Source organism: Hibiscus syriacus, unplaced genomic scaffold (assembly GCF_006381635.1).
Source record: "Hibiscus syriacus cultivar Baekdansim isolate YM2019G1 unplaced genomic scaffold, ASM638163v2 tig00116997_pilon, whole genome shotgun sequence".
Classification (NCBI taxonomy): Eukaryota; Viridiplantae; Streptophyta; class Magnoliopsida; order Malvales; family Malvaceae; genus Hibiscus; species Hibiscus syriacus.
Window position 1 is genome coordinate 725,468 of NW_024063513.1, and position 144,179 is coordinate 869,646.

General features: G+C 34.1%; 10 protein-coding genes and 7 pseudogenes across 17 annotated transcripts; 7 read left to right on the forward strand and 10 right to left on the reverse strand.

Moving 5' to 3' along the window:
* Positions 1–7,057: 7,057 nt before the first annotated feature.
* LOC120193809 lies at positions 7,058–11,563 on the reverse strand. 3 transcript variants are annotated; one of them, XM_039196240.1, is made up of 15 exons: positions 11,219–11,563; positions 10,749–10,876; positions 10,576–10,647; positions 10,379–10,492; positions 10,147–10,215; positions 9,997–10,053; positions 9,433–9,486; positions 9,292–9,354; positions 9,082–9,144; positions 8,802–8,966; positions 8,638–8,727; positions 7,914–8,006; positions 7,753–7,814; positions 7,498–7,627; positions 7,058–7,307 (listed from the first exon to the last, which is right to left on the reverse strand). In XM_039196240.1, the coding sequence occupies exons 1-14, from the start codon at positions 11,379–11,381 to the stop codon at positions 7,546–7,548; spliced, it is 1,275 nt and encodes a 424-aa protein (XP_039052171.1). In that variant the 5' UTR covers positions 11,382–11,563; the 3' UTR covers positions 7,058–7,307; positions 7,498–7,545. The 3 variants fall into 3 exon arrangements, with proteins under 3 accessions (XP_039052171.1, XP_039052172.1, XP_039052173.1); XM_039196241.1 differs by having other exon boundaries at positions 7,926–8,006; positions 11,219–11,555; XM_039196242.1 differs by lacking the exon at positions 9,082–9,144 and having other exon boundaries at positions 11,219–11,561.
* Positions 11,564–26,845: 15,282 nt separating this feature from the next.
* On the reverse strand, positions 26,846–29,907 carry LOC120194034 (proteasome subunit beta type-6-like). The gene is made up of 8 exons (XM_039196432.1): positions 29,753–29,907; positions 29,591–29,667; positions 29,392–29,447; positions 28,900–28,972; positions 28,244–28,355; positions 27,623–27,696; positions 27,413–27,487; positions 26,846–27,313 (listed from the first exon to the last, which is right to left on the reverse strand). Exons 1-8 carry the CDS (start codon positions 29,859–29,861, stop codon positions 27,182–27,184), a joined length of 708 nt encoding a protein of 235 aa, XP_039052363.1. The 5' UTR covers positions 29,862–29,907; the 3' UTR covers positions 26,846–27,181.
* A 994-nt stretch (positions 29,908–30,901) lies between these two features.
* LOC120194419 lies at positions 30,902–34,972 on the forward strand. Of its 2 annotated transcripts, none has more exons than XM_039196730.1 (8): positions 30,902–31,013; positions 31,115–31,396; positions 31,526–31,634; positions 32,091–32,136; positions 32,638–32,723; positions 33,768–33,826; positions 34,187–34,310; positions 34,736–34,972. In XM_039196730.1, exons 1-7 carry the CDS (start codon positions 30,934–30,936, stop codon positions 34,287–34,289), a joined length of 765 nt encoding a protein of 254 aa, XP_039052661.1. In that variant the 5' UTR covers positions 30,902–30,933; the 3' UTR covers positions 34,290–34,310; positions 34,736–34,972. The 2 variants fall into 2 exon arrangements, with proteins under 2 accessions (XP_039052661.1, XP_039052660.1); XM_039196729.1 differs by lacking the exon at positions 34,736–34,972 and adding an exon at positions 34,493–34,734.
* A 24-nt stretch (positions 34,973–34,996) lies between these two features.
* LOC120194421 (endonuclease V-like) lies at positions 34,997–40,958 on the reverse strand. 4 transcript variants are annotated; one of them, XM_039196736.1, is made up of 8 exons: positions 40,702–40,958; positions 40,360–40,624; positions 38,132–38,194; positions 37,991–38,030; positions 37,627–37,913; positions 37,024–37,152; positions 35,506–35,600; positions 34,998–35,410 (listed from the first exon to the last, which is right to left on the reverse strand). In XM_039196736.1, exons 1-5 carry the CDS (start codon positions 40,770–40,772, stop codon positions 37,822–37,824), a joined length of 531 nt encoding a protein of 176 aa, XP_039052667.1. In that variant the 5' UTR covers positions 40,773–40,958; the 3' UTR covers positions 34,998–35,410; positions 35,506–35,600; positions 37,024–37,152; positions 37,627–37,821. The 4 variants fall into 4 exon arrangements, with proteins under 4 accessions (XP_039052664.1, XP_039052663.1, XP_039052667.1 ...); XM_039196731.1 differs by having other exon boundaries at positions 35,000–35,410; positions 35,506–35,576; XM_039196733.1 differs by having other exon boundaries at positions 34,997–35,595.
* Positions 40,959–47,386: 6,428 nt separating this feature from the next.
* On the forward strand, positions 47,387–49,392 carry LOC120194537 (serine/threonine-protein kinase STY13-like). The gene is made up of 2 exons (XM_039196813.1): positions 47,387–48,399; positions 49,011–49,392. The coding sequence occupies exons 1-2, from the start codon at positions 47,480–47,482 to the stop codon at positions 49,348–49,350; spliced, it is 1,260 nt and encodes a 419-aa protein (XP_039052744.1). The 5' UTR covers positions 47,387–47,479; the 3' UTR covers positions 49,351–49,392.
* Positions 49,393–55,139: 5,747 nt separating this feature from the next.
* Positions 55,140–57,401, reverse strand: LOC120194388. 2 transcript variants are annotated; one of them, XM_039196702.1, is made up of 2 exons: positions 55,750–57,393; positions 55,140–55,707 (listed from the first exon to the last, which is right to left on the reverse strand). In XM_039196702.1, exons 1-2 carry the CDS (start codon positions 57,175–57,177, stop codon positions 55,609–55,611), a joined length of 1,527 nt encoding a protein of 508 aa, XP_039052633.1. In that variant the 5' UTR covers positions 57,178–57,393; the 3' UTR covers positions 55,140–55,608. The 2 variants fall into 2 exon arrangements, with proteins under 2 accessions (XP_039052633.1, XP_039052632.1); XM_039196701.1 differs by having other exon boundaries at positions 55,140–57,401.
* A 4,532-nt stretch (positions 57,402–61,933) lies between these two features.
* LOC120194234 lies at positions 61,934–62,817 on the reverse strand (annotated as a pseudogene).
* A 3,207-nt stretch (positions 62,818–66,024) lies between these two features.
* Positions 66,025–67,013, reverse strand: LOC120194235 (annotated as a pseudogene).
* Positions 67,014–68,786: 1,773 nt separating this feature from the next.
* LOC120194014 lies at positions 68,787–76,533 on the reverse strand (annotated as a pseudogene).
* A 1,515-nt stretch (positions 76,534–78,048) lies between these two features.
* On the forward strand, positions 78,049–79,705 carry LOC120193829 (annotated as a pseudogene).
* Positions 79,706–82,423: 2,718 nt separating this feature from the next.
* Positions 82,424–86,171, forward strand: LOC120194236 (annotated as a pseudogene).
* A 6,659-nt stretch (positions 86,172–92,830) lies between these two features.
* On the forward strand, positions 92,831–94,736 carry LOC120194406 (G-type lectin S-receptor-like serine/threonine-protein kinase LECRK4). The gene is made up of 2 exons (XM_039196716.1): positions 92,831–94,380; positions 94,558–94,736. Exons 1-2 carry the CDS (start codon positions 92,874–92,876, stop codon positions 94,587–94,589), a joined length of 1,539 nt encoding a protein of 512 aa, XP_039052647.1. The 5' UTR covers positions 92,831–92,873; the 3' UTR covers positions 94,590–94,736.
* Positions 94,737–103,060: 8,324 nt separating this feature from the next.
* LOC120194237 (G-type lectin S-receptor-like serine/threonine-protein kinase LECRK3) lies at positions 103,061–105,483 on the forward strand. Its single transcript, XM_039196608.1, is given in 4 exon segments — positions 103,061–103,296; positions 103,382–103,420; positions 104,684–105,086; positions 105,088–105,483. Coding segments are annotated over 4 exon segments (1,074 nt in total).
* A 2,310-nt stretch (positions 105,484–107,793) lies between these two features.
* Positions 107,794–116,061, forward strand: LOC120194238 (annotated as a pseudogene).
* An 8,983-nt stretch (positions 116,062–125,044) lies between these two features.
* LOC120194032 lies at positions 125,045–126,960 on the reverse strand (annotated as a pseudogene).
* A 1,431-nt stretch (positions 126,961–128,391) lies between these two features.
* LOC120194343 (IRK-interacting protein-like) lies at positions 128,392–130,606 on the reverse strand. The gene is made up of 2 exons (XM_039196668.1): positions 130,275–130,606; positions 128,392–129,913 (listed from the first exon to the last, which is right to left on the reverse strand). Exons 1-2 carry the CDS (start codon positions 130,524–130,526, stop codon positions 128,414–128,416), a joined length of 1,752 nt encoding a protein of 583 aa, XP_039052599.1. The 5' UTR covers positions 130,527–130,606; the 3' UTR covers positions 128,392–128,413.
* A 7,558-nt stretch (positions 130,607–138,164) lies between these two features.
* Positions 138,165–140,943, reverse strand: LOC120194344 (transcription factor bHLH122-like). Its single transcript, XM_039196669.1, has 7 exons — positions 140,821–140,943; positions 139,751–140,716; positions 139,080–139,405; positions 138,815–138,988; positions 138,558–138,623; positions 138,415–138,483; positions 138,165–138,321 (listed from the first exon to the last, which is right to left on the reverse strand). Exons 2-7 carry the CDS (start codon positions 140,304–140,306, stop codon positions 138,268–138,270), a joined length of 1,245 nt encoding a protein of 414 aa, XP_039052600.1. The 5' UTR covers positions 140,307–140,716; positions 140,821–140,943; the 3' UTR covers positions 138,165–138,267.
* Between the last annotated feature and the right edge of the window lie 3,236 nt (positions 140,944–144,179).

Here is a 144,179-nt window from a genome sequence, read left to right on the forward strand (position 1 = left end):
ATCCGTAGTGGAACCACCAGAAGTCGGTTGAGAAGTTTCTGGTTTCTCAACTGGAAACTGCTCGAAATCTACCACTGTCGTGTCTTGCTTCTGCTGCAACATAGACTGTTCATCAAAAACGACATCTCTACTAATCACAACTTTCTTCGCAACTAGATCCAGAACTTGAATCCTTTGACACCTTTCTTGTAACCCAGAAAAATGCACTCCTTCGATTTTGCATCAAGTTTGGATCTCTCATCAGCAGGTACATGCACATAAGCAGGACAACCAAAAATCCGTAAGTTATCAAAACTAACATCATGACCAGTCCATACCTCTTCTGCAACTTTCCCAGCCAGCGATGCCCTTGGCGATCTGTTGATAAGGTAACACGCCATGTTAACAGCCTCAGCCCAGAAGTGTTTGGAAAGCCCCGCATTCAACCGCAAACATCTGGCTCTTTCATTCAACGACCTGTTCATTCGTTCCGCAACACCATTCTGTTGTGGTATCTTGCGCACTGTAAAATGCCTCTGAATCCCATGCTCCTTACAGAATTGTAGGAACTGTGAATCTGTGTACTCCGTACCATTATCAGACCGCAAACACTTGATTTTTCGTCCTGTTTGGTTTTCTACCTCAGCTTTCCACAACTTGAACTTCTCAAAAACTTCAGATTTCTGTTTCAAAAATACACCCAAACTTTCCGTGAAAAATCATCAATAAAAGTAACATAGTACCTAGATCCACCCAAAGACGATGTCGTGGAAGGCCCCATACATCAGAATGCACATAATCAAGAATCCCTTGAGTTGTGTGCTTCGCAGTCTTGAAACGGACTTTAGTCTGTTTACCAAGAACACAATACTTGCAAAAATCGAGCTTACAGCTTTTGACACCATGCAACAAGTTTCTCTTGTGTAATTCTGCCATACCACGTTCACTAAGATGAGCAAGGCGCATATGCCACAATTTGTCGTATCATCACAGGACTCAACAGAGTGAACTCCACCTGCAACGGTACTCCCTAACAATCTGTAGATATTCCCTGCAGTCATCTTACCTTTCATCATAGTCAATGCTCCTTTAACAATCCGAATGGTTTCCCTATCCTCGTCAGCCTTAGGGATAAAACCATTCTTGTGCAAAGTGCCCAAGGAAATCAAATTCTTCTTCAAGTCTGGGATATGTCGAACACCACTCAACGTCCGAACGGAGCCATCGTGCATCTTAATTCTGACATCACCAATACCAACAATATTGCAACATCGATCATCACCCAAATAAACCGAACCAGAATTAACCGGCCTGTATGTCGAAAACCATTCCCTATTGGCGTGATGTGATAAGAACATCCAGAATCAAGAATCCAAGCATCCGTCAATTGTGTCGTTGAAATAGAAAGCATATCACCCTCACTGCAATCAGAAGTATCATCCTCGACCACGTTCACAGACTTGGATGAGCCATCACGCTTCTCATCGGTCTGCTTTTTCAACTTCGGACAGTCTCGCTTCATATGTCCCGCCTCCTTGCACTTGTAACAGTGAATCGTCTTCTTATCCCTGGATTTGGATCTGGAATTCCGCTTCCCGGACCCTGCCTTCTCTGGCTTCCGTCCACGATCTCGATTACCCTTGACATATAAGCTATCGGCTTGAGAGCTTTCCCCTGCATTCTGCTTCCGCTGGTTGTGAGCCAACAAGGCTGCAGTAATCTCCTCAACGTTGATAGTCTCTTTCCCATATGTAAGAGTAGTCACCATGTGTTCGTAAGAGGAAGGCAACGAACACAACAGAATCATCGCTCTGTCTTCATCTTCAATTTTCACATCAAGCCGAGCCAGATCAGAAATGATTTGATTGAAGACATTCACGTGTTGCGCCAAATCGTGATCGTCCTGCATCTTCAGCCCATACAGCCGCTGCTTCAGATACAGTTTTGTCGTTAAGGATTTGGACATAAACTGACTTTCCAACTTCCTCCAAATTTCGTCTGGAGACGATAGATGCATGACGTGATACATGACCTCGTCCGCCAAGCATAATCGTATGGTTCCTGCCGCTCGCTGCTGCAATTCTTCCCAATCTTCCTCATCCATCGACGCCGGCTTTGTAGGTCGCAAAGCCTTCAAGATCCCTTGCTGCGCCAATAGATCCTTCACCCTCGTTTGCCATAATCCGAAGTTACCCTGACCATCGAATTTCGCGACTTCGAATTTTGCTCCTGACATCTGATACCAATTGTTGACGAAAACGGGTAAAGAAAACGAAAGAACACGAGAATTTTACGAGGTTCGGCAATGTGCTTACGTCCTCGGTGCCTAGGCGGCGCTAGAAGTTTTATTCAATGATATTTTAGGTCTATGTTACATCTCTATTTATAATAGAAAACCTTGGTACATAATTACAAAATCAACCCTGTACCGTACCGCGGGGGCTACGCCCCACACCCCCAACCCACATAATTCGTAACCCCACAACGAGACTTTTTATGAGCCATACATAACAGTATGTAATAAGAAAATAGTCTGGTGTACCAACATTAAAAAAGGTTGGTATGTAATGCTCGTCCGCATAGCAATTGCGCCCCTCAAACTTTGGCTTCCAACAAGAGGAGATGCATGTCAGCTAAACGAGCAAATTAGTTTATTCTCATGACTCCGCAATAGAACAAACAAAATAGCTATGATGGGCAGAATACCTTGCAATAAAGCCTAAATTTTGTGTAATACTGGGTGTCAGCCATAACTATTATAGCATGCTGCCGTTTCATGGAGAATCACTGAAATTAAATATGCACCAAAACCAGGTATATGCATGAGAAACGCCAGTTTCATGATTTATTTTTGTTGCAAAAATACAAAAACCTAACACTTTTGAACCATTTATCTGCTCGGGATATAATAAACTAAACATGCAGAAAATCACTATATATACATAGGAAGGGAAATATGGCACTAGAATTACAGACTTTGTTCTAACAGATGCTGACAGGGTGTCATTTTGCACGTCAAAATAAAATCATTCTTTTCGAATAAAATAAAGGAAAGTATAGTATAGAAGAAGTAATGGTCGATCCCACAGATACTAAGGAACCTGATGAAATTCTTAGCTTTTGATTTTGACCTTTGGTGGCGTGAATTTAAGTAAAATAAATAAAATGGGGATTTTGTAGTTGAAGAATAAAAACAAGAAAAAAAAGGAGATTTAAAGGAAATAAAAGAATGTAGATAAAGGAAGGTGAAAACTCAATTGATTAAATCAGCCTTAGGCATTCGCTCTAACTCAAATTCTTCGGATCATCGAAATAGATTTACCCTTCGAGATTCACGTTAGTTACTTTACTTTGTCTACAATGACAGATCCTTCGACTAACTTGTATTCCAAATACCCAAGTGCAACTCTTAGATATCGGATTTGAAAATTGATTTAATCAACATTAATTGTTGTAGATCAAGAACTGCTTAAACGCATAAAAACCGACTTGGATAGTTGTTTCCATACAAACCGTTTCCGATCTCAATTCTCACTTTAGCAATAATTTGCTAGTTGTGTTCCCAGGAAGTTCATTTGCTAGCAATTAGCTATTCTTTCTTCTCACATGTTTAATCGCAACAACATTCCGACCATCGACTATCTTAGGTTTTGAAAAATTGTTTTGATTTGAAATAAGAACAAAAGAAATTGAGAAATGTATCCGAAGTTACTTAGGTGCTTTTCAATTCTCACATTAGAATTGAGTCGTCGCTTAGCCCTCGGTTTAGAAGAAAATTAGCTCAGCATGACCAAAGTCATACTTGACATTTTAAAAACAAAGCTTAAAAGAAAATAACAAAGAAATAAATTTTATAAAAAGAAAAAAAATAAAGAAATGTTTTATTATTTGAGATATGAAAAATGGCTTATCTGAGGTGGGTATTTATAGCCTTCTAAAACCCTAAAAATACTAAAGATAATCCTAAGAAAATACAAAAGATAATTCTAAAAATAATTTGAATTTAATTCTAAAAGATAAATCATAAATCTTGAATTTGAATGTGTTTGAAATGCTCAGTCGTCCACTCATCTTTTAGAAGCATGCTGACTGGACGTTGATTGGATGTTGACTGGGCGTTTCTGGAAGCTGTTGACGTGACAGTGAGTCAGAGTTTTATGCCCATTGTTCCAGACTTGATTCAAGAATAAAAATTGCAATTTTTAGACTTTTTTGCACATTTTTCAGCAATGATCATCCTACACTAAAAACATGTAACTCAGTAGTAAAAATGAACAAATAAATAACATTTAAGCACGAAAAGTAACACAAAATAAACATTAGTCAGATGCCAACTAGAGAGACTGCAGCCATTGCCACACATCTAGGGCTTTAGAAAATTACTGCATAAGTTGTAACAAGATCAAAGCCATGTTTCTACAGTAAAAGGATTAACCTGTGAAGCTTATCTGAAAGCGGTCATTTCAATTTCCAGCATGTACGTAAACAGAGAACCTGCCCTCATGGCCCTGTAGCAAAAGATCAAACTATGTGATTTGTGATAAAATTTGAAGTTCTAGAGGAAGGAAATATACCATCTTTTAAGAAATATATGAATTTGCCATTGAAACAGTAACGATTTATTTTTTCAAGGCCACAGAGATCAAAACTTTCTATCAAGAATTCCTAATTTCAAACTGTTTCTCAACTAATTTAATCTGAAAACAAGCTATTAAAGTGTGCATCAGTCCCAAGAAAAGGTATTTATCAACATTTTCATTTAATTTGTTTCCTTCTGGAAACATTTAAAGGAAAGACAGATTGTAGGTCAGCTTGCATATTTAAAAAGCCTAAAAATAGAGTTGAAAACTATTGTTCTGCAAGCATCTAAAGCTCTCTTCAAAACAGATACTGGTGGATGAATCAACGATTAGAACAAAACATCTAAGCAACCACATAGAATTTAACAGAAGCGATGGCAGTACTTGCAAAACAAAAGTTGAATAACTGATGCAAAATCAAGTAAAAGGAAATGATGACCAAGGAACAAAGTCTTACACGAAAGAACTTATCCCACAGTGGCTCGAAAGGTAGTGTCCCCCGAGTCAAATACAGGAAAGCAATTTTTGAATTCTTTGATTGCGTAGGAGGTGAGTTTAGGATATCCCTAATTACAACCTGAGACATTGTCTCTTTATCACTTAATTCCCTAGAACGAAATGGTGGCTGGGGGTACAAAGAACAATCTCCGGATGAAAAGATATAGCAGGCTGTTGAACTTGATAGAGGAAAGATACAAGGCACTAATCAATAATATGATCACAAAAGTTACCAATATATAATCCACAGTGGCCTCTTCAGATCCGATCGCTTTCTTAAACCAGACCTGACAAGCATATCTTTTACACTTTGCTGCCATGCACGGAACATGTCAGAATCTGAAAGTACCACCCAGTTACCTTATCTGACCATCTTCATTGTTGAGTGCAAGGACCATTACTATATTCTGATAAGGTTATTAGACTCGGACGCTATAATCTAAAATTAGGAAATAAAATGAGCATCAAAGCCAATGGATACAGGCATTGTAAAAAGCCTTACAAAGCAAAAGGACGATACTTAAAAATTCATGATAACCATCAGAAATATCGAAAACATTGTTGAAAAAATTAATAGAGTTTCAGCTTGTGAAACATAATTCCAACAATCTACAATACGGCTACAGAGATTGTACTAAGAGCCAAACACAGAAGATTTGAGTTGACATTATAACCGATAATTGAAATATCAATATATGTTAGGCTTTTGAAGCATACGTGTGATACATTGAATCCTACAAGCATTGTTTATCAGCCGATTTTTTAAAATTTGACATTACCTAAAACAAAAAGGCTGATAGGAAATTCAGATTTGCACTTGCGATTGAAATGCGACTTCAATCAATACTCAGATGGAGCCTTTTTTCAAAAAAAGAAAAGCCAGAATGAGAAATTATGAAGGAAAAGAATAAAACTCGTATTGGAAAAGGCATAACAAAAGAAAAACAGGGGAGCAAGAATGCAATTGATACTGCAGAAAGATGAAGAATGAAATCAACGAAGACCTGCCTGGCTCTGTCTGCACCTGAAAACTGTATTTTGGAATTCGGAAAATGCAGAGAGAACGGATCAGCGAGTGAATGGAGAGATCCAGTAGCAGCTAGCAAACGCCAATTGTCAAATAGCTGTGTTCTTAGTGGTATTTGTGGGGACCGTTTCTTCTGTTTTGCTTGTTCAATGTATTTATTCAGTGTAAAGAGGTAAGTATAACGTAACGCTGTGCATTTATGTCTCTGTATGGACATGTAAATATGCACCTTTTTTTGTTCTCTATTAATTAAGGCAATGGCCTGTTTTGCTATTATCAACCCTAGCTCCCCACCACCTCCTTTGTCCATTCAACTTCTCTTTGAGAACCATTCAAACCTTGGATTTCCCATTTCCCATCTCTCTTGGATCAACCTATTCTCATTTCCCAGTTTTACCCTATACATTTCACTCCGATTTCTCTTCCAATAACATTATTATAGCAATATATATATATATATATATATATATATATATAGAGAGAGAGAGAGAGAGAGAGAGAGAGAGAGAGATGTAAATGTCCAGCTTTTCTGATTTCTTTACACAATTGTTTACGGGTTTTTGGACGTATGCATACGAATAATAATTATATTAATATTGGGATATATTATTTTCTAAGTGTTAACTGTATCAATTATCAAATATTCTTATTTGTCAAAATTAATTATCAAATATTCTTAAATTATAATCTAGATTTTAAATTGGTCCAAAACTTCAAGATAATTATCGATATTGTTTAGACACTTCAACAATATACATGAAAATAGAAGGAAAAAAATTACAACAATTGGTTCAATGTTAATCCTAAAAATGATTACGATTTTTCGTTTTTTTAATCTCTCTAATGAGAAGAAATCAGGAAGGAAAAAAAACATCAATCCTTTGACACAAACTACATCTACATCCCCATGGATGTCTCAAAGTATTTTAAGTTCTGAAACAGAGATGAGTTATTTCATTTGAGAATATCCATAAGAATAAAAACGAGATGAAATGAAATTAACATAAATAAAATACACAACTACAACAACCATGGACCTCAAGTTTTCAACTATGTAGCGTGACTAGGGTTCTTAAACTATTTGTTTTTCATATTTCTCCCACCCACAAAAAATAATAAAACAAGGGATCTTGTGGGGTAATAAGAGATTTGTCACTTCCAATGACAAAGCCCTGTCCAACATTGATAACCTAGACCCTCTAAAAACAACACGTTCAGCTAGCCTGCAAAAATATAAAGACAAATTATTTAGCATACCAATTTGCAGATCGATATAGAACGAGATGAAATGTTCCTCAAGGTGGTATACACAGCAGATCTCCAAATGGAAGATTTAAAATTTACATTTTCAATACCAGCCTCTTCTATCAAAGTTTTCCCTGATCTTTGGTTTATGCAATTGCAGAAGCATACCTCTAATATTTCCAACATTAAAGAGACCAAAACACAAACGCATGCAGTCTACTTGTCCGTGTGCCCCCTTTTGCCCTTGCGACGACCATGGGTTGTATGAGCATGTCGAGCATGCTTCTTTTCCTTTTTGCTACAAAAATGAAAGTTTTTGCCATAAAAATGAAAGTTTTTGCCATGGTGAAGAGGACATTGGCAGCAAACTACAGCAGTCTTATAAGAACAACATAAGACTACATAGATAATTAAGAAACTGACCAGAAAACGGTTGAAAATATTCTGAACAAAATAGTAATAGGTAGAGCCAATAGAGCAGATGCCTGATATCAAAAGAACGGTAAGTTATGTGTTTGTGCATAAGAACAGATTAGATAACTTGATTTCAGTTGACAATAATTGGAAAAGGTATGCTACACAACCAATATACATATCGCAAACCACTCGAGCTCTTTGGTTGCAAGAGGCCTGGTCAGCTCATGCTTCTTCAAAGTCTCTTGCACAGAAGCTTGAACCTAATATTAGAGGCAGCAATAGTTCAATAGTCAAAGGTAGCAAAGCAACAAAAATCCAAAAACACTAATACCGGATTCCAAGAAAATAAAGTTCTGCAACATCTATAAGTAATTTATATGCTTTACCCTACCGGAAGAAACTCCGGTTGAACCACATTCTATGCAGTGCAGCAAAACATAACAAGCCAAAAATGTTGGGAGACTATTACACCAAAGCCAAGCAAATATTTTAAAGTTCATTTACCAGTAAGGAACACTTAACTAATTTTCTGGTAATGCAAAAACCAGTATAGTGCAATTCTTAATCCTCTAAAATGTAAGAGGAAAATGATCAAGACAACTTTTCCGATGCAACATCAACAAAAGTTGGGAGACTATTACACCAAAGCCAAGCAAATAATTTAAAGTTCATTTACCAGTAAAGGAAGACTTAAACTAATTATCTAGTAATGCAAAAAAAAGTATAGTGCAATTCTTAATCCTCTAAAATGTGAAGAAGAAAATTATCAAGCCAACTTTACTAAGACAACATAACAAAACAACTGAATATTAAACATAGATACCCTTGCCGGATTGTTTTCAACAATAGTTCACAAAGAGACACCAAAAAATAACTAAAAGTTATAGATACCTGTTGATGGTATGTTGTTGCTGATTCCAAAAATGTCCCATAAGCATTAACTACCTGATCAATATATGGCTTACTGAACTTCTTTGTTTCCTGTGATCAAGAAAAATGTGCTTTAGGACATGCATGTAAACATGGACGAAAAGACATGGTGGAGCATCTCATACCTGGAAGTAAGGATCAACTATTTCTTGAACTTTGACAACATGAGGAGTTACTGCAGTCTTTGATGCCTCATAAACTTCAACAGTTTTTGTTTTTAGTGATCGCACATGTGGTTCAGCATGTGCAGTTACCACCACCCACTGATCCTTGATAGCTGGAACCCATTTCTTCAAGTGCAAAGATCAGGATCATAAAAATACACTAATGATTAGTAAGAAACTCATATAATCATACATAAGCTCCTGATTTGGTTTGGAAATAGCAGTTTTAAAAGAATCTTACAGTTTTAAATGTTTCCACGTGGGGTTCAGCCCACTTTTCAGCTAAGGCCTTTTTCTCCAGAGCCTGCATGTAATATGAACATTTAGTTGTAATAGTATGATGTACTTCATAATCTAATGCAGCACCTTGTTCTGATATTTGGCACGTAAAAGTTAAAAGTAGTACGATCTAAAAGGCACCATGTGGCTGTAAAGGATAATAAACCAATACCTTCTGCACCACCATATCCATGGCCGGTTTTCCACGCTCAGTCCAATGTGTCCTAATGAAGGCCTACAGCAAGAAAGCTTTTAGAATCATAAGAGAAAGATCTATAATATACAAAAAATAAAAATATTACTCTTATTTTACCTGACCATGGTTTAACTGCATAGCAAGCCAAGGTGGGAGCCATGCCCTGTGAACCTGATTGCAATCATTACTAGTTAGACTATTTAGTATTTAATACATGCTTATAGAATTCACTAACTGCATTACAGCTTTTGGTCTTTGTAGGTAAAATATCTGCAGTTAATAATCGATAACAGTCACATGCACACTATTTTGACCTAGTACAGATAAATTGATAAAATAAACATCATAATTCTAATTAAAATTTTCAATTTACAGTTCCAGACATTGAAGATAGCTCCAATAAAATAGAAACTTCAGATAAAAAAAGCCCATCAATATAAAGGCTGGAAGGTACAAACCAAATCTAAAGCAACAATTCCCTTCCTTAAAGCATTAATCCCTTCCAGAGAAACTTACAAAACAGAAGTTCACAACATTTACCAGTTCCTTTAGCTGAAGAAAGATTGCTTCAACCAGCAGATAGTATAAACAATTTATTGATTTCACTCAAAAAAATTTGATGAAAGAAATTTCAAAATAATTCCAAACAGATAGCATAGAATGATGAACTAAACAAAATACCTCCATCAGTTCATTTCCCTTTGAAGTGGCCTCAAGCTTTGTCTTAATCAATTCTTCCTATTAAAATAATAATAATCTAGTCAGAAAAATAGCTCCAGGACCATTGTCTAGCTCAGAGTATGACATTGCAACTAGTTAGCCATGAAATACCTCGGCAATTTTTAGAGCTCGCTCAGTTTTTGCTATTTTGTTCACCTGCTCCTTATTGATATTTTCAAGCTGTAAAATGAAGATAATTCCAAATGGGTTACGACATACTACATACAGCAAAATAAATGTATTCATATATGTGCCACTTTAAAAAAAAAGGATAGCAGAGCAAAACAACAAGACAATTGGAATTCCTCAAACTTCTAGCAAACCAATGAAAAAGAAAACTTACATTCTCTAGCTTCAAACTCAATTCATTCAACTTGTTCTCAGCTTTATTTACTCGGGCTTCCAAGGAATCTGCTTCCTTTAATTTTGCTTCTAATTCAGTTTTAAGTTTATCAACCTGGACAGCCAGAAGTACCATCAGAATGCTGAAAAGATATATATTTACCTGTAAATCTAGAAACATCTTTGACGAGCAACTACCTGTTTCTGCAATTCAAGTGCCTGCGCATGAGCTTTTCGCACTTGCTCATCAGCATCCGAGGTTCCCTTTTTCTGAGAAACAACAAAGTAAATATTTTAGAAGCCAAATCTCTTTTTCATCATCATACGAGTAATTTATAACCAAGAGAAAAAAAATTACAGAACTTCCAGACCTGAAGAGATGATAATTCAGTTTGCAACGATGCGATGCCGTGAGATTTGGCTTTAATAATTTTATCTTTCTCCTTTATTTTCCCGTCTTTGGTTTTCAGTTCTCGAATTTTCTCCTCGACATTTGATTCTTTGTAGAATAAAAAAAACAAATTGTAATTAATCAAAAAAGATTAACACAAAATCCGCATGTGAAAGCGATTTAACTTTCACCAATAAAAAAATTAAAAAATACAGAATGAAGCTTAAGCCGCTCTAACGGATATGAAGAAGTAGATAACCCAAAACTGAAAAATCGAATTCGTCACAACAGTTGGTACTAAAAGTATAAACAAGCTGAACTAATATGTACCAGTGGACATAAAGTAAAAAGGGTTTGAATCTGAGATAGGATCGAGTAGAGAAGATAACGATAAAAGTAAGCAAAACAGGTAATCACGACGATAAAAGAATCGAGAATAAGAACTCTAACCAAGAAGACGGATCTTAGACTTCAGTTGATCCAACTCCGCCTTCAGAGCAGAAGAACCGGCGTCGTCGGATTCAATCAGTGGTTCGGTTGAGACATCGGCTCTAATCTGGGTGAAAATTAGGGCCAAAAAGAGGGAGAAAATCAAGAGCCTAGAAGCTGTCATTCGCCCCGAAAACGCCGCGAAAAATAAACCCTAAAGATACACTCACAGCGGCAACTTCCTTCTTCGCCGGTACTAAATGTGGTGGGTTTCTCTCCTATTTTTTCCTATTTGTTTCTTGTTGGCTGTCGATAATTCCTATGGAGGATCAGATAATTATTGGTTCTGGAAGAATAAACAGGAAGAAGGAAAGAAAAGAAAAATCTTTTGCTATATCGATCTTGTCCATCTACATAAACGTGGCAATTGTTTTGTTATTTATTATTTGTACGTAATAAAAATAAGGGTTAATACTAAAATAATTATTTAAATTATATTTAAATTTTTGAATAAGTGTATAAACTGTTTTTTTGTCTTTTTCAGAGTCATAATGTAAACAAATATCCCTAACGTTTGACATTATATGTATTTATGTCCAAATCGTTTTTTTAACAGTTCTACCCACAACGTTTGATTATGAGGCATAAGTCTCCCGTTGGATGGAATCAGTCAGTCAACTGACAATCAACGGATCCATCCGACGTGACATTTCAATGTCATTATTTTTGCTTACGTTACATGTTCATATCATAGATGATGATGACGTGGCAAATCTACATAGACTAAATACTGACGTGGCACATACACGTGTGATGTCACGTCATCAGTTTTTTTAAAATTAATTAATAATAAATTATTTTTTATTAAATTAATATCAATCAATCAGATGTTGTCATGTGGCACATGAACTTTTTATTAAATTAAGAAAAGAGAGATTAAACCTTTACAAATTTTACAATCTATGAGATTTGAATTTGAGTCTAAAGGATGAAAGCATTGATACTTAACCATCAGGTCAAGTCACTTAGTTGTTATTGAATGACTAATAACAACATTTAAAGTATATTGTTGTCATCAAAACCACCATTAAAACAAGCACTTTTTTAAAAAAAATTATAGTTAAATTTAAATTGTTATAATTATATGAGTAAATTTAAATTATTCATAGGTCTTTTTAAATTTAAATTTATAAATCGATCTAGGGTCTTAATTAATTTAAAATTTATAAACTTTTAAAAAATTGTAAGTAAATTCATATGGGACTAAACCATAGGTCATTTATAAAGTTTATAAATTTAAAATTAATTATAATTCTAAATTTTAGTTTTTAAATTTTACTTTGATTCATCAACAACAATCTCCAATCTCCATTTATGTCTTTAGCAGTGATAGTGCTTATGGAAGATGTGAAAACAACCCTTTTCACAGTGTTGGATTTCAAGCAAGGTTTGAGGAGGTTTTCAGTGTCTTTGATTGCAGGGTAAATGATATTTGATCTAACATAGGATTCTTGGAAAAATCAAATGCTATGTTAGATTGATGAACTGTCGAAACGTGAATGAAAATGCTTTAAAGATAAAAAAAGAGCATAATTTACAAATATTCTCCTTCGAATTGACGTCGAATTTCATTGAAGCTGCCACATGAAATACACCATTGAAGATAAAATTTAAATTAATTTTAAATTTATAAACTTTAAAAAAACCTATGGTTTATCTCCAGATCAATTTTTATATGATTTTTTTTAAGTTTATAAATTTAAAATTAATTAAGACCCATATCAATTTATAAATTTAAATTTTAAAATACCTATGAATAATTTAAATTTACTCAAATAATTATAACAATTTAAATCTAACTATAATATTTTTTTAAAAATGATTGTGTTAATGGTGGTTTTGATGGCAACAATATACTTTAAATGTTGTTATTAGTCATTCAATAACAATCAAGTGACTTAGCGTGATGGTTAGGTATCAAGGCTTTCATCCTTTAGACCCAGATTTAATCCCTATTTTCTTAATTTAATAAAAAACTCATGTGCCACGTGGCAACATCTGATTGGTTGATATTAATTTAATAAAAAATAATTATTTATTATTAATTAATTTTAAAAAAATTGATGCCGTAGCATCACACGTGTACATGCCACGTCAGCATTTAGTTTACGTGGATCTGCTACGTCATCATCATCTACGATATGAACATGCCACGTAATCATCAATAACCACATGTGTATGACATGTCATCATCGATGACTACATGTACATGCCACGTCGTATGGACCCGTTGACCGTCAGTTGACTGGCGGATTCCATCCAACGGGGGGACTTATGCCTCGTAATCAAACGTTGTGGGTAGAACTTCTAAAAAAAACGATTTGGGCACAAATGCATATAGTGCCAAACGTTAGTGGTATTTATTTGCATTATGCCTTATTCAGATACCTAACTTTACAAATGTTACCTATTTAGGTGTCTGGACCATCAACGACGTTAATTTTCTCCGTAAAGTGACTTGTGTCATAATATAATATTTTAATATTTATTTTTAAAATATTATTATATTTATATAATAAAAACCTCTAATTTCTCTTAAATTATAAACAAGCCCTAAATACCTATAATCCCTCAATCATATCCTTAATCTGTCGCCACCCCCTTTCTGGCCACGACCACTACTACTGATGTAGTCTTTGCTATCCTCCTAGTCATATATTGTCATAGTTGTCGTCGATTAGTCATCGAGATTGCGATTTTCATCATAGGGTTTGTAGGGTATAAAATGTCGATTGGATCACGATTTTCATGGGGTTTTGGTCATCGAGGGAGATGAGGCATGGTGGAGCTTTATTGAAGGCAAATGATGACGACTGGTGTGGTTTTATGGGTTGAAATGAGAGTTTTCAAAGTTTTTGAGATTAATTCAAAATGTTTATGACTTTCTTTAAAATTATATAACTTTTTAATTTTAAAAAAATTAAATATCAAATTGTGACACGTATCAATTAATGGGAAAATTAACGTCGTTAATGGCCCAAACACCTAAATAGATAACGTTAGTAACATTAGGCACATAGATTAATCAAAAAATAATTTAAACGTCTATTCAATAATTTATATATATTGGGCACTTATTTTATTAATAACCCTAAAAGTTGTTGAGATTCGAATTGATAATAAAATTTGATATTTTGATAGGTGGTAGGTTGAAAGTGATTTTAGGCAGCGGTCCGTTCCCATAAAATAATGGTGGGCTTGGTTTAGGCTCGTAAAATTTTTTTTGTTAGGCTTAGTATAAAAATAAGTTTCTGAATTTTACATCAAAAAATATTTTAATATTTAAAGATTTTTTTTTGTTAAAATTATGTACCTAATGCTTTTATCAGAGTACTTTTAGCTGTCTCGACCGTAAGGCTGTTAAATTTGATCGTTAAGTGAAATGTGCCAAGTCTTGATAATTTTAATAATTTATTTTAAATTTAAAAAAATATATTTTAATTAAAAAACCACGTGCTCATTGTAGCCCCCGATTTCCCCCTTCTCTCTTCCAACTTCCCCTTTTTTTCCTCTTCTTTTCCCCTTTCACGGTAGTTGGTCGGTCGTATGTGATCATCACTGCCATTGTCGTTAGCACAGATATTAACTCTCGATCAAACCCCGATTGGCATTTCACCATAAGCTGCCACCGTTTGCCGTAAAGAAGCATTCGAAGGTTCGTCGCTACCGTTGTTTTTTTCATCGATTTCGACCAATCCCAACATCTTTAAGCCACACCAGCACTATCATTCGAGCCACTGTGTAATTGCGCTCAAAACTCATCCTCGTCGTCACTTCGTCGGTGCTCCTTTGGCGTTCTACGGTTGGTAATGGGTTGAAATAAAAGATTTTATTTTTATAGACTTTTTTGTAATTTCATTGAATTTCAGTTGTAAATAAATTATGTTTTTTTAATTTTCTTTCTTTTCTAATTAAAAAATAAAGTTCTTATTATTAAAAAAATTGATGGAAGTACCTAAAAATGTAATTGAGATAACGTTAGGCACCAAATTTTTAGCAAAATTTTTTTAGGCACTAAATCATTTTTTGAGGTAAAATTTAGGTCCCATGTCGCACACCTGGTTTTGGTGTGTGAGTCTCACGTCGAAGATTTTCTGCATACACAAATACTAGAACCTGAGATCTTACTTAAGATATATCAAACTGTTTATCACTTGAACTAACCTCGTTAGTTACATTAAGCCTTTTTATTATTAAACAAAAGTGATTTTAAAATAATATTGTTTTAAATACTCTTAATCACGTTAGTTATAAATATTTTTTCTATTAAGCTAAGGTGATTACGAAATAATATATATTTTAAATACTCTCAATCATTTAATAATGAACGTTTAATCACTCTGTTATAGCTATTAATACTCGAACTCATGATCTTTTAATTATTAAAACGAATTGGTTCGTATTAGATCTAAACCCTTGGGTTGCCATTTGCAGAATAAGTGCAAGGACAGATTCTAAAGAGTCTATGAAGCGAAACACATGGTGGCGTGTGAGAAGAAAAGAGCGTTGATATTTGTACAATTAAATAAGTTGAGTAAGGGGAAATGTTTTAACAAATTTTGATTAGGGGAACGAGGTAGTAAAGGTTTATTTATCGGAATATCATTATTTTAAAAAATAATTTTTAAATTTATAACACACATATAGTTTTATTTTTTAAAAAAAGTTTTTCCTTAAATTTCACCTTCATTTAATTTTTTTTTTATTGGCATGAGTTAATTTTTTTGTCAACTCAATTCTATTGATAAAAATATACTCTTCACCCGAAAATCAGATTTAATGAGTTTAAAATGATTACACCTAATTTAAAATCTAACTCGTATTTTGAGATAAAAACTTGTACCTGACTCTTCCCGAAATAAATATATATATAATTGTTATTTTTATTTGATAAACTAGGGATCTAATTGAAAGATAATATTGTAGAGAAAAATATTATCATAATTATCCTTAAATATAATATATAATTATATTATATTGTAGTCGAGTTAAATATTTTTTATCCTAAACTTAAGGCAGACCCACCCTAAACTCATAATCTAAAAGCTTGATTTGAACACAATTTTTGTATATATATATATATATATATATATATATTAACTAATAGGGTTGAGTCATGTCAGAACCCATCGTGCTTGAGTCATACACTCATCCCTAATTTAAACTATATGCTCCTCTAACATTGTAGAATACCTATGCTACTTAACTTTTTTTTTACAAAAAATGTCATATTTTTGTAATTTATTACTTTAACTTTACATTTTATTCAATTTAATTATTTGTTTGCAATTACTTATAAATTATTTCTTCCCATAAATTCTTTCATACTCTCGTCAACACTTTATCATAAAAATCTTTTGTTTAATAAAATAAAATAATAATTGTGCTATATATTTTTAGATGATATTTAATTTATTGAATAATGTTAAAAACTTTATACACAGTGGCGAAATTTGGTAATTGAGTCGGGAGCTACTTAAAATTTTAAAAAATGTAGAGGTTTAAATTTAAATTTTCAAAATTTTTGAAGAGTTCAGTTTACGCTTTAAAAAAAGAGATATAACTAAAATTTTTGAAAATTAGAGAGGCTTAATGAATTTTTTTAAAAATTATGGGAGGGGTTTAATTAAGATCTTTCAAAAAAATTAAAGCTTAATATAAAGTTTAAAAAATTTGTGGAAGCCAAAATTAATTTTTTTTAAATTTTAAGGGTCTAAAATTGAATTTTACATTGTTTTGTGGGAGACATGGCCCCACTATGTTCCGCCACTTCTTATACATGTAAAAATTAACATGAAATAATATAAATGTAAATCAAATATAGTTAGAAAGTCGTTTGAATTATAGCTAATTAATATAATAATATTATAAACAATTATATTAAAATTTAAACAAAAAATCAAATAAATATATTTTATTCGGCTCGACTTAAAGAAAGTTTTAATAAAAATTGAATAATAAAATAATATTCGTAAACTAAAAAACTTACAAATTTTTACTTGAATCATTTTGATTGAATACTCATCCTCGAAAAACTAACACTTGGATTCATGTCGCCAATTGTGATAGTTAGTATGAAATAATAATCGGCAAAGTACATAAATTGTAACTAAACTATGTTAGAATGGTTTTCTCGGTCATGAAACTTTCAACGTTTATAAAATGATCATTAAATTTGATTGAACTATTATGACATGACCATTTAATTTATCAAGCTGTTATAAAAGGATATTTAAAATTTTCAGAATTTATTAATATTTTATAGTTTGCAGTGGCCATTTATAGCACTTCAATAAATTTAATGTTCATTTTGTAACTCTAAAAATTTAATAACCAAAAAGATCGTTTCAACATAATTTATTAACTATACGTGTATTTTATATAATAATTATTATTATAATTTAATATTAATATGATTATCATAATAGTTTTTATTTATTTTTTAATATTATAAGATTTTTTCTCATTTGCGTGTTGTAAGAACTTTTATTGATGTACATACATTGTCTAATTCTTATATTAAAGCCTTAAATAATTTTGATTTAAGGGATCATTTTGTCATCGTAGTCATCCAAAAATAGTTAGGGTTGTTCATTCGGTTAAAATAGAATCGAACCGAACCGAATTAATCATAACTGAATTAATCGATTTTTTTTTTCTTTAACCGTTAACTGAACTAAATTTTTTTTCGAAAATATTAACCGAACCAAATAAATTTCGGTTAATTTTTGAATTAACCGATTTTTTTTAAAATTTTCTAATTTATATAAAAATTAAATGTTTTTTAATTCAAAAAAAGTTTATAATTAATTTAAATAATATATAATTATAAAATAAAAATCTCAGATAATTTTTTTAATTAATTAATATTGATTTATGTTTAAAAGTTATTGGATCTTAAATTATTAATTGGGTTTTAAATAGTTTGGGCTTAACCCATATTTTATATATAATATATTTAGTATTTTTCAATTAAAAAAACAGTTTACAATTAATTTAAATAATATATAATTATAAAATAAAAATTTTATATAATTTTTTTAATTAATTAATATTGATTTAGGTTTAAAAGTTATTAAATCTTAAATTATTAATTGGGTTTTAAATGGTTTGGGCTAAGCCCATATGTTATATATAATATATTTAATATTTAAAATTTAATTTCGGTTAATTAACCGAATTCGAACCGAATTAACAGTTAATCAAATTCTAAATTTTTTTTAAACCGTTAACAGACCGAACTAATTTGGTAACCGAACCGAATTAACCGAATTAATTCGGTTCGATTGATTAACCGAATTAGTTCAATTATTTGAACACCCTAAAAGAAGCAGTGTAGCCCATCATTTCAATTACATTAATTTTTTCGTTGAATTCTATAAAGTATATTAATGTTGATTTTTTACCAAAAAAAAACCTTATTGATCGTTACATTATTAACGTGATAGAAAAGTTTAACTGATCTTTTAAAAAATTATATTTGATGTCTTAATTAATCTTTAAGCAAAAAATTAAGAATTTAACAACAACATTAAATTTTAAAAATATAAATTTATTAAAATGTTTAAAAAGTAAATATTAAAAATTAAGTAAAAACTATAATTTTGTTGGTAACGTAAAAAACTATAAACTTTCAAAATATTAAAGCAATACAATGATAAATTATAAATAATAAGAAAATAAAATCATTTATAAAGTACGTTAACTATCAATATCAATTTTCATAAATTAAAGAATAACATTAATTCAATTCAAATAGTTTAAAATTTAAATTAATACACCTAATAATGACTGTCGTGTCATTGATGTTGGACGATTACCAAAGTAAAACTATTCCTTAAGCCAATATATTTAGGGTAAATTATATTAGTGACCACCCAATTATAACCCATTTTCATTTCGACTATTATTTTTGAATTATTATCAATCATATCACTCAACTATATAAATGATTCAATCAGACCATTAACAGTTAACGGTTAACGGAAATGCTGACGTTGTAGTTAATAAAATTGATATAATTTACATTTAATCCTTAATATTATACAGTCTATAAATTTTATTTTAATTAATATATTTATTTTTTATCATATAGTTACATGTGCCAATACTTATAGGAGTTTTTTTATAATTTTAATTTATTTCATCCAACCAAATTGTGATATGTGTCACAATCTAATTAAGGAAAAACAAAATACAAGAAATGAGGAATAAGGGATTCGAACCTGCGTCTTGAAGTTGGAGAATAGCTGAGTGAACTAATACCAAAAATACAGACACTAATATTGTCAATTACTAGTACAATTACCTATATAAATATATTTTTGTTATTACCAGAAAAATAAAGAAAGAAAATTAATTATTCACAGACTTGAACCTAAGCAAACTATATGATTAGTCAATACCAACATCATTGAAGTAAAATTTATTCATTACTTCAAATATGGATAAAATACATACAATATTAAAAATAAAATTTTAAAATTAAATTGATTACTTCTTCTTTATATAAAACACATATCAATTTATCATAAAATTTTAAGGTTTGATTATTATTTTTTTGAATGAAAAAATATCCAAATATAATGTATAAAACAATTATCTTCAAATTTTAATCAAATTAACTTATTCATCATTACTTATTCAAAATTGAAATTATAAAAATGTTAAACGACAATATTTAAAGGAAAAAAGTACGTTTTATATCAATTTATTTACTTTAAAAGTAAAAGTTAAAATTTTAAAAAATATATTTTAAAAATATTTTAGCATTTATTCGTTATCATATGGTGTGTTTATTTTATAACTTTATAACTATAAGATACAAAGTGTGCTTGAAAAATATTTTTCAACACAAATTTAAAAAATCAAATAATTTAATTATAATAATGAAAAATAAAATATTAATTTAATTTAAAAATAAAAATCTTTAATTTATTTTTGATCTTATATAGCCTAATCATATACTTTGTTTAGATTCAAGTCCATGAATAACTAATTTATTTCTTTATTTTTCTGGTAATGATCTCAAATAAAGGTCATATGGATGATTGTGCAAACCATGTCATAAATGACGTGTTGGTTCAGTGGTATTTGCACGCTTAAAATCTCTCTAGCCCCAGGACGATCGTTTGATTCCCTCCATACTTATCTTTATAAGTTGTTTTCCCTTAACTAAATTGTGATACATCTCATCATTTCGTTGGTCCAAAAAAATATTATATTAAATAAATTAAAATAAAAAAATATCATGTAAAGCAGTAACACATGTAACTATATGATTGGAGAATTAAATATATTTAATTAAATTAAAATTATAACTAATTTAATAAATTGCGTAAGTAATAAAGACTAAATGTAAATTATATCAATTCTATTAACCGTTACGTTATCACTTCCGTAGCTAATGGCCTGATTGAATGCATTTAAATATTTAGGTGGTCTGATTGACAATAATTAAAAATGATGGTCAAAATGAAAAGGGGTTATAGTTGGGTGATCACTGGTATAGTTTACCCATATTTTTAATATAAATTGGAATATATTTATTTTAATTATTACCAAGGTATAGAAACATTTCATTAAATACGATACGCACGCCATTAAATATATATATATATTAATCATTTTAGTTTTATCTAATTTTTAAAGAGAATTAGTATTAAAAGAAATAAATTATTGAAGTTCAATATGGATTTATAGTACTCAAAGAATATATAGTGTGAATTGAATAAAAGAATATATTGTGTGGAAATATATATTTGATTTTTTTATACCAAAGTAAAAGTTAAAAAAAAAAGTTTCCAAAGCAATAGATGAATGGTGAGGTCAGAGGTGATGCTTGGTGGGAAGAGTAACGAGAAAAGTCATATTAGGCGCCCCGTTGAACAACCTTAACGTTTACACCAAAGGAGAAAATAGACGAGGACTTGTAGCAAAAGAAGTCGAGAATTTTGTTAAATGAGTTTGAATTTCCTAGCAAATTGATGAGTTTTGAGGTGAGGCACGGGGAGGGAAACTATAAAAGTAATAGTCTGGCACGCCGTTGAACCGACTTAACGGCTTGGATCGGATTCCGCCATTTCTAATCCAACGGCTTATAGCCTTTTCTGAGATTCCTTGCTGTGATCGGTTTGAACGCTACGACAAACGAGTGGTCGTCGTCTTTGAAATTGAGCTGATGACGTGGTCAATCTCTGTCGCTTTGGTTTGGTCTTGTGTGGGATCTATTTAATTAATTGACGAGTGAATTAAAAAAAAGAAAACAAAAGAAAAGCGTGTTGTGAGCCCCAATATTTTTACAAATAAAACCCAAAAAAAATCGAGATCCAAAAATCCAACCGGGCCTCGGGCCCAAATCAAACTAGTTAGAACCCAAACCTGGAGCCCCGAATTTGACTCGACTCGAGTCTACCCTAACCCCTAGGGTAGCAGCCCACTCCCCCAACCAGCAGACACTTTTCCCTACACCAATCTCGACAGTCCCACTCCACGCCCCTGTAGAAACAAGACACAAGCTAAGTATACATTAAGGAGACATTTTAAACAAATTAAATTGATATAAATATCAAACAGTTTAACAACATACTCGCTTATGTAAAACTTTAATAATATCATAACAATTTAAAACATTAAATTAAATTCTAATAAAATCACTAAATATCCAAAACCGATTTAGTCAAGCCATTTTTTCCTCTTCAAAGACCTTAAAATCATTATCTCATGATTTTATCAAAACCATGATAAACAATATTATATATAATAGTCATATCAAGGTCATGATAAATAATATCATACATAATAGTTATATCATATTATTTTTCATTCATATACAATACAAAACTTTCATATCTCATTTTCATCTTTCACTTTCATATTCACTTTCACATTTCATTTTCATAATTTGCACTTTCACATTTTAGAACTCATTCTCAGATTTAGAACTTGTGTCCGGACTCATAACTTATTTCAGATTCATAACTTAATTTCAGATTCATAGCTTATTTTCAAGTTCATAGCCTAATGCATATTTATGAGAATACAAGGTACTTGAGTCAGACGAGTGTGCGCAATAAACACTTCAGTGCTATCATCAAAATCAAACTATGCACTCCATGTGCAATCATATCACTTGCATCAGCGGTGCTATACATATTGTACACAAATGTACCATATCATAATCATAATCACTCCACCTCATGTCATACCAATTGTACATACGACTCTCAATGCAACATACAATGAACTTTTATATTAATTATTATATGTTATAGAATTATCAAATATATCAATATCTTAACATACTCAACCTTTCATATAATAACATGATGGGTAGTTCATACCCTAAATCATTCATAAAACTTTATAGAAATGTCATGGGAATAATCCATAATAAAAATAAAAATATACTTTAAAATAATATGAGACTGACTTATCACAAGTCGTCCGTGATCAGAATGATTAAATAAATAAATGCACCTACTTATTATTACTTTCTCTTTTAAAAATATAAATATTGTATTTCCTTGTATAATAAATATCATAATTTATCATGCCAATGTAATAACATTAACTCATTTCAAACGATCTAAGATAACATATATCATTAGAGTATCATAACATACATAGTTTATCACATTCTAAATTTTATTTTATATTATGGCAATTTGCACTACCTTCAAATAAATATTATTTTGTACTAATCTACACACTTAAAAATTGTTCCGTTTATACCACTGGAAACTAGACTTGAATAAAAATATAACCACATAAGGTAATCCTTCTAGCTCGTCTTGTACAATTTATAGTGAATTTTCAAAATTGACTTGCAGAAGCTTTTTTTTAGCAGAATTTGCTGCCTTATTTTCTTACTTATCCTCGATTAAAAATTCATATCTTTATGTATATTTGTTGAAATCAATATCCATTTGTTCTCAACAAAACTAGACTGATATATGAATCCAAAGGCATAAAAATCATCCCCTAATCATTTATATAAAATTTATGGTGATTTTCTAAATTTACTGTTCAGAACACAAATCTGGGCAGATTTTACTAACTTATATTTTCAGCTTATTCACTAATTTTATTAGCATACCAAATGAACATATATGCATGAATCACACAATTTTATAACATTTAGGAGTCACTTCTTACCATAGTAACTTTGTTACTGGTTTATCTCAAGCCAATGTTTGCAAGATATCATAAATACAAATTAAATATGTACTCACATGGTGTCCTTAGCTTGTAAACCTTCCTTAGTAATTCACGTTTCATCCTTAAGCTTCTCCTTAGTTTTAATGTTGTTTGATCTTGAATTCAAGCACACAATATAAATGAGCATCATTGACACAACATAAATAATTCGAGTCACATGTTAGAATCTTACAAACATGAGCACATACTAGAAAATAAATTTCTAAAAATCTTTCGATATTAGTTCCATGTCATGAAATCTATGTCGACCTTAACACTTCAAGTTGACCATTCAATTCCCCTTCCTAATTTCATCAAAACTTCACATAGTATTTTCACTTTCCACTTTAACTACTAATTATGAATTATTTTAGAATTCATCTCAACTTTTCCATTTTATTCTAAATAGTCATTTCCCCTTTTACTTCAATTCAAGTCTTAAACAACTTAATTAAATTTCCAACATCTAATTTACAACCAATACTTCAAGAATTCCATTATTTCCACTTAAGCCACTAAGTTTCTCAATATTTGCCATTTATTACTCAAACTTTGATAACTTCACAAAATAGTCAAATTTCACATTCTAACACCAAATTCATCACTCTAACATTAATTTCCAGCATAGTACTTAATGTATTGAATAATTACACATAAACCCCATAAATTTTCAAAATTTCCAAATAGTCCTTCGACTTTCACAAAATTACAAAAGGTCCAAAAAATTTTCTAAGGCTTGTAGAGTCAATCTTACATCATTTCCAACCCATACATAATTGTCCATAATTTTTCTCACTACCAAATGCTTAGGCCGAATATTAAGGGGTAGATTTCCATGATTTTCACTTGATTTTAATTGATTCAAGCATGAAATCAACATTCAGCATTTTAAAACCTCTACAATCAAACCCTAACTCAATTTCATCAAAGCATAAGATTCCCCTAAATTAGGGTTTAGGCTAAAAATCGATATAGCATTCCTAGGTGATTTTGATCATCAAACAAGATTGGAAATAATTCTACAGCCTTAACAACCTCAAAATCCATCATCAATTCATAAAACCCTAACATGAACATAAAACCTAAAATTTGGGAACTTAACATTCATGCAAGATTAGCGTGAAATAATGGTACCAAAGATAGAGCTCTTCGAATAGAACAAATTTCTATTTCACAGTTCGATCCAAAATCCAAAGGAAATTGCTAAAAAATGAAAAATAAAATTTCTCTTACCTAAGTTATGAGGAGCACAAAATGGAGGTTGAATAAGACCTTATTTTCATGAAATATATAGTTAATTTTATGTTAAATTGTCATTTACTAAGCTTAAATGAATTTAAAATTTATTTAATTAAGAAATGACAATTTTACCATTAATGAAACTTGATATTTACATCCATACAAAGCCACATGTTGATTATCATCTTCCAAAGTTAAAGACGAACAAAATATTATACCCTTGACAAATTTATCCGTGCAACTTTCCAAGAATTTCAATCTTGTCACTTTCATCCAACTGTCCAAATTGAACATGGAAATAAATTCTCAAATCCAATGGTCCATATTATTTCCCATCATTTTAAAATGTAAAAATAATATTTCTAAAGTTTAATTTAATATCATTCAAATTCTCTCAAAATTTCTATTCGATCCAATTTACCGAATTGTTACCAAACTTTGACACTTTATAGCTTTTAATATAAATTTCGGATAAAAAATCTAATTCCTACAAAAATTTCATTCTTGGAGTTGTTATGGGATAAAACGCCTAACTTTTGAAAATTACATTTTTGGTCCCTAAAATATTGGAAGATTACCATTTTGGTCTCTAAATTTTCTAAACTTTATACTTTGGTCACTAAACTTTCAAATTTTACATCTTGGTAACTAGAAAAATTTGGATTTTTACATAGAATATATCCATAATTATAATGAAAATTTACGAGTATAATGTAAACTAAATTATAATTAGGACATTTTCCTATAACCATTAACACAAACTAGCTACCTAGATCACAAAAGGACCATAAAAGGAAAAGGTTAAAAAACCTAACCAATGCTCGAACAAAACAAAGATATAAACAAATCTGACTGCATCGACAAACGAACCGCAAAAGGGGACGAAACTACTGAAAGACCACAAACAAATCACAAATAAGAGTCAAATGACGTGAGAAAACTATCCACGAGCGCAAAACGCATATCCAAATCAATCTGAGAGTCCAAAGCAGGGAATATCAGCAGGATAAAAAATAAGTGTCATCTTGATCAGTCGTGGCAATGTCAAATCAAACAATGTGAAAAAAGATAAACTAAAAAACGACAAAAAATCGTAAGCTACCAAAGGCAGAGAAAAATGCCACAAAGACAGAGATAAACTTGTCATAAAGACAGAGATAAACTTGTAATAAAGGCAGAGAACATGTCACAAAGACATAATTATTCTTATTAAAAAAAACTAAAAAAAATATAACTGGCGGGCGACAACCACTATCAAAACTGGTGCCGCTGGTTAAACAAAATTAAAGAAGAAAAAGTTAGATTGATCAATAAAATTGACACAGTTATAAAGAAAAAAAGGAAGAGAGAGGAGCGGGAAGAAAGCGGCTTAGTCCATTATATTTTATCTGTTAATATTTAATATATTGATTATCATTTTTAAATGTAAAAATAAACTTGTAAATAATTATGAAACTTATATTCGATGATAATGAACAAAAATAATGGAGAAAATATTTTTTTAATATTATGAAAGGATTATAAGATAATATCTATTCATTATCTTTCTTAATTATTAACAACATATAGACTCTACAAATACAAATGTTCAAACCCATAAACTCAAGAAAATTTACACTCTTTTAAACCACTTGACATTGAACGCTCACACCCTAATATTCCTGTTGCTCGAACCTAAAACCTCAATGAATAATAACAATTCATTTATCATTAATATTTTATCACTCAATGGAGAAAAAGTTAACCATTTTATCGGTGGATAGAAATTAGAACACAAAATGCGTTCAACGTTTCATCAAAACATATCTACACGACGCTTGAATTCATGGAAAAGAAGATTATGAAAATTGGCCCACCATCAACAAATTAAATCTTAATAAATAATTCCATTTGTTTATAAAATTAAAATTAACAAATTGAAACAAGACCTATTTGAACAATTTTTTTTATAAATTTATATGCACACTTCTATAATATATATCCTATTAATGGTCCTTGACTTGTATTTAAGATCTATTTTAAGCCGCTTATTGGATCTATTCCAAATAACTCCAACCCAAAACAGTCCATTTAACTGGCTTTTGTAACGAACAGATTAGCTTCCAAGGAAATGAATATGAAATTCTCTATTAAATGGTTGAGGTAGAAGCGTTTTGATCAAAATCAAGACTAAACAAAGCCTATTTAGGAGTTTTTTTTTATTATTATAAAAAACACTTGACACACCAATGCTCTGGGGGCTATAGGGATAACCAGGTCTATTTTAATAGAGAGCGGCATCAGCATCGCAGCCATTCCATCTAACTATTAGTTCAGCAGCTAAATTGAGGATGGCAGAGGAATCCCCAACATCCAAGCTTAAATCATTAACAAATATGTTTTTAGTGCCCTTTAAAACGAAACTGAATGTCACTCATAGTCAGAAGTGAGAACAAATGTAGTGCTGCAGCGGAAAAGTACCTAAATGGCTAGTTCCCTTGGCCTTGATCAAATGTTCATGGGTTCGGGGGTAGGAGAATTAAGAATATCCAGCAACGAATTCTGGGGTTCCAATTCCTCATGCCACAACTGCAGTTTGTCACCAGGGTAAAAGTTCCTTGTCACTCCTTCAGAATTGATCTGCAACGCAACACAAAAACAAGGTCAGATCAGATCTGCACACAGAATTCACATTACACATGCAAGAACCATTCGTTTAGAAGTGCAAAAATATCTTACCACCACAGTGCGAACAACACCCCCACTAGCACCATCACGAGCAATGGCAAGGGAAACTGCCTTAACCACTAATTGCTACATTGAATTTGTATAAAACAATTCATAATGAAGTTAATGGTGGACCAACCAATAAGTATTTTTATAAAATATCCACGAAGCTGTTAAAAGAATTAGAAAACATTTGTCAAGTCTGACTAAAACAAAATGTACCTCGGCTTCATCCTTCGTCATTCCTTCCTTCCATGCCTGATCAAAAAACCCATACAAGTAACTGGAGCCAGATCCTGCACAAAGAAGGTCAATCCAAATCATAACTATTTTTCAGCAGAAGTAGTGCACCGCTTGCTAATGGCACCCATTGTTTCTTAACCAAACTCCCAATAATTTAGGTTCATTTTAGGAACTAGGTGATGTACAACTTTGAAAACCAATAACTAGAGGGGAGAAAAAAGGTTAATCTTATTTCATTGGTAATTAGTTAAGTAAATACGGAGAAGACTTTACAAATTTTACAACCGACTCTTGATTACAAGGGAATGAGTATATTTAGCCAAAAATTCTCAAGGTTATAATGACTGCATTGAACCTCCTCCAGCTCCAATTCCTCAGGCTGAACTAAGGAAATAGTGAAATTCAGTCTTAGCAATATGCCAATAAGTAGCTAGGTGAACCTTAGCCAAAAGAAAAAGACCATACAAATGCCAACTATGCATAAAATTGAATACATGTAATTTAATGACTGTAAAACCAAAACAGGTAAACAGGGATCAAGCTTGACTTCCTAATAGAAGGAGAGGATGCTTAAGTTAAAAGATGAAGAGAGTATCATACCTCCAATAGCAAAAGGCTGCTCGATCAGTGTTCCACCAAGAGGAATTCCAAATATTTTACCACCCTCATACTTATCCCATCCGCCAACAATAAGGCCAGTCTCAAGCATGTTCTACTCAAAATATAATAAAAGTGGGTCAACCACATAGATATGAACAAAGGAAGCTGAAAAGTCAAATGCATAATGTTTTGAGAGAATATAGACCAACTTCCATCCTCAACAGAGTTTTAGGGACAATTCAAGGTTGGCAGTTTTACCTTCAAAAAATTGTTACGAAGCTTTCTACTCTTTTATTTTCTCTGTTTCTACCCTTTCTTCTCCTCTTTGGGCACCACAGCTGTTGTCTCTTTTCTTATACATATATTTTATATATTCAATTATATACGTGTTCCTCATATTACTCGTGTGAAAGCTCTTTCTATGCACCTCTAGCAACAAAGGAAAAGGACTCCTAATGCCTAGGGCCCTAGAGTGCTTGCCCCCTTGACTACATTGGTATCGAGTAATACATAAAATTTGTCCAATAGGGAGGGGATGTGTAAAGATGCACTAAATTTACCATGCACACCTTAAAAAAAAGGAGGAATAATAGGATGGGAAAAGGTTGACAAACAAAAAAGTAGCCAAGTAAAATTTCTAATTTGTAAGCTCAAACCTTGTTATTGTAGGATAGTAGCCTGATAAGGTTTGCAGCAACTTTTACAGTTGCAGGTTGCCCAAGCTGAATCCTGTTCATGCAGGGGAAAAGCTATTAAACAATCACTCATAGTAGAAATTTGAAAACAATCATGAATAGTAATGAGAAATGTGAAGAAAGAATAATAACCCAATAATCAGTGATGACTTAAACTTAACACAAATAAGCTAAAACATTTTGTAGGTAGGGATGAGGCGAGAAATAGGTTTATGAACTGCAATCAGGTGGAGGAGTAGAATATATGAGCACATTCATGGATGAACAAAACCTTTAACAGCCTCTTGAAATTTTAGCATTCAAGCCAAGTATTAATACCATAAAGGATGTCCCAAAAGTTTCAAATGGGAATAAAACTTCAATAGGAAGGCAAAGTAGCAAAATTAATTAAAATTTAAAAAGAAGAGATAAAAGAAAAGCAAATAATTAGAGAATGTATAAGAAAGAACTGACGTATGTTGGTGAAGGAAGTAGCGGACATAGTCGGAAACAACCTGAGAATCAGCAGCCTGTAACATGACAGTCGTTTAACTCATCATATCTAAAATATCCAAACGTTCTTTCTTTTTCCCCCCTTTATGGAGGGCAAAAATCCTAAACAAAAGAGTAATATATCACGAGGAAAGAAGAGTTAAGTAAAAGTAAGTATTACGGATCCAGAGCGGCAAACGTAGACGTTATCAGTGAGCTGTGTAATTTTGTCAGATGCTCGGTTAGCAACATACATCCCTAACCAACCAAATAAAAAGATAGGTGCATTATTTAGAAATTCAAATATCTAATAATAAGAGTAAAAGACGGAGAAATAGAATACCAGTGCTGGTACGAGAGTCGGCGCCCAGGACGACACCGCCGTTATAGGTGACTCCGATGATGGTCGTGCCCATTGAGTGAGGGGCGTTCGAGTCCATATTCAGATCCATTTTGGCAGTATCGCGAGACGCAGAGAGAGCGAGAGAGAGTATATACAAGTAACCTGACCGGACCGTACGGGCTTGTTTCTCAAGTTTTCTTTCTGTTTTCATTTCTTTATATTGTTGAACCGGAGTCCGGTTAATCAATCATTTTTAATAATTATATCATGAAACTCTTACTTCAAACAATTTTAAATAATGTAAATTTAAGCATTTTTTTTAAAATTAAACCGTAATTTCATTAATAGAAATTAGTATCAAGAGCAATTATAAAAGCAATATAATTAGAAACAACATTATCTGAAAGAAAATAAAATTGATTAAGGCATGAAATATTCGGTTAACTTCTCGACGAACATAACGAACAATAATATGTGGATGAAATTAATACACACTTTGTTTCAACTAAATAGAACTGATGTTGGTAGCGGATTTAAATTTTTTTTTTTAGGGTGGACACATATTAATAATATGTAATTTTTAAATGATATAACTACAAATAAAATTTTAAGACAGACAATGTCCGTAAAATAAATAACTAATCGAAAAAAACTCAGATTTAAGGACGGTTACAAAAACTCTTACGATAGACATCATCAATAAATAATTAATTAATAAAAAAATTAAAATTTAAAGGTGAACACGTATCTACTCTCATTAAATTGTGGTTTCGTCAATGAATAAATTAATCAATGGTATGATTTTATAATCGATGAATCACATTAAAAGAATGACTCCCAACAAGAACAACAACATTAGAAAATTTCATTTCAGCCGCCATGCGAAGCCATGGTAATTGACCCATGGTAGTAAAATTCAACTAGAAAAGTTGGTCACCGAATGGATCGGGTCGGATTAGGGTATCAAAGATATATTTGCCGGGTCATGGTCCAGAAGTGCTCGTGAGAGGACAATTAACTGTCTTCCCAACCGAAAATAAGGGGAAACGCGTCGTTGTTTTGGATGTGTGGCTCAAGTCTCATTTGTCTCAACTCTCAAAGAGAAATAAATAAATAAATAAATAAATAAATAAATAAAAAGAACCATCTGGAGCTTAGGGCCGGATAAATACTACTCAAGTATGAAGACAGTAGCAACTGCGAGCAGCAATGGATGGAGATGGAGCTTTCTATCTCCACAATTGAGCAGCAGCAGCATCAGGTTTATATTGAGATTTCTTCATCATATTCTTCTGTAAATAAAGTTTATTTCTTTAATTGAACTTCAAATTCCTGCCTGAATTGATCTCTCCATATTAATAGTCCCAGGAAGGCTACTCTCCCTCTTTCCATCAAACTCAGACTACACCCTTATAGAGCCAATAATGGTATTGTGGCCTCCTCTGATGCAAAGCGAGCGAATTTGTCTGCCTCAAGGACCCAAAGAGTTAAGCTTCCGGTTTACGATGACACTCCCGAGGGCAATGTCAGTGGCGGCCAGCCTTACCATATCAGTCAATTTTTAAGCCACCCATCTGGGATTCAAGCTATATTAAACACTAGAGCCTTGGAAAAATTTGAGTTTCTCGACACCAATGCGTACAGGTTAGTTGCCTTTCCCTGCCTTATCTCATACTGCTCACTGCTCGTATTTCTTTGCCATTAAAAAAATTTATTTTCTTCCTGCTCAACTATTCTTTTACTGTTCCATGATCCCATCCCCTTGCTTTCCAGGTGCACACTTCCAAAACTTGCGCTCTTCAACTTTGAAGCAACTCCTGTACTTGACTTACGAGTGATCCCCACAGAAGAAGACTGCACTGTTGAGTTATTTTCTTGCAAGGTGAGCTGATCTTCGATCCTACATTTAAGCTGGGGTAAAAAGTTTGGTTACAGAAAGGAGGAAACGGAAAAAGAAAAGATATGCACAAAGAACTCATTTAGCATTTTCAGAACTGTCAAGGTCGAGGTTATGGAAACGTCTAGTGCAAAAGTGAAAATTTCCCAAAATTTAAACAGATTAATTTATAAAAAAATCACTCCATGGGAAAACATCTTATCTCTATCGTGCTGATTTCTAGTTGCTCACAAGATAGACTACACATTAATACTTAACATCAATGCCAAAATGCCAAGTTCTGCTGTTGTGCTTGTTGGAACTTAGTTTATGATTATAATGAGAATGACAGTCTCTTTTCACTGAATCCAGAAAATGAAAGGTTTGATAAGTATCTAACTTATTCTTTTTGATGACTGGTGAAAATTGTATTTATGTACTTGCTGATAACACTGTATGCAGTTCAAGGGGTCAGAAGTTTTGGAACGTCAAAATGAGCATTTTTCAGGTACTTATGACCTTTGTAAACCTCTGAGCCGGTGTAGATTTGCTTTTATTTAGAGTGATAGATTTTGTTTTATGGAATGCTTATTTAATGGTGCTAATCCTATTTTTTGAAAACGAATAATTTCAAACTTAAAATATATGGCTACAAGTTTTTTTGTTACAATAGACAAGATTCTGAAGGTCATCCCTGGTGCGATAGTCAAGTGTCTACTTGCTATCTGCTAGCTTACGGTTTCAAACCCTGGAAACAACCTCTGTGAACAGGGGAAGGCTGCATACATTGGGACCTACCCCTGACCCTGCTTATAGCAAGAGCCTTGCGCATTGGTTATGGGTTATATATGTAGGCAAGACTTCATTCAGTTGTATCCTTGATAAAAGAATTAAGATGGAGGGCCTAGGAAGGTGTTTCTTTGCAGCTATTTAAGAATGCATGTTATGTTATGTATAGTGAGTAATTGGTACGATTTTATAACTATTGATGTTGCTTTCAATTTTGCAGCTACCATGACAAATCATATTACTTGGGACACAAATATTTCTGAACCAGTTTTAGAGGTTGATGTGAAGTTGAACCTAAGTCTTGAGGTTGTTATCTTATTGGCTTGATAGCTCATGGTAGTCACCTGGAAGTTAAATTTTTAATTCTGCCCTGTGACAAATCACTGTTTTTTTGGGTTGTCCATATGTCCAGAATATCCATATATATATCAAAAAATCTAGAATCACTAAATTTTAAATTTACCAAGTAACTCTGAAATTGGCTTCAGATGTCACTGAATCTTTAATAAAGTCAAAGTCTATTTTTTTTTTTGGAGGAGGAAAGGGGGAAGAAAGGGAAGTTAGGGGAGGAGATACCTTACTTTGGAAGATAAAGGCTCGATTCAGAAAACGAAAACAAAAATGGCCTTTGTTTTATGAAACCAATCACAGCCTAAGTTTTGGTAGTGTGGAGATGATGGCAATCATTATGAATCTTCTCTTCTACATAGCATGAGTAAAAAGCCTCTTCCATGTCTTTCGGTAGCCCCTTTGGATCCTCCCACTTTTGACTCCTACCAAGGCTAGTCTAACTGTTGCAGGGGTTTGGTTCTACTTTTTAACTGAGCAGCAGTCAACAAGGGAGGACTAAATGAACTATTTAAAAAATAAGCAGCCTTGCTACAAATCTTGGTGGATGTATTCTGTTCACCGAAATTTTAGTTATTGATACATTAAGAAATTTCAATCTCCCTAGCAATCATACTTTTAATCAGTTTGCCGGAATGAAAAGTTTGGTCTAGAATCTAGAGTCTAGTTCTGGCTTCTCAACCATAGAGGAAGCAAACATCATCAAATAGCCCATCAAGCGTCTCAACTAGCAGTTCTGTCAGGTTTTTGAATTTCAAGATTCTAGATTTAGCTCATATGTCAAGCTTCATCGGGAATAAGGCTCATATGACTAGGTTTATATTTTACTTCTCTAGAATCTTGATTGGAGTCATATTGTTTTAGAATATCAGCGTGATAATATGATTGTATTCCTGTTTTAAGCATGCTAGTTTCTTTAATTATTTCATCTTTGTTGCTGCTTAGGTGGTTGTCCTTTCTTTCACACTGACAACACTGTAATGATGCTGACTTTGTAAACAGGTTTACACGCGACCATTTATTTTGCTGCCAATTTCAGCTGTTGAGGGTCCAGGAAATGTGTAAGTATGCTTTGTTTAATTGCGGCACACAGATGCTTGGGTTAAGTATATGTATCCTATTCTCTATCCATATGCACATTTTATAGCTTCAAAGAATTTGTCTAAGAAGGCTTGCAAGAGATTAAAGGAGCCTCTCTATTTATGTTATTATTTCAATTAGTATCTTCATTTAATATGTATTTATATTGAAGAATGATTAGTAGGCTTGATTAAGTTGCATCGCGTAGTTGCACAGAAACTTAATCCCGTACCTCGGGTTGCTTATTAAGATAAACTGCAATTAGTGTAGGAGGGATTTTCATTTTTTTTACTCGCCAATATTTCCATGTAATATCATAGAATGCAATTGTTATCATACAGAATGATGCAAGCTCTACTGGATAGACTTGTTCCTTTGCTTCTTCAGCAACTAGTGGAAGACTACAAGAAGTGGGTTCAACTTCAAAAGCAGCTGATAAATTAGATTATTTGTTCATATTGGCAGGTAAACCTTCCCCCTTGCACCCGTTAATTTATTTCCTTAGTGTTCTTCTCGGTTTAGTCTCATGATAATAGACGTGATGTAATGAAATATGTTAGTCTGCTATTTCTAGTAATAGCATTCACTTATCTTAATAAAGGTATTGTTTTTATTAGATGTCGTATCCTTATTGATAATTGATACAGGCGAACTGATGAAGGCAGGTAAGGGATAGAACATAATTAGACCCAGCTAGAAGCTTTTTCATACGGGCTTGGGTTTATGTATACCAACTCAATCAAATCTTTGAACTTCGTACTTGTTTATATGAGTTGTATTGTGATAGGAATGTTGTTTTTAGGAGAGTTTGGCCTCGCTACTGGTAGTTTGTAGCCTTTCGTGATTTGTATTCAATTCCTTGAATGAGTCAATTTGTTGTTGTGGATCAGAATTTTTGAGTTCATGAAGATGCTGAAAATTTGCATGTAGATAGGGCACCAACACCAAAGATTCGGACATTCTATAGATGAGGACGGGGGTACAATAGTATTTACTCCGGCAGCCTTCATTAACTAATATTATTAGCAGCAAAATTATCCGTCATTCAAGAGCCAACATAGTATGAATGTATTATGTATACATAATCTTGTTTGTAGTTGGAATCATCATATAATGATCCAAAAGAAGAAAGAACCCGCACATACAAACTGATATGGCATCTCTGTATCCATAGGGTAGCACGTCAAAGTACAAACTAAGCTTTATCTGGTTAAATTCATTTGAAAGCCGGATCATTCAATACTCTGGACCGTTTTTGTTTTACAAACAATTTGATAAACATCAACCACAACACGATAACAGTCTCGAAAGGAAACACAATCAAAAATTGCCGACTGTTACCGCCTCTTGCATGCTGTTAGCGGTCAAGGACAGGCAGCCAGCTACATCTGAAATCAATAGTGTGATGGTTTCTCCATTCTTGACGCATGAAACTGCTACGGAAATATAACAAAAAGCCGGTAGTACAGCAGAGGAAGTGTCACTCATGCTTAACGGTGTTGCCCTCAGTACTGATACCAGATGCTTTCCACATTAGCCAAATACTTTAGAACGAACCTTCACATCTATTTCAGAAAAAGCCGGCACAGCCTTAGTCTGCAGGCTCTCGTAATTGAGGAAAAAGCAAGAAAAAGAAAACCAAGTTTATAGAATAACCTACCATTTAGCAATTGCATCACTTGGACATTTCAATTTGAGATTTCGAAGATGCTCTCTTGATCTTATATCAGCCTACATAGCGAATGCAAGTCTAGTCTTGAGTATTTCGTACCACATTTACAAACAAATAAAAAGACGCTCCGTAGTAGTTGTAATAATAATAATAATAATAATAATAATAATAATAATAATAATATAATAATAATAATAATAATAATAATAATAATAATAAGATTTAATGTGAAAATAAGTGTCCAAATTATACCTAAAATTTTAGGTGCATAAAGAATTTTTCGTTAAAAATAGATACCTAACGCTTCTAACGTTATACTTTTAGGTGTTTAGATTATAACCACCGTTAAATTTGACCGTTAAGTGACATGTGTCACTTTTATAAGATTTTAATTTTTTTATTTAAATTAAAAACTTAAAATTATATATTTTTTAAAAACCCAAAATTTTATCAAATTACAAAAAAAAAACTAAATGTTCAAAATATCTAATTTCAATTCCCCTCAACTTTACCGCCCTCCACCAACGCCGTCGATTGGTACAACGTCGCTGGCCAAAACCCCATCTGTCGAAACACCTTCTATCCCTAAAGTTGCTGTCAAAACCCCTAAATTTTAATACCCAAATCCCTAAATCAAAATCTCAAATCCCTAAAAATCAAAACTCAAATTGCAAAATCCCAGCTGGATTGAGAAATCTACTTGTCGGTGTTCATACGCGGGGTTAAGAGCCAAAAACGAAGAGGGGAAGGGAAATTGCCGCTGGGGGGAGGCACGGGGGGTTTAGGTTTTTTTTCCTTCTATTTTTAAACAATATTTTCTTTTTAAACTTTAAAAAAAATATATACTGATAACGATATTTTAACAACCATTACGGTCCAAACACCTGAAAGTGCAAAGTTGAAAATGTTACTCTTATTTTTAACGAAAAATTCTTTAGCACCTAAAGTTAACTTTAGGTATAGTTTGAACATTTAATTTCACATTAAGCCTAATAATAATAATAAAGGTTAAGGGGCTGTTTGTTTAGCTCTGAATGGAACCATTCAACACTGAATGTTGAATCGCTCAACATTCAGACTGTTTATTTCTCACCTCTGAATGATTCAGTGTTGAATGATTCAGCAAAACAGTGCTGAATGATTTAGCATAGAAGTACATTCTGAATAATTCAGAGTCATTATCAAACAGCATGTCATATTCAGAGCTAATTCATACAGAGCCTCTGAATCATTCAGCATTTGAATCATTCAGCATTTGAATCATTCAACATTTGAATCATTCAGCGCTTAATCATTCTGAAGTAAACAAACAGCTTCTAAGTTTCTTATCTAAATAATTGATCCCAGAGACTAGCAAAACTATATCAAAATACTGAGAGGAGTTTAATATTGCAAAATTTCTTATTCAGATACATCTTGGTTCACTTGAAACCATTTTACCAGGCATGCTAATTTTCCCAAGAACAAATTCATAATTTTACCAGAAAACAACAAACTCAGAATTACCTGCCTGATGGGCTCCGGCACACGAAATTTGAATGTCATATTTACAATATTGATTGCAGTTTCAAGTGATACTCTATGACCAATTGAAACAAATACAGGCTTTAGTGAACCTCGATTTGATCGCATTGCCTATTAATAAAAGAAAAAAGTACGGTAAAAATTTGGGACCATAAAGCTAACTTTTGTACGTCCATATTTCAATTCTCTACTCCCTGAACTTAAGAAAAGGAACGAAAAAACAAGCGACTTAGCATTGCAACATACTGATATCTGTTATATTTCAACATTCTACAGGTTAAAGAAAAAAATTACAAGTATCTTTAACATGCTGCAAAAAAGTGGAAGCATCTCAAAGTTGAATAAGAATTATAGACTGCAGCATTAAATAAATCAGAAGGTACACCTATATGCTAGTAGATGTGCTAGATAGCACATGGAATTAAATAAAAACTCTCAAGGTATACTAAATGAATGATTACGGCTTACAACTTATTTACTTTTAAGGATATGCAACCCAGTGACTTTGCAAGAAAATATTATATCTGCTCATGCTACGGATAGGAATACCAAGAAAAAACAAAACAACCCTGCTTAACTTCTTACCGCCCCCCAGATGAATCCTGAGTTGCCTTAAAGTAATAATGCCTTTGGCTCTGTTTTCTTACCCCAGATTGAGTAAGACCATCAACATGATGCAGCTGAAAAGGATAAAATATATTGGCAGTGGACATATGTATATTGTTTATTTGTATATATGAATGTTTGTTCATTAAAATCACGAATAAGATATAATAGTATTTAAATCAATAGTAGATGCAAACTCATATTCTTTCCAATACCAATGGTCGGAATATCAGCAATAACACCTACATGAGAGACCAAACCAAAACCTGGACAAGGAAAAACTCAACGTACAAAAGAGATGATAACTGATAAAGGCACCAAATAGAGTAAAAGACTAACTTGCCTCGAGGGTGAAGTAATCCATTACCATCCACCATAAGTACCTGCAGAATTCATCCACGAATTAGACAACAAAAAGGAGATGATGAACAATAATGAATAATGAAAAAACTAAAATTTTCAATCTGAAATACAGAGGAGAGACCTGAGGATAGAAAGGACTTGCATCATTTTTCATCTTCTCCAAGAGATGTACAAGAATGGGAGCCTTGAAAAAGAAAAGGTTAAATGGGCTGAGTTAAATAGTTGAAAGAGTGAAAGAAGACTTGGTCAATAATGAGTCCCACGACAAGAGAACCAGGGAGGCTCAAAGATATTGTGTGTGATATTATGGAGGTATATACAATGGGGATTCTTTTAGATATATCATCCAAAATAGACAAATAGCCTCTCAGAGCATATTTATTTCCAATTTTCAAATAGCCAAATACTCACCTTTTCAAAAAATTATCCAATTTGTAACATGCTACAAAATAGTTGGCCCAAGATAATCAATGATGATATGAAAATGAAATTGGATTAATTTAATATTCAATAAAAACATGTATTCCAAACTTAGATTTTCAGAAAACAAAACTAAGCAAAATTTAACAAATAGTTGGTCTCCTGTACATTCCAAAGCCTCACTTAACCCTAGTGGCATGTGTCAAAACAAAAATCAAAATTAGCCCAATTGCAGATAGTATTAAGTGTATCAAAACCATCCAGATGGTGCAACGTCAAGAACAGAAATCATTATTCTAAACTGGAGGAATAGTTTGAACCAATGTCCTTTGTTTCTCTGACATATTTATTGCAGGATAAGTAGATTCCTTGCTACACCCAAGTTCTCTATGGCAGTTAATGGAGGGTTTGTAGGATGGTTAGACAACGGGACCAATCTCTCCATATTTGTTTGTCATGGCTCTGAATGTGCTATCCTGCCTTTTGAATCAAGTAACTGCATAATTCCTTATAATCCTAAGTATGAGAAAATGAGGCTCAAACATTTGTGCTTCATTGAAGAGTTGTTAAGCTTCAACAAATAGACGAGTGAATTTGTTGAAGCCGTAACCATCTTATTGGAAGTTTTCCATGTGAGTTCAGGTTTCTAGTTCAATTGTTCCAAAAGTGAAGATATATATTGCAAGGACAAGTGATGAGATGTTTCGGGACATAGCTACAAAGATTAGGTTCAAGCTTGGAACTCTACCTATAACAAACCTAGGTATAAGACTGCACTACGAAACTTAGGGACAGATTGTGCTCCTCTGGTGGACAAAATACGAAAAAGGGTCAAGAGTTGAGCAATCAAACACCTATCCGTTGCAGGTTCTCAGCATTTTATTCAGTCTGTTCATTTCAATATCTGAACTTTGGAGTAAAAACCTGTTGCTACCAACCAAAGTCACAACTAAGCAGTGCTTTCTCATGAAAAAAAAATGAAGGATGTGCATAAAGGGGCAGAGATAGTTGGCATGCCATTGATTATACTAAGGAGAAGGTGGATTGGGTCTAAAAGACTTGTACAGTTGGAAAGCATATGAGAAATCTCTGGATGGTGCTCACCCAAGGTAGGTCACTTTGAGTTGCTTGGATGGAAGAATGTGTTCAGAAGGCAGGAATGTCGTGTATCTGCCTTGTTCACAGAGGTATGGCTGGGATGAACTAAGCTATTGAATTAAGGAGCCTGGCAATTAGATTCATATAGCAACAAGAAGATGGAATTGGCATTGTAAGGATGACATTTGGGGCCAGCCTAAAGCAGCAACTATTTGGCATGAGTTAAGGCATAAGAAAGACAAGGTGGGCTGACATAGGTAAAGTCATTTTCAAATTCCCACACACTCATTTATCTCTTGGCTAGCTATAATGGATGTTTTGCTCACTAAGAGTAGGATGAGGCAAGCAATTACCCTGGAATACCAGGGACTTTGAACTCAAAGCAGATATGGTGGGATAATCCTCTCCACTTATGGAATCTGCAGAGTTAGTTCATGGAAGGAAGAGCTATATTAGGTGGTGAGGAGCATCACAATGAAAGCTATTATTTAGTACTTCTACATTTAGATTGGCTCGGAATGCTCCGAGGAATAGAAGACTTCATGACAGCATCGGGAATAACAAGCAATAGCTAGTATAATCGTAAATGTCGTAAATGATAGATTATCAGGCACAGTAATCAACACTAATTGATTTGTTGATTGCATAAGTAACTAGCATTGTACAGGATGTAAATACCAATAGCAGTTTTCTCTGTTAATAGATAGATAAAAATAAAAATAATAACAAGACATAAATTCTTAAATAAGTATTGTGAAGTTCATGAGTAAAGCGATTTATACGATGACAAAAAAAAACCCCAAAGCCGCGAATGAAAATCAAAGATGTTACCTCACGGAAGGCAAGGAAGCCTGGGACATAAGGAATGTCAATTCTGTCGCAGGTATATTCCTGATAAACGAGGCGTAGATCATTAAGGAGGTCCAAAACCACCAAACTCCCACATGCCATAGATGGATCTTCCTTGGAGAAGCTGACGTCCACTCCTCCTACGTACTTGAGGTGCTGCTGCTGCTCTGTCTGTGACTGTGGAGAGGGCAATCTCCATGGGAAATCATCCACCGTAATGACTCTCTTCTTCAACGTATCTTGAATCCTGTCATTTCAACAACTCCTCTATTTTACACGGTTACCCAAATCCAATCAACACAGTTACAATTTACAATTACATACTCCGTCCGTTTGCCCGATTCAGCCAAACAGGGACCTTCTCGTGCTCCCTCTGTCTCGTTTATCTCTTCCATTTTCTACCTCCACTACCGTTATTCAAAACTTCAGATCAGAATTGCTTACTGATCTTAGCAGTTTCTTCCATTTCTTTATGGAAAATAGAAATGTCTTCTTATGCTTTAATTTTTCACGCCTCAAAAATTGCCTCGAAATTTAAAAGAAAAATCGCGAGAAAAATTGTAAAAGCTTCGGGAGGAGAAAGACTAAAAGGGGGGTGGGAAAGGAAAGGGAAAGAAAAGAAAAGAAAGGCGAAGGAACGACACGCGCGTTGATTGATGATGGAGTCTTTAACTTAATATAAGAATAAATTTCTAAATTATATTTAAAATTAACTTTTTTGATATTTAAAAATTTTCTCGTTAAAATTAAATGTTTAAAGTTTATCGTTATATTTTAAGTGTTTATTATTAAAAAAATTTATTAAATGACACATATTACTTTAAGATCTTTTTAAAAATATTTTTAAATAATCTTTTATTTTTTAAAAAATAAAAAAATATAAATATGATATTTGTTATTTAACGATTTTTTAATGATGAGTATCTAAAAGTGTAACAAAAAAATATTATATACTAAAAATTAATTTTAGATATAGTTTAAATATATTTTTTATATTAAGAAAAAAAATAAAGAAAATTTTTTACCTAGGTATTTTTACCCAAAAATCACACAAATATATGTTATTTACCCGTTAGACATCATTTCTCCAAATATTTTTGATCTAACACCTTTTGGCAGTAAAGTGTGGTTGACCAAACGTGCATTGCACACGTGGATGGAAGGCGCGGATCATCAAGTGTGCATTTCGTCCGACATGACGCCACTAGGGTAAAGCGCAAATCTTCAGGCGCGCCTTCGATTCTCCTTTACTACCGTCCAACTATCCTTTCCCCTTTAATTTCATCCGTCTCTCTTCCCATCCACATATAAATACGCCATCATACAACCCCAAAACCACACCAAAATTTTTCTCGTCTTCCTTTTATCAATCATTTTAGTGAACTTTATGTAAGTTCTATTATTATTTTTATAAGGTAAAACTTTCATTATTATATTATAATCATTTAATAGTTTATTATTTTATTATATTTTATCGTACTAATTTTTTTTATTTCTTTTTGCAGTTATAAAATGGAAAGATGGTTAGTGCATTTAGATGGAAATCATATCTCCCATCATTTTGCCGATACGATAAAAAAAATAAATTGTGTTTTTTTAATTATTGTGAATGTTTTATTTATTTATTTATTTTAGTATTAGTTTAGATTTTGATTTATATACTATTTATTTAATTAGGGGAATGACCGTTTATTAGATCCATTTATTCATAATGTTAAGTTAGAGATATCGAATCGTGTCTGGCCATATTTAGCAGATGTTGGATTCGGTTACATAGTGAGATATAAAGGACAATGTAACCTTGAACTTCCCTTTATTTCTGCACTGATTAAGAGGTGGAGACCAGAGACACACACAATCTATCTTTCATGTGAGGAGTGCACTATTACGCTGGAGGATATTTCTATACATTTGAGGTTTCCAGTAGATGTGGATGTTATTTCTGGTGTGGTGGATGGTGATTGTCATTCTTTGTGCGAGGAGTATCTTGGAGGTATTCCGTCTACTTTTAACGGTGGTCGAATACCGTTAACATGGTTGGCTACAAATTTTAAAAACTTGAGTGAAGATTGTTCTAAGGAACATGCTAAAAGATTTGCTCGAGCTTACATATTACAACTCATAGGAGGAATCTTGATGCCCGACAAATCTCGTAACCAAGTTCATTGTATGTGGTTGCGTCCACTCGATGATTTTTACATTGCCGGCTCACTCAGTTGGGGATTAGCAGTTTTGGCATCTCTGTATAAAAAAATATGTCGGACAACTGATTATAAAAAATGCTATCGACAAATGTCTTATTCTTCTCCAATCTTGGGTGTGGTATCACATGTCTTTTTTTATGTTCAGTAGTGAATAACATGTTGATCTTCTTGTTATTGTTGAGGTAATTTCAATACTGAGTTCATATATAAATAATTTTTTGTGAGTATATAATGAAATATATATTTTTACATCGAATAGGTGGTCATTTAGAATTAAAGATCATCATGATATACCAGACGAATTGGAAGAAATTCAGCTACTCGTTTATCTTAATGCTAGTTCATAGGTATGCATTTAAATTTTATTATTTACCTTTAATTATCGTTATATAATTAGAATATTTTATTTATAAGGATTATATATATTTGTTTTATTTTGAATGATCTCCTTAATCTACTAAAGAAATGAGGTTGTGCATGTCACCTCACTTGATTGGCTTATCAGATGTATGGATGATGGTGGTCCCTCTGATATGTTATGTTATTATCGAGTGACATCCTGCTGATCTCGTTCTCTACCAATTTGGCTTCGTACAATATATTCCTGAAGTTCCTAGGACTATCGATCATCTGCATAACATCGATAGACGGGACAAAAAGAATATCAACTGGCTGATAAAGAACAGAGAGTGGATAATAATATAAGAGGATCGACGTGGATGCATTCCCCCTAGGAAGTTGATTTATGTGGATCATTATTCGATTGCGGTTAACTATTATCAGTGATTCAACAAGTTCAAGAATTCATTCATGTTTTACGAGGAAGCATGAGGCATGAGCATTCATTGGCGCCGAGAAAAACGTCCACCGTCACATCATCATCGTTTCCCGACTCGTGGACGGAGAGCAGACGCTTCCAGTTCGTCCTCAACTGCCCGATAGCAACCATCACAGCATGCAAAATCTACACCGGTTTACATACCCAACCCACCAATATACATTGGTACACCGCCAGTTCAGTTGGCACCGCCGTCGTTTCAGATGACATAACAACCGATTCAGATGACACCGCAACCATTTCATAAGCCATCGTAAGGTTTTATGACACCTCTTGTCGGACATTATACTGCCATGCCTATGTATCAAGTGTGGGCTTCATATGCTGCTTATTTGGTGGGTAGTGCTTCACCACAAACACATACACCTCTGGCTCAGTATGGATCATTGTCTTTGATGTCGATATTTTCACAGTTTTCACATTTCTCTATGAGCGGTGGGATGGTTAGTTATACACCTCAAGGGTCCTTATTCTATGGAGGTGTTACATCGTCATCCATCCCTCATAAAAAAAATGTAGCCGCTACTGATGATGACGACGATGATGATGAAGAAGATGATGATGAGAATGAGGAGGAAGAGCAAGTTATACGAAGAAACCTACATTAGAATAGACAACCACCGCCCTGTGGAACACATTCAAGATGCAGACATCGATAGACTTGTTTAGTTTGTAATGTTTTTATTTAATTTTCTTTGTTTATCAGCAAACGTAATGAATTATGGACTTTTTATTTAAATTGTTTTTTAATATTTTTATTATTTAATAACAAAAATTGAGATTTTAGAAACCATAATTACATCGTGATACTCAACGGTTACGTGATGTTAAAAGAGATGAACATATTTTTCTATTGTGGCCTAGGTTTATGCAATGACCACATCTTTTGTTTTCTTTGGACATCTCTCGAATATCCATATCACAATGAATTCAAGTGGATTTTGGTCGACCTGACTCCCTTAATAAGTACGAATTTAGTACAATCGAAAGCCAATTCTGAACCTCGACCTGGCTCTCGTACATTACATCATATTCAACTTCATACATGTGTGCTGGAGGTTCGGTGTGTATCGTATTTATGGGAACTTCATCTACATCATCATCATCATCGAAGTCCATGTTAAACTACGGTGATTCATGATCAACGAATAGTCTAGTCTCAACCCCATTCTCACCTGATTCACGAAGATATTCTTCTGGTGGAGATGAGGGTTTCTCTGTGACGTCAATATTTATTTCAAACAAGCTGACAGTTGAATTCATTCCCCTTGAACTTGAAGGCATCATGTCCAAGGGGTTTTAAACTGAGTGTTGTGTCACAAACATCTCCACATTGACGTCGAAGAAGCTCGCAATTGAATGTCTCCCCCCTAAAACTTGAAAGCATCGTGTCAAATGGGTACTGAATAGATTATTGCGTCGAGGGCAACTCCATATTCAGGTCAAAGAAATTGGTAGATAAATGCCTTCCCCTTGAACTGGAAGCGATGTTGCTATACAGATTGTTCGTGGAGCCACCTCGATAGAGATCGTAATAAGTTGCTGATGAATGTCTCCCCATTGAACTTGATGGGATGGTACCAGGATGTGGATTTCTCATTAATGAGTTAAAATCATTACACATTACTTGAGTTGGGATGTCAACTTGATCAACTTGTTGAGCCAACCTATAGTGAGAGCATAATGATATACCATAAATCGCACATACTTCAACAAATGTAGCATACATTTGTGTAACAACGTCTGAATTTTGATTATGAACATCAACCATCATAGCAACATCGTCATCATTGGAGAGTTTAAACGTTGTATAAGTTAATGGAAATAGTGATGTTGAAAATCTGCACTAAAGTGATGACAGTCTTCTAGTGCTTCTAACATGGACCTTCTTTGAAATTTTAGTTATTAGCTTCTCAAGAGTGATGTTTCTCTTGAAGGATAAACTGACAGAATGATTTGATACGAAGACAACGCCGGTTCCATCTTCCCAAACTTCTCCATCATAGAAAACAATAGTTGAAATACACCTCATTTTGGGAGTGAAAGATTTAAAGTCTTATATATGGAAAAAAAAAACAACGTTAATTGTTTCTAATATATGAATTAAAATATAAACTAATACTAAAAATTTAAAATATCCACAATAATTGAAATAATACAATTTAATATTATTACCGTATCGATAAATACATCGAGATACGATCTCGCCTTCTATTTTACAACAACAAAAAGAAATAAAACATAATTAATATAATAAAATTTGGTTAAACAATTCAATATGAAATAAATATAATGTGATAAAAATAATTTTTCCTTCTAAAAACTATAAAAACTTCTACTTAGCTTAATAAAAGGAATTGATAGAAGAAGAATATCGCTGAATTTATATGTGGTTCGATTGTCGGCCTGAGTAAATAATTAAAGGGACAATAATTTTGGGGAACAATAGAAGATGTGAATCATTATCTGCGCCTTCCAGCACGTGTCAGAATCCCAGAGAATGTACGTATGAGGATCCACACTTTACCCCCGTGGCGCCAATTCAGACGAAAGGCGTGCTTGATTATCCGCGCCTTCTATTCACGTATGCAAGACACACTTGGTCAACCGTACTTTACTATCAAAGGGCACTAGATCGATAATATTTGAAGAAACGATGTCTCCCAGGTAAAAAATATATATTTGAGTAAAATGGCCTTTTTACCGACACGTGTATTTTAAGCGAGTGGAAAAGTAGGGGAGAATTGTGACGACTGGTGTTGGGCTGGTCACAATAAAAAAGCCTACGAGGCTTTGAAAGTAATCGCGAAGCAATTACTGCTCCTCTGGTCTTCATCTTCTCCTCCTCGTCTTTGTTGGGATTTTCGGTCCTTTCTCTGTCTTCAGCTCTTTTTTTCGCTTTTCTTATTTGGTTGCTAAGTATTTTGCTCTTTTTATTCGTCTTGCTCTTCTTCTTGCAGGATCATTTGAAGAATTTATTAAATTACGCATCTCGATCAATCGTTTTCCAAATTCCGTCTGCTTTTTTCATAATAATAGATTTCAGGTATGCATTTTATTGATATATCCCCTCTGAATCCGCTTTCTTGGTCACTTGTCCTGCAAAAGTTTCTGCTGCTTTTAAGCAATTTTCCGAGCTTCATTCTATTTTTAGGCGTCTTTTCGTAATTTGATCTGTACCTTATTGCTGGAAGATGATATTCTTTTTTTATATTTTAGGTTTTTTAATTAAAAATGAAAATATTTTACTGTGAAGGATGGAGAACTTGAATGTAAAATTTGAAGGTAAGAATTTTGATTTTCTATTTGCGTCTGGTTGATCTATAATTTATTCTTTACAGTTTCTCTAAAGACATAAGGCTTCTAGTGTTTTTTTTCCCTTTAAATTTGTTAGTTTTTAGGGTATGCCTGTAACTTTTTTCTCTCCCAAAAGCCAGTACTTTTGCATTCAATCTCAGCCACGCTGGTACTTCGAGGGTTTGATTGTTGCTCGAACTGTTATTTTGGCTTATGAGCTTCGATTCAGCTTGAGCAATCCGGGATCCCCAGTAATTACATTTCTAGGGTTTGCTAGCGGTTCGAAGGATTTTATTTGTCACAACTAAATACGGTTTCCCTTATTTCTTTATTCGATTCTTTTAAAGCTGAACTTGTGAACAATCATTTCTAATTATCTCCTTTCCCAAATTGTATAAATTAGTAAGAAATCCCAAGAGAAAAAATGGAAGGACCTGGATGTGTGACGATATCTGAAAACTCATTCCCGGTGTATCTTCTCCCTGTAATATTACTTATCCTCTTAAATCTCCAAATATTCACTTACCTCCCTTTGCTTGCTAGTGAGCACTTTTGATTTCGGTCTCTCTTGATTCTAGTCATGTTGTAAAACCTGATAATTGTTTGTGCATCATCTTTAGCACTAAATGTCAGACGGTAACTCACAAGGTTTCATTTTTGTTGTTTTTAGGGCAGATCGGGTAGAAATTGTACCATCAAATGAGTATCAAGAGTTTGGGCTAAGGAAACCTTATTCTGCTTTTGATCATTTGGGCTTTCATTCATGATTGGGAAAATGGTCGAGGGTCCTAATTTTACGGGACTCATAGGAGGAACCAACAACAACGATAACAATTACTATGATTTTACTCAAGGGTTTTACCAAAAGCTGGGGGAGGGCACTAACATGTCTATTGACAGTTTACAGACAAGTAATGCTGGTGGATCTGTTTCAATGTCGGTTGAAAACAGTAGTGTTGGTTCTAATGATTCTCTAACCCACATTTTAAGCCACCCTGGTCTAAAGCCTGTGAACCGCCGCAATTACTCTGTCTCTGTGGGGCAGAGCGTGATTCGTCCTGGTAAAGTTGGGCATGCACTTAATGATGATGCATTAGCACAGGCATTGATGGATAATAGGTTTCCAATTGAGGGATTATCGAATTATGATGAGTGGACTATTGATTTAAGGAAACTTAACATGGGTTCAGCTTTTGCTCAAGGAGCCTTTGGGAAGTTATATAGAGGTACATATAATGGTGGGGATGTTGCGATTAAGATATTAGAAAGGCCTGAGAATAGCCCAGAGAAGGCACAAGTTATGGAACAGCAATTTCAGCAGGAAGTTATGATGCTTGCAACACTGAAGCATCCAAATATTGTTCGATTTATTGGGGCTTGTCGCAAACCTATGGTTTGGTGCATTGTGACAGAGTATGCGAAGGGTGGCTCAGTTCGACAGTTTTTGACAAGGAGGCAGAATCGTGCTGTGCCGTTAAAATTGGCAGTTAAGCAGGCATTGGATGTTGCTAGAGGGATGGCCTATGTGCATAGGCTTGGGTTTATTCACAGGGATTTGAAGTCAGATAATCTTCTAATAGCTGCTGATAAATCAATAAAGATTGCAGATTTTGGAGTCGCACGTATTGAGGTGCAGACTGAGGGCATGACACCAGAGACAGGGACGTACCGTTGGATGGCTCCGTAAGTCTTTTGACCCGTATATGTTGAAGTTTCTAACCCTTTTACAATATGCCATTTATATGTTTTTGTTAAGAAAATATTGATGGCAGTTTCCATCTTTGTTAGATGATTCTTGCTAATTTTCATGAACACAGATTTTTCTTTTCCTTTAAAAGAAGACCCATAAGGATGTGCATTATTTCTGTTTCGATTCCTACCCCTTTGAGTGATTAACTTTAATGATTTGCTGATTATATTTGATATTCTTCTGTTGTGAGTTACGTTAGTAAGTCTTGCTGTTAAGTTTCTGGTATTTTCTATTTTCGTTTTTTGAGCTTGTAATTATGTGTTCTGAGCTTTCTGTTTGAGATCATCAACAAAAACCTGTCTCGTTTACATCATTATTTGAATTCTGAATTTGATTATGAAGTTCTTCGACTTTGTTATGCATACTAGCAGTTTCATTCTAAAATCGTTGATGCATTTGTTTTGACATTTAGTTTTACTGAATTATCTTTTACGTGAAACTGCATTTAGCTGACCAACTGAATTGGTACCTGAACTGTATTTGTTAAGTATTTTATACGTTTTTGTTCATTATTCATATTAGTAGTTATCTTTTGTTCTTGCAGAGAGATGATACAGCATAGACCCTACACGCAAAAGGTAGACGTGTATAGTTTTGGAATAGTCCTGTGGGAGCTTATCACTGGCTTGCTTCCTTTCCAGAACATGACTGCAGTGCAGGCAGCATTTGCTGTGGTGAATAAGGGTGTAAGGCCAGTTATTCCAAATGATTGCCTCCCTGTACTGCGTGAGATCATGATGCGTTGCTGGGACATTAACCCTGAAGTCCGCCCTCCCTTCAATGATATCGTGAAGATGCTTGAGATTGCTGAAACAGATGTACTGACAACTGTTCGCAAGGCCCGGTTCAGGTGTTGCATGACTCAACCTATGACAATTGACTGATCCAGAACAGAGAACAAAGGAAGAGAGGATATAAATGGAAATGCAAGGGAAGCAGTAGGAATTTAAATATAAATTCATGTATGTATCAGTATTTTACATTTATCTTTTTTTACTTTATTTTCCAGGTAGAAGGTAAGTTATTGGGTTCAGAGTGCTGGTTGATGTGAATATATGTACTTGGACATGGGGTGTTGTGGTTTTAGTAGTAAGGGGATCATTGACGTGGTTTCCTTGTGTAGCTAGCTACATATGTGGGAATGCCATATTTCCATTGTTTAAGTGCAGGTTCTCAATTGGATGAGCCTCTTGTTCCGGTTTTCTTTACTCTCGTTTTTATGATTTTGGGTTGTGAAAAAATAAGTATGTTTTGCCTTTCAATTTGTATATGCATAAAGGAAGTAACTATGGGTTCAACAGGACATTCAATACTGGAAGTGAACCAACCTTTGCTATCACATGGTTATTAGTTACAGCATACCGTGTTCATGAATGTAGGCCCCGATTCATCACTGAACTTTAACCGTCTAAATAGACTGCATTAGGTGGAGAGCTGATAAGATTTGGGTTTTAAAGGCCCAGCGAACATAAATTATGGTCTTGCTTAGTATCGTTTTAGGTAGGAGTGACTATTTGAATCCTTGATCAATTCGTATTATTTTATCTTTTTTTTTTAATTTTCAATCAAATCAATTTGAATATATTTATTTAATTTTTATTTAAATTCGAATGTAATTGTTTATGCTGATTGGTTATAATTTAAACAAAATAAATTATAAAATATAAAATTAAAAGATTCAAGTATAATTTTTTTTAAAAGAAATCGATGTGATAAAGTACTATATTATTTAGAGGTGGTAAACGGGTCATTTAGATAGGATTTGGGTTGGGTTAGTCAATTTTTGGGGTTGGTTGATTATCGGATCGGTTGTTTTTCGGTTTGGATCAATATCAGATCTAGTTTGAATCTAGTTTAGGTGTATGGTAAATCGAGTCGAGGATCGGGTCAGTCAATTTTCGAGGTCAGGTGATTATCGGATCGGTTGTTTTTCGGTTTGGATCAATATCAGATTTGGTTCAAATCTAGTTCGGGTGTATGATAAATCGGATCGGGTATCGGGTCAGTCAATTTTCGAGGTCATGTGATTATCGGATCGGTTATTTTTCGGTTTGGATCAATATCATATTAGTTGATTTTTGGTCCAAGTCAATATTGGATCAGTTAGATTTCGGGTTGGATCAATATCTGGTCGAGTCAATATCGGATCGATTGATTTTCAGTTTAGGTTAACCTTTATATTAAGTCAATTCGGGTTGAATTAATTATGAGTCTAATCAAGTATATATACAATTATCGATATATTCTTGTAAAAAATGTCTTATTGTTTGTTAATCTAATTTATTAGGCTTAATTTCAATTATCAATCGTTTAATATTTTGAATTAAATCAACATTTAGAGATGATAAATCAATAATTTGACACAGATACGATCATATAATGTGTGTTAGAATTTGTTATCAAAAGTTTATATTGATTTTGTATGAAAAGTTTATAATGATAACTATTTGATAAAGAAATAAAATTTTTATTAAATTTTTTCCAATTATAAATTTTAAAAATAATACATTAATGTATTTATTAAATTTTAGTCGTAAAATAAGTAAATTTTATATTATGTTTATTATAAATCTAATATTATTTTTTTAGTTTTAGTTTTATTTTTATTATAACTTTAATATTTTTATTTCAATTAAAATAAGTAAACTTTATTTATTACTGTTTTCAATCTTATAATTAGATCTTACTTTTATATTCCTCTTATGTAATAACCTAAGTAAACTTTCTATTACTTTTATTTATTTTTAACAAATTATTATTTTTATTTAAATTAATTTATTATTCGGTTAGGATTAATATCTGTTCTGGTTGCTTTCGGGTCGCGTTAAATTCGATTCGGGTTGCTTTCAGATCGGGTTAAAATTCAGTTCGAGTTAATTTTGGTTTTGGTTCAGATTGATTTCGGTTTCGCTAAATTTTGGGTCGGGTATGAGTCAGATATCAGATCAAATTTGATTATCATATTCGAGTTAATATCGGGTATTGGGTTGGCTAAATCGGTTTGAATAATCGGATTCAGATCAAATTTACCAAGTCTAATATTATTTTTCAGAGGTCTTACATTTGAACAGATGCGTTTGCGGTTTGTATGGTGGGCATACTATTCAATAAAAATTAAATATTTGAATCTTTGACCAAAATTGGAGTCACTCATTGGAATATAAATTTTATTTAAATGGAATATTAATTTATATACAATTTTATTTTAAAATATATTAAAGGAACTCCCTTACGATTCTTATGTTGACACCATCTTTTTTCCTTTTTCATGATAATTCAATTATTTGTAAATAAAATTCTTCAAATTTTATATCTTGACAAGTGTTTAAAGATAGGGTAAAGTACACAAATAGTCTATCGATTATAGGTGTTGCTTTGTTAAGTTTTTCGACTATTGAAAGTTATAAAATGATCATTTGACTATAATATGTTACCTTTGTTGAGTCCTCATACTCTTAAAAGTTATAAAATAGTCAATTGACTGTTCATATATTTCAAACTCTTCATTTTTTGTTAAAAAATTGACGGTCGTCTGAGCTAGATGTTAACACACTCACTAGAATATAATAAAATTTGATATCGAAAATGTTTGAGTTGTATTTTATAGATTGAAACTCTCTTTATATTATGTTGTTGAGCCAGTGTTTGAAAAGACCAAGGATATAAGTAGATATCATTAAAATATGATTCTATCATATCAAATTCAACAGCTTAACTTCCAACTCAGAGGATTGTCAACTTTTTAACAAAAAATGATGAGTTTGAAACATATGAATAGTCAGTGATTATTTCGTAACTTTTAATAGTCACAGACTCAACTATTGAAAATGTATACTGTAAAATTCACACGTTAGCACTAATAGAACAAATAAATAATAATAATAAACAATCAAATTAACCGAAATTGTGTTGTGGTGATAACCAAGTCGAACAGAAGACGACGACGCACAAAATTACCCATTGTTCTCTATCACTTAACAAGGGAGGGAATAATGCACCCTATAAATACCCAAGCCAGTGGTATTTCCCACTCAATGTGGGATAATGTATTTTTTGTGTTACTAACATCAACAAAGCAACGTCCTATAATTTGAAAATTCGTTTTATAATTTTTAATAATCAAACAAAATAATACCCTATAATCAAGTGACCACTTGTATACTTTACCCTTAAAGATACAACTGTCATTTCAAGAGTTTAATTAAGAAAGCTAAAGATATTTATGATTAAATATATCATTCTAAAGCATTAACAATTTATCTTGCGAAGTCCTTGTTGAAGAGAAAAAGAATAATATTAAAATAAGACGGAATGCGGGGAAGGGCTATCAATTTTACTCTTTGAGGTTTAATATATGTACAACTTTTACATAGTTTTATGAATTTTTTAAAAACAATTTATTACTGTTGTTATTTCTTATATAAAGAAAAATTCTCATGGTGCGTTTAGTTTACGGAATGTAAGATTACTAGGGAATAGGATTATTGGAAATGTTATATTTTGTATTTGGTTGGCTTAGCAGGAATGTAAGATTATCGTGTTTAGTTAAAAGAATAAAAGATTATTGGAATGTATATTTGACCAAATTGTCTTTATTATATATTTATATAATATTACAAGTTGGAAAATATTTATATATTTTCTTAAAAAAAAATTAAATTCATAATATTTATATATTTTTTACAAAATAAAAAATAAAAAAAAGTTTAATGAAAGGGTAAAATTTTATTTTAACCTTTGAACTTCATATAAAATTTTAATTATAGATTTTTTTTTGTAAATCTAAAATAATTTAAGGATAAATTTGTAATTTAACTTTCGTAGAATTTTTATTATTCAATGATAGAATAAATATAATTTTGAAAAAAATAAAAATTTAAGGGCATTTTAGTCCAAAATGCCGGTAATCCAACAATACCTAAGGAAATGGAGGTAATGACATTCCCGGTAATATACCCCAAAAAATTCACTATTAATAATCTTACATTACAGGAAATAGGATTCCTGGACTAACCAAACAGGAAAATGTGAATTCCATTACCATGGAAATCCCACATTCCTCTACCCAAACACCCCCTCAATGCTATGCGGAAGGGAAACGATACAAGTAAATTTATTAAAGTAAAACTATAAGACAAAAATAATACGATAAAAAGCGTATTTTTTTTCATTTTCCTTTTTTTATTCTTTCTTTATTCCTTTCCCTCCTCACCTCATGGCTGCCAGCCAAGAAATCAAACGAATCGAAAAAGGAAATGTCACATTCCAAGGCCAACTTCTACGCCACTCAATGCATCTTCCACTTGTTATGTATTTACACATCTTAAATACTAGAATAATAGCATTTTTAAGATACGATAATTTTTTTCTTCTGAAGAACATATGATTAAAAAAAAGCTTAAACCATAATTACCGACACTTTTTAAACATGCTCTTTTCAAATTTGAACTTAGCGAAACTATTCTTTCTCGAATGCCTCCTGCTAAGGTCGTCTGATATAAGGGTAGGCTGCAGGATTTGCCAATGGTGCTGGGAATCAAACAAAGAAGCCTTTCCCCTGTCTTTGAGTTAATTTTCAGTCTTCCGTATAAACTCCCATTTTGTATTATGTATAAATAAACAATCGAAGTTGAACCATTCGCATTTGATATATAAAATTGGAATCCAATGCCAAATTTAAAAGATAAAAGCTTTATTTCAGATCTTCTCTAAACATATTGTGCCAACAAATTGAGTGCTAAAAGATGAGATAAAATAGCTCATTCATAACCATTGTATCCCAATTTCATGCCATGGTAATCACTCTCAAATGACCAGATAAACTGACAACCTAACATGATCCTTGATGGATACCAATCCATAAAAACATTGTTTCTCTTGGCTTCGAGACTGTCATGGAAGTCAAACTAGAGTACTCCAACAAAATTGCAAAGAAACTAAACCTCCACAGGTTTCAGTTCAATGGTAAAGAGGTTTATGCAGCTGGTGCAACGGATGAAGGTCCTAGATTTTTACCCTTTCAGATCCTCCTGTTTAAAGGCAACTCCGATTCATCAAATTGCCCCTGAGAAACAATAGCCTTTTCAACTTCGATCTCACCATCTCCATCTTCTGAAGAGGAAGATTGAGCATGATCAACAAGTCCTTACACGAATAAGCTCATGCGTAAATAAAAGTTAACAAGAGGGTGATTACCTCAATAAGAATAATTACCTATTAGCAGAGAAGCAAACCATCTCACAGGCTCACAGCCATAAACCTCACTTATATTATTAAGCATAAGTATCAAATCATCAAAATAGAACAAACACACTATCTTTTCAACATATGTAAACAATCATAGGCGACTGATTAAAACATGCACATGTAATGAAGAGTTTACCTCTGCGTGCTAACAGGGGGAATGATCATAATAACTATTTTCTTTTCAAATATTCCTCAGTAAGGCAAATCAGATCTCAACTATGTCAATTTAGAAATATAAATACAAAGTACCATATGAATCTCATAAGTAAGGCAATTAATTTGACAATAAGTTCGTCAATTTAGAAACGGGAAAAGATAATGACCGATATTATCAAACCACAATCTTTTTCTGAAAGTTGAAAGTAAATAGTCTCATACAAGATATAGATAAATATGTTAATCAAGTTTCGTTTCAGGGCATTACGGAAAACAATCACAAATACATCAAGCACAAATTTACCTTACATACTAGATGGTTCTTTTTCAAACAGTGAAGAAGTTGAAATCAACACAAGCATATGCCTGTAACAGAAGAACTTTTATGGATTAAACTCTTCCAGCTAAAGAAATAAACTCCCCCTTTCCTACCCGACCCCTTTTATCCCTTTCCAAACAAAAAGGAAGATAAAATGAGGGGGAACAGAAAAAAGCCAGAAAGGTTGCCTACTTCCTAGAGCATATGAGGGCAGTGAAAGGAGAGCAAAGGCCATGCATCCTCTCTTTACCCTGTAAAACTAAGAAAGTGTAAAAACAACGCTAAGAACTATCCTAAACTAAATCTACTAAGGACACATATATCCAGAAGTTGCACGTTTCAGTAACCATAATCCAAAGATTCCCAAGTCATACATTACCCCAGACAAGTTAAACCAGTCAGTCAACTTCGCCAATGTTCTTCACAAGTGCACTTCCTCTTTCTTTGTTTCAGAGTCATCAGAAGCCTCATTGCTAGTTTCTTCACACCTCGACTCAACCTTGTCCTCTTCAACAGTCTTCTCCCCCACAAACTCGCCCTTGTCCTCTTCAACAGTCTTATCCTCCACAAATTCGTCCTTGTCTTCTCCAACAGTCTTCTCTTCCACGAACTTATTGCATCTGGCTTCATCAACCTCGGCATCATTTCCCTTGTCCCGAATAATTCCCTCCATGTCATCTTGAGGCTCTAACTCATCTTTCCTTTCACCATTTAGCTCATTTTGTCTTGCAATATCATCCATAAAAGCATCCATTAGAATTTCATCCCGTGGAATTCCACCATTATTGTTCTCCTCCATAACACAATCAACGTTTCTAGTGTTTTCAGCAGCAAATCCCAGCATTTCCACATTATTATGAGCAGCAGCACTGGTAACCACCCTAAGATCAGAGCCACCATCTTCACTCTCGTTATCTGATCCATTCTCCACTACCTCCTCATTAACATTTTCCACTATCTGACTCTGCCTTTCTAAAAACTGTAACCTCCTCTTCAAATCTCCCAATTCCCTCTCCATCAAAAACAACCTTTCTTTTAATGTCAAATTCTCTTCTTCCAATTGAGCTATATGCGTATCTTGATCATCCACTCTATTTTCCAAAACATTGTTATAATCACCTCCATAACTAGGATATATCATCTCGAACCTACTTAAATCATGATCCAATCTCCTCTCCACTTCCACGTGTTCTTCGACATCACTCTCACTTGAATCCCCACCATTTCCCCCATCCTCATCTTCATCGTCATCATGACCAGTTTCAGGTGAACGAAGCCGAATCAACCCTTTCATTGACCCATAACCATCTACACCCCATTCTTCCTTGGCCATGTCACCCAAAACCTCCCTTGATGGCGAAAATATTGGCGTAGGAAGAACAGCGGGAGTCACAGGACATGGCGACACCAAAGAAGCTATTCCACCAGAATTTTTTGCTCGGATTATAAACGAAGTTGTATTCCGCGGAGCATAAGGAGCAAACCGGTTGTTGCCGTGATTGAATTTCTTCTTGTTGCCGTAGAATTTTCTGGCTTTTAACCGGTTCTGATTTTGTAGCTCGTTAAGAGTTGGAGGCTTGTATCCTTGAGTATTACCCCCTGAATTAGCGGTCACAGAAGAAATAGCAGAACCAGAGCCCATGGATAAAGGCTTATTCTCAAATTTCCAAGAATCTTTACCGAAAGAAACCTTTTTGCCCTTCCAATTGTTATTACGATTGAAAGAAGAAAATTTCTTGTTAGGGTTAGGGTTTTGGTTTGGGTCCTGAGATTGCCAGGGCTTAAAGCTTCGATTCAACATCATCGGAGGACCAGAACTAACGGGCTGCGACTGCGCTGCCGCAAATTGGTTCATCGCCTGAGAGTGAGCCACCGACGCCATCAACTGATGAGACTGATTCATCATCTGCGGCTTAACTGGAACTTGGACATGGACCTTGTTCATCATCATTTGCGGAGGCTGATTCATCATCTGAGACTGATCGTTCATTTTTTAACAAAAGAAAATGAAAAGAACAACGAAATCAAATAAATCTAAAGAGAGTAAGGGATGAAAAGAGAGAAACCCTTATTCCTCAGTTTTAGAATTGAAATTTGTCGCCAGATCAAACGAATTACTACCGATCCGTTAATTTCCTTCGGTTCTTTTAGTTTTCTCAAAATTAAAAACTGGAAATTTTTAGATTCAATTGCTTTGAACTGAAGCCCTTTTACCCTAAGTTCCTCTCCTGAATCCCTAAATCTGGAAAAGTCTGATTGCCCAATGCAGCGGGGCCAATGGTTGCTTTTATAGGGGACCAGAAGAGTCTCTGGACGGTTAGATTTTCAGGATTAGAGATTAACGGCCAGATCTAATTCGCTTGTCGAAGCCAAGATCGACAAGCAATCTGTTTGTTAGACGGGATTTTCTTTTAGATCCTTGATTTTTTTAACATTTGCAGATAAGACCAGTTTCTTTGAAGAAATATATTTTTGCAGCATATCTTGTGCGAATTTACTATTTGACCCCTTTAATTTGATTGCTTACTTGTCAATTCCTTATGTTCGCTAGCGAGTTTCCAAATAAAAAACATAGTAATTAGTTTAATCGATAAGTTCTATTTTTTCTTTTAATTGAACAAAAAGAAAAACTCTATTTTTTTTTCTTTTACGTGTATTATTGTTTCGACGTGGCTTAAAATGATCATTCGGTTTAGTATCCTAAGCGATTTAAGATCTTCATTCGTTCTAATATCTTTGGTTTAATTTCTATCTGTGATTTTTTTTGGAGGGGTGTTGTGATATTTAAAAAAAATTATTAATTACGGTTTTGCTTTTTAAATAAATGATTTTCTGTTTATTTTATTTAAATATTATATAAAATAAGAAAAATAAAATATGATTATAACAGCCTTAATTTTTAATAAGCTCTTAAATGAAAAATAGAACAATTGAATCGTTATGAAGTAAAGTGCATCCGATTGAACCACTTCGTTGATAAAAAAATATTCGATCCTTTGCTAACAAAAATCGTCTTCTATTACTAACGGAAAATAATGAAAGCAACGATTGATTTTCTATTTGCTTCGTAAAAGTTTAATAATCTATTTGTTCAGGGATGAACGTAAGATTTTATGTTATAAGTTAAATTTGAACTTATAAAATTTTCGGAATAAAAACATAATTTTATTAAAAAAATACATAAAACAAATCTAAAATATATGATAATTTTAAATTTTTAGAGGGGTGACTACCCCACCCTTCTTACCTAAGTTCATCCCTAAATGTGTTTAATAATTAAGCACATATATAATTTTTTATTAAGATTAATTTAAAAATAATAAAATAATGTAAATATAATATTTATATTTTTAGTAACTTGCCGCTTGGGAATATCTTAGGCAAGACTTTTAGCAGGAAATGTATTATTTTGGTGTAACAGTTTATATTAATTGATCGATTAATCTGAATTAAATACTATAAAAATAATGACGATTCTTTCGATCTAATTTATTTCATTCACGAACGTTTGAATTAAACTTTTGACATTATTTAAAAAATATGATGTCTTATCTCATTAAACAATTGGTTGTTGATAATGGACACTTACAATGTAATTTTAGTTTAATATTTTAAGATTGGGTAGGGTGAAGCTAGGGAGATCAAGTCTTAGTCTATTTTAAAGATGTTCTTCAATTTCATTCAAAATTATAGAGTTAATATGCGGTAAAAATTATGCTTTGATTTTTAAAAATAATAATGTTATGATTTAATTATTATAAAATTATAAAACTATAAGTTAATAATAAAATTATGTTTTTATCTTCAATAAAAATTAATTTTGTATGATTATTAGTGTTGACTAGTGTCAATTAAATATAATTGACAACCTAATTATAAAGTAGTGTTTATATTTAAGGATTAAATATATAAAAAGTGTCTAACCTATGCCTTTGGTTTCAATTTAGTGCCTAACGTTTATTTCGTTCTAGTTTGGTACCTAACGTTTCATTCCGTTACTCATTTAGGTGCTCGGATCGTCAACGACATTAATTTCCCCGTTAAGTGACATGTGTCACAATCTGGTAATTTAAAAATATTAAAATTAAAAAAATTAAAATTCTATATATATTTTTAAAAAAAAGAAAACACAAATTTTGAAACAAACCCAAAACTTTGAAAACCTTCATTTCAACCTTTAAACTCACGTCGGCCATCTCCTTTTGTCATCGAAGAAGTTGCGCTCGACCTCCCCTCCTCTCGACGATCAAAACCCCTATGAAATCATGACTGGTCGATAACGAATCATTATTTTATAACCTCCTAACCCTAGGATAAAAATCGCGATTCCGACGACCAAACGACCGTCGATCGACCACAATTTCATGTGGGTTTTGGTCATTGAGGTGAGGGGAGGTCCGGATGGAACTTCGTCGACGGAAAAAATCAACAGTCGGCGTGGGTTTAGGGGTTGAAATGAGACAAGTATCATTTAACGAACAAACTTAACGGTCCGTCACGGCTTGACCCATTTTGAGTAACAGAATGATACGTTAAGCACTAAACTGAAACGAAATAAACGTTAGGCACTAAACTAAAACAAAAAACATACGTTGGACACATTTTATATATTTAAGCCTGTATTTAATGTTAAATCTGAATAAATTTATATACTCTTACAAAATTGAATTACTTACACTCAAATTACCTGAAAAATAAATATAATCCGGCATTGGGATCACTCCTCGAGTTGAATATGATGATTAATACCTGGAAAATAATTGGTGGGGTTACATTTAATCACTTGTCATATAAGTGATTTGGCAAAATAAATGTTAAATCCAAAATTAGGTAAAACTGATGTATCATATATTATTTTAAATGTAAATTTAGTATATTGACACATAAGCCTATCCACTTCTAGCGAATTATAAGATGCCATTTTTATTACATATTATTGTTTTATATATTTCAACGATCATATAAATATATTTATATTTGATGTATTAATAATATGTGAATATAAATCTGTGATTTATAGAATATGCGGTTAAAAGTTCTCAATTAATTTTTCATTTATTTTAAATCGTGGGTTTAATATTCATTAGGTATAAAATTCTTCTCTCTCGTCTTTTAAGTAAAATTTGTTCAAAAAAATATATAAATATATAATTAATCAATTAGATGATAATAAACTAATATATAATAATTAGAATATTATATGATATTAGCTAGAAAGTGTACCTAATATGTAAATAATTACATCCTCTTACAAATTACAATTAAAATGAACTATAATTTAAGGTGTATTTTTGGTTGGTAAAGTATATTGAGAAATATAATTAAATATTTTAATTATACTTACTTTTGCGAGATTTACAAATTATAATTATTATTTTAAACATATTACGATTAAATAATTCAACAATTACACCCAAATATAATTACTTGATGGTTTTCTAAACATAATTCGTTTATATTATATATTTATACAGATAATTTTGTGTGTGTTGCACTAGTATGTATATTAATGTAAATTATTTTGAATTGACAAGTTTAGTCCTTTAAATTAAATAATTTAATATTTTAATATGATTACAAAGTAATATATGTGTATGATTTTAAATATAAATACACATATGTATAGTTATAGACTAAACTGTTTGAATATAGACCATCTAGAGAAAATATGACATCCTTTACCGCTAAGATTCTAAACCATTTAACTATGAATGCTCAAACACCACTGTTTGTAGACGATGATGCTCAAACTTTGGACCTTTAGAACAACAAACATCCTTTTAACTAATAAGATAACTTAATTTATGTAATACTATAAATTAAGTTAAAAATGATGGTTTCTTGTGTAGCAAATGATCAACAAATTTTTTAGTTGGTGATAGATAATTAAAATAAAAAATTAATTAAAAATATTTTAAAAAATAATTCACGTATACCTCTCGTCTAATGAGACTCTTTTTTAGTTGTAAGACTCTTATATTTTATGCATGAGCTTGGCTCCTCTCTCTCTCTCTCTCTAAACACCTCTATTTGTAGACGTTGATACTCAAACTTTAGGCTTATAAGATAACAAACATTCTTTTAACTACTAAGATAGCTTAGTTCGTGTTGAAAACTGAATATAAAGCAATGAATATAACTGTTTTATTATATTTTTCTGCAACTACATCACTAGCTTATATAGGGATCTTATTTACTTCAACCTCACAACTAACTGTAACCTCTAACAACATTCATAACAAACTTTCCATACACTCTTAACAATCCTAACAACTCACACACATCAGCAAACCACACTCCATGCACACATTAGCATTCTATATACTCCAATATTCTCCCTACTCTTTTCCTTCTCATTGAGCAAATGAGAAAACCTGCACTTTGGGTCGAAATTGCTCAAACGAAGATTTGGACAATGAATTATTAAACCATTCGTTCTAGTTGAATCGGAAGTGCGATGCTTCCTTCAGTTCAACTTGAATCGAAAGTGCCGATGCTTCATTCTGTTCGATTTAAATCAGAAGTACTGATGCTTCCTTCCATTCAACTTGAATCAGAAGTGTCGATGCTTCCTTCCGTTCGACTTGAATCGAAAGTGTCGATGCTTCACTCCATTCGACTCAAATCGATGCAAACTTTTGATGTGAATGAACATTCAACAAAAAATTCTAAAAAAAACATATTCTATAACAACAATGTGAAACAAAACCAGACACCAGCAACATCATTGAAACATTTGGTCCACATCACCATAGAGTAAGTTTGCGGCCGAAATGCCTTGCTATACCAATTCTATGTAAGTAAACCTCACAACCAGGCTCCATACGGTTGTCATGTTTCACAGGAAGATCATAGTTGCTGACCAAATTAACCTGTTGTTGATCAAAACGTCGAGCAAGAAGATCCATTAAAATAAGGACTTGAGTCAAACCATCTTTAAACTATTTGATTATCTTGTCTCGGTCAGCTTGATTGAGAACACCTTGCATTGTGGTAACATCATAACTAAGCTCAACAAGTGATCTATGCAATGTACTAGCACGGTTCCTTGTGCGTACAAATATTATTGTCTGCCCTAGGCATTCTCCAAATTCAAAAATCCTCTCTTCGATCACCATAACCTTGGAAAGTTCATCTGGAACATTCACCTTGTACTGCTTCACCAACTCCAATGATAGTTCTTCCTTCTTGAAAAAATGTTGATTATGATCTCTCATGATGATCTTTAATACAAAATTCTTTACAGTCTCACTAAATGTGATATAGAACAAGAGAACCTGGCAGTGAGAACTCATCTGACAGAGAACAAGAGAACTTGATGTGTACGATGTATCGCCTGATGTAACGACTTTGATGGTGGAGTCCTCGGGTTCATCGAGGAACTTGTTGATCTTTTTATTCTCGTCGATTGTTAGGTTTTCAACTCCCAACTCCGCCGCACTTTTTTTCTCCGATGTTGAGGAAGCGCTCAGTTCTTCTGGAGCATCATCTTCCAAATCGACCCATCGAACAGGCACCTCAGCGATCTTTTTGGTTGCTTGAGGCGTTAGTGCCTCGGCGGAGGTGACGTTCGAAGTGACAGAGTTAGCGGCGGTTTCACCCATGAAGTTGTAGAAATTAATGGAACAAACGGGAAGTTGTAGAATCCATGGCAACTGAGTCAGCAGTTTGCTGACTAGACCCATTATGCACCATGAGTGAAGAACCAGAGAGAAGAAAAGTTTAGAAGCGTGAAACCAAAATTCTCAGGACTTTGGCGAAAGATACCATGTTGAAAACTGAATATGAAGCAATGAATATAACTGTTTTATTATATTTTTCTGCAACTACATCACTAGCTTATATAGGGATCTTATTTACTTCAACCTCACTCAACCTCACAACTAACTGTAACCTCTAACAACATTCATAACAAACTTTCCATACACTCTTAACGACACTAACAATCCTAACAACTCACACACACATCAACAAACCACACCCCATGTACACATTAGCATTCTAGATACTCCATTGGTTCATGTAATACTTTAAATTAAGTTAAAAATTCACATTTTCTTGTGTAACAAATGATCAATAAATTCTTTTAGTTGATGACAGATAATTAAAATAAAAAATTAATTAAAAATATTTTTAAAAAACAATTCACATATACCTCCCATATAATGAGACTCTTTTGTGTCTCATTCCCGTTCTATTCGCAAGTATTTCAGAGAGCGAAATATCTTAATCCATTCACGCTTCCATAGCTTTAATTGTAAGTTTCCTATATTTTATGCCTAAGCTTCTCTAAAACTTATATATCTGTTATAAAATTTTATTTTCTGAAACATATGTATTTGTTATAATCGTTTTGTGTGTGTTAATATCATGTATGATGACTTAAAGTTACAAAAATTTATATAATACAAAGTTACAAAATATCATATAAAATTTTAGAATATCATAACGTTAAATATCATATATATTATTTTTTATATTTATTAAATCATATAAAATTTATCATATATATTATTTTTTTATATTTATTAAATCATATAAAATTGAACCTAAATTAAGAGAGGAGTCAAAGTTAATAAAAATTAAATTTTAAAATATCACATAATCCTTTTAACATATTTGAACCTGAAAATTGTGTTAATGGTTTTTTGAACTTCCTTGAACAGCTTACCCTCTAATTTAATGTTTATTTCATAATTACCCTTCATAGCGAATGAATTGACGGATTTCCTCTGATCCAAGTTATAAGATAAAATAGATGACAAAAAATATCATCAAATTTAAACAGTGGATAGAATTTAGTATATATTTTTTAAATATATTATTGATTAGAGATATAGAATAGGGAAAACAATATGTTATGGAAAATCTTAAATAACGACGCATATATTTGTTAAATTAGTGATTATTTGTTTTTTATAAAAAAATAGAGAATTGAAGTTTTAAAAAAATTATTCAAGAATTAGATATTTTCTCTATAGTAATTATCAAAGTTGTCTTTAAATAAAAGATAAAATCATCTTATAATAGTAGAATGTTAGAGTTATTTACAACAATGGAAATATTATTAAAGATGACAATAATTATTAACATATTTAACTCTAATTAAACATGTTTATTTATAAATTTAAAAAATATCATGGAACAATTTTAAGCATAAAAAATTATTAAAAAATAAATGTGTTCATTACATGTTGTAAACAAATGTTAATATTAACACTAAAAAGACGTGAATATCAGTAGGGATGGCAAGCGAGCGGGTCGGGTGCGGATACCTCCTCCCCCATCCTCATACTCACCTAATATTTTTCAATCCACCACCCGCCCACCACCCATGATGGTTAAAAATTTTCAAATCCACACCCTCCCACGCGGGTACATTCTCAAATCCATCCCCACACCTACTACCCACTGGAAACGTACTCGGCTAGACCCGTCTGACAACAAACTTAAGTTATACATAAGCAACAAACATAAAACAAACACATCTATCAAAAAAATAATAAAATAAACCAATGATTATCTGCGTTAAGTGTTAATATAGATCTTAAAGTACATAAAATATTATAATAAAAGACATAATTAAAGTCTAGAAACATAAATGACAAACACATAATGTTTTTGTTCTTTAGCACAACATTATAAAATTTCAAGCAATACTTGTGACATCTGATACTCCAGTATTACAATCATCATTTTCATAAAACACCATGATAAAACACCAGTATTGCAAAATACTCGGTTAAAATTTGAATTTGAAAAAGTCAGTTTCAATGGCGTTAAAAATGGAGGTTTGAGAAGTACGAGTGAAACACTTAATTCTATTCAATAACTTTAAAAATGGAGATTTGAGAAGCAACAATCTGACTCTGTTGGTCTAAAACGTGGGTGCTCAGTCACAAGATACTAATTTGTAGAACATTAAGAAATTAAGCTTAAAATAAACATTGAGATGAATCTAAAAAATAATTAAAAATCAGTACGAGCAAATAAAAATTAAACTCTTAAAATGAAATGCAGAGGAGCTTAAAACGAAATGACTATGGAAATGACTCTTACAAAAATTAAATTTCAAGTAAAAAGGGAAGAAACGTACCTTAATAAGCTGGAGAGTGGAGACCAGAGGTTTGAAAGAAAAAAATTTATGCATAAATTTATCCCTAATATTTGGTTAAATTATAAGTTATATCTTATACAATATTAGGATTTATAAATTAGTCTCTTAAAATTATACCTAAATTCATAATGGTCCAAAATTTAATGGATATTTAGTTGGGCGGGTGGATGTGGGGCGGGTGGATGTGGGGCGAGCGGATGCGGGGCGGGTGGATGCGGTGCGGATGGGGGGCGTGTAAGGTCTCAAACCCATTACCCGCCCACTAACCGCGACGGGTACCACTTTTTAAATCCACACCCGCCCACTACCCACTAAAATTATACCTATTCCCGCCCCAATTGGAGCGGGTGCGGTGCAGAATCCACGAATTTGTACCCGCTTGCCATCCCTAAATATCAGTATTTCATATTTCAAAAGGATTAAAATTGTGATGGTTGGATTTAAAATGCGCCATTGTAATTTTTAATTTAAATGATTAAATATTAAAATAATTTAATATATACACTAATTTTGGGTATCGTAATATAGAGGAGGACTGAAATTTGAGATTTTAAATTTTTTAGATTTTTAATGTTTTATAAAATTGGGGTTGTTTAAAACTATAAAAATTTAAGTTTTAAATTTGAATAAAAACTTTAAAATTTTAAAAACACGACACATGTCGCTTATCGGTTTATTAACAACTATAATTACAAAAACACATTAAACTACACCCAAAGGCTAAAGCAAGAGTTGTTACCCAATACAATATTATCGAGGAATTTACATTTCCGTCTTGCGCAATTCTTCGGTTCCATGCGCAAAGTGGCCTCTCTCACCAAAAGTGCAGGATCCTTTAGAAAAGTTCTCGCAAAGCTTAGTCTTAAAGTTGTTCCCCGAGCCGGACCCACTCCTAGCGGTGTTCTTCATGCTACTTCCAGAGGTCGAACCGACATTTAAAATCAGTTCGTGAACCATTGCAATGGCTTGCTTGATCTGATCAAATGTTCCCTCCAGCTCAATGTTCCTTGAACTAGGATCTGACTCATTGTCCCTTATAGAAAGCTTGGCTCCTGTAACCTGACAGATATGCTTTGAGTTCACACCTTTTTTCCCCGATAATAGCTCCAGCAAGGGATACATCAATGCTGATCTTGGCAGTGGAAGATGCTCCAAAGCTGGCTGCAGCACCAAAACCTGGTGAGGGAGGCTCCATCCTTCCGGGCATGCCTCTTATGAAACGAGGATCCTCGTAAGCAGGACCAGTTCACTTGCCAAGCTCCAATCATGAGCAAAATGGCATTTATCACCAAACTTGCAACCTTCAGGCGTGCTGAATTTGCTGCACAAAAGGGTCTTTAAAGCTGAAGGAGATGAGCCGTCAGGGAAGGATGGCGGGGCTACTGCATTTCTGGTAGCTGCAGGAAGAGCCGGGTTGTTACCAAGCATCTGAGACACTGCCTTGATGCCACCCGGAACATAATGCAAGAAGTGACAGCTCTCACCAAATTGGCACCCAGAATTGCTGTGAAAAAAACAGAACTCAAGAATGTCAAGCTAATATCAAGTAAATACTGTCCTGCTGGTTCTATAATTCAAGTACTAGTTCAGTCTATGAGATACAATTATGAATTCGTCGAAGCTCTTCATGTGTACACCAGCTAATGCAATACTATGAAATAAGTGTTACTACAAGTAACATCAGGAATCACAACGACAATCTTCTGCATTACTCTATTGTATAACAAGCACCAAGAACATGTCACAACCTTTTATTATTGTTTAGAACCAAGCATCTGTAATTCTGAACCCTACTATTAACTTCCATTTTTTAAGCATTTTCATGTGATAAAAATGTGTCATTTTCACCCAAAATATACTCAGAAGCCTAGAAAACTGTAAATAGGCCTTCTCTGTCACCCCAAGAAAAACATAAAAAAATTATTCACAGGAAAAAAATAAATGCACACAAAGTATCAATTTTTTTCTGTAGAAAAAGGGATCCCGGCTTGTTCCATTAGTTTCTCTTAAAACACTTCCGTTCATAGGTGTGACTTGTAAAATTCTTGTCAGCCTACAATATGTAAGTGATATTGATGTGCAGTGCATATTGAAGAGTAAAGGAGGGAACACCAATAAGATTTTACAGAGGATAAATGAGAGATTTGAGAAAACTCCATTAATCAATAAAGACATGATTTTTTTCTGAAAAAAAGACCCACATTTTGACCAGGAATTGGTGAAGTTTTTTATTTACAAGAGAAAAACAAAAAAAAAACTTAAGAGACGGGAATCATTACTCAAACAAAGCGCAATTACATGTTACCCAAAAGAAACAAATATAGATGACCCTGTACCAAAATTGCTCGAATTCACTCAATATTCAACACAGAGCAGCCATGTTTACTTGAAAAGATTCTATAAGTACAATAAATCAATCCTGTATGGTTTCTCTGTTTAGCCCAGCATGTCGTTAGTCCAAAAATTCACCAAGAAACCAATCATTTTTATCCCATAGTCTTTCTTATCATGATTAGAGCCAAGAGCATTGCCTGTATAAACATCACTTTAAGTGACCATTAATTAGTCGTAATCACATAAAAAATATTGTTATCAAAAAGAGGAATTGAAAGCACATAAGTATTTTACGATGATTTAAGAGTATGTGGTTCAAATTTAGTAAAAACGGACTTAAAATAGAGGAGAAATTGAAGGAATGAGGAAATCAAGGACTACATTGCAAAATTGTCAAAATAGTCGATCAAATTTTAGTTTTTCGAGTAACTCGGGATTTTCAAATTTTAACTCGACTTGAAAATCAATTCGATAATTTGAGTTGATTCGAGTAACTCGACTAAAGTAACTTGAAACTGAAAAAAAAAATCAAATTTTCAAGTAAAATCAATTTTACTCACCCCTAGATATAAGTGGTTAAAGAAAAATATTATTCTCTATTAGTTATTATTAGCGCTCAAGAAATGATTTGACTTTCGATATGAATACCAATTTACACTATAAAGGTTTAAAAATAGAAAATGAAAATAGAAAAATACTTCATGGAAAATACTAACAATGTATTTCGATGAAAAAAATAAAATAGTTTGAAGAAGACGTTTCAAATGATTGAAAAATAATTGTTTCAAAATTAGTGTTTATAGTTATTTTTATTTGAATAATATTTGAATATATATGATTTGAGTTATTCAAACATTAATAGCAATTGTTTAGTATTTGAAAAGCACATTTAACAACAATGTCAAGTCCACCCAAGATGCCATTCTTACATTTTCAATACATCCAGTAACATTGGTAAGTTGAAATTCTCAAAAGATTGAAGCCAAGATAATAATACTCGAGGAATGGTAACCAGAGATCTGACATAAGCAGACAACTCAAATGTATGGTGAATTACATTAATCAAATAGCTTAAACCCTAAACCCTAGTTTGTCCACTCCAAAATTAGCATAATCAGGGAGATGCATCCACATATCTAGAATCCAATTCTGCGCCAAGTTAGTAAATAGGTCGAAGAATGTTGTCCCAGGCTCTCATGGCAGAGACAAAAAAAGAAAAAAAAGAAAGATAATAGTTGCCGATTCAGGACCGAGCTAGAGCTATGTATATTCAAGAAACAGTCGTACATGATGTGCTCTCAAAAGAAAAGCCAGTCGGGCAATTGATCTTGCGCTTGCACCTCTGAATGCCAGGGCCTTTGCTAGCATCAATTTCGGGCGAGTCGTCTATGACGGATTCTTGTAAAACCAACCCTCGGTTCCTAGATAATTTTCGGATTGGTGTCGTTGATGTTCCTGGATTGTTTGTTGCTGGTTCTCCCTCGGAAAGAATTGAGTGTGAAACTTCCCTGTGAGGCATCAACTCCTCTCCAAGTGACACCATGTTCATCATTACCTAAAACCCCATTCATTCAAGATTTCAAATAGAAGGTCAAACAAATTAGTGTTAACCGTGCTGGCAAAATATATTTTTTCTGTTGTTAAAACAGGCAACTGGTAAAGTTTGATCGACATGAAAACTTCGCAATATGGACACCTACACACCATTCTCATAACCTTGCCTATGTGTCATTAGCTCCTCACCAACAGATACCACATTCATCAATAACTGAAAGCCGGTTCATTTAAAAACTGATGCTTAAAGGAAAGAAATTAACCTAAAAACACTATAATAGACTAATAATTTATTCTAACAAGTGAGCAACGAAGATAGTTTGGCATACTGATAAAGCAAAAGCACTGAACATAGTACTCAGTAGTACTTGCAATATCTGGATTATAGTTTGGCATTATACCTTGTAATCGAACCTGAACACAAAATGGCTATAAGCAGCCTCACCGCTTGCTACAGACGAAGCAGCAGGGGCATTTTTGGGTCCTGAAAGCAAACAGTAAATGAGACAATAGCTTATCAAGGTATAATGCTAAGTGAACTGTCTGTTAAGTTACAACTTAATTGTCTTTAAATAAACTTACAAACAAAATGAGAACTGGCTTCATCCACCACTATTTCAGCTCTCCCATCTTTGACTAAGAACGAAAGGGCAAATAAATTCTCAACAGTCTGAGAAAAAGAACTTCTATTCAATATCAAACTTTCAAGTTTCACTTGTCTCCCTCTCCTTAAAATTCCAAACATCACAGCCATATTTTGTCAGTGTCAGTTTTCTCTTCAGTGCCAGCATCATCAACCTGTTGAACAAGATGATAAATCTTTGTAAAAAATGGTTGTAAAAATAGTAGATATATAATATATAAGTCATGATTACTAAACTTATGATATCACATAATATAACAGTCAACCACACAACCACCACCACTGCACATCAGGATACACTCATACACATTTCATTTACTCACACATCTATAACCATCAATTAACAGAAACCAAACAAGAAAGCAAACTTCAAATGTCCCAAAAGAGATCATCTGAGAATAATTCAAAAGCACAGCAATTCCATGATATATGGGTAGTACCAAGCGACTCACTACCAACTTAAATACCATCTTCACGATCTTGTGTTCTTGTAAAAATTAGGGTCATAGTTGTAAAAAGAGCGCCTGAGGCGCAAAAGCGCAGAGGCTCACTGGACGGGGCTTTTTCAACACTGAAGCGAGGCACGTAGCCTAGGCGCAACGAGGCTCAGTCGAGGCGCAATTGAGGCGCGATGTGGGCTTAAAACCTTGTAATTATTACTGCAGGGCCTTCTCTTCTATGCATACATGGTCTACAAAAATGAACGACCATTTTCGTTATGTTGTTTCAAACAAATAAGCTTTGTAATTGTTTATGGTCATTTCTTCACCTAAGTTTATTTATCTATCAGTATTTGATATTTTCTCTTCCGCTCATCAAAATTTGTGACAGTCTAAAAATTAAGCAAACCTATAATAGGAATGCATTGCGATTAACTGATGAAAAGAAAGGGTACTTCTATGTATTAGCATAGATTAAAAAGAAGTTTAATTAACTTACTGATTAATAACTAAGTGAAGGATAAAATCTATGATTTAAAAGTTTTGAGTATGTATAAATTATTTGAATTTTACTAAAATAATTATATTTATTTATTTTGAAATCTAATTTAATTATTCTAAAATTTACATTATACTAATTTAAATAATAATATTTCACAGAACACAAATTTTAATATTAAATTTCAAAATAAACTTATCCTATCTTATCTTCATTTAATTTTTTAAAGAAAATATTTATTATTATTTGAATTTGATTTGTCTTTAAGGCTCTAACTACACGTAAGAGTCTCATTTTTATTTTTTCCTTCTCCTTTCTTATTTAAAACCCGCAATCTACTGTCAATCGACCTTCTAATCCATACATACTAATCTATCGATCGTTCGCTTCCTCTTTTTCTTCGACTGGAGACTGCGACGTTGAACAAGAAAGTAGCAACAATTCGATTAATCACACACATTCAATTCTTCCGTAAGTGATTCAGTTCTTCGATTGATCTTTCGATTTATACTGTTAACCATCTGTGTTGAAAGAATTTTGTTTTTCTGAATCAAATTCTCTTGATAATCACACAATTCGTGCGTATGTGTTTGTTCTTGTTTTTTTCTTTCTTTTCTAAGTATACAGTTATTCGTAATTTCGTATGTCTGTTCTTGTTTTTTTTTCCTTTTTTAAGTATGCAGTTATTCGTTTGCGTATGTGTCTGTTCTTGATAATCACAGTTTCTCTTATTTAATTTTCTGTTTTCATTTTTCTGGCTTCTGGGACAATATTGCAGCTGTTAATCATCAATATTTTTTCGTATGTGTCTGTTCTTGTTTTTTTTCCTTTTTTAAGTATGCAGTTATTCGTTTGCGTATGTGTCTGTTCTTGATAATCACAGTTTCTCTTATTTAATTTTCTGTTTTCATTTTTCTGGCTTCTGGGACAATATTGCAGCTGTTAATCATCAATATTTTGCTTTTGGAAAATCTGATTTGACATTATGACTTCTGAAAATCAGTCATCAACTTCTTCAAAGCAAGATATAGCTTGGAAGTATTGCATTGACATGGGCAAAGGTAAAGTAAAATGTATGTTTTGTGACAAAATCACTTCCGGAGGTATTTATAGGGCTAAACAACATATAGTGGGTGGATACCGGAATAGTACAAGATGTCTAAAATGTTCAGCTCATGTATGCGAGGAGATTAGAGAATATATGGAGAAAAAGTGTCAAAATAAAAAAGAAGCGAAAGTTTTATATGATTTTGATGATGTAGACAACTTTGGGGATGACGAGGATGATGAAGTTGGTACATGTGTTCGCAAAAGTGGTAATAGTACTAGTAAAGTATCAAAGAAGCAAAAGGGCATTAAAGGACCAATTGATATGTTTTTCATCCCACCACCCGAATAAGTTGTGAAAAACAGAAAAGATGGAAAAATGAAGCAACCAAGCATCAATGAAGCATGTAAAAAACAACTACGGGAGAAAGCATGTATGGAGTTGTCAACTGGTTCTTTGATGCTGGATTGACGTTTAATGCAGCAAATTATGATAGTTTTAAAGTAGCAATGGAAGCGGTGGCGCAATGTGGGACGGGTCAAACCTCTTACGTACCACGAAATCTGAGTTCCTTTTTTAACTAAAGCAGTTAAGGCAACCGATGAGATGGTGAAACAAGTACATCACGAGCATTGGACTAAATATGGTTGCTCAATCATGTCAGATGGATGGAGAGACTCGGTTGCACACAAAGACATTATCAACTTTTTAGTCAATTCTCCAAAAGGGTCGGTTTTTATCAAATCAATTGATGCTTCGGACATTGTGAAGAATATCGAACAATTGTTTATTATGCTTGATGATATGGTTGAGGAGGTTGGTGAGAAGAATGTCGTTCAGGTGGTAACCGACAATGCTTCTGCATATGTAGCAGCAGGTGATGAAACGTCCACATTAAATTATTATATTTGTATATATTAATATAATTATATAAGACTTGAAGTTTTATATTATTTTAATTTTTATATCTTTATAGGACGTTTATTGATGGCGAAACATCCACATTTATACTGGACTCCATGTGCTGCTCATTGTCTTGATTTGATGCTTGAAGACATAGGAAAGATTTCGAAAGTTCGTGTCACGTTGAAGAGAGCAATGGCCTTAAACGGGTTTATATATAACCGTACAGGTGTTGTAAACATGATGAGGAAGTTTACCGGGAAAAGAGAGTTGGTGAGACCCGCGATAACCAGATTTGCCATCGCTTACATCACTCTTCATTCAATACAAGTTCAAAAGGCAAACCTTAGAAAGATGTTTACTTCTGATGAATGGAGGAAGAGTAAATACTCAAAAGAGCATGGCGGTAAAAGAGTCGCATCCATTGTTTTGATGCCTACCTTTTGGAGTACAATTGTGTATATCCTTAAGATGATGGGTCCACTCGTAAAAGTGCTTAGGTTAGTTGATGGTGAAAAAAGGTCGGCCATGGGCTATGTATATGAGGCCATGGATAGGGCAAAAGAAGCAATTGCAAACTCCTTTAATAATGTGGAGGACAAGTACAAAGATGTGTTTGCAATTATTGACAAAAGGTGGGAATGCCAACTCCATCAACCATTACACGCGGCCGGGTGTTATTTGAATCCTCAATTATTCTACTCAAATCCCCAAATTCAAGAGGATAAGGAGGTGATGATCGGGTTGCTTAAATGCATTGAGAGATTAGTGCCGAGTGTTGTTGATCAAGGTAAAATAGAGGACCAATTGTCACTTTATAGGAACGCCGAAGGTATATTTGGGATGGCAATATGCAAACGTCAAAGAGAAGCAAAGTCACCAGGTTACTTTCTTTATACATATATATAAAATAATATAAATCAAATTTAATTTTTGCTTGTTCTAAAACTTGTTCTAAAATATATATTTACAGCCGAGTGGTGGGCTTTTTTTTGGCAATGATGCACCGGAATTAAAAAAGTTTGCCATCAAAGTCCTCAGCCTTACGTGTAGTGCAAGTGGTTGTGAGCGAAATTGAAGTATTTTTAGCCTCGTAAGTAACTCATATATCATTTAAGAAACATCATAAGTAATGTTTTTGACTCTTGATTATTCTGTTATAATTTGGCAGCTTCATAACAAAAGAAGAAACCGACTTGCGCAAACTCAGCTCAATAATTTAGTCTATGTGAAATATAATCGAGCGTTAAAGCGGCGTTATAATCATCGTGATGTCATTGATCCAATCTCTTTGGATGACATTGATGAAAGTAATGAATGGTTGCTTGGTAGAATGGATGAACAAGAAAATGAAGATTATGTGTTTGATGATGACGATTTGACATGGAAGGATGTTGGTATAGCTTCCGGACCTTATGAGCGTGACCATAATACTAGAAGAAAGAACGTTGCTAGTTCAAGCTCGAAAGGAAAGGAAAAAGCTAGACCACACCTTGTAGATGAAGATGATGAAGTTGTTATGCTAGAGGAGAGTGACACTGAAGAAGAAGACATTGGGGATTGTGAGACGGATGAGGAGGAAGATGATGATGACATACCACTTGACGACGATGATGAAGATTAGTTTGATGTTTGATGATGATTATCAGTGACTTTATTTGATGTTTTGTTTTTGCATGTTGAATGTTTTTGTTAAACTTAGTACTTGATTATGCTTGTTGATAACTTTTATGACGTTAGGTTGATATTTTGAATTTGAGAATAAACTCTATTGAAGCCTAATATTGGGTATCTATGATATTTGAGTTTGATTGCATTAATATATACATGTGTTACAATTTTTTGGATATCATGCGCCTCGCCTTCGTGAATCCCGTGCCTTTCATGCGCCTCACGCCTCAAGGCTCCAGGACACTTTGCACCTCGATGCGCCTTGAGCCTTTGATAACTTTGATTAGGGTATCCAGTTTCAAGTCTCCACAATTTTGACAAAGCCTCACGTTGAATCAAAGGATTGTAGTTTTTAAGGAACAAAACAAATCAAACCAAACTCTAAGCCACACAACAAACTGAATACAGTTCTGTCTAATTACCAAGATTTTAGAACTAAAAACACTTGAAATTTTGAAATATAATTTGCCTAGTTAGACTAGGAACAGATACTAGTTTTGTTTTATAAAAGTAAAATAAAAATATAAAATGATAAAAGTAAAGTTGATTAGGTTACGTAAAGTTTGAGCAATTTCAGTTTTTGATAATCAAAACCATAAAGTAAACTGAATAATTCCATCATCATTTGAAACAAAATTATACTAAGATGCAAAAAATAAACACAATGATTACTGAGGTTTTTCAAATTTCGTAGCTATGTTCTCATAATCCTAAATGATGCTTAAAAACTAAAGACCAGACAAAACATGACTTCACCTCATCAGGCCGAGCAGTATCAGTTGATCTAACATTGTGCTTTCTAGTAACCACAGGCTTCCGTTGCTTTAATTCATTATTCATAGGTCCGAGCCTAAAGATCAATAACATAAAGCAAAACAATTCAGCAATAATACAGCAATCCTTATCCCCCAACTTATTAAAGACCAAAAAGAAATCTCAAAATGGTATCCAATCTAAAAAAGAACTAACATGGTGCAAATTCCTCTGCAGGTTCTAAGCAATGGTGAAACAGCCATCCCAATATCTTTCCAATCAATCGATATCTGCTCATTTTCTTGTGTTTCGAGGCTCCTGTTGGATTTCCAAAACTCTCTAATTAAACAATTGACGAAGTCTGCTAGGCTGATTCCCTCACAAGAAATTGACTTAAATGAAGTTGCCAATGTATTGACCAAGTCCAGCAATGCCTCTGCATCAGCTACTTATTCACGGGGCATCGACACTACAACCCCAAAAGAGAGAAGCATCAAAATTAATTACAATAATACATATATGTTTCTTTACAAATAAAATGGGTCGATTTGCATCATATTTTGGCAGGTAAAAATGAAAAGAAAAGAAAAAGATGAACAAAGATTACTAAGTTAACTAAATTAAAATCTAGAAAAAACTCGACACATTCAACGGGTTAACGGACTTCCTTAAGAAGTTGAAAATGAAATATGACAGATTATTATACGAAAATGGTGAAAAGTAAAATAAAAACAGCTATTCAAGAACATCAAAATGGGACAAAACAAGTAACCGGAAACAAATTCTCTAAACATTTACAGGAAAAAAATACAGGGAAACCTTGTTGATACAAGCTGTCAACTTCATGAATTATGATGTTGAATTTATTAGAATCCACGCTCGATATTTCATCCCTCGCATCTGCACCACCCATAATTTTAATTAAAAAGGTTTTAATCAACTAAAATTTGAAAAGAAAAATAAAAGAAATATACAATTTGTAGAAACAATAGTAAGAATATCATTTCAGGAAAATAATAAGAATATAAGTAACCGTTGATTTTTGTCATCACGGCAAGGTATCTGGAGCGAAGAACCTTCCGATTTTCCGCATCATCTTCACGATTCAGTTGGCTCGACTCAAGATCCGCCGACTCACCCCTGGCCACTCCCGCAACCTTGGTTCGAACCGGTTCAGCTGCTGTAGTACCCTTATCCGTTTGTTTCTCTTTCTTCACAGTTCTCCTCATAATTTCAAATAACTTGAATCTTAAAAAATAACGAACAGGCCAAAACCCTAGAGGAAGAAATCAATGGAGGAAGATTTTCAAGCTCAAAAGAAAAGCAAGGGAAGTGACAACCGTCAGAATCATTTCAATTTTCTCCCTCCCATACTTTCTTTTCGGTTTCACTTTCCCGCTACTAATTTTTATACAGATAACTTGGGCTTTGGCGATTGGGCTTCATGAACCAATCACTCACTCATTTATTTATTTATTATTAAACTAACATGATTATAATTAATATATATTCAAAATATACTTTCAATCATTTAATAATAAATATTTAATTATTTTTCTGCCGTCGTTGGAGTTTAAACTCTTGACCTCTAAGAAAAATAATAATTTTTTTAATCACTGAGGTAAGTTGATTCGTACTTATCATTTATTTATTCATAAAATTGTATTTCACTGATTTGTTATAGTTTTAAAATACTAAAATAATTATATTTGACGAGAAAAATATAATGTGAAATTGGATTAAATTAAATATAATAATTTAAATTTTTAATTATTAATTTAATTCAATAAATGAACATAGTCACATTATTTACATATTTTAAAATTAATGACATACACCAATTAAAAAGTTTATTATGTTTAAGAGCACTTAATTAGAAGTGGTAGAAGAGTTTATTCTTCTTTCTAGAGATCTCAAATTTGAATAATTATGTCTGCAAGGAGCTCTAAAATGAACAATATTCATTTTACCACTAAATTCACTCAATAAATTTGATATATTATTATAAAATATTTTAAATTAAAATTAAATTAATATATTATATAGGTTTTAAGAATTAAAATTATTATGTTAAAATAATATTTAATTAAATAATGTATTCATATCTGAAAAATGTAACTATTTTATTGTTAAAATTATAATTAAATGACTTGGCGTATAGGGTTTAAGAATTAAAATTATTATGTTAAAATAATATTTAATTAAATAATGTATTCATATATGAAAAATGTAACTATTTTTTTTTTGAAATTATAATTAAATGACTTGGCGAGACAAATTGCGAGCTACTCGAGATCGACTCAGTCAAAACTTGGATAAATATTCAACTCGAACTCAAACTCGAGCTCGATTTGAGTTCTTAACGAGTTGAAACGAGCTACTTGATATTTGACTCGAGAAACTTGTGAGTAGTTCGAAAATATATTATATTAAGATTTTAAATTTTTTAAAATAAATTATTAATAATATTAACATTTAATGTTTTTTTAATGCAATATAGAGTTTTCATGTATTTAAGGTTCATGTTCGAATTTAGATTTGAGACCTCAATCGAATTAAGTTTAAGAATTTTTTTCGTTTCTAGCTTTTAAGAGCTTTAGTTTAGTTTTTTCGAGCTTCAGTTCGTGATTTTAAATTCGAGTTGAGCTTAAAAATGTTAGACTCGCGAGTTTTCTTGTCGATTCAAACTTCATTTTAAAATTTTTGAGTCGAATTGAACTCAACAATAACTCATTTACAACCCTACTTGTTGTTTACCTTTAACTAAATTTATTTCTTGAAATTAATAAATTAAATTTTACAACCTGTCAAACAAATTCCGCCCAACAAACAAGTAATGTAAAACTTTCAATCATGGGCATTGGGTAGTATTCTAGTCGTCCAATAACAGTTAAATTCCCACCTCTCGTATCAAATTTCTACATCTCGTTCCTTCTTATTTTCTTTTTCCTCCTCCTTAAAGCTACGAACGCAAACACGCATTCTACTTCATTCCCTCGTTTTGCTTTTTCCCGGATTCTATTCCCAATATTTCCCTTCAGCTCTCTCCAAAAATGTCAAACTACGAAGTGGATTATCCCACTGTTGAAACCCCTGATAATGTGAATCTGAGTGCAAGAATTTTCAAACCAAAAGACGAGATCAAAGACAGCTTAGTGGTAGTCCTTGTCCAATGTCATAGCTGTCTGCAATTGGGTTTCTGAAAATCTTTCTTCTCATAGAATCTTGTTGGTGGGTTCTTCCGCAGGTATATTAGAATCATTCATCCATTTTTTTGCGAGTTTCTTTGATTTTGGCATGGAGAAGTATTGTTGGGTTTTGGGTAGTAATTAGATTTTTCGTTTAAAATTAGATCCCATTTCATAATTTACTTTGAAAGGAAGAAAAGACAACATTGAAATTTGGGGTGAATTTGGATGGAAGTTCCATTTCGGAGATCACAAGGGGAATTTTTGCTTTTAGGGTTATAAATTATTTCAGTGCTATTTGTCGACAAAAAAATTACTATCTTCCCTCTCCCCCGCCGTTTCTAAATCATAATGATGACATTCTGAATTACTTCTGATCTTGTTTAAGTTAGTAGTTGTTTCCAGATTTTATAATCAGTACCTGAAAATTTTCCGGATGTGTGATGAGTAGGTAGATGCTAGAGGTTGTCGAAGGAATTTATTTGCTGGAGACTGTATTCTTCTTGTTGGTTTTCTTTTCCCTAATAAATCTCAAAAATGTTTATGGATATGATACATAAACTTTGATATGTTATAATTATGCATATAAAACTTTAATTTTTATATATTTGTAAAAATGAAAATTTGATCTTGCTTCAGTTGTACATATTTTCCAACATGAATGTCGGAATTTGTGTAAGATATGAAAAGTTGGAGCATTATGAGTAGACATAGTAACAATGATCAAAGGATTTGCCCCTCGGATATTTTGAAATAAGAATAGAAACATCAGAAATAGATTCATGACTTCTCTTTTTGCATTGTGTGTTGGGAAGTGCGGGGGCGGATGCCTGAGCCTAAGGCAATGCGAAGAACACTGTTTGCCCGAGCCTTGTGACTTTCCTGCATCATTCATTATTTGGTTTGTTATTGCCTTTTGTAGGGGCGCCAATAGCAGGGTCTGTAGTGGATCAAGTAGAGCAAGTTGTGGGCTATGTAAGTCTGGGATACCCTTTTGGGATGATGGCCTCAATCCTTTTTGGAAGACACCACAAAGCCATCCTGGGATCCTCGAAACCCAAACTCTTCGTCATGGGAACTCGGGACGGATTCACGAGTGTCAAACAGCTCGAGAATAAGCTCAAGTCTGCCGCGGGACACAACGAAACACATCTGATAGAAGGAGTTAGCCACTTTGAAATGGAAGGCCCTGCTTATGATGCTGCCATGGTTGAACTTATCCTCAAATTCATCGACTCATTGGGGGACAAGCAGCCTGTTCTTTAAACACCAGTGTTTGATGAATTGCCATGAAATTTGCTTCCTTAAACTCTACTTGTTCTGTAGAAAACGATGCTGATTATAAATATATATTATTTTGTGTATTTTCCGGAACTTAAACCTTTGGTTTCCACTGAATTTGGCTGCAAACAAAATGAATTAAAATTTTTACATAGTAACGGAGATTCACCAGTAATATTTTAAAACTTTATACAGAATATATTCCCAATCTACAGTTAGATAGTGAAAGGGGCGAACGGCAATTACTTAACAAGTTAAATAGTGAAACGGGCTTAAGACACAAGCTATGCTATACAAGTTAATTTGAACCCTTGCTTTCTTTCTTATTAGAAGGGGAATGAGAGGACAAGTGGACAACATTAAATAATAGGAAACTTGTATACCTTTGTGACAGGCAGAGGTGGATCCGGGGAGTGAACGGGGCGGTCATCCTCTAAAATTTTAAATTTATCATATATTTTAGATTTTTTATGTATATTTTATTAAAAATATATTTTTACCCTACTGAAATTTTATGAGTTCAAATTCACCCTACTAAAATTTTATGAGTTCAAATTCGTCCCACTTAAAATCTTGAGTCTATCCCTAGTGACAGGTGAACTGAACATCCAAAACCTACGATTATGTTATACAATAAAAGATTGTGCTTCCATATTTTAACTATTAATCTATGACATGATTATATGTAATTAGTTATTACCACATTCACCGTCAGATGCACATTCAAGCCTCGCAATTGCATCAACTAGGGCTTGTCCATGCTCCTGCAATTACAATATCAAATCTCTAAATTCTAATCAGATTGTTATCTCAAGTCTTGATTGTATTATTTGTAAGTCGTAATGCAGTTGTTCGTATCTTTTGTTGATAAAAAATTTAATTAGTCATTGCATGAGATTTTGTGGCTATAATATTAGTTTTAAATTTTATTTTCAATCACACAATATTAAATTACTAATCGCGCAAAACATTACATTGATTCTAACGGGGAATTTATCAAAGCGTAGATTAATTAGGGACCGCAACGGGTCGGGTTTTTGTTCAACCGACCGATCAAAAAATATGCATCCTCCACCTGAACCCTATCCAACTCAAAAGTTTTATATCTTCCACCCCACCCGTCTCCACCCGAAAAGATATACCCTCCATCCAACTCAAATCCAATCCAAATTTTTAGAGCATAAATCTACTCGACCTAATATAAACTAATGTCTTAATTAAAAATAATAAAAATTTTAAGAAAATTACATTATTATCCTCGGGTTGGAGTTTTTTCACTTTCCATCTGAATCCGACCTGACCCAACATCACCTCTTAAAAAAATCTGACCCGACTCAATCCAAACCCGATTTTTTTTAAAATCTGATTTTAACGAATTAGGTAGAGTCAGAATCCGTCATATTCGGGTTAAATTGTCATCCTAATGATATTCGACAAATGGATAGATGATAGTCTAATGATAGAGTAAATTTTGGGATTAATAATTTTAAAATATATTTTGAAGTTTTAAGAATGTTTTTTATTTTATAAAAATAGCTTTTTAAAAACAATAATACTTTTAAATATTTTTTCAAATATATTTTTGTTTAAAAGTTTAAAAATAAGGTTAACTATATAATTGATCACTTAAGTATTTAGATCTTTTACTTTTACCATCGATATTTCAATTTTGTCAATCAGACCACTTAACTATTTACTTGTATTCAATCAAACCACTTGTCGTTAATGTCTAACAGAAATGTTGATGCGACAGTTAATAAAATCGATATAATTATACATTTAGTCTTCAATATTTATACATTCTATCAATTTAATCCTAAAATAAATTTAATTCAATAAATTTAAGCCACCAATTAGATGGTGATAGGTGTCACCATTAGATTAAAATATTTTTTCTATAATTTAAATTTATTTAATTTATATATTTGTATTCCAACCAAATAATGACACTGTCACCATCCGGTTAAAGGAAAATCAAATGAGAGAAAAAAAGTCAATGTTGAGAATTGTACATAGATTTATATATATATATATTATAAATTGTTTTACACAATATTAAAATAAAAATTAAATTTCAGATTTATATAATTTTAAAATAAATTTATTTTATTTTGATATATTCTCACCTAATTTAATCATCACTTAATTATTTGATTAATTCATCTTAATCTCTACAGAGATTATCAACACTTGCACACTCTAACAAAGTCGCTGACAATTGTCGACTATTTTTATAATATATATTTTTTTATTTTTTTTAAATAATTAGTATTTTTAATAAAAAAATATGGTATTGTGCAATTAATAACACAAACTTTGAGCTTGGTTTAGTAGGCCTCGGGTTCAATTCCTCCCTCCCCCTCAAATGCTTCCTTTGTTCTTTAGCCATTAATTTCCATTTGATTTTCCTTTAACTAGATGGACACAACATGTCACATTTTAATTTAATAGAAAAATTATTTAATTAAATAAATTAAAATTAATAAAAAATTTAATTAAATAAATTAAAACTAATAAAAATTTCTCCAACTATAAATATATCAACGGTAAATAATCTGATTGAATAAATTAAATAATTAAGTTATGTCCTACGCCTGTTCGATGATTTTGTAATAAATTAAGCATAAAAATAATAATTTTAAAATATTAAACATCTAATGAAAATAAAAAAATTTAAATGTTTAAAATGAAAAAATATAACTTAAATAATTTTTATTTAAATTTAAAAAAAACAAATACATAAAAAAAAGAACAACAATATTTCTTTTTAAAAATTTTGGAAAAATTTATGATATAAATTCAGAAATGTCCCAAAAACTCATCGACTCTCAGCTTCTTCTTCCTCTTTCATTATCTTTGCCTTTGCTTCTTCCTCCGCTCTTATTTCTCATCCATTCTTCTCTCGAACATCGCTTCCCCTGCACGCCGCGTTTAGATCGGCGGAAGCCTTCGTATGGACTCGTTCTCACCCGACCCTCCCTCCTCCCTCTCCCTCGATCCCGTTCAGTTTGAAAAATCAAAGCTTCAGAGAACAAGGTGACGATCACATAAACAAAGAAAATAAAAATAAAAACGTTAAATTGAGCCTTTAAGATCTCAATTGGGATCATTCATTCGTCAGAGAACTCCCCGGGGACGCTCAAAGCGACTCTTTTCCTCGTCAGGTTTAATTTCTTCCGTTTTAAAATTCTTTTTCATGTTCTAGTTTCATTCATACGGTTTTGTATTTTCCATGTTCCAAAAATGAAATGTAAACAATACTATTAATATAAATTTCATTTTTAGAATTTTTAACATATAAGAAATTATATTTATGCGGTTTGAAGTGCGAGGAACTAAAATGTATATTTGATTTGTATAATTTGGAATATACATTTTTTAAAAAGGTTTTCTGATGATTTTTCAGGTTTTACATGCATGTTATACAAAGGTTTTTCCATCAGCTGAAGTAGAGAATCCGGAGCTTGTATTTTGGTCAGATTCAGTGGCTGACTTGCTTGATTTGGATCATAAGGAGTAAGCATTGCACTACACTGGGTTTGTCCTTAAGAAAATACTAGCGAATGAAGGGTGATGGATATCTGAGTAATCTGTATTTAGACTTGCTATAGGTATTAGATGTAATTCATGAAATGTCAGTCGAGTCCTAATGTTTTTGATTTTTTGTTGTTATCATGAGTGTGTACGGGACCTTGGATTGTCTTTGGTATATTACTTGATTATAATCAAACCTGTTAGATGTGATTATAATTTTTTGTCAAATATACTATATGGATTGGATTATGAAAAATAAGACGAGGGAATTTTGTATTTTTGTTATGCATGCACCAAAATAAGAAGAAAAAAAAGTACTATTTACTTATCAACTTTGCCTTGTTTTACCAAATATACTATATTATTAAAAAAATATTTATATGATTATAGATTAATTCGTTGTCCACAATCTTGAGAATTGTGTCTTTCATGCCTTGGCTTTGATTTTTACTTACTTCCGTTTTCTGTATCCCCTTGTATCATTGTATGTTGCATTGTGTTGGGCAAGTGATTAACCTTACAGCTCTTTTTCGGAGTTGCAGATTTGAAAGACCAGATTTTCCCATTAAGTTTTCCAGGGCTTCTCCTTTGGCAGGAGTTTAAGTATTTGTCTCGAGCTCTTTCATAAATTACTATCAGACATCAGTTTCTTTATCATTTATTATCCCTTGGGTCTTCATTGATGTTCCCTCTGACAGGGTGCCATATGCTCGATGTTACGGAGGACATCAGTTTAGCACATGGGCTGGCCAACTGGGTGATGGCCGTGCTATTACTATTGGGGAGATTCTGAATTCTAGGCTAGAAATGTGGGAATTGCAGCTTAAAGGAGCTGGGAAGACTCCATACAGTCGATCTGCAGATGGGCTTGCAGTTTTACGAAGTAGCATCCGTGAATTTATTTGCAGTGAAGCAATGCATTTTCTAGGAATCTCAACTACTCGTGCTCTTTGCCTTGTGACCACTGGAAAACTTGTTACTCGAGACATGTTTTATGAGTATGCTAACTGGGTTTTTAATTTAAGATAACCATGGGTTAACTAGGCATACAATGTGTATTGAGGGGTGTGTTCTTAGTTATAATTGTTTACATCTACTAAAGTGGCAATCCAAAGGAAGTGCCTGGTGCAATTGTTTGCAGAGTTGCGCAGTCCTTTCTGCATTTTGGTTCATTCCAAATACATGCTTCTAGGGGAGAAGAGGACCTTGGTATTGTTCGTGCTTTGGCAGACTATGCCATCATACATCACTTTCCTCATATTGAGAACATTAGTAAAAGTGAGAGCTTATCTTTTAGCACCGGTGATGCCGATCAATTGGTTGTGGATTTGACTTCAAACAAATATGCAGGTAAATATAAGGATCAATTATCATTTGTGGTATGAAGGGTAAATGTCATGAGCAATATGGAAGTTGTTTTGGCAAAATTAGATTGTATAGATGAAAACTCACTTTGTGAGCCAAGTCAGTCTCCCTTCTCTTCTTGTGCTTTCTGCGTTCTTTTAACGTTTATCACTTCTAGATTTCTTCTTTACTTCCTTAGTGGCCCTGAGAACATGATTGGAGAAAGTATCTAAAATTTCCATTGGTTCATATGGGGCACAATGCCCAAATCAGCATTCTTGGAGAAAGTTTGTTGCAGTGCACACTTGCGGATCTAGGCACTGAGCCAATGACATGTTTTCTCCTTTATTTGACAATGTTAGCATCACTCTGCTTGGTTTAAAACTTACTTTCGGGTCAATGAAGAAGAAACACTGATTATTTGTAAGCTTTATGTCTTCATAAAATTATACCTCCTTGTTAGTTGTTACCGACTCAGGAAACATAGATTTAGTTTGAAAGCATGAACCTCGGAAGAATTTGAATTAATTAGTTGTTATTATTATTGTTGTGAATCAGGATTAGTAGTTTTCTTGTGTATGCCTTAGTCGTTGAGCGTGTTTGTCCATAAGCTAGTAAATTTCATGATTTTGTGGTAATTGTTCCTAGTTTTCACTTGTTTCTTGTTCATATCCAGCATGGATAGTGGAGATTGCTGAGCGCACTGCTTCTTTGGTTGCTAGATGACTGGGAGTTAGCTTTACTCATGGTGTGCTAAACACTGACAACACGAGCATTTTAGGTCTCACCATTGATTATGGTCCTTTCGGATTTTTAGATGCTTTTGATCCAAGTTACACACCGAATACTACAGATCTTCCTGGGAGAAGATACTGTTTTGGAAATCAGCCTGATATTTACTTGTGGAATATTACACAATTTGCCTCCAGTTTGATGGCTGCACATCTGATTAGTGATAAAGAAGCTAGTTACGCCATAGAAAGGTATGTCCGGTTGAGTTATCTTCCCACTGTAATAGTAAGTTATTCCATGGTAGATCATTAATACATTGTTTTTGCTGCAGGTATGGAACACAATTTATGGATGAATATCAAGCTATAATGAGCCGAAAGCTTGGTCTCCAATAGTACAGTAAACAGCTTGTCAATAAACTTCTTAATAATTTGGCTGTTGATAAAGTGGATTACACGAACTTCTTTCATTCACTTTCCAAAATCAAAGCAGATCCCAACATTCCAGAAAGATCAGTTGTTGGTTCCACTGAAGGCTGTTCTGCTAGATATCGGCAAGGAACGTAAGGATGCATGGGCCAGTTGGGTGCAATTCTACATAAAAGAGGTACAATAGGTATTTGGTCACTAATTTCACTAATGTGTATTGACTGCTGAAATCTTACAAAACGTCCTTCTTTATTCAGCTTGTTGCCAGTGGCATCTCAGATGAGGATAGGAAAACTTCAATGGACTCGGTGAACCCTAAATATGTTATGAGGAACTACCTATTCCAGAGTGCAATCGATGCAGCCGAACTCGGTGATTTTGGAGAGGTCCGAAGGCTGCTTAAAGTAATGAATATGCCTTATGATGAGCAACCGGGAATGGAAAAATATGCTCGTTTGCCGCCAGCATGGGCTTATCGGCCTGGTGTGTGTATGCTATCTCTTCATGAGTATTAATTGGTTATGTTATAGAGAACTTTCACAAATAGCAAAGTGGAGGGAATATTTTTATTACCTTTTTAGTCCTACAACAAAGCGTTATAGCGTTTTTTTTTACCTTTGTTGCGTCATCCAGTGATGAGGGTTTTTACACGATCAGTATGCTATGCATTGTTTATGTCTTTATCTATTTTCTCATCTGTTGTAATAGAAAGATATATAGTTGAGAAATGAAATGATTGGATGGAAATTATTATTATTATTTGAAAGAGAATTCACCGATCAAAAGATTAGTAGCATCTTGCATTACAATTTTATTACAGCAGTTTAAATGATTTAAAATAAAAACATTTAATCTTAAGTTAATTAAACTTGAGGGCTTTCTTAAAATCAAAACTAAAAATTATTCAAAACGACCGTAGATGTGATAATTTTTCAAGGTTCGATTTTCCGACAAAATAAAACTCATTAAACAGTATATAAAATAAATAATATAATTTTTTAATAAATCTAGTGCGAATACAAGATATTATATGTTCAAATATAACTATCAATCATTTCATAAAGAATGCTCATATCTCTGGTATACCCGATGCTTGAGATAACAATAAGTCCCTTAACCACCGAAATCACTTGATTCGTGCATAACTTTCTCTTGCCCCGTTTCGTCTTCCTTCACCGAAATCACTGTTGCATGTCAAACTACTGAAACAAGGACCGAATGATGAGGGGTTGAAGAAGTTGCATGCAGGAGAAACCAATTCATCAAAGTAATCAGCCTTTCTTTTTTTCATTTGTGGGGACTGGAGTTGATGAAACATGTTTACCATTGTACTCCCTCTATTTTTTTTTTGGATATTTACATGGAGTAATTAACGAAGTGCGATCAGCAGAGTTGAGCTCCCATCACTTGAAATTTTTTAAAGTCAGGCTAATGAAGCTGACGAAGGCAATGGAACTTGTCTCTCCACCGATCACTCTCGATTAATTTCCTTATATACCACACAGTTTCTATACGAAATATTCTTTTTTGTTTTCATTTTATAAAGTGACGGATCTAGAGATATTTTTTTAGATAGGCATACATATGTTTACAACACAAATTTTTTGAAAGGTATGATATGAGCACAAATAAAATTTTAGGATAAACACTATCAATAAAATATATAATTAGTCAAAGAAAATTCAAAGTTACTCACCCTCAAGAAGCCACGGATCTGCCACTGATTCTATATACCTTTGAATTATTTGTAATGCCCCGGATCTCAGGTTAGGAGTTTTGGGCTAACCCGAGATGGACCTTGAATTAATTCCTTAGCTTATAGGAAATTTTGATCAAAGTTGGAATGGTTTTGGGCTTGGATTAAGCCCATTAGAGATCAAAAAGGGTGTTTTTAGTTTGCCACCAAGATTAGGAGGACCAAGGGAGTAATTATACCATTGTTAAAAAATAAATGTAACACCCTGAATCACATGTTAGTAGTTCGGGTCAACTCGAGATCCAAAATTGAGTCCAAAAGACTTTATAAATCAGTTGGACCAAGTTTAGTGTTAGTGGACTTGTGTTGGGCCTAAAAGTTTGGGTGATAGGTGATTAGTGTTTTATGTAAAAGAAAGTAGAGGGGCTAATAGTGCAATTTTCCCTTATTATTTTAAAGCTGAAAACACTCTCCTTTTTTATATCATGATTACGTGAAACCACCCCACCATTTTCTCACCAAACACTCATTTCTTCTTCATCATCTTTTTTCTTTTCTTCTTATTTTCTTAAGTGCAAAATTTTAAAGATTCATGCTTAGTTTGTTGTAGCCAAGGTAAGAATGTTTCTCTTCATCCTTCAAGCTTTGTTTTAGGATCTATTTTGTAAGTTATAGAATTTGTTTTCAAAAATGGGTTTTTCTTGAAGGTAAGGTAAATCCTAGTTGATTCAAGTGGAGTTTAACAACAAAAAGGCTAGGTAACACACTTATAGCTTTCTCATACCAAGTGTAGATCATGAAAAGTTAAGGTGTGTTAAAAAGTTAAGTTTAAAGCATGTTTAGCAATTTATATGGTAGATTGTTCATTTGATGTTATAAGCATGATATAAAGCCTTATTTATGCTCCTTATATTCACCTAAAACTTTAAGCATGTTTGGGGACCTCACTAAGGTCTTTGAGATTGAGAAATAGAGTTTTTGTACTTGTTTTATGACTTCTGCAGGTAAATTATCGATATTTGTTCTTCGTTTTGGGCAAATTCGTGAGTTTCTGGGCAAGAATATCGATACTCTTTCAAGAGTATCGAAACTTTGGGTCATAGTTTCGAAATTCATAGAAAGTTTCGAAATGGGCAGAATAGAATGTTTAAAAGTATCAGTACTTATATAAAAGTATCAAAACTTTAGCAGGAGTATCGATACTCCAAGGATAGTATCAATACTTTCAGTCTGTTTTGAGCAATAAAGACAATTTTTGAGCGTTTTAGACTCGAGGTACTCCAACAGTTTAGTAATTCTTCTGATAAGACTACAAGTAAAAATGTTAATGCTATTTTCAAACGTAGAAACAAGTTAAAGTTAGGAGAAATAAAAAATAGCCTTGTTTGAATGCTCGAGAAAACGACCATGACACATGAGTTTCTTTAGAAAAGCTAACAGAGTAGACAATATAGATTCAGTCCGAATATCCTTAAGTAAGGCCGAGGCCCTTCTGACCAACTATGTTTACCGAGGCCTTAACACTCTTTAGAAGAAATGGTGGGTTAGTCAGGGGTATGGTTTCCGATGCAAAGATTTTTGGGGGGGCATATCCAGGGTAGACTAGAGGGGTGTGTAAGCTCCGTGATGCAGAACCCTCAGCCGCACCATGATGTCTACCATAACTTAGAGAGTGAGTATTCGAGAATACTCACTAAAGCAATTTTAAAGCAGAATAGCCTGGGCGCAAGGTCTAACACTTTAGGAGCGGGCTAGTAGAACATAAAAGATAGTAGAATTGATAGCAGTAAACTTTATAGCTTGAGCTTTTCAGTGATGCAGTTAGTATGTTTTAGCCGTTAGTGTGGCTCTGAGCTAGTTAGCTCAGCCTTCGGATGTTTCTGTGGGCATGTTAGTAGATCAAGTAGTTGGGAAGTAGTAGATAAACCAAGGTCCAGACAAGTCTAGTGCATATCAGATGTACATCTCAGCGTTTTTATTGGGCATGTATATTTGTAAACATTATTGTCCAGTTGAGTCACAGATTAAGTCAAGTTGGTCTGTAATATTTTTGAAGTGTAAATATTTTATTTTGGAGTTCCTCAGTGAAAAGATGACTTTTTTTTTTAATTATAATTTCAGTTTATTTTATGGTTGGTTATAATGGTCATTTTAAAACATGAGAAATTAATTTTAAAGTTGGTTAGCCACTTCGATGGTTCCATGTGACATCCTATACCGTTCGGATATGTGTCGTACTAGTCTAGAGTGTTACAATAAAGATGAAAACCAATTAAAAATTGGTGATCCACGTCTGATTCCTTCAACCTTCTTTTTCTTCAAACTTATCTTTTTCTCTTCCTATGCATTTTCTTCTTTCCTCTTATAATTAAAGTAAATGTGGAATCTTTGTAGCATTTCAGACCCCAATCAACAGTTTAGAGGTAAGAATCATAACCATCATCTCCCAATCTTCAATTCAACCCTTCCTTTGCAAAGTTTGGCCATGGTAGCCAAAAATGAGTTTTTGTGGGAGTTTATCAAACCAATAGATTTTCATCCATTTTCAAAGATTTGTAGGCTGAGGAAATGCTTTTAAAGCTTCATAAACCTCAATATTCATCTAGTGACCCTCATTATTTGATTCTTGCTTAGTGAGAGAGGTTGGTGAAAGCTCTCAAGCTAGTGAGAAGGAGAAACTTACTTTAGGTTGAACTTTGAGCACTCCCAGCAGACTAAACACTCATGTAACTCACTCCTAACTCCTCTATACCAAATGTAGCTAATTTAGAAGAGTTTTGATAGATTTCATAAGCTTGAAGCATGTCATGGTAGATTGCATCATTCTGAGTGATTTCAATATGTTTACAGACTATTTATGACCATTAACATCACATAACAATTGGGGACCCCAATGGAGTATTTAAGTATGAAAAGATAGGTTTTTTATGCCAAAATAGAGCCCCTAGTAGCGGTGGTATCGATACTATAAGAACAATATCGATACTATTCTTTAGTTAGGCAAAAACAAGACGCTTTTAAAGGGTCAATATCGATACTCATTCTTTGAGTATCGATACCAAGGAAGGAGTATCGATACTCCCATAGGGGTATCGATACTGGGGTATTTTTCAAAATATAAAACCAAAGTTTAGTATCGATACTCAGTCAAGTATAGATACCCCAACACCAGAGTATCGATACTCATATTTGAGGGTATCTTAGAAAGGCTAGAGGGGCGTGTGAGCTCCAAGATTCAGAACCTGTGCCATCATCTATCTCATTTAGTGAATACATATATTATTGTACAATTATTAGTGAGGCAATGAACTCGTAAGCTCAGCGTTCGAAATGTGTTTTCACTCGCAGGTTCTTAGGGATAGTTCGTGGGGAAATCTTCATCGGAAATTCTAGTGCAGCAATTTCAGACCAGCAGATACCATCACAGTACGTCTTGAGTCATCTTTAGAAGACATGTACTATTTATGGACTCTTATGTATATTCAATCATAACTTTGATTTGTACTTGGTACTGTATTATTTTTGATACATTTTGGGAGCTCCCCGTCATTTTGTAAACTCAGATTATTACCACGTTTATTATTATTACCATGGATGGATCTGTTTCATTGATTATAAACAAATTTTAAAGAAAAATTTTGGGTCACTTTTTCGATAGTCCCGTATAATATTGTAATTCATAGATCTCTGGGTTGATTGGATTTGGGTGTTACATTATTGGTTTTGAAAATGCCATTTAACATAATAATTACATTTAAACTAAAGACAATATGTATAATTAATTATTAATTTTTTTATATTTTATATTTTTTGCAAAACAGATTCAAAATTACATTTAAATTTATTAATAGAATACAAATATAGCATTTTCTTAAAAACAGCCCTTTTTACCAAAATAAATTTAAAAAAACGAAAATTGAACATTCAAGTCAAGTCCGTGTGGAAAATTGCAAAATTTGAATAATTGACCAATTCGCTTTTAACTTCTTTCAAAGAACAGGAAAAGTAGTATTTATTATTATTATTATTATCAAGGAGGAGTCTTTAAATTTAAAGAATTTTATAAAATGAACATAAAAGTTATTTTTTTATTAATTTACAAGACAATTTCACACTATTTATATTTTTTAAAAGCTTAAAAAATTTGTGTCTAAATTTTATAATTATCAGATTTTGTCACAATTATAATACTATGTGGTAGAATATATATATATATATATATATATATATATATATATATATATATATATAAAGAATGATAATAAATAGAATAGTAGAAGATTTGAATTAAATTCTTTAATCTAGTATTAAACCTTTAAATAATACTTTTTAATTATATTAAAATATATTACTACTATATTTGTTATCGGTTAAATTTTTTAAATCTTTTGACAAAGCCAACTCAAATATACATTTACATTTTAATAATTTGAAGTGATTATAAGATAATATTTATTCATAATATCTTTTAATAATTGATAACATAAATATATTTTACAACACAGTTGAAACCTTAAGTGAAAATAATACCCTCTTCAACATCAAAATATACATCTATCATATTCTGCTGTTATCAATAATTTATATAGTGACAAATAATTTGCGCTAAAATTTACATTTGAAATCATTTATTGTCATGAGATAGAGACTTGCCCGTTTAAAGAGGGAAAGACTTGAGATTTTGTGAAAAGTCTAGTCTATGGTGGAAATATTGAAGGGGCGGTGGAACAATGACTTATGACTACATGGAAATTGCAAGGAATCATCACCGGTATTAATCTGGAGTAGAGTTGATTATCGAGAGAGTCGATCACGAATTAGGTAGTATTTGATTCGTGTTTATTAAAATTTTTTATTGTTCGATTCGACTCGTTGCTCGTTAAAAAATTTGTTGCTCAACTCGTGCTCGTTAGGCTCGTTACTTGACTCGTTGCTTGTTAAGCTCATCAAAATTTTTATCTTATATTAAAGGAGTTTACGAAACAAAAAATACATGTCTCGTTGTTTGTCTCATGCTCGTTACTTGTTTCGTTCCTCGTTAAGCTCATCAAAAAATTATTAAAAGAATGTATGAAACAAATTTAAAATCTAAACTTCAAAATAAAAATACACAAATTCATTAAAATAATAATTAGAGTTTAATTTTTGGATAGTAAAATAATTATTATTATTTAATAATCTAGTATTTTTATTAGAAAATTAATAGATTAATAATTTATCATCTATTAGTACATTAGTAAATTTTTTAATGAAATAATTTTTTTAAGATAACTAGTAAAAAATTATAAAAAAATTAATGAATTGTTTGCGAAATTATTGAGTCGAGTTTGATTTTGCTCAACTCATTAAAATCTCGAATCGAGTCAATCTAAAATGAACTTTTATTAACCAAATTAAATTCAAACTGCTCAATTTTCTTAAATGTTGTTTCCCCTTTTATATAACATAATCATGTATGCTTCTTTCTTTATTCTTAAATACGATCCATTGTTTTGTTTACTAAAATAATCTTAGAGCATTAATGGGTTTTGCTGCTTCAACTTCAACTACGTGTTTGTTGTTTCTTCTACTGCTTTTGCTTCCAGTCTCCGCCGTTGCTCAGACCAACAATGGAAGGGTAGAGGTGGGAGCATCTCTCACTGCAAATAACGACGCCTCTCCATGGCTTTCTCCTTCTGGGGATTTCGCATTTGGGTTTCACCAACATCAAAACGTCGGCGTTTTCTTGGTTTCGATATGGTTTGATAAGATACCTGGTACAACTAAAACCCTTGTCTGGTATGCATTCGAGAATGGCAGCCCTGTTCTTGCGCCGGCGGGGTCGGTGATCCAGTTAACTGGTAGAAATGGGCTGGTTTTACGTAATCCCAGAGGCGAGCAACTATGGAGATCGGATATAACCATGGATGAAGTTGGCTATGCTGTTATGAATGATACAGGCAATTTCGCGATTCGGAGTCGTAATTCAGACTTGTTATGGCAGAGCTTCGATCGACCTACTGATACCTTGTTGCCAACTCAGATAGTGGAGATCAATGGGAGGCTGTTTTCTCGACGAAGTGAGAACAACTTTTCACAAGGAAGGTTTCTGCTCAGTCTACAGGATGATGGGAATCTTGTTCTGAGCGCTGTAAATTTGCCTACTAATTTGGTTTATGATGGACCGTATTATAGTACCAGTACGAATGATGCTGCAAATTATTCCAACTCCGGTGAACGATTGATCTTCAACGAATCAGGCGAAGTGTATGTTTTGAGAAAGAACAATCGGAGATTCTCTCTCGCAACGGGAGCGACGCTTCTGACTCCGACAGCTGATTTCTATCAGAGGGCAACTCTCGATTTTGATGGCGTTTTTGCTCAGTATTATTATCCCAAGAGAAGCAGCGGTGAGGACCGAAAGTGGTCTACTGTTTGGTCTAAACCAGATAATATTTGTCTTCGAGTTGGGGATAAGGGTAGCGGCGCTTGTGGATTTAACAGCATATGCAGCTTAAACGAAAATGGAAGGCCAACTTGTACATGCCCACCAGGATTCTCTTTACTCGATCCAGATGATAAGTACGGTAGCTGCAAACAAGACGTTGAATTAAGCTGCAGAGATGATGGAGGAACGGCCGAGGAAGACCTGTATGATTTTAAAGTGCTAATAAACACCGATTGGCCAAGATCTGACTACGAGCAGTTCCAACCTTACAACGAGCAGGACTGCCAAACATCTTGTTTGCATGATTGTATGTGTGCCGTTGCCATCTTCAGAGAAGACAGCTGCTGGAAAAAGAAACTGCCGCTTTCCAATGGAAGGGAAGACAGTGGCGTTAATGGTAAGGCATTTATTAAAGTTGCCAAAGTCGACCCTACTCCACCATCAGTCCCTGATATTCCAGATCGCGTTGAAGAAAAGAAGCAAGGCACTTTGATCATCACTGGATCAATACTCTTGGGTACCTCTGTATTTGTAAACCTCGCCTTGGTTGCTGCATTTTGCCTTGGGGTTTTCTCCATTTACCAGAAAAAGTTCCCCATAAGTACTAACCAAGTTGGATTGGAAACAAAGATGAAGGTTTTCACTACAAAGAACTTGCAGAAGCTACAAATGATTTCAAGAAGAGCTCGGAAGAGGGGCCTTTGGTATTGTTTACAAAGGTGGTTGCTGCATTTTGCCTTGGGGTTTTCTCCATTTACCAGAAAAAGTTCCCCATAAGTACTAACCAAGTTGGATTGGAAACAAAGATGAAGGTTTTCACCTACAAAGAACTTGCAGAAGCTACAAATGATTTCAAGGAAGAGCTCGGAAGAGGGGCCTTTGGTATTGTTTACAAAGGAACAATAGGGACGAGTAGCGTGGCGGTGAAGAAATTAGATAGAGTGGTTCGGGAAGGAGACAGGGACAAAGAGTTCAAAACCGAGATCAATGTGATCGGGCAGACGCATCATAAGAATCTGGTTAAGTTACTAGGAGTTTGCGAAGAGGGAGAGAAACGCTTGCTGGTGTACGAGTTCTTAAGCAATGGCACTTTAGCCGATTACCTGTTCCAAAACACGAAGCCAAGTTGGAATCAAAGGACCCAAATTGCCATAGCAATTGCCAGAGGGCTTCTTTACCTACATGAAGAATGCAGCACACAGATCATCCATTGCGACATAAAGCCTCAAAACATACTTCTCGACGACTGGTACAATGCTCGGATATCCGACTTCGGGTTGTCCAAGCTTTTGATGATGGATCAAACTCATACTAAAACCACCATCAGAGGGACAAAAGGGTACGTGGCCCCTGAATGGTTCAGGAACTTGCCGGTAACCGCCAAGGTCGATGTCTACAGCTTCGGTGTGTTACTACTCGAGATCATTTGTTGTCGGAGAAGTGTCGTCGATGAGGAGAATGCAGGTACAGATGGAGATGACTTGATATTAACATATTGGGCTTATGACTGCTTCAATGAAGGAGCAATGGAGGACTTGATCGGAGACGACAAGGAGGCCATTAATGATGGAGAGAGCTTGGAGAGGTTGTTGATGACTGCCTTTTGGTGCATTCAAGAGGACCCTTATCAGAGACCCACAATGAGGAAGGTTACACAGATGCTTGAAGGAGCTGTCCAAGTGACCATTCCTCCAAATCCATTCCCATTTACCATCACTGCTACCCGAAGTTTCCTTTCTCAATCTCTCTTGTAGTATTTGTTCTTTTCTTTTGGTTGGTAAGGCCTTTCTTGCACACTTTTTTCTACCTAATTTGATTTTGGTTTTACATCTTACTGTATTATGAATTATAAAGGATTCTTAGTTTGGTTATTATGTTCTTTATCTGCAATAAACAATTTGGCATATGTACAACAAGCATACACAAATATAAATTTAAATAATAAAATATAAGCATTTATTTAAACCTTCCAAATTCAAGTATCAAGTAGTACATTAAATAGATTTTTGGCATTGAACCGGCAATAGGAGCAGCAACCGTAGTTGGCTGCAAGCACTATGACATGGTGGAAGATGGAGTAAAGAGGGGGGACAAACACTGAATGGACAAAATAGGAAATTAATTAGTAAGTAAATTCACATGGAAAAATAGCCTTCTTCTTGGAAAAACTTTCGAGATAATGTTCTCGAACAAATTATTTCACTAGATAATGCTCTCCCCAGATTAATTGCTCAAATAGGGTGAATTCCACAGTGGCCGTAGGTCGCCATGCCATCCGGGCGACTTACTACATGACTAGCCATGCACGTCCCCAAGCATAGGTCGCCATGCCCTCCGGGTGACCTTGTAGGTCGCCATGCACTCCCTCCTGCTCCTCGCGTGATTCCTCTTGCCCTAGGATGCCCTCGCATAGCTCGCTCGGATGGCCTAGGTCAGATGGCCTCGGATGCTCTCGCATAGCTTGCTCGGATGGCCTCGGATGCCCAGCGTGTTAGGACATGCATGACACATGCAATCTCTCTCATAGCTCGCCGGGAAGACATGGCGACCTAGTAGGTCGCCCGGATGGCGTGACGACCTACGACCAACACTGTAGATTTCACCCTATTTGAGCAATTAATCGGGGGAGTTCATTATGTTGTGAAATAATTTGTTCAAGAACATTATCTCGAAAGTTTTCCCTTCTTATATGATTGAATGGACCATATATGACATGTGCCAAGCGTCCTTAATTTCCCGTCATTCCAGACAAAGAGGACTGGAATTTTTGGCATTCCCTTCGGCGGCTATGGTACTTGAATTGTCAATTGAAATGGTGAATGCCTTACATCATTGGCTTAAAGAATAAACAGGTATAACAAAAAGAGAAAATAACCTCAGTGACCGAAAATGTCTTATAATATACGATTTTGATCAACTTTTTTTCGATTTGCCAAAATGACCAACAAAATCGCACGCATATTTTATTTTCAAATTCCAAACACGAATATTAATATATCCCGTAATCGCAACTCATAACCTAAAGAGAAAATAACCTCAGTGACCGAAAATGTCTTATAATATACGATTTTGACCAACTTTTTTTCGATTTGCCAAAATGACCAACAAAATCGCAATGCGATCTCCAATATCGCAAATCAGTTTCCAGATTCGCAACGCGATTTTGACTATCGCAATGCGAATATGTAAATCACAACGCGATTCTGACTATCGCAACGCGATAATACAAAATCACAATGCGATTTTCAAAGCGCCATTAGTATCGCAACACATATTTTATTTTTAAATTCTAAACACGAATATTAATATATCCCGTAATCGCAATTCATAACCTAAAACCCTAAATCACAACTCAGTCCCATCTCCATCTCTCACTCTCTACGGCGACATTTGTCCCCATCTCCGACGAAATTCATCCCCATCTCCGGCAAAATCCGTCTATCTCCATCTCTCAGAGCCACCCTCAGAATCATTCACGGTCATAAATGGAAAATCAACCAAATCAACCACCGAGGGTTAGATTTTTAATTATTTTTATTTTGAAATTTTTGCATTATTATTAGGTTTTTCATATTGAAATTGATGATAAGTTTACTGGTTAATATCATGTCTGTTTATTTACTGATTTATGTATTAATTTATTTTTAGCGGCCCGATAAGGTGGATGCTTTACGTCGGGTTTTTCTTGCACGACAAGGTTCACGCATCAGACGGCATGCACGTGCCATTACGTCTCCGTTCACCCCAATAATGCGAAGACTCCGTAAGAAGAAGCCCGACTCACCTGTCATCGTTCAAGAGGCCTCTCATATCGTTCAAGAGGCCCCTATCATCCCTCAAGAGTCCCTTCCCACCGTTCAAAAGGCCACTGTCATCGTTGAAGAGGTCCCTCCCACCATTCAAGAGCCCGATTCATACGGCGTAATATGTTGAATTATTGAGAAACCCTCTCACGTACCGGACATGATGGATGAGTGTTGGCTTTCGTATTAGTTACCGGCCAGTACCATTCCGGCAGATGAAGAGGAGAGGAGAAAACTACCGGAAACAATTCTGGATAATACCGTTTGGGCTAAGACCGCAGTTGATTTTTATCTACATGAGCGGAGCCAGGGGTGTTACGCGACATATACAAACTCACGATGATATGCATTTGTTGCTTGATCGGTCTTGGTGGGTGTGTTATTAGGGGTTGAAGACAATGGCTTTTCGATAGGGGGTAAGTCTTATATTTTTCTATATTCATTTTGATTAATTTTTTTTAAAATTTATGTATCACTAATATATGTTTTTTTTTGTAAACAACATTGATGTGTGTCACGTCTTCTAATAAGGAAAATGAGGAAAATAAAAAAAATACGCGATACAATTATGCTAACGTCTTCACGTAGTTCACTTGAAGAACAACGAGAAGAATCATATGTGTTGAGTAATGGACAAGCTAAACTTTATCCTGCATGGTAGGAGATCGATAATGTTAGTATTTATTTTTAAATATTTAAAGGTGTTCTCACGTCTTCTAATAATAAGGAAAATGAGGAAAAATTAAAAAAAATACGCGATATACAATTATGCTAACGTCTTTTCACGTAGTTCACTTGAAGAATCAACGAGAAGAATCATATGTGTTGAGTAATGGACAAGCTAAACTTTATCCTGCATGGTAGGAGATCGATAATGTTAGTATTTATTTTTTAAATATTTTAAAGGTGTTCATAAATAAGTACGCAATTGAATTATTACTTATGATTGTAGGTGTTTATCCCTGTTTTGGAACGTAATCATTGGATTCTCGTCGAGCTTCAGCTCCCATCCCTGAAGACAATAGTATATGACAACATGATAAATTACATATCATTGTTTGATTTGAGAGATATTATTAAGGGATGGAGCTCTCATTTGACTAAATTCTTGGATGCGATTAATTGGACTTATTCTGGAAACAAGAAGCCAAAGAAGTTCAATGTTACAGTTATCAGAGATGAGACCGCGCCCAACAAACGCAGGGAGCCAGAGGGGATTGTGGTCCTCTCGTATGCATGTGCTTGGAGCGGTTTGACGACAGGAAGTACACATTTTCTACCTCCCACCGATAGAGATAGAGGTGCAGTAGGCTTGTGGTTTCGGTATTTTATGGCTAGAGCGATATATGCGAGACGCTGCCTACCTGCATCCGCGTTATGAAAGTGTCCATAAACATCTGGTAAGTCAAATGCAAGTGTTGTTAAGTACCTAGAATTCAATAATTTGCTATTTGTTGGTTTTAGATGTGTAGAAAGTGTTGTTTGAGCAAATGTTTGGTTTCTGCAGGTTAATCCTGAAGTGAGCTGCGTGAAATTGATGTATGTGTGCATAAATAACTGTCTGAGGTACACTTTTTTTTATTGTTTAATTGATTCTTTAGTTGATTTTTGTTTAATTGATGAGGAAAATAAGAATTATTATTATTTTTTATTTAATTGATTTGTAAAAGTTGATTTGTAAAAATTGATTTGTTTAATTGATGTGTAAATAATTTTTATTTGTGCTTGTTTAATTGATTGAAATGTAAAAGTTGATTTGTTGATTTCAATCTGCATCATATTTGTTGATTTACAATACAACGTTTGCATTTAAAAATCACCTAAGTTAGTAGTCCCAAAAGGTGAAGCGGTTGTGATTGGGATTTTTGATTTTGATTGCTATTTGATTGCCTTTTGCTTGACACCATATGAGCTTTGGATTTGATGAGGATCTATATTTGGTAGAGGAAAAGATGATTGTGATGGCACTGGTGATCCACATGTCAACCTTGTATGACCACTTTCCTTGCACCGACTACATGTCGATCTCTTCTTCTCTTCACCCTTAGACGGTATACGATCGTGACTTTTGGTCGGCCAGGTAGCCTTGTCCATGGCTGGTAGCAAAACTGTTGTAAGTCATCTGGTATGTCCCACTCAGAAGGATGTGAAATAGGGTAGATAATCTCGGCATAAGTCTGTCGATATACTTCTGTAGTGTAGCAATCCATAGCGTATGCGCTGAATCATCTTGGTTTAGATGAAGAGCAACTTTTATAACATGGCCACACGGATAACCAGATGTTTGCCATTTCATACAACTACACGTCTTTGCATTTAGATCGACAAGCCCATTTAAGTTATTATCCAGTACTTCAACAAAGTGTTTGAACATGGTTCACTCTCCATGACGTTGACTTCACAACACGTTTCGTTATCTTTTTTCAGTCCATGGTGTAACACGATGTTCTAATGTTCCTGTAAATTTAAATAAATAATACTTAGTAAAATATATGATAGTTACAAATTTAAAGAAATACCTGCATGGTTTCTTTTCTTTAGTACCACTATTGAATAGAGGCTCGAAAAAACTCCATTACATAGTATGGGTAATTTCCGGGAATTACGACTTAGAGCGTTGATTGATTCTGCACTATTAGACGTCATGAAACCATATCTTGCTCAAGTTGATGTACTCTTGACCATCTTTCAAACCCGACATCTTCTAGTGTTTGAGCACACTGAGGCAAACACGTCTTAAACAATTTATATGCTTATTAAAATCCACTTCCTGATAAGCTTTTACAGCCTTCCAGTATGTCCATTTGTGATTTTTATACAGCAGACCTTGATTTTATATTTCTATACAAATGAACACCACAAAGTCCATAAAAAGCATCTGGGAAACACCTTCTAACAGCGTTGTCAATTGAGTTTGCCCTATCGGATATGATTGTCAGATTGCTAATAGGACCTATGCAATCCCTAAGATGTCCCATAAACCATGTCCATGAATCAGAGGTTTCAGATTTGCCAACCCCATAAGCTATTGGCAATATCCCATTGTTAGCGTCCATGACTACTGCTAATAAGTTTACTCCAAGGTATCGACCTTTCAAATATGCTCCGTCAACTATAATAATTGGGCACATGCAAGTAATAAACGAACGAATCTACAAAATAATATACACAAGAATATAATCATTTAAATGTGAAATGCATGTAAACAAAAATGAGTCAACAAAATTATATTGATTTACTATAATAAGTTTACTCCAAGGTATCGACCTTTCAAATATGCTCCGTCAACTATAATAATTGGGCACATGCAAGTAATAAACGAACGAATCTACAAAATAATATACACAAGAAATATAATCATTTAAATGTGAAATGCATGTAACTAACAAAAATGAGTCAACAAAATTATATTGATTTACTAACCGCAGCACCAATGGCGATAAACAGCAACTCAAAGCGTCCATCTCTATCTGTTTTGATATGAGTTACCGACCCAGGATTTTTCAGCTTTAAATTGTGACAATAAGCCGGCAGTTGGGCAAACGATGCTTCTGGCGACCCCCTCAACAATTCCAAGGCATAACATTTGGCTCTCCAAGCTTGAGAATATGAGATACTAATCTTGAACCGAGCATTCATGTCAGTCATAATTTCATGTCCCCGATATACCCTGCCATTCAAAAACATTAACTCAGCAAAAAAACCACCCAACACCTTTTTGTTTGTATGTCTATGGTGAGGAAAAACTTGAGTTCTTGAACATGTATGTTTATCAATAAAAGTCCTAACTTGAAATATTTCTCAATCTTTTATCCTCTTTGCAATTATATGCCACATACAGTTTTTGTCAATCATACACCTTGTTTCGAAACGATCTTTGCTTGATTTGTTAACTTTTAGTTGATAGCCATCTTCCACACATTTTGTATACAAAGCTATCTTCAAGTCTTCCTTTGTATCAAAACAATCATCTTTCTTGATACGAATATTTTTTGTGTAACAATCAACTGCTATCTTTACCAACTCTTCTTCCGGTATCTGAAGTAATTCTGGCATATTCCAGTTATACTCACGTGGTATTTTCTTCGGGGACTTTTCTTCGGGGATTTCTTCTTCTTCTTTTTCTTCTTCAGGGTTATATGAATTACATAATGGATGTTCAACATATTCATTCACATTCGTAACTTCCTCCTCATTATCATCAACAACATCTTCCTCGGCAGCGGCGGCTGTTCATCAAATTCGGGTATTGACCAATATCAAAATCATTACACGCAGGGTCTGTTTCTTCTGAAATCATCAAAATCCGAGTATTAACCAAGATCAAAGTCCGGGTATTGACCAAGATCAAATTTCGAATACTGACTAGTACTCACAATTTTTTCTGTTGGCTCATCATCGTCTAACTAGTCAATACGAAAACCGGAATTTGGTGCTGAAAGTTTATTGGGATTTGGATTAGGGAAAGGTTGTGGGTTTTGAGATTGTGTTTGGTATTGGAAATGTGGTGAAACAGAATTTGCTTGGTGATGAAATTATGGTGGAACCATTAAATTTTGAGCACCATAAACTAAGGTTGAAAAACTTAGTTGATTACTACCCGCTATTGACCCAACTTCACTACTTTTAGGTTCAACAAAATACAATGTAACATCATCTTGCGAAACACTAATGTAAGCAATGAATCGTTCAACATCTTCATTGTCGGTTAACAAATAAACTTTACATTTTCTTTGATAAGATAACCTAAATCCACTTAGGGACTCTAAATTCAATTTATTTGCAACACATAACATTAGAGTTTCATAAGTTAACTTTTTTAAAGATAGTTTTAGTTGAAGATTCATGGGTAAAAGCGTATATTGTAAAACACCATGAACATTCTCCCATGACCCTCCAAAACACAAATCTATCCCAACATGATCAACATTAGATGATTTCATTATTGTAAATTAATTTACTAAACAAACGAGCTGCGAAACTAAAACCTATTGTCGGATGGGGAATGATGTCGTTGGATATAGGAATGGATGTCGCCGGAGAGAGTGATAGATGGAGATGGAATGAGTTGCGATTTAGGGATTTAGGTTATGAGTTGTTGCTGCTGCGTAGTTATATACCCAAAACATTTGTGTTGCGAAACTAAAACCTGTTGTAAATTTGAAATTCAGTATTGCGATAGTCAAAATCGTATTGCGAATCTGGAAACTGATTTGGATACTGGAGATCGCGTTGCGATTTAGAGATCGCATTACGATTTTGTTGGTCATTTTGATAAATCAAAAAAAAAATTGATCAAAATCGTATATTATAAGACATTTTCAGTCACTAAAATTATTTTCTCTAACAAAAATTCCACTAGCCTTTTGCTATTTATCCAGTTCGAGGAAAGAAAACTCCACACCTTATCAGGGTTATAATGCTTAGCTTAGCGTCGGTCATTTTATCCCAAAAAAAAAATCACTTTGATTCTTCCCAATGGCTTTGGTATTCTTTCCACTGATTTCCCTTCTACTTTTACTGCTGGTCAGGACCGATGCTCAAACCGTCGGTAACCTAACGGTGGGTGCTTCTCTCTCCGCTGATGAAAACTCCCATCCATGGATATCTCCCTCGGGTGATTACGCCTTTGGTTTTCACCAACTCAGCTCTGACAAAAGTCTCTTCTTGCTTGCTATCTGGTACAACAAGATACCAGACAGAACTCTTGTTTGGTATGCAAATGGCGACAGCCCTGCGCCAAAGGGATCAAAGTTGCAGCTAACGGCCGACAGAGAATTTGTTCTTAGTAACCCTCAGGGTGAACAGCTATGGAATTCTGAGGTTAGTAACGGGGCTGTTGATAGCGGTGTTATGGATGATAATGGAAGTTTTAAGCTTCTAGGAAGTGGCTCTGTACTTTGGGAGAGCTTCAAATATCCCGCCGATACTGTGCTTCCATCACAGACGCTTGATGAGGGGTTATTCCTATCGTCCCGGCAATCAGAGACCAACTTTTCCAAGGGGAGGTTCCGGTTGGTTTTGAGATCAGATGACAGCCTTGTTCTTGCTACAGTAAACTTGCCCAGTGACCATGTTAATGATCCTTATCATAAAAGTGGTACAGCTGGAGATTCCAATTCATCTAGTCCTGCTTCTCAGTTAGTCTTCAATGAGTCTGGCTACCTGTTTGTTTTGAGAGAAAATGAAGAAAGAGACCTTCTAACACAGAGAACAACAGGCTCAGCTAAAAACGTTTACTACAGAGCAACTCTCGGTTTCGATGGAGTTTTCACACTCTACTCTCACCCCAAGACTTTCACTGGGAATAATGCAAGGTGGACTGCTCTTTGGTCTGAGCCTGATAATATTTGCACATCAACTCCGATTAATGCTGGTAGCGGTGCATGTGGTTTGAACAATATATGCAGTATCACCGCTGAGAAGAGGCCGAGCTGTGGATGTCCCAGCGGGTATACTTTAGTTGATCCAATGAACCGGTATGGCAATTGCAAGCCTAACTTCACACAGAGTTGTGACCAAGAGCCTGCTCCTGTGGAAGATCTGTATGACTTCGAAGTGCTAATAAATGTGGATTGGCCACTAGCAGACTATGCACTCTTGGAGCCTTTTACCGAAGACCAATGCAGACAATCTTGCTTGAACGATTGTATGTGTGCTGTTGCAATTTTTAGACTAGGAGATAAGTGTTGGAAGAAGAAACTTCCACTGTCGAATGGAAGATTTGATCCCACTCTCAATGGGGGAAAAGCTCTCATCAAAGTTAGGAAAGGCGGCCGACCTCCCTTGGCTCCTTATTTTCCGAATCAAGAACTGAAGAACAAGGACAAGAATCAGGAACCTTTGATCCTTATTATCAGTACTTCTAGGTGTTTCTGTGTTCTTTATTATCATTTTGGTTACTGCAAGTTGTCTAGGATTTTACTTCATCTACCGAAAGAAACTCGAACCATTGCCTAGGAGTGAACCTGTCGTGGAAACAAACTTACGTTCTTTCACTTACAAAGAGCTTGTGGATGCTACAGATGAGTTCAGAGAAGAATTAGGAAGGGGAGCTTTTGGCATTGTTTACAGAGGGACATTACCTATGAGTTACATCAGTCAGGTAGCTGTGAAAAGATTGAATACGTTGGTACATGGTCATGCTGAGAAAGAATTCAAGACTGAAGTGAATGTAATCGGCCAAACGCATCACAAGAACCTCGTACGATTGCTCGGATTCTGTGATGAGGGAGAGAATAGGTTACTGGTTTATGAGTATTTGAGCAATGGCACTCTAGCAAGCTTCCTTTTTGGTGGCTTAAGGCCTAGTTGGATTCAAAGAACTCAAATTGCCTTTGGGATTGCAAGGGGGCTCCTCTATTTGCATGAAGAATGCAGCACACAGATTATTCACTGTGATATAAAGCCTCAGAACATTCTGCTTGATGAGTACTACAACGCAAGGATTTCAGACTTTGGTTTGGCAAAGCTTTTGATGTTGAATCAGAGCCAGACCAATACAATATATACGAGGGACAAAAGGATACGTGGCGCCGGAGTGGTTTAGGAACCTGCCGATATCCGTGAAGGTGGATGTATATAGCTTCGGAGTGCTGCTGTTAGAACTCACATGTTGCCGAAAAAGTGTAGACATGGAGAGCAGCAGCGAGGAGAGAGCAATTCTAACCGATTGGGCTTACGACTGCTACCTCGAAGAAACATTAGATTTGCTGGTTGAAAACGACGTTGATGCCCAGCATGACCTAGCAAAAGTAGAGAGGTTCGTGCAAGTTGCCATATGGTGTATTCAAGAAGATCTGTCGCTGAGACCCACCATGAGAGAGGTCACACAGATGCTTGAAGGAGTTGTGCAAGTACCAGCTCCACCATGTCCATGTCCATATGCTTCAACTGCATGAATTTCAGCATGTCCAAATGTTACTCAAGTTAGTATTACTTTGAATGGAATAAGTGGTTAGTTTAGGCCCCTTTTTCTTCTCCTTTTGGTCCTATCTAAAGGAGATTTATGCAATAATAACTTTGCATGATATCAACCCTGTAGGCTTTAAATTCAGTTGAAGCTATATATTGAACTCAGTTTTCATACCCGACTAAGTTGATTTTATGTGCTGGCAATGTCGATAAATGTGATCGTCAACCATTCGGCATTGTCGTGTGATATGATTTAAGATTTATTTTTGAAAGCTTGTGTCTCATTTATATTTTGTTTTGCTCCTTGTCATTTTCCTCCGGATTATCAGATGACGTCGTTGCTTGCTAGTGCAGCGAGATATTTAAGATGGAGAAACCTATGGACGACATCCACTTGTATAAAATAATATTCCACTTGGCACGTTTTCATTGTGTTGCTTTATGCCGTGAAATGCAGGTTAGGACTTGAGACTGTTCGTCAACTGACTTGTATCTTCATTTTGACTCTCAACAGTTTTAGTTTAAGTGATTTATTTTTAAGTTTAAACTATTCACTGGACTTTTAGAGACCTTTCATTTTGATCACTGAACTTTTAAAACTTACATTATAGTAGCTAAACTTTTAATCCATTTTCATTATGCTTACTATTGTTAGTCACTAAAAGGAGCCTTCCCAATACTATAATTGACCCAAGACCGTTTCGTTCATCATAAATGTAGCCTTGCAGACAGTTGCAAATTTAGTTTTTTAAAAAAGACTTAACATACCACGTAAGTATTTCTTAGCGACAACTAATAATAGTGACCGTAATGAAAGTAAACCAAAAATTTAATAATTATAATGTAAGTTTTAAACATTTAATGATCAAAATGAAAAAAATATTAAAAGTTTAGTCATGATCTATGTAATTTACCCTATTTTAATTATGTTCCTAATTTACTGGTAGAATATATCTCATACAATATGGAGTGTGCCTCTCAAGTTTTGATATTTCATAGTTTTCATCAAAGTAAATCGATCAAGATATGATTCATGTAAAGCTGCTATGTTTTGTGTTGTGTATTGTGATTTTGTTTTGAGGTATGTTTATTTCATTGAAAATAAATTTTACAATTTTTTTGAATAATAATTTTCGAAAATTATTTTATGGTGTTTTCATAATATTGTGGAAATTACTTTTTGTTGTTTGACAAATTTTTAAAAAAATATTTTTGTAAACTTTTATTTATTGAATAAACTATCAATATTTAATTATAAGGATGGAAGTTACTTGTCCAAATATCTTATCAATATTTAATTATAGTAATGTAAATTTTAAATTCAAATCATTTCAGTTATTTTAAGTTTACAATTATTTAACTTATTAAGTGATTTCAGTGGTAAAAGATAATGTTATTCTCTATATAAGTTATAGGTTTAAATAGTTATGTCTGCAGGATCTCTGCATTACCAATAAATTTAAAAGATTCTAATCGTATAGTACCTTATAATAATGTTATACTATTAGAAAAAAGTTTACAATTATTTTTTTTAAAGGGCCAAAGTTCCATCAAAATAGCCATATGCCATAGAAGGATTTAAAAGCATTGATTAGCTTTATAAACCTTTTACATTAATGTACTTAAAAGATTATTTTGATGATTAAGGCATGGTCACTTACGGTTGTCATGTCAACATCACTAGGGATTGATACAAGACTCGAATCCGACGAGTTTCGACCTGATCCGACCCAATTGAGTCAGATTTTTTTTAAAAAAAATTTTGTTCGTGTAGAGTTTAGGGTGAAAAAACCGACCCGACCCAGAAAATATATATTATTACCATATATATATATATATATTTAAGAATAATTATAATAATACCCATCTATATATTATTTTTTCAATTAATTCACAATTTTTAATTAATAAAAATATTTTTTTATTATTTCGGATAAGATCAGATGAGATCGAATGGACCAAAAAAATCCGAACCAACCCGAATGATTCCCGACCCTAAACCTCACCACAATCAGGTCCATGTTTTTTTGTTCCATCTCAATACCTATTCTTTCTGAAATTTTTTTATTTTAGTGTTAATTGTCAAATCCAACATATTTAAATATGATGAAAACGTCAATGAGAGAAGGATCTCGTAGTCGCCTCATTTGGGCTCATTTATCCCGTGGTCGTGCTATGTTTTACAGTAATCAAAGATATCTGTTCATTGAATCATTACTGTCAAAATAAAAGACAAAAAGGGGGAAATAAAAAAAACTAAATAAATAAAAAATGAAATCTTAAATGTATGACCTCTGTATCCATCTATATATAAAACAGCTTATATTAGGGTTTCTTCAACTACAACCTTACATATACCTATCCACTGATCTCCAAAATGTGGAAGCCACATGTTTATCTTCCCAGCACCAACAAAACCCTGTTATTTCCATTGCACAAGCCGTTCTTACACGGCACTGCCTTTGGTTTTCTTCCTTTGAAATACTACAAGCCTTCTTCTTCTTCTTCTTCGTGGAGCAAGACAGACAAAGGTTTCAAAGCAAGGTTCGTTCCAAACAAAACCAAAGCGACACTAGAAACTACGACTACTCTCACCGATGATGTCGATTCTGTTTCCGCTGTGAAAGCTTTCGTCACAGTTAAACAAACTGTTTCTGGTCTCATCACCAACTTAGGGTTCCAAATAGGCTTAGATGATATACAGGACTTGCTCTGTAAATCACTTCTCTTGGAACTTGTTAGCGCCGAGCTTGACCCCAGTAAGTGATGAAACTAAGCTCACAGTTCTTTTTCTTTTTTCGTTCTTCAACTTTAACGTTACATCTAGTTGCGTTAGATGATATACAGGACTTGCTCTGTAAATCACTTCTCTTGGAACTTGTTAGCGCCGAGCTTGACCCCAGTAAGTGATGAAACTAAGCTCACAGTTCTTTTTCTTTTTTCGTTCTTCAACTTTAACGTTACATCTAGTTGCGTATAAATGTTGTGGGCATGCAGAAACGGGGCAAGAGCAGGAGACGATCAAAGCTTACGCACATCGAGTGAAACAGAAGGGTGACGATGTGACATACGAGGCGGATCTCAAAGTAGGGCAAGAGTGCGGAGAAATAGGTGCCGTGTTGGTGGAGAATGAGCATCACAAAGAGATGTTCTTGACTGAGATTGTTTTTCAAGGCTTCCACGACTCCGATCCGATTACCCTCACCCAGGGTTTCAAATCGCGGATCCCTCACCTGTAATTCTTGGGTTGACTTCAAGTTCGATAATCCTCAAAAGCGAGTCTTCTTCACTCACAAGGTTACATTCCTCTACATTTTGTCAATCCTTTTCCTTGTATACTATTAATGATTCATAAATAACTAATTAGAAGATAACTCACGTTTGAAATGAACACTTACCAATCTTAAGCATAAATTGCATCCTCCACTGATTTGATTAATGTGCAGAATAGCATGTCACTGGTAAAGGCCAAAAACATCGTCGTAATAGGGTTGATCGGATATGTGAGGTCCATAGTGTACGAGTTCCGTAATTTTTTCACGGGAAGTAACGATATCTACTTATCCTTAGTTCTTTTTATTAATCCTTAGTTATACTTTTTGATAATGTAATTTCTTTTTATAGTTTTCTCACTCGAAAGAAAATATTATTTTTTTAAATTCTAGCATAAATTAAATTATCCCAATGATTAAAAGAATGATTATTAATGCTAAAGGTCTAAGATTCAAGCACATCTTATGTAAAGAGGGAACTACATGGGGCCAAGATTCCCCTTTACCCCGCCAATTATTTTTTAAAGTATTAATTAATATTAAATATATATATATATAATAAAGAAAAATTTACCAGGTTCCCTCAACTTAAAAATTTATGGAAAATAAAAAAAAATTTAACCCCGCTATAATAAATTCCTAGTTATGTTTCTGATCGTTTGTCAAGGATGTAAACGTTTATTGTCAAATAGTTTAAGAGTCTTTTGAATTTATACTACCTTATAGTCACCCTTAGATTAATCAAAAATTCTTTTTTTAAGTTGATTTTTTGGATAAGCTCTTTTAGGGTAAATTATTTAGTAATCTAACTACTAAAACTTTTACTTTAATCACCAGTATTTTACTTTGTTTTATTTTGATCGCCTATTATTAAAAAGATAATGAAATGTGATTATGTATAATAATATATTTTATCCTTAAAATTTATTTATTAATCGGATTACAATTTAAAATAATTTATAAATTTAATCTTCCACATCTATAAATAATACCAATTTATTCGATGCACATTATATTGACAAATTATTATTTTTCTCCTTTAAACGAGCGTCAAGAGAGAAAGGGAAAAAGAAGGTCTCCAAGAAAGACTCCAAGTTAAAATATTTTCTGCCTCTAGTTTAGAGTTTATTTTTTGTTATAAATTTTATATTAAGGTACGTCATTATTTTCCTCACTATTTAGCGATTGATAATCGAAATAAAATAAAAAATACTAATGAGTAAATTAATAGTTAGATAATTAAAATTAAAATAATTTAATAATTTAATAATTAATGATTTAATATTTAACTTTTTATTTTCTTTCATCAAAGTTAAACGATTAATTAGTTGCAGAAACTGCAATAAAGTAGGAGTTCGGTAGTAGCAACAAACTTTTTTCTTGAAGGTGACAATTTTTTTTGGTTTAGGGATGAGGAATTTGCTGGACAAACCCTTCCCGGAATCAACCCATATGCTATTCAATTGGTTACGATATGATATTTATATATATAAAAAATACTGAGAAAAATGTTTCAATTTATGTATCAAATTTTCAACTGATAGTTGCAGCCAAAAAAAAATCATAGGAATGGCCAATGAAGAGCAAACTTGATCCTGAAATCTACGGTGATCCGGTATCTGAATCACCAAAGAGCTGGTCGAGCGTCAAATCAGAGGATACTACACATTGGAAGAGGTACCGGAGTAGTCTATGGAGCTTAGTTCTGTTGCTTATGATCTTCTATGGCTATTCGATCATCAAGCATTACCCGCCGACTTGATTAGAAGGTATTTTCATTTGTTTTCCGAGTTATATATATATTCTTTGAAATCATTTACAATTTTCTTCATTACTAGGGGGATGGCTGTTGAAGATCCTTCTTCTGCTCCTCATGGCCTAAGGTTAACGATCAAGGATTACCCTTTTGCCCACGATGGACTCCTCTGGGACATTCTCAAACAATGGGTTTCCGATTACGTGAACCATTACTATCCGGAAGCGAGTCTAGTGGAGTCGGATGAAGAACTTCAAGCATGGTGGACCGAAATCCGTAAGGTCGGGCACGGTGACAAGAAATATGAACCATGGTGGCCAGTCCTTAAAACACCACAAGACTTGATCCAGATCATTACAACCATCACTTGGGTATTAGAAACTCAACATAAGATGTAAATTTGTAGTATATTATTCATGTTTTACACAGCTGAGCAAGACTGCTTTTATAGTTAAAAGAGTAGGAAAACCGTCTGCATAACATCACACCTAACTGACTAACAGACTAACAGTCTGAGGTTTTGCTCACATACACTCGAGAGCACACTAATTATGTGTACTCTTTACACGTGATCTCTCAACATTCTCCCTACTTTTTTCCTCTTCTTCACCTTTCAGCAGCATCACATTAACTCTCGCACGAAAAATGGTGAATGTAGTCTTAGCCAATGGTTTTGTTAGGCCATCAGCAGTTTGATGTGTAGCAGGAACATAGCTAACGCACAACTGGTTGGGTGCAATCTTTTCCCTTACAAAGTGAACATCCAAATCCACATGTTTTGACTGCGCATGATGAATTGGATTGACGCTCAACGCAATTGCACTGGTGTTGTCACACCAGATGATGGGGCATTCATGTCGTTTTACTTCTAGATCAGTTAGGAGTGCTTCCACCCATGTAACCTCTGCTGCTGCATCAGCTAAGCTTCGATATTCAGCTTCCATGGTCGATCTAGAAAACACTTTTTGCTTCTTAGCAGCCCACGACACCATGTTGCTGCCAATGAAGACACATTAACCTGTCATGGACTGTCGATCATCAACACATCCACCCCAGTCAGCATCTGCAAAAGCCTTTACATGCATTGCTTCCTTGGACGGTGAAAAACACAAGTCCAAACTCAACTGTTCCAGCTAGATAACGCAATATGCATTTTACAGCCAGCGTATGACACTCTCGTGGTGCATGCATGAATTGAGCTATCTTGCTCACACTGTAGGTTACATCGGCTTTGTTGTTGGCGGTTATAGGTGGGCAGTTGGTTGGCCTTTAACATATCGTTTTCTCCAGAACTCTAAAACAAATTTTTTTGACTGAGCATAGAGAACCACACATCTCTGAACTTCAATACCTAGAAAGTACTTTAGGTCTCCAAGATCTTTTAAGGAAAAATTGTCACAAAGCATTTGTACCACTCGTTCAACTTCCTCAACAGTCTCACCAGTAACAAGGATGTCATCGACATAAACGAGCACAAAGGTTGATACACCACAGGAACGAGTGATGAACAATGAAACATCAGCTTTCGATGACCGAAATCCCATTTGCAAGAGATTGTCCTTCAACTTAGAGTGACAATTTCTTGGTGCTTGGCGTAACCCATAAAGGGCCTTATGAAGTTTGCACACAAGCTTAGTGCCATCTGCAGCGGTTTGTTCAAACCCAGGTGGCTGTTGCATGAAGACGTCCTCACTCAAATCACCATTTAAGAAGGCGTTGTTCACATTTACATGCCTTAGGGGCCATCTGTTTGTGACAGCAAGGGACAACACAATATTTAGTGTTGGGAACTTGACTACTGGACTGAAGGTCTCTTTAAAATCTTACCCTGGAACTTGTGAAAATCCCTTTGCAACAAGTCGTGCCTTGTAACGATTGACAGTGCCATCCGGATTCTGTTTTAACTTGAACAACCACTTGTACCCAACGGCTGTTCGTCCAGCTGGCAGTGTCACCAACGACCACGTACCATTTCGTTGCAAGGCTGCTAGTTCATCTTGCACAGCAGCTACCCAGTTGCTCGATTTCATAGCCTGATGGATATCCGTAGGAATTGTCCCACCAACCTCACTAACAAACACTTTCGGTTTGAATATACCACACTTACTGCGAGTAAGCATGGGATGATTGTTGGTAACAGGAATAACATCAACCGAAGACTCAACTGAGGCTTCATTACCAGGCTGCACATCGACATTGTTCTCACCACTACTACTCGAACCAGCACTTGAGGAGGAACCTTCAGCAGGCAACAAGGGAACATTATCACTATCGGGCAGATCGACCCTGGCCACCAAGAAGTCATGACTATCTTCACTCAACACAGCACCTACATGTGAAGTGTCACTAGCAGACGCATGCTGTGGCAGTTCTTCTTGAAGACATGGCTTGTGATGCTTAGCAACAACCTCAAGAGCTGCTGATCTCGATGAAGGCTGAGTATGACAGCATGTAGTAGTCTTTTTTTCTGCAAAAGAGAAAACAAACTCATCAAATTTAACATGCCTGCTAATAAATACTCGACCATTGGAGTCAATGTATTGAAAGCCTCGATGTTGAGCGCTATAACCCAAGAACGTGCATTCTTTGGATCGGGGGTATCAACTTATGCGATTGAAATGCTCGTAAGTGTGGGAAACACCTACAACCAAACACACGTAGCAATTTATAGTCTGGTTTCCTATCGAATAGCTTCTCGAGTGGTGACACGTTGCCGAGCACTTTGGTGGGCAATCTGTTCACAAGATGAGTTGCAGTAGCTACTGCATATGACCAAAAACGAACTGGAAGGGAGGCTTGAGCTAACAACACAAGCGCCAACTCTATTAAGTGTCGATGCTTACGTTCTACTACCCCATTTTGCTCAGACGTGTGAGGACACGTGACCCTGTGTAAAACTCATTCTCGGTTTAATTCATTCGCCCAGTTTCTGTACTCCCCTCCCCAGTCGCTTTGCACAGCTTTTATAGGTAGAGAGAATTGTGTCTTAACCATCCTTTGGAATATTTGAAATGCTACAAGTGCATGTGACTTATCCTTCAAAAAATAAACCCATGTGTATCTTGTACACGCATCTACAAACGAAATGTAATATCTATTTCCAGCCGAGGGCTCAGGTGCAGGCCCCCAGAGATCAAAGAAAACAAGCTGGAATAGAACTTCATATATAGTATCAGACTCAAAGGTTAAAGGACTTACCCAAACAATAAGCTTGTGACTTTTACCCAAATTTGCAATTATTCAACAAATGTGATTTGCATTATTCGAAATATCAATAGCAATTATCTTACAAACAGTCTTTAAAACAGGAATGGCTGGGTGTCCTAAACTCCTATGCCACAGATCAAGTGCATTACAAGAGACATTCACCGAAAAAGCCTTTGGTTTATTACAAGTATTCAAACTATTATTATCCAATGCAAATGTATAAAGGTCACCTTGCTGATTGCCTCGTAGTATAACCTCACCTGATGCCTCATCACGAATGCATCATCCATCCGAATGAAACTCGAAGAACACGTGATTATCCCTAGCAAGCTTTGACACCGAAAGAAGATGTTTAGTAATTTTAGGCACATGTAATAATTCTGTGAAGAACAAAGCTCGTGAGGATGATGCTGAATGTAAGAAGGATTTACCAGCCGTATTTACACTAAGGGAAACTCCATTTCCAACCAATAAGTTACCTGGACCATCAAGATCAGTGATATGAGCTATGTTGGATGCATCCGGGGTCACGTGATGTGTGGCCCCTGAATCAACCACCCACTGAGCACGATGAGGCGCAGAAAAATTAGCCTGGGGAGCACCACCAGCTTGGACCGAAGCAGCCCCATGTTTACTGGCACAACATGCACAACTAACATTGTCGAGGCTCACATAGTTGACATTGCTGAATTCATCCTTAGATTTTGACTGAACATTATTCGCTAGGACACCAACAAAATCACGATCAAACCGATACCAGCATCTGTCAACCGAGTGGCCATTCTTGCCACATAATTGACACTGCAGGCGGGCTCGACCTCTACCACCAGACCGTCCTCCACGTATTGAGGCAAACTGATATGGTTTGTAGTCATGAGTATTATCCGAAGCAGTATTAGTGGCATGAGTTTGGCCTTGCACAACGTTGGCACTCATCGGGAAACTCTCAGCATGAGAATCAAATCCAGCCAATTGAGTCTCAGCATCAATAAGCATGGAATAGATCCGATCCAGAGTAAGCAAATCTGGACTCGTGGTAATTACCGCCATAAAGGATTGATACTCTCTTGGCAAGCCTTTTAAAACACTCACAACGTGCTCAACTTGCGACACAGGACTGCCACACGACTCGAGAGCATCACAAATCTCCTTGATGCGTGTGAGATATAAACGCATGGAGTCGTCACCTTTCCTCAACGACTGCAGCTTGTAGTGTAAATTCATGACTGTTGTTGTCGAGCGGTTGGCAAAAAACTGCACCACAGTACGCCAAACAGCCGCTGCGGAATCAACTCTTACAAACTGAGGTAGAAGCGGAGCACTGATCGTGGATAAGAGCCACGAGGCAAGAGCATTGTCTTGTGCCATGAAGTCTTCAAACGCTTCATTAACACTAGATACTTCATTCTCATCAACAATAAATTCATGTGGTATAATTATCGTACCATTAAGGAGCCGTTCGAGCCGATGACTACGAACCGTGAAGAGGACATGCTGCTTCCAGAGAAGAAAATTGGTTTCGTCCAAAACAACATTCACTTTCTTATTTGTAAACATGGCGAAACAAGCAGGAAGCAACACTTTAGTAATTGGCGTCAGAGAGCACAGCAGAGAAGAAGCCTAGAATGTTTGACGAAAGATACCATATTAGAAACTCAACATAAGATGTAAATTTGTAGTATATTATTCATGTTTTACACAGTTGAGCAAGACTGCTTTTATAGCTAAAAGAGTAAGAAAACCGTCTGCATAACAGCACGCCTAACTGACTAACAGATTAACAGTTTGAGGTTTTGCTCACATACACTCGAGAGCATACTAGTTATGTGTACTATTTACACGTGATCTCTCAACATTGGGTAACCTCGGGTCATCATGCATCTGTCAACTTCGGACAATACACATACGCCAGTTACTTCCCCAGCAGGCCAACGATTGCTAGAAGGACTACGCCAACTGAAGAGGCAACTGAAAAGGACTGGGAATTCTTCATGAAGAAACCTGAAGTTTTGCTCCTAAAGTGTTTCCCTTCGCAATTTCAAGCTACTACAATGATGGCTATTTTGGATTTGCTGTCGAATCACTCCCCGGATGATGAGTACTTGGGAGAAAAGTCAAAGTCGGCTTGGGCTGATGATCTTGTGATTAAAGAAGCTTTTGGAAAGTTCAAAGGGAGATTGATAGAGCTTGAAGGGATAATTGATGAAACGAATGCAAACGAGGATTTGAAGAATATGAATGGGGCTGGAATTGTGCCATATGAGTTTTTGAAACCCTTCTCTGAACCTGGCTTCACTGGGATGGGAGTCCCATATAGCATCTCCATCTGAGCTTTATATCTCAAATCTTTTCTTCAAGTGCCTCTAGGGTTATGGCCTACGTTGATACATTTATTTTTGGAAGCTCCTGAATGTACACTATTTTTATAATTTTGTTAAATCTCTTTAATTTAAATGGTTTTAAATATTCATTTTAACAAGAAATTAAAGAAAATTTTTGGGTTAGTCACTACGGTGGTTCCATGTGGCATTCTAATCTATCGACTTTGTGTCATATCAGTTTAGGGTGTTACATGCCATGTCAACACTGTAACACCCCTAACCCGTACCTGACCCGAATACGAGTCTGAGGTGTCACATTGACTTTTCAAACTTTGACTCTTGACAAAATTCAAAGAAAATTTAAAACTTTCATTAAAATAAAAGCGGTTTATTTATATAAATTGACCAAAATAATCAAAATCGATCAAAGCATATTCAACTCAATCAATTAGTACATGCCAACTATATTCAAATTAACCAAACACGTTTAAATCATCTATTTTATGATCTGAAATTTTGTAAGGGAGATGCTGACATGTCTTGCTCTTCTTCGCTTCTATTCTAGCTTCTTTAACCTACGTGTGAAACAATCACACGCTAAGTCTATGACTTAGTAAGACATTAAATTTATAAAGAAAACTCTAAATGCTTAAACATGTATGAACATATTACTTCATGATGTCACATAATCATTATATATAATATAATGTACACATATGCACATCACACAGTATTTCCATCATTAATCTTATTCTATTATCCACATTATTATCATTTATATCCTTTAATCATACTTTTCATCAACATATGACTCATTCAAACCATACACACATCATCATAACAATCATATAATACAGTTCATATCACAAAAACATATACTTCACCAGTACCATCTTTATTGTTATCTCTTTGTTTAGCCCATGTACACTTTTGAGAACTATAGATATGTGAGTCTATTGAGGTTGTGCACTAATATTGTCACCACAGCTCGTATAAATGCACCGAAGTGCCACGTAGAGTTGCACCGAAGTGCCACGTAGAGTTGCACCGAAGTGCCACGTAGAGTTGCACCGAAGTGCCACTTAGAATTGCATCGAAGTGCCACGTAGAATTGCACCGAAGTGCCGCGTAAAATTGCACCAAAGTGCCATATAAAATGTCCCTAAGGACCACGTAGAAAATTCCTTAAGAATCATATACATATACAAAGGATCAAGTATGTGTCTCAAAAGACATCACACATGTTCCAAGGAATACATATATGTCCCGAAGGACCGCGTAGACCCTCGACTCTTGGCATGCCAACTATACCCCTAGCTCTCATGACACATAACATGGGCATGATCATTTATGTCATTTCACATATTCATATATTCACATAGTTCACTTACGCGTAGAACATTTTCATATAATTCACATATACATGTCACATAGCTTATATTCTTTCTCACGTAGTCATATAAATCCATGTCATATAACATATATCCAAAGTGCATAGAATCACGTAGATCATATCATATAGCTTAGATCATTTCTAAGATGTTCATGTAAACCTACATATCATATCTTGTTCACATATAATCATATATACTTCATATAACACATAGAAACACCTAGAACACTTCCACATAGCTTATATCAATTTTCCGAGTCATTTCATATTACTTGATAACATATATCATATATATATATAATAAATTTTGTCATATCATCTACCTTACGCTTCATTTATTTGTATTCCCTTAGATTACATAAATTATGTCGTATTTCTAAATATATATCATTTAATAGTATTTTATTTATATATTAATTTAATCTATTTACTTAATTCAATTTCATATATTCCTTATAACCTTTTCATATAGCTCCATAAATCTTTTGTATATAACTTATATTATATATTCGTATCATCCTTTTTGTATTCAATTTCCTAAATGATATACTATTCCTATTTCATTCTATAATTCAATCTTATTTAGTTCCCTTAACTCTCATTAAATCAAAAAGCTCTATTATACTAATTCTCATAATGGATCATACCACTATTTACTTGTCCAACTCATGTTTCTATTAAGCATATACTGTTACACATGTTTACCTAGTTCCTACTCATGAACTCACTTTCATCATATTTTCCTATTATTACATATTTTATCTTATAACCATGTATTCATATAGTCTTATATTTCATTATCATATGACTTATATTTGTTGTAACACCCCAATTTAGGGGCTAAAATTAAGAAATTATAAAGTGGCGGATTTAATTGATATTTTGAAAGAAACATTGGGGATTAAATTGTAAAGTTTTAAAGTTGGCAGACCGTTTTATAAAGTGCAGGAAATTCAGTGGCTAAACTCATGATTTAACCATTTCTTATATATGATGAATTATAAGCTCCTCCCCGTGCGCAGGTTTCATATTTTCCAGATTTCCCTTCTCCAACAACCCAACTTCCAACTCCGATCTACTCGCCGTCCGACCTCCAAACAACGAGCCAAAACCACCATCGTGTTCGTTGCATCGTTCCGAGTTTGCCGGTGTCATCCTTGGTCTCCGTCGACGGCGGTGCGTGAGGAGGTGAAGCGGTCAAAGTTTCCGATTTGTTGAAATCGAGCTCTCCGCCGTTCAAAATTGTGAACCGAGCTTTGTAAGTATCTCGAAATCGCTCACAATAATTTTTAGAAAATTTTCTGGGATTTTAGCACTGTTCACGCGCCGCCACTGCGCGTGGGGAAGAAAAAAATGGCCGGTTTGACTGGTCACAACCCGACCCGTTTACCCAACCCGTTGACTCGACCCGTTGACCCGTTGAGCGTTAACCGTCGTTGACAACTGTTGACCAAAACTTTGACTGGCTTTGACCGGGCATTAAACGTCCTTTGACTTCGACCGAGTATACCTATCCTGACATTTTTCGACGTTCAAATCCGATTCCGCTGTCCGTTTTTCAAAATTCAAACCCGAAGTCCTCGAAATTACCGCTCAAACCCGTTGACTTTGATTTTGACCGAAAATTCCAAATTTCTGAAAAGTCACATTTTATGCTTTCGACGTCCTGAATCCGAATCCGAAGTCCGTTTCGCCAAATTCGAACCCGGTAAGCCATCTTTCACTGATTTATCACCCGATTTGATCCGTTTATCACAATTAAGCTCCGTTTCTGATATAATTTATGTTGATATGTATCTGAGGAATTATTTGAAGTTGAATTGAAGATCAAAGGCATTCGAATGGAATTTTTATGGTCGATCGGTATTGCACAGAAATCGAGGTAATACTTTACTACCTCTCTATGCTTTATGGAACATGTTGATATTGGTAAATGCATGAATAAGATAATGTTGGTCACTTTTGTGGAGTTGAATAATTTATTCACTCGATATGAATGTGGTAGAAATTCTGTAACTGAATACGGATCGAATGACTAAGATAAGAGATTGATAATTGTTAGAATTAAATTACAAGTTTGTGATTGGTGATAAAGAAATCAGCTCTGGATTTGTAACTTATATTTTATATCATCAAGGGTTAAATGTTAAAGATACTTGGATGAAAAATTATGAGAATACTCCGATATGGTAAAATTACGAAATTACCCTTATGTTGGAAAATGATAAGAATTGCCCCTGGAAGTTGGTTAATAACTCTGAAAAGATATATTGATCCGATATAACTATTGATGTGCATAAGAAATGTTAGTTTTATTTGGAAATTATGGATAACCGGTTTTAATCCTATGAGAGTTTGTGAAGGAATCATTTCAAAATCAAAGAATGTTCGGGAAAGCAATTGATCATAGGATCTCTAAATTATAATTATTTTCGTTAAGTGCTAATATTGAAATTGTTTGGTTAAGAAATTACAAAAATGCCCTTGAGAGATAAAATAGTCTGAATTGACCCTGAATGAGAGAGTACTTTGAGGATTTTTACTTAACTCGATTAAGTACGAATTTAATTGATAAGATCCTGTCTTTGTACAGAAAAATTTATAATATTCCGTTTGTAAAATCTGAGAAGACACTTGACCCGAAAATATTCGAATAAGGAGTAAATACTTGAAGAGTAATTTATCGGAGGTATTCTGTTGACAGAATTGTTCGAAAGGACTGACGTAAATGATAAGATTGAATTAAATAATAAGACCGGATGGAAGGAAATGATTGAAATATTCTAGAATTATAAAATGACCAAATTACCCCTGGAATGAAAATGACTCAAGAATGTCACCAAGCTCAGGAATGAATGGATATACTCAAGCTTTGAAATGAATAGAAAAAATGTTAAGCACCAAAATGACCAAAATGCCCTTATGACCTAGAATAAGTAAATGTCTTGGATTAATTAGAAATCCAAATAAACATGGATGTTGTGCTACCAGTAAAAGTTGTGGAACGCAACTTAAGTGATTAACCAACGTTAGTACTATATCATTACCTAAATGATATAAGTATCACTTGAATGTTTGTTCATCTTCTCAAATTTGGATCGATGATAATTCTGGAAGTACTTGGCGCAGCTCAACTCTAGAGCGCATACAGTACTAATAAGTGGGTAGTCGTTAGTCAAATCAACCACGAATACCAGAATGACTTTATTATATGAATAAATGAAATGAAATGAAGTACAACGTGTATTTGAAATTCAGAAACGTTTGAATTATTCTGGAAAACTTTAAAGTAATCGGGATAGACTTGCTTACCAAACGAACTAAGTAACATCAATGACTATGGATTAAATAGGTGATTTGATGAGTTTGGAAACACTGTTGAACTTACATGATGAATTGTCATTATGGGTTATGAGCCATGGATCAAGTACGTAAGTATTTCCTGATATTGTTGAAACGTGGAAATGAAATAAAGACCGTTGGAAGATTTATTCAGTGATGATTATGGGGATGATCTATGGATCTGCAGTATGGTATTAAAGAGTGAATACACTGGAAGGATAATGAATTGACTTGTTGACATGCATCAGTTTGAGAGTTGTGTAACTCGAGTTGTTTGATAATATGATCGATAGTCGTAGATTGTAAATGACTTGAATCTTCGATTCTATATTTCATCTAAAATCACTTCGGTCATGTTTGAAAAAAAAACAAGTAATGCAGATGGAAAAGATTCTGAATATCTCATTTGGTTCAATTGGGCTGAAATCCTATGAATTTAAAGTATATTCCTGAATAGCCCTGATTGTTTGGGTAATGGAATCACTCGCAGTAAATCTGAATTTAGAATTATTATGTATAAAGGTTCCTGAACGTTTTCCTAAAGCACACGAAAATATAGTGGGATTCTAATGTATCAACATTAAATGTCTGGCTAGATCGGTTAGTAATCGATTCTCCTCAATAGGACCTTGTTCCAGGAATTCGATCAAATTTCATAAGTTTCATGTTATCCAAAATGATAACTACAATGGCCTCTGGAAATACTTGGATTCTTTAGTGTGTTCCCTACTTATTACTGAACTGTTTTATTGGTTTTAATATGTGGTACACCGAATTCATTGGTTATTGTTTTATGGATGCACCAATTTAATGTGACAATTTATGGAATATGACTGCTATCTAATTTTTGTTTTGAAATGGTATATGATTACCATGTTTTTGGATTTATGGAATTTATGTCACGGTGCAATTGAATTTTGGAATTGACTTACGATGGAATAGCTCTGATCAAGCTAAATGGGCCTAATGTGACTCTTGAGGGCCCCAAGATGTTTCATTAGGTCAGCTTTCCTTTGCTGTGTGCTTAGGGTAAGCTATATGGACTTATTGACTTGGGCTTAAGGATACAAGCTTCATAGCCTATCCTTAAGTCGGCTTTCTTTTTGCTATGTGCATAAAGTAAGCTATATGGAAAATAATTTTGGGAACTACTGATGGTGTACCAGAAAAGGGTTTAAACTATGATTTTCAAAAGTTCAACTCTTTTACGAAATTGTGAGATTTACTAGACTATGATTTGTACCTATTATGATTTTATTATACTGTTGGAACACACTAGATATCCTATTCGATCTCCTGAAAATGTCATACATTGAAAGGTTTCTTATGAACTGAGATTCATGGCTTCTACTCGATGAACTTCTAAGGGAACCCCAAATTATTCTGCAAGCTGGTATACGTATGATTCAATAAGGAAATTATATGGCTTTCCATTTATCTACATGTCATGTAGCATCATCTGGTAGTTCTGTATTACTGAGCTTTCCAAAGCTCACTCTATTACTCACATTTTCAGGTTAAAACAATTGTACCAGTGCATCTATCGACTTCAGTAAGGGAGTTCTTCCAGCGTGGTTGCAGAGTATGGTACTTGTGATTAGGGGGCATGTAATTGTATTTTGATTTATATACGAGTTTGGAAATCTGTTTTATTTTTAAATAGTGATAAATGATTTTATAAGTTTACATGTTCTGATAAAAAGTTTTAAAATTTCCGCTATTTTTACGGTGGGTCGCTCCGGTGGCCCTAATGTGACTTCTCGAATCAGATCGGGCTACCCGCATCGGTTTGGGGTGTTACATTTGTTCTCCTATAAGTCTTCATAGACATCTATTTCTATTTCCATATATCACTTTATTGATCTTCTATATTCCTATAATTTCATAACTTATTTTATATTCTTTCATTAACACTTAATAGTGTTTTTACGCAAACCACATAGCATTATACAAAACATATCAATTCATATAATCAAAAATACATACACTTCATGTTGTTAACATACTTATGATCAAGACTTAATGAACTATTACTATAGGAAATAGACTTATCACAAGTCCAATTTCCATATAATCTTATAAAAATAAACTGCACTCACCTTGGCCTCACTACGTTCCAATCCACTTATGATTTCATCTCTTTCGATCGAATCTTAACTTGATAATCATTCCGAAACTTGTTCATGTTCGATATCTACATAATCACACATTGATACATATCAATATCCAATTGATATACTCTAATATATCATTTCTTAGACCAAAAGAAAGGTCTATTTCTATTTCCCCTTTGAAGTGCATCGATACATTCTACAGTGCATCGATGGATTCTTTAACATGTACATCGATGCACTACCTATGCATCGATACACCAATCACCTTCGATGTTTTCATTTTAAGGGGGTGCATCGATACACTCCTTATGCATCGATGCACTAATTGCATTCGATGTTTCTTCTTTAAAGAGTGCATCGATACACCTTGCCCAGAATTTGCATTTTAAGCCCGAAAACCATCAACTTTTCACTCAATACTTCTATTTTAAGCCCCTATCATGTCATTAAACTCAACTACCATTACTTAAACCAACTTATATCCATATAAAACATCTTTATCTTCCATATCTCATCATGATTCTTAAAATTTAAGAATCTTACTAAACTTTCAACTTTGTTATTAATCCTTTCTAACTTCATAAATCTCTTATTCTTATTGATGGCAAGTCAAATTCAACTTTCAATTCTTATTATAAACTCTACTTTAATATTTCACTCAAGAACTCCAAATCTTTAATCTTCATTAACTCCTTTATCTTTTGATTTTAAGATAACTTAAGCTTTCCTTAAGCTTAGTTATCATCTAATGATCAAAACCCTATCTTAATTCGGCTAAATATCAACCAACAAGAGATCTTACTTTTGCTTATGGCTTCACGTGAAGAAGAAGAAGAAGAAGAAAGGAGAAGAAGAGAACTCTGGAGAAATCTCTCCTCTTCCACTTGGTTCCCTTATCTTATAAAGGGAAATAAAAATATTACTTGGCAATTGACCATTTTACCCTTTAATTCATTCAATAATTACCAAACAACCTTCAACTATATTTCTAATAAGTCATTAAACTATTTAACTATTCTACTTTTATCACCAAATTCTGAAACTTTACAATTTGATCACTAACCCGATATTGAGGATGTTACAAACACTTCCGTTAAATATTAACAGCAGGTGGCTTGATTGAATATAATTAAATAGTTAGGTGTCTGATTGACAAAATTGACATATTAGTGGTAAAAGGGCTAAATAGATAGGTAGTCAATGATATAGTTTACCCAAATAAAATTATGTAAAATAATATAATTAATATTTTATTTTAAATGATTAATCTTTAAATTTTTAACTTATTTATAATTATAAGTCGAGTCCTTTAGAATTTTAAAATTTTATAAATTAAATTAATTGTGCTCAGCGATGCTCATCAAGCATGACATACTCATCCTATTTATTATTATATCTTGATGTATTGTATAATTTATATCATGTAAAAATAAATTTACTATAGTATATAATAAATATTAAAAGTATATTAAATTAGTCATATTTAAAAAATAATTTTAACAAAATAAAATGGTTGAAATTATTAAATATTAAAATAGAATAAATATTATTAAAACTAAAAATAATAATTTGAGTGACTAGTAATGCGTTTGGCCAACTATTTATAAATATAGATAGAATTAGATAAAGTTTATTGTTTATATATAGAATCAAATCGAATTTACATAAACATGAAATATATTAGTCTCATATGTAAACTAATCTGAATTTGATAAATGATTTGATTTTACCCAATCTATAAACACCTCTAAATTAAAAAAAACAAATTATAAATATTACATTCATGTGTATTTCATCACATAATTGATATTATTTTTAAAAGACTTTATATATCGCTTTCATACTTGTAAAAAATATTGGTTTGAACTTAGCTTTCTTTATGTCATAAATGTTACCAACATTTCCATTATGTGAAAGAAAGAGTTGAGGAGATGGTAATAAATAATTTATGAAATGGCATGTGTTAAATTTTCATTATTAGTACCAAGTCATGAGAAAAAGAAAATATAAATCTTAAAAATTTATAAGAAATTTATGTTATAGAATTATAAAATTATTTAGTGACTTTATCGATCGATTTGATCGCATCTAGTTAAAAATAATAATAATATAGGTACGTGTGTACGGAGAATTGAAAGAAAAATAAAAGAACAACCCAATTTATTGTTATAAGGCACGGATACATAGAACATGGTTGCTTCCAAGCGTTGATTGCGGCACATGAAACTGGACCTACACCTTCGTACTGTCACTCTCAGCATACATATTAGTCACTGATTAAGACCACTGACCGCTTTGGGATAACGCTCATAAACAGTGGCCGACAGTCGAGCTTTGGGGGTGCTGAGCAAGCTCTTACCCTTCTGAATGGAAAGCCCAACCCTCTCTCCCATATCATTCAGGACATCCGGAGGCGACTCCCAGTCGAAGGCATGCAGCAGAGCGGCCAAGTAGTAATGCACCATGCGATGAGCCAGCGGCCATCCAACGCACGACCTTCTCCCCGTCCCAAACGGCAGTAGGTTGAAGTCTTGTCCCTTCACGTCCACGCTCGATCCAATGAACCTCTCGGGCTTGAACTCTAAAGGGTCTTCCCACACCTTGGGGTCCCTTGCTATTCCCCATACGTTCACGTAAACGATGCAGTGCTTGGGGATATGGTAGCCTGCTACCTCACATGCCTCGTTGGTGCGACGAGGGATGATGAGTGGAACACTAGGGTGCAGCCTGAAAACTTCTTTCACTGTTGCTTGAAGGAATGGAAGGTTCGGGATATCACTCTCCACCATAAATCTGTCCTTCCCTATCACCTGGTCCAGTTCTTGTACCAGTTCCTGATGCACTTTAGGGTTCCTTAGGATCTCCGTCATTCCCCACTCTACGGTGCTGGACGTCGTCTCTGTTCCCGCAATAAACATTTCCTGCCAAAAACAAGACCAAAAAAAATTATAACCTAAGTAACAATCCTAATATGATATTCTTTTTTTTCACTTACGGAAGCATTCCTTTGACTATGGATCTTGAGAAATTTTCCAAGCCATGTTCTTTATCGTTACTCTCATAGCTCAAAAGAATTCCCAGCATGTCCATTTTCTGCTTGCAGGGTGTGCCCTGAACTTGAGCTTTTTCCTTCTCGGCAATCCTCTCGGCAATTAACTTGTCGTAAAAAGCGTCCAATTGCGAAAAGACCTTGCTAGTTTTCCTCTTCAACCCTTGCGGATCCAATGGTTTAAAAATCGGAATGAGATCCGACAAGTTTGGGGTGCCGATCATCTTTATCAGTTCCCAGAACCTCTCCTTCATTTCCCTTCCTTCGGGCTTTGAGTTGTCGAAAAGGTTTTTGGAGCATACGAAATTACTCACTAGGTTGGCCAATGCTGTAAATGCATATTCTGCTATATTCACTTGACTGTTGGACTTTGAGCTCAAGTACAAATACTTGAGCACACCATGAACCTATTCATACGAATAACAAGCAAATCAGTTGAAAGTTCATGGAATCATAAATATATAAATATTCATATAGAGTATAAATATCAAACCTGAGAGGTACGAAGTGCCTCGAATTGTTCTAATGCCTTGGGAGAAAGCAGTTCAGTGATCAATATCCTACGAAGAGCCTTCCACCTGGGACCATAGGGCGAGAAGATGATGGAATGAGCATCATATGAGATGACTCGACTGGTCTCGGTTGTGGTCCGACTGGAGAACATACCTTCAACACTTGAGCCGCCATTTCTGGTGATGACACCACTATGGCCGGCTATACGCCCAGGTTTAGACTGAAAAACGGACCATAGATCTTGGCCAAGTTAAAGAAATCTTCATGGAGGCGATTGGAGAGGTGTAGAAGGCTGCCGAGGATGGGCCAGCCGACGGGGCCGGGTGGAGCATTCTTCCAGTTTTTGGAGCGACCACCCAAGAGGACAGGGAAGAGGAAATAGGAAGCGATGGACATGATGACCGCTAATATCATGGTGCCTGAAAAATAGTCACCGGAGCTGGAGATGTATGAATTGAACAAACCCATTATGGAAGTGTCTGACCCTCACATTTGCTTCCAACTGTGTGTATATATAGAGAATAGAGACAAAGATGGAGTGGAGAAGAAGGTGGATGTGACGGTGAAATAGAGAGGGAATCTCTCTACGTCAGAAAACCAAATATTCAACGACTTTTTTCCTTCTTCTATTGTATGAGAATTCGGAATGAACACGACTCTTTCAGGCACAATCCTCTGTATTTAAGGCCTAGTCAATGCATCACTCAATTCAACTCTCCACTGAAACCTTCCATTTTTGTTTTGGGACCATAAGTTTCACGTGCTCAATAAATATTATTCATACGTTTTATTTTGTCCAACTTGTACTTTATCTTAAGAAGAGAGAAAAAAAAGTAAATATTTTATGTTTAATATTCATTCAAATTAGTTCATGAATGACTGGGACTTGTTATTTTTCAAGAAAAATATTTTATTATTAAACAAAACATTTTATTATTAAACAAAAAACTTGAAGATAACTTTTTGGTTGAATAAATTAAGTACATAATCTATATTTTTTAAAATATTGTTTATAAAATTAATTCTAATATAAGTAAACAAGTAGTCAAATTTTTTTGGGACCACTTGAAGAAAGATGATACTTACCCCTTTTTTTTTGGAATGTATAAAGCAAAATTACTTTTTTTGGGGGGGGGGTTTACTTTCTTGCTAACATGGAATTATGAAGTGGTTTACGTTAGATTAGAGAGAAACGCCCATCAAATCCTTTATTTTCTTGTTTTCCTTTAGCTTTTTATTTCTTTTAAGCAAGGACTTAGGGTGATGTTAAGACTAAGGATGAGGGGCCGGTAAGTGGTTGGGGAGGCAGAGTTACCTCCAAATTTGTTTCTTCTTTTCCCCGGATAAGATGTGTGGAAAAGGAAGCGATAGAAAATGGACGCCTTGGGTGGTGTCCTTTCTGAGCTTTTTGTTATTAATCTAGTGTAAATATAAGACAATATATGTTATAAGATAACTCTCAACATTTTAATATTAAACGTTTATCCTTGACATTCAAATTAAATCCCTCTTATATTTTACGAAGTTCAAATTGGATTAGGTCGAACTAAATCTATGAGCACATGGGTGTTTTCCCGATTTTAACTACACTTATCAAACCCTTTGCAAGATGTCTTCCCAGTACGTGATGCTTTAGTAAGAGAAAGGGTTTCTTCTGCTATTATCTATGGAGACCATGAAAGTACCATTGTTGGTTCACCTTTAGTATATGCTGCTACTATTATCGTTTCTAATAAAATATTAAATCTTGAGTAGATTTAGTGATCAAAGAGAATGTTGTTCTTCGTTGAGGTTCTAGGTTTAAATAACTACGTTTACAAGGTGTGTGTGCGTGTTTCCCTTGCATTCGAAGCTATTGGCTGAGATGAAGGGTTTGAATATATTAGCTAATTACAAACGTTTCTGCTTGAAAAACCAGCAGAGAAAGGAATTTGAAGCAAATTAATCAAGCTACACTTTTTTATATCTGCAGATCACCTTACACTTCAAAACCCTGCCCTTCACATAAAACCCTGGCATCACCATGATCTTTACTCGGTTTTGTCCATGACACCTTTGCCTTTCCATCAACATATCTTCCATGTAATGTGGATCGAAGGTTGTATTGTCTTCAACCCTTAAAATCCCCAGCGCCGGATGGAACGAAAACGCAAGCAAATGAAGCAACCATATGCATTTGGAAGCAACAAAGAAGGCTTGAAGCAAGTGTTCGGGCCATGGTTTAGTCCAATTCAACGTCGAAATGATCAAACTCATCTTCTGATCGCAGAACTTGCTGAATTCTTCACTGTAATATTTAGTCCCTTTCCTCAGCACTTCATTCCAGCTTAGGTTTCTAAGCGCAACAAACGATGAGAATTGTGCTTGACGATCTTGTTGAGGGTCCAAGAGCTTTTGTGAACCATTCTTCTGAAACACACAGTTCTCAAAGTCTTGGAAGAGGGATAGGTTTATAATTGCTTCCAAATGGTATGATACGGCCTTAGAGTACTTGGAATTCATTGAAAGCTTATATGGTCGAAGAAGTGAATTCAGATTCTTCGTTAAAGTATTGTCGGTCTCTTCGATCTCTCCAATAAGTGTTTTACAGAATTGTTTCACCGATAATCTTGCTTCCGATACAATCTGCAAGAAACCCTCTGCCATTACCTCATCGCTGACAGGCATCAGGCTTTGTTCATTAACATCAATGGCTTTCCCCTTCCTAGGACAATCTCCTAGCCTTTCATTGATCTGAGAATCCTTTGTTTGCGTTGCTTGCGTCAAGGCCTTCCTGAGATCTTCGCAATAGCTTTCTAAATGCTCTAGCTTCTGCTTGAGCTCTCCTAGTGAGGATCTCATCTCGGCAACTTCCATTAGGGCCGCATCTCGATTCACATGTGCTTCTATCAACTCTTTCTTCAGCGCTTCGATCGACAACATGCCGGAGTCCTTTAGTACTTGCGCAATCTCCTCGGATTCTGTTTGGTTTGGTGAATTCTCATTCTTCTGTTTCTTCTTTAACCGAGGGAATAACCGTGAAATCACCCCTCGGTTCCTTGGCTGTGATTGAACAGATGAATGAGAATCCGATAGTGGCGCAACCGTATCCGAATTCTTGACGGTCCTAACCACATTTTCGGATTCAGATGTTATGACAGCCGGCTTGCATCTATTGCAAGATGACACCGATTTGAAATCCCCCAAACTGTTCCTCCTACTTCTAGCGGACGGTGATGTTTGTAGGACGGTGATGTGGTTTGGAAAAGAGCTTCCGGCGACTGATTTTTGGTCTTCGGCTGGGCAAATATGGGATTCTAAGGCAGCCAATGTCGGAGAAAATATTTTCTTCTTATAATCTGAAACTACAGTTTCGGTGTCGTTTCGTGCTTCTAGGCCATGTTTATCCCAACTTTCAGATAAAGTTTGTTTATTTGTATGATATCCAGATAATGCTTCATCCTCATAACTCTATCAAAAAGTGAGCAATCACAATGAGTATAACCATTGACATCTCACTGGAACTTGAACAGGGGGATTAAAGCATTATAATATATGAGAGTACAAGGCAAATTAATGTCAATTTGCATAATCCCAGGTTAATTTTTCATAAATTCTAGTGGTTCTAGGAAAATCAACTTAAAGAAACTGTGAAATTTCACAAAAATTGAATTATATCGTAAACGCCACTGATTCTGTAAACAAAGCAGGCAACACTTGGATGGGAACGAAGTATGGGGCTGATCTAACCAGAAATAGTTACATAAATCAAGCAGCTCATTCAGATTGATAAAAAGTTAAAACGGAAGAATCAAGAGAAACATGAACTTACAGGAGTGAAAATGGGGTAATCCTGAGCAGATAAATGAGAGAGAGGGCGTGAAACGGGGGGAGAAGAAGAAGAATATCCGAGATTTGAAGGGTAACAGTTTCCTTGCACCAGAGCTGCATGTAAAGCTCTAAGCTCCACAGCCTTGGCAATGGCGGCCTGTATCTCTTCCCTGCTAACGTCCACGTTACTGCTGCTCTTATCATCAGTTTGACGGTTTTGAAAGACCTGTGAAAAAGTCGCTGCGGCAGCCATGAATAGAGGACGAAAGAACACGCTACATAGCCAAAATGAGGGATTTTTTTTTTGCGTATTTGAATGAGATGAAAAGAAGAAGAAAGAGGATTAGAAGGTGGGTAATATACGGTTGGATTTGATCTGCAGAGGAGATGCTGCTGATAGCATATCCATGTTAGAATCGTGGAGAACCAGAAGAATGGAAGGGGATATTTAAAATCCAATGTGGTTTTGTCTTTGTTGTCAAGGAATAAATAGCATGTGAAATTATGAAAAAAGCAAAGTAAGAGAGAGAGGCAGAAGTAGACTTTACTCAATGGACGAGATACCTTCATAGTTGTATGATCAAATTAAGCATTATACCAAATTGTGGTACCACATTTCACCACCATCATTACTGGGAGCACTCACTATACCACGACTCACCGCCTTTAGAATGATGTGAATTTTTTTTACCAATCTTATAAAAAGTTTGGATTAATTACACACACATCCTTAAATTATGAATTCATTTCAAATTAATCTTAAAACTATTTAACATTTTAATTTCATCATGTGCCTCTCGTTTGAAATCAGCTTCCAAATTTTTAAACGTTTTTAAATCACTCCAAAGTCCAAACTATTTGCCTCATTTTGCATTGGTTCCTAAACTTTTGAATATTACAATTTGACTCCAATCTTTTGAATGATTCTGTGGATGCTATATGAATGCTCAAGAGTTTGAGGATCAATTTAGAATGAGTATCATAGTTTAAGAATTAATTTGAAATATTTAGAAGATTGTGATCAAATTAAAATGAGAGTTATAATTTAGGGATAAAATGGAAATATTCAAAAATTTAGGGATTAATTTAAAATGTGAGTCATAGTTTAAAGATGTGTTGTGCAATTAACTATAAAATTTTATATAAAAGTATTAAAATAGAATTAATATCATTTAAAATAATACTTACATTATATTAAAAATAATTGACACCCTACTTCAAATTTTATCGATAAATTCTTTTAAATCAATTTATAAAATTGATACTTATAATTCAATTTATTTTATTTATAACATTCTAACTTAAACTCTTGACAATTTTTTTAATAAATTTAGTGTCTAAATCAGTTACTCGTTGTAATAAATTCTAATGACATTAATATTCTTTTTCCTTTTTAAGCGTGACAACACTGAAGAAAATAAATGGACATCATTGCATTGGTCAATAAAACAACCAGAAACTTGAATTTTTTTACTGGTGGAAGGGACTAGTTGATGAAACTTTTTTTTTTAATTAATCTTTGATATTTAATCTATTGGTTAACTAATTTAGATTGAGTATTGCAAAAGTGATGACGATCTTCTAAATCTAGTTTATTTTATTCATAAATATCAAGGTTTGAACCTCTGATATTACTTAAAATATTTAATACATCATCTCACTAGACCAACTAGTTGTTTATATTGTGTTTAATTATTTGACGGTGTATAAATTTAAACTATCAAAGTGAAAAGTGATGTGCGTTGCTGTCCATGTGCAATTTCTAGGCATTTTTACTCAAAAACCACCCTAAGAACCAATAATTACCTGTCAAACACTTATTAATTAAATTTTACCGATCTAATAACCATTTATTAACATGGACGGAAGGCGCAGATCACCAAATGCGTTTTCCCTGGATTTTTGTCCGAGCTGGTGCCATGTGGGCAAAGCGCGGATCACCATCCGCGCCTTTCATAAATACTCCCCAACGGCCCGTCGCTCCCCCTTAATTACCATCTACTCTCCCCTATAAATACCACCTCATACAACTCTCAAACCACACAAAAATAACACTCTCCTTCTTACTGTTATCATTTATTCTAACAAGTTTCAAGTGGGTTCAGTTATTGTTTTTAGAAGATCAAATTATTTTTATTATATTATAATTATTAAATAGTGTATTATTTTATTATATTTGATTGTGATAAGTTTTTTTTTTATGTTTTGCAAATATAAAATGGAAGGTTGCTTTTAAATAAAAATCATATCTCAAGTCATTTTGCAGATACGATAACAATTTTAAATTGTTATGTTAATTATTTTGAATGTTTTATTTATTATTATTATTATTATTAGTTTATATTTTAATTTAAATACTATTTATTTAATTAGGGGAATGATCGTATATTAGATCCATTTATTTGTAACGCTAAGTTAGAGATATCAAATCGTGTCTGGTCGTATTTAATCGATGCTAGATTCGGTTACATAGTTAGATATGAAGGGCATTGTAACCTTGAATCCAATCTTATTTCTGCACTGGCTAAGAGGTGGAGACCAGAGACACACACATTTCATCCACTGGGTGGGGAGTGCACTATTATGCTGGAGGATGTTTCCTTATATTTGGGGCTTCGGGTAGATAGGGATGTCATTTATGGTGTGGCGGATGGTGATTGACATTCCTTGTGCGAGGAGTATCTTAGAGGTATCCTGTCTAATTTTAACGGTGGTCGAATACCGTTATCATGGTTGGCTATAAATTTTCGAAAATTGAGCGACGACTGTTTCGAGGAACATACAAAAATATTTGCCCGAGCTTGCGTATTATGACTCATAGGAGGGATTTTGATGCCCGATAAATCTCGCAACCAAGTTCATTGTATGTGGTTGAGTCACTTCGCAGATTTTCGAGTTGTCGGCTCATTCAGTTAGGGCTCCACGATTTTGGCATCTATATATAGAGAAATGTATTGAGCAATTGATTATCGAAAAAAATGCTATCGGTGGATGTCTCATTCTTATACAGTCATGGGCGTGGTATTGCATGCCTTTTTTATGTCCGGTCATGAAAAACTCGTTAGTCTTCCCGTTATTGTTGAAGTAATTTCAATATTGAGTTCATATATAAATAATTTTTTTGAGTATATAATGAAAGTTTTTTTACACTGAATAGGTGGTAATGTGTAAGGAAATATCATTGTGATATACCAAACGAATTAGAAGAAATTTGAATACTCATTTATCAAAATGTTGGTACACGGGTATGTATTTAAATTTTATCACTTACCTTTAATTATCGTTATATAATTAAAATGTTATTTTGATAATAATTATATATATTTGTTTTAGTTTCAATGGACTCCTTATGTTATTGAAGAAATGAGACATTGCATCTCACCTCACTTGAGTGATCCATTAGATGTATGGATGACGGTGGTCCCTCTGATATATTATGCTACTGTCGAGTGGCATCCACTAATCGCGCGCTCTGTTAATTTGATTTCGTACAATATATTCCTTAAGCACCTAGGAATCTCGACAATTTGCATAACATCGATAGATGGGGCAAAAAAATAAGTCAACTGGTTGATGAAGCACAACGAGTAGGTAATGATCTGGGAGGATCGACGTTGACGTATTCCCCGTAGGGAGCCGATTTATGTGGATCATTATTCGGTTGCAGGTGACTATCATTAGTGGTTCAACACGAACGGTTTACATTCCACATAGCAACCATCTTCTATATCGGTTTACATTCCACAACAGTTTCAGATGCCACCACAGTCATTTCAGACGCCACCACAGCCGATTCATATGCCAACGCTGCAGGGTTTTATGACACCTCCTTACGGATATTATAGTTACATTCTTGTTGATCCAGCGTGGGCTTCATATGCTGCTTATTTGGCGGGTGATGCTTTACCGCAGACTAAGACGCCTTTGACCCAGTTTTCGCAGTCATTGATGTCGATGTTTTCACAGTTTTTACTTGAGTAGTCTATTACTTAGTGATGTTCAAATATCTCAAGATTTGATTCCGCTCTCCATTTTACAACTACAAAAAGTAATATGAAATAATTAGTACAAAAAATTGTAGTCAAATAATTAAATAAAAAATAAATATAATATAATAAAAAATATTTTTACCTTCTAAGAACTATAATAAAATATATTTTGCTTGATAAAAGAAAGAATGTGAAAGTAATTTTGGTGTGGTTTGATGTTTGCATTCGGGGTATTTATAGGAGAGGGGGATGAGTGAGTCGTCGAGTTTTAAGGCTCGAGTAATAATGGAGTACCCAATAATTCAAGGTGAATATTTTTGTCTTCCGTCGCATGTTAGTTTTCCCCGCGAAGGCGCGAATGGTAATCCTCGCTTTGCCTGCGTGGCGCCAACTCTTGAAATTAATTTACCTAAATAGCATACATTGGACTTCGCTGTTCTCCAAAACTTGTTTTGTAGGAAATTAATTTACCTAAATGCATGAAATTACAAGTTTTAAGGCAGTTACCATCTCTTGAAGTAAACCTCCACGTGCAAAAAGTTTTCCAATTGTTCAATAATCAACAGCCATGCAACAATCATTACCGAATTAAACATGGAGGACATTCAAAGGTTTTGTCGCTTTATTCACGGATATTTTTAAGGTTTTATATTTGGTCTATTAGTCTTGTTCATATTTTATGTCATATAAAGAGTTAGGGTTGACTTACAATTATAAATTTTACATTTTTTTAGGATTACTGGATTGAAGAAAATCAAAGATTGAGATTAATTTTTTATTAAAATTTTTAATGAATTTCTTTTCATTTTTTACTGTTAATCTCATCCTTTGATTTTTTAATAAATATTTTATGGTTTGGGTATGGGACATGTGTAAGTCAAGTCTTTGGACCTAACAATTGGGTATAATTGTTACTTTCTAACACTTGTATTTACCTTTTCATTGAGTTTCGATTGTTTGTACAAGGGGGAAAAAGTTAAATATAAAATTTTGAGAGATAGATATTAATTATTTATAAAATAAACATACAAAATAAAGATAATTATTAGTTCAATCATCTATCATTTTTAATCAATTCAAAATGGGTATTTGAACTTGGAGAAAAATTAATAAATAAAATAAAACAATAAAAAAGAAAGAAAAACTAACAATAACTTAAAGAAAGTTGACCGTGATAATTAATTATAATTATTATCTATTAAAAATAACAGTTTAAACAGTGAAAACACAAACAATTACAATAATGGTAGATGACGCGATTCTTATCTATGGTTAAAAATCAACCACGGTTCCCATCGTTATACGACTTATGGGTTGATATATAAGGGGGAAATGGATTTTTTTTTTTGAAATCAATAAATAGCAATTATACCTACTTACTGCAATTTATTTGAGAACATGTGATCAATTAATCACTTCCCTTTTCATGTCTTAACTCTCAACCGCACTTACACACACACATACATACATACAGTAATAAAAAAATCATCCAAATATATCAAATTTAAATACTAATACTAATATCTGTCAAAGGCTGTGGTTCAGAAGGTTAAACAGTCATGTATACGTTTCTTCTAAAAGGATGGTGACTCAATTGCTAAGGGTGCTCGTGTAAGTTAGTGGCAGGTATGTCTCCTAGAGTCTGAGGGGGACTAGCGTTAAAAAGTTCATTTTGTTAGAATAAGGTGTATAATTTGCAGAATATTTTGTCAATGATGGCTCCCTTTGAGTGACTTGGATTAGGGTGTATGTCTTTAAAGGGGTGATTCAGTGACTAAAAATGTCTTATAATATATGATTTTAATATTTTTTTTATTTGCCAAAATGACCAACAAAATCGTAATGCGATCTCTAATTCGCAACGCGGTCTCCAGTATCGCTAATTCGCGTCGCTAATTCGCGTTGCGATAGTTGAAAATCGCAACGCGATTTTCCATTTCGCGTTGCGATAGTGTACAGTGTTGTTGCGATTTTCCAAATTCATTGCAGTAGTCTACAGTAAATTAAAAAAAATGTTTTTGTTTTTCTAAAAAGATAGTATCCGCGCGGACGTGTCGAAGACACGTATTACCACGACCACGTCCGCGCGGATACTATCTTTTTAGAGAAACAAAATCTTTTTTAAATTTACTATAGACTATCGCAACGACACTGTATGCTATCGCAACGCGAGATGGAAAATCGTAACAACACTGTAGACTATCGCAACGCGAAATGGAAAATCGCAACGACACTGTAGACTATCGCAACGCGAAATGGAAAATCGCAACGACACTGTAGACTATCGCAACGCGATTTTCAACCACCGCAACGCGAAATGCAACGCGAATTTGCGATACTGAAAATCGCGTTGCGAATTAGAGATCGCATTGCGATTTTGTTAGTCATTTTGGCAAATCCAAAAAAAATTGGTTAAAATCGTATATTATAAGACATTTTTTGTCACTGAGACGATTTTCTCTTTTTTTATATATTGAATGTAAAGGTCATTTTAGCTAACTTATTAGAAAACTGCTTAAACTTGGGGCTGAAGCAGGGGGTTTATTTGGTCCTGACACAAGTTGGAAACTGAATAATGGTAATTCGATTTGAGACAAGATTAGGGAGAGCAGGACTATCTGGTTTCCTTAGAATGTCCCTAAACATTCCATTATTGCTTTGATGATTTTGCTGGATGGGCTACCAACTAAGGATAGGTTGGCTCGAATGGGGTTGACAACTGATGGTAAGTGTTTGTTGTGTGGTGTAGAGATTAAGAACAGTAACCATTTGTTCACTGCTTGCTCCTTTTCTTGCAAAGTTTGGGGAAGTATCATGCGGGCGTGTAGACTCCATCACAGACAACTGAATTGGGATGATTCTGTACAGTGGATCGTGAAAATTTTCAAGGGAAAATCATTGATAGTTCGTGTCCTAAAGTTAGCTTAGGTTGGGTTTTTATATAGTATTTGGAAAGAACGAAACTATAGTCAGTTTAGAGGGAGTGGGGGAACGGTGGAGGATATTGTGGCTGGCATTAAGAAAATTGTTTGAATAACATTTGAGTAAATATTGCATTGACAAAACAGATGTATGAATTTGTGGTTATGTTTGGATAATATAATAAGGCAATGAACTCAACCAAAAATTATTATTATTTCATGGGTTATTCTTTTTTTTAATATAAAAACTATATGTTTAAACAAATGCCCATATATGGCCACGAATGCATAAATTCAATTTCACCATTAGAGGCCTAAAGTTGTGGGGCTTAAACATACCCAAAGGATCCAGCTCATCCAAACCAAATTAATTGAAGCAAAAAGGAAAGGATGTGAAGGCATTCTGCTAGACATTAATGGAGAAAGAAAAAATTGGAACTAATAGTAAATGGAATAAATAAGGGTGACGGATAAGAGGAGTGTCACTAATTCTTGACGTAGTGACGCAATAGAAAATGGTAGGCAGGTCCCCTTCATGTGCTGTTCCATCAACTTAATGCCCCCAACTAATCCGTAGAAATTCTATGTAAACGGTGGAGCAAATGCCACCCACATATACTACCAAAACACTAGTTAAATCATATTAAAAAAACATATTAAATCTGGATCATAATATGAGAATACATTTATGAGCATTGGAAAATCCAGGGCTCACGGGAAATAAGATTTAGCTGCAAATTAAAATGTTAAAAAAATCCTACATAAACATAATCATTACAACACAAAAATCACTTGTTTACTACCTACTGTACAGCTGGATCAGTTATACTATAAGCATATATCATATATGGCTTCAGCTACCTTTTTAGCAACCTTTTTCCCCTGCACTTCTTCAAACACACATCAAAAATGCGTTTATATATATATCCTTTTCCTTCCCCTGCTTTTGAGTGCAAAAGAGTCAGCTGCTTTCGGATCTGCTTTTTTTTTTTTTTTTTTGCAAAGTAATGGTTGTTCTGGATGCATCAAACATGATAACCAGGGTCACAACCACCACAAACTTTGCTTTTATTAGCTACTACTATTATTGCTGGTGGTGTGAGGCACACGAACACTTTGCACGACTATCCAAGAGTGTCTGAAAATATTGAAACACGGGTGAAATGAATGAATTCAAGAAGGGGTGGCTCGTTGTTGTAATTATTTCTTGGTGGGTTTTGGGGTTCATTACCTTCACCTGTTTCTGGAGGTCTTTGATGTAATCAACGGCCAAATCTAGCATGTCGGCCGTGTTTGTTTGCTGCAAAACATGGAAAGAAAACGTGGGTTTTTCCCCATTTTTTTACCCTAAAGTTGGAAAGAAGAATTTGTTACCTTATCCATGTTGGGAACAAGGTCTTGTAGCTTCCTCATGCGCTCGCTTATTTTGGTTCTTCTCACCTGAATGTACCCACCAAAAATTTAGGTTCTATTTTTGGCAAACAAAGTCATTAATTTGCATGTAATGATATAAATTATACGTAGAGGGAGCAGACAACTTAATTCGTATGCATCATGCGTGTCAAATTTATATTGGGAGGCCTAAACACAAAACGGAAAATAAGAGAAAGATGTACAGGTCTAAATATTACCCTCTCAGCAATGCTTCTAGGGTGTGTGGCACAGCCTCTCTTGGCCCGGATCTTACAAGGAACAGAATTCTGATACTGCAACAACTCAATAGCAGACATATCTGGTGAACTTTTTGGTAAACTCAAGTGATGCGCCAAAAGTGGCGGCGGACGGTGATTGCCGTCGTCGGAGTTCTATTTTGACAACAACATAAAAAAATACAATCAGATGAGAACATTATTGAATATAAGGAAAAGACGTGACGTTGTGTTAAATGTGTGCTACCGTGATTTCTGCTCCGTCAAAGTCCACGCCTGAAAGTGATCTATCATCTTCCCTGAGTCTTTTTATGCCCGACATGTTATCAGAAATCATCATGGATTCGTCCCAAGAAGTGGCTGGAAACCCTGAGGAGTAATTGTTGGGACGATTTTCACCAAACCCAGAATTTTCTGAGCTCATATTTTTGTTCCTCATATCAGGAATTGGAGGCTTCAGCCCAGAGTGCGGTGGTACCGGTGGTCTGCTGGCTGCATTGAACGCTGCTTCCGTGCTACTGCTATTAACGCTTCCATAATCTCCCATTCCTCTCATCGCTCCATAGCCTGCAACTTCATTACACTTACACAGTCAATTCTCAGATTTTTTACAAAGTAGTCGGAGCAGATGGTGATTTTTCAATATCTTTGGTTCATAATTTGATTGACTCCTCCTGGTACTGGCGCTGTCTGCTTCATTTGATTGGTCTAGTAGATTAAAAATTCATTATTTTTACCCACAAAAGAAGTCAATTATGAGCTCATGGTACTAAAAGAAGGTTTTTTCACTAATTATTTCTTATATATTTTTAAATTAAAAATACGAGTAAAAGCGAAAAACAACAGAAAAAATATTGTGAAAAGAAGCTCCTGTAAGTACTACCATGAAACTTTATAGCTAAACACGAGGGCACTTACTATTTTCCACGTTTATTTTGGAGAACCACCCTGCTGGTGAGCTACTGTGTCGACTAAGATTCGATTTACCGCCGCCGCCGCCGCCGATGGCTGAACCTGGTTGCTGATTTAGCAGATATTGTTGAGGTTGGCTTTGATACAGATTCTGGGGAACAGCGGAGTAATTCGCCTGCTGCTGCATAAGCCCTGTTTGATTATCCATTGGCGTCATAATCTGCGTTGGCTCCTCGATTTTCACTGTTTCATTAACAGGTGAACTGTGCCTTTCTGTGCAAAGATTCTGCTCCGGAATATTCTCAGTATTAGCATCACCGCCACCGCCGCCAGCAGCATCGTCACCGCTAGACAAAAACCTCGCGATTATTCGTCCTGTTTCGGGACTCGTAGGTCGATTCAGAATCTCCTGGCAGAAATCCCTGTCCAAGATATTGGAAAATAACGAGCTGGGTGCAGATTGGTACCTCGATAACCCAGAGTTCATCTGTCTTTGATTGTGTTGAGGTTGATGATGATAATCCATAAGACGGTGATGGTAGTGTTGAAGATCTGACTCCATTTCTTCCTTGTCAATTTCGCAATGAATCGGAAAACCCCAAATCAGTGACTTTATTTCCTTTTGTCGGGTGATATCAATTCAGATCGAGTTGAAGGACCCACTTCGGAATAACCAAAGCCTCTGTTTGTTTCCCACGAAAGTAGCTCTAGAAAAAACTTTTCTCGGAAAGCCTCGTCTAACACAATAAAGTGAACACCGAGAAACAAGAGATTACTTAATATCATATGGATCTATTCTAAGTTGAACCCCAAGAATTTGATTGGCTTGAAACTCAAGTTCTACCACTGCTGGGCCATCTCCAAAAACAGAGGAAAACAGAGGCCCAGAAAAGATATTCCAACACACAGTTGTTCACTCACAATCAATCAGAACTGAAAGAAACCCATTTTTGTATTCGTGAAACCAGAGCACTTGAGCTAAAAAAGATAACACCGATGAGGTAAATAAATAAGAAAAAGGAAAGCAAGCCACTCAATGAAAGCAATATAATCACAGAAACACAACATGAGACCACCCCACCTCTCCGTCTCTCCCCACTCTCTGATTCATTTAATTTTATTTTATCCTTTTCTATTCTATTCAGTTCCATCTTGACATGTGTTTCAAGGCTGATTATGGTGTTGATGCGACACAGTAAAGTGAGATAGAAAAACAAAACAATTAAAATGCAAAAATCATTCAGCATGTTTTATTCATCCAATGTTGTTACTTGACAATAATGACCTTTGTCCTAGCTTATTATTACATAGAAAGCATTATTTTTAACTTTTTTTTTTAATATTTAAACTAATCAATAAAATAAAATTAACTTGGCTTAAAACTCATATTATTAGGTAGCTGAACCCAACAGAGGGAACGTAGATGAGTCCTATACGAAGAAGTAAAGACGGGGGTTGTTGAGAATGTGAACTACCCCCACAAAAGAAAATGGACTCATTCATCCCTTTGTTGGACCACAGCTGCTTTTCAGTGTCCAGAACTTGGAACTTCAATTTCATTAGGCAAAGAAGGAGATAAAAACATCACAATTATTGCTCGTCTTTGGCAAGAGAATATTGGATAGAATAAAAACAATATAAAATTGCTTATTTAAGGTCTTGGTCAACTTCAATCTCATGTTGCCTCTATGTATGGGTATATTCATTTACATTTCAAATAAAGTTAACGTTTTTTTATTTTTTTCAAGATTGGGAAGTTATTGATTTAAGTAATTGATTTCGATATACAAAATTCTTACAATAATCAGATCTCTTTATTTCTTATTGTGACTACTATTTTTGGAAGATTTAGCCTTTGGATCATTACATAAAAAAGGTTTTTCAAAATAATATTAACATTGTCTTGCTCTTTATTGCTACCACTTCTTGTTCTTCCCTTTAATACTCAAAAAATTGGGTTTAATGCTTTATAAAAGGGAGGCACAATGTATTAATTATTATAACCAAATGATTCTTTTTTCCTTTTTTTTTTCTTCCGGTTTCAAGGTTTCATCTTGAGTAATTCGGATCAACCCGCATCGCACACCTAGTTTTGGTGGGTGAGTCTCCCAGTAGGGATTTTCTGCATACACAATGACTCGAACTTGAAACCTTGCTTAAGCGATATCAAGCTGCTTACCACTTGAATCAACTCAGGTTTAAACCGACACCTTTACGAAGAACTACTAGTGTTTTTTTTCAAGACTTGAATATTTAACTGAAACTTTTGAATATCTTTTGATGCAACTGCTTTTTTTTTCAACAATCAATTCATGCAACTGCTTTTTTTTTTTTTTTTTGCCTTTACGTCTAAGACTTGAATATTTAACTGGAACTTTTGAATTACTAGTGTTTTAGATATAATTTAACAAGAACTTTTTATTATTCCAAATGTTTTTTAAGAAAGATTGCTCCTTCTCGAGAGATAATGATCTTTCTGTGTGTAAATATGGATAGTCTATACGTGTAGTTAAAGGTGTTATCAAATGTAAATAATAATAAACGTATTAAAGCAAATTAGATTTTGCAAACATCGATATTTAAAGTGTTTTTTAACAGTTTAGAGCGATTACGAGGTAGTATCTGTTTAAAATATTTTTTAATGATTGATAACACACATTCTGGAGACGTACCAATTTGAACCAGCACCTTTAGGAAGAACTACGAATGAGAATGGGTCGGGTTTCCAGGCAACCCGACCCGAATCGAAAATTATATAACATCCATCCGACACAAAAATTATACACCTTCCACCCAATTCGAACCCGGCCCTTATTTTAAGATAAAATATGAATTCAACCCGACTCGACCCGAAATAATATATTTATAAAAAATATTGCTTTTATTCAAAAATAAAAAATAAAGATTTAATGGGAGTTGAGTTCAACATTAGGAATAAGATTACCGGAATATTGCATTACTTAACATATTATTGAGAATATTATATTAAATTTTTTGATTTATTTGACATGAAGATAAGATTACAGTGTTTAGATGAATATTATATTATCTTATTTGGTTTATCTGACAGGAAGATAAGATTACAGTGTTTGGATAAATGAATATAAGATAAGAAAAATGTATGTTTTATCAAATTGCCTTTTAGATAGTTTTTTAACAAATGAAAAGCTAATAGAAAATATACTTTTTTATTTCTAATTTATATATTTTTAATAAAATTTATATAAAAATAATAAAATATATATTATTACATTTAATTTTTAATAAAATTATTTCTATATTTTAATAAAAATTTCTACATAAATAAATTATTTGACAAAATTAATAAAAAATATAATAAAAAAATTATGCAATATTTATAAATTTACTGTTGGATGTGAGTCATACTATGTAAAGAATTGATCACCTTAAAAAAGGTTGTAACATAAAAAGGAGTTGCAACTTAAAATGTGGTGCAATCATAAAATATGTTGCAACTTAAAATGGCAATCATAAAATTAAAGGTAGTTTTGAAATATTTCTTTTATTTTAAGGGTATTTTTCTTCAATTTGACGAAAATTGTTAAATACCTAAAATTTGCAGAGGAATGAGATTCTCAGGAATATAAGGGAAAAACACTGTTGGCAATACCTCTTTACCCTTGATAGGAATGTTTTTGAACTAAACGTGGATATATAATTCTATAAAAGATTATTCTTTTTAAAATTAAATGTGTTTAATATATTTATGTAATATATAATGATTTATAAGATTAATAGTAAATAGCATATTAAAAATTAATTAAACATATTTTTTATTAATTTATAGAGTAATTACAATTGATAATATATGTTTTAAAAGTTTTTAATCATTTGATAATGAACGTTTAAATACTCTGTAGTTGTTAAAACTTTAACTCAAGATCTCTAAAAATAACAATCGTTCTTTTAATCATTAAAATTGCTTGATTCATACATTAAACATATCTTTTTAATTATTATATTAGGAATAGAAACTATAATTATTGTATTATATAGATTTCGATTTGCTATAATTTTATTTAATTGAATTTATATTTAAAAAGAATCCGTCATACCATGATCTAAAACGATTATGAAAGTCTCATTTTCATATTTATATATACAGATTTAATTACGATAATGCATCAAATTCAAGTAAAAAATTGACCTTCACTTTTTTTTTTTTTGGAGGAAAGGACAAATTCGGATAAACTACAATTTAATAATTGTTTTCAGAAATAGAAAATCGGTTTAGGTACGGTAACAATGCATTTTTAGGGGTGTTGAGTATTATGTTAAAACCGAACTAACTGGCTAAATCAAAATTTTGGTAGATTAATCAATCAGTTAATTTTAGATTTGTTCAATTAATGGTTAAAGATTTTTTTAAATTTCAATTTCAGTTAATTCGGTTAGAAATTGGTTAATTAACCAA

Excerpts from the sequence above, each read along its gene's own strand:
- LOC120193809 (XM_039196240.1), bottom strand. The coding sequence starts at position 11,381 with ATGACAGCTTCTAGGCTCTTGATTTTCTCCCTCTTTTTGGCCCTAATT. Across the intron at positions 10,877-11,218 it reads GTCTAAGATCCGTCTTCTTG|AATCAAATGTCGAGGAGAAA; the intron begins GTTAGAGTTCTT and ends TATTCTACAAAG. Across the intron at positions 8,967-9,081 it reads ACGTGGAAACATTTAAAACT|AAATGGGTTCCAGCTATCAA; the intron begins GTAAGATTCTTT and ends TTGCACTTGAAG.
- LOC120194034 (XM_039196432.1), bottom strand. The coding sequence starts at position 29,861 with ATGGATCTGAATATGGACTCGAACGCCCCTCACTCAATGGGCACGACC. Across the intron at positions 29,448-29,590 it reads ACGTTTGCCGCTCTGGATCC|GCTGCTGATTCTCAGGTTGT; the intron begins GTAATACTTACT and ends GTCATGTTACAG. Across the intron at positions 27,488-27,622 it reads TGACGAAGGATGAAGCCGAG|CAATTAGTGGTTAAGGCAGT; the intron begins GTACATTTTGTT and ends AATTCAATGTAG.
- LOC120194419 (XM_039196730.1), top strand. The coding sequence starts at position 30,934 with ATGAAGACAGTAGCAACTGCGAGCAGCAATGGATGGAGATGGAGCTTT. Across the intron at positions 31,397-31,525 it reads CTCGACACCAATGCGTACAG|GTGCACACTTCCAAAACTTG; the intron begins GTTAGTTGCCTT and ends CTTGCTTTCCAG. Across the intron at positions 33,827-34,186 it reads GTTGAGGGTCCAGGAAATGT|AATGATGCAAGCTCTACTGG; the intron begins GTAAGTATGCTT and ends GTTATCATACAG.
- LOC120194421 (XM_039196733.1), bottom strand. The coding sequence starts at position 40,772 with ATGGAAGAGATAAACGAGACAGAGGGAGCACGAGAAGGTCCCTGTTTG. Across the intron at positions 38,195-40,359 it reads GCTTCCTTGCCTTCCGTGAG|GCTCCCATTCTTGTACATCT; the intron begins GTAACATCTTTG and ends TTCTTTTTCAAG. Across the intron at positions 37,914-37,990 it reads TGGATTACTTCACCCTCGAG|GTTTTGGTTTGGTCTCTCAT; the intron begins GCAAGTTAGTCT and ends TTCCTTGTCCAG.
- LOC120194537 (XM_039196813.1), top strand. The coding sequence starts at position 47,480 with ATGATTGGGAAAATGGTCGAGGGTCCTAATTTTACGGGACTCATAGGA. Across the intron at positions 48,400-49,010 it reads ACGTACCGTTGGATGGCTCC|AGAGATGATACAGCATAGAC; the intron begins GTAAGTCTTTTG and ends TTGTTCTTGCAG.
- LOC120194388 (XM_039196701.1), bottom strand. The coding sequence starts at position 57,177 with ATGAACGATCAGTCTCAGATGATGAATCAGCCTCCGCAAATGATGATG.
- LOC120194406 (XM_039196716.1), top strand. The coding sequence starts at position 92,874 with ATGGGTTTTGCTGCTTCAACTTCAACTACGTGTTTGTTGTTTCTTCTA. Across the intron at positions 94,381-94,557 it reads CCAGAAAAAGTTCCCCATAA|TACTAACCAAGTTGGATTGG; the intron begins GTACTAACCAAG and ends GTTCCCCATAAG.
- LOC120194343 (XM_039196668.1), bottom strand. The coding sequence starts at position 130,526 with ATGGCTGCCGCAGCGACTTTTTCACAGGTCTTTCAAAACCGTCAAACT. Across the intron at positions 129,914-130,274 it reads ATTACCCCATTTTCACTCCT|AGTTATGAGGATGAAGCATT; the intron begins GTAAGTTCATGT and ends ACTTTTTGATAG.
- LOC120194344 (XM_039196669.1), bottom strand. The coding sequence starts at position 140,306 with ATGGAGTCAGATCTTCAACACTACCATCACCGTCTTATGGATTATCAT. Across the intron at positions 138,989-139,079 it reads TTGACGGAGCAGAAATCACG|AACTCCGACGACGGCAATCA; the intron begins GTAGCACACATT and ends TTGTCAAAATAG. Across the intron at positions 138,484-138,557 it reads TTGTTCCCAACATGGATAAG|CAAACAAACACGGCCGACAT; the intron begins GTAACAAATTCT and ends CATGTTTTGCAG.